General features: G+C 43.5%; 1 protein-coding gene across 6 annotated transcripts; it reads left to right on the forward strand.

The window, feature by feature from the left end:
* Positions 1-38,731: 38,731 nt before the first annotated feature.
* Positions 38,732-120,004, forward strand: FAM131A (family with sequence similarity 131 member A). 6 transcript variants are annotated; one of them, XM_056565660.1, is made up of 7 exons: positions 38,732-39,060; positions 89,891-90,015; positions 105,113-105,193; positions 112,348-112,441; positions 116,768-116,950; positions 117,401-117,523; positions 118,786-120,004. In XM_056565660.1, the coding sequence occupies exons 1-7, from the start codon at positions 39,021-39,023 to the stop codon at positions 119,187-119,189; spliced, it is 1,050 nt and encodes a 349-aa protein (XP_056421635.1). In that variant the 5' UTR covers positions 38,732-39,020; the 3' UTR covers positions 119,190-120,004. The 6 variants fall into 6 exon arrangements, with proteins under 6 accessions (XP_056421635.1, XP_056421634.1, XP_056421636.1 ...); XM_056565659.1 differs by having other exon boundaries at positions 117,395-117,523; positions 118,786-120,003; XM_056565661.1 differs by lacking the exon at positions 105,113-105,193 and having other exon boundaries at positions 38,748-39,060; positions 117,395-117,523; positions 118,786-119,996.
* Positions 120,005-144,179: the final 24,175 nt, after the last annotated feature.

Raw genomic sequence — 144,179 nt, forward strand, 5'->3', positions numbered from 1 at the left:
GTCTTTCTAATCACAACTTCAGGTCTCTTCCTTACTAATAACTGAGGTGTGGTGGGGAAGAACCTTTATATCTGCTCAGGTTTGCTGCCCCACGATGGGTGGTCATTTCAGTTAAGAGTAGGGATGTCAAAATACCATTTTTTTTAAGACCGAGTACGAGTACCGATACTTCAATTCTAGTACTCGCCGATACCAAGTATGAGTACTTATATTTTAAAGGGAATCTGACACCAGGGTGACCCGGTTTCTGGTGCTGCTTACCGTGCTGATAGGTGGGTTCCTTGTTGTGTACAATGGAGTCGGCTGCTGTAATATGAGCCAAGATTCCTCTCTTCTCCAATGGGCAGAACAGGAAATTTGCATTGGCGGTGAGACCGATGTACACATGGTGAGCAGCGGTAGAAACCGGGTCACCTGCACTATCTACCTATAAATTCAAGTTAGTGCAGGTGACTCTGCTGTAAGATTGCCTTTAATATTTGGTAGTATCCCCTTGCAGACATTAGCAGCAGCCCCCGGCAGTCATTAGTAGCAGCCCCCCTGTAGACAGCAGCCCCCTTGTAGACAGCAGCCCCCCAGTAGACTGCAGGCCCCCCCTTGTAGACATTAGTAGCAGCCCCCCTGTAGACCGCAGCCCCCTTTTAGACAGCGGCCCCCGTTTAGACAGCAGCAGGGCCCCCCGTTTAGACCGACAGCAGCAGCATCGCTCCCCCCCCCCCCCGTAGACAGCAGGTCCCCCTCTTTAGACACCAGCAGGCCCCCCCCCTGTAGACATTATTAGCAGCCCCCTCCTTGCAGACAGCTCCACTGCCCCATTCTCCCATCCGCATCATGGCGTAGTATGGAGGAGCATGTGACTTATACATGACTCTGCTTCCTCCGTAGCGTTACACTGGGCGCAGATGAGGAGGTGGAGTGACGTGTGTGTCACATGCTCCTCCATGGAACACTATGATGCAGACGGGAGGATGGGAGAACGGGGCAGCGGAGCGGCAGCAGGTATCGGACATGGTATTGGGGACATTAAATGAGTTCCCGATACCATGCAAATGGATAGTATCGGCCCTGATACCGATACTAGTATCGGGACATCCCTAGTTAAGAGTAGATATTTTTGTCTTCCTTGTAAGCTTTTATTATATACCTGAAACATGGAAATATATATTTCTGAGCAACAGAAACCATGCTATCCCTAGTTTTTCATGTATATTATTCAGCTCAGTTTAGAAAGCAGCTAGTACATAGGTGGCACTTCAAAAGATGACAAGTGCCCTCAGCCTGCATAATGCTCCAGTATTTTGTTATCAGCAGGCAGCCTGTCAACATGACATAAATTGTAGTCAGGGACAAGTAATCACTATTGCCGATGATGTTTGAATCACATCTAAAGGCTCTAAGTTGGCACACCCGCGAGCAGAGCCCATGAGTTAATGGCAGGAGCTGCTTAACTAAGGAGTTCTCTAAAGCAGTGTTTCTCAACCTTCATACGTCTAGTAACCCCTAGTCAAAAAGATTTCAACCAAGCACCCCCCAAAGCTATAGTTCATCACAATCTTAATGAAATGTACTCAGCTGGCAGCATATTGTACTGCAATGTTACCAGTAGTGCAATTTCATGCATAATGCAAAAACATAAAAAGAAATACAAATGTGGAACAATGCTGGCTGGTCGCTAAGCAGAACTTGGCTTTAACTGTAGTAGTTGTCATATCTTGGGTTCTAACTGTGGCTCCTGGTACTCCGATACCCCCAGGACTTACCTTAGAGCCAAATAGAATAGCCAGCAGGCTGTTACGCCGAGCGCTCCGGGTCCCCGTTCCTCCCCGGAGCGCTCGCCTCTTTCTCGTTGCTGCAGCGCCCCGGTCGGATCCACTGACCGGGTGCGCTGCGGTCCCGCCTCCAGCCGGGATGCGATTCGCGATGCGGGTGGCGCCCGCTCGCGATGCGCACCCCGGTCCCCGTACCTGACTCGCTCTCCGTCGGTCCTGTCCCGGCGCGCGCGGCCCCGCTCCCTAGGGCGCGCGCGCGCCGGGTCTCTGCAATTTAAAGGGCCAGTGCACCAATGTTGGTGCCTGGCCCAATCTTCCCAATTACCTATTAGTGTGATCACCTGTGTACTTCCCTATATTACCTCACTTCCCCTGCACTCCCTTGCCGGATCTTGTTGCCTTAGTGCCTAGTGAAAGCGTTCCCTTGTCTGTTCCTAGCCCGTGTTCCTGACCTCCTGCCGTTGCCCCTGACTACGATCCTTGCTGCCTGCCTCGACCTTCTGCTACGTCCGACCTTGCTTCTGCCTACTCCCTTGTACCTCGCCTATCTTCAGCATCTTCAGCAGTCAGAGAGGTGAGCCGTTGCTAGTGGATACGACCTGGTCACTACCGCCGCAGCAAGACCATCCCGCTTTGCGGCGGGCTCTGGTGAAAACCTGTAGTGGCTTAGAACCGGTCCACTAGCGCGGTCCTCGCCAATCCCTCTCTGGCACAGAGGATCCACCTCCTGCCAGCCGGCATCGTGACAGTATGCGTTCTTCCGGATGGCGTCTGGAGCTCCGCCTGGATATGGACTTTGTTCGCACGAAGCGTTTTTTCTCCCCGGCTCCTCTCTCCTCTGGTCCTCTGCAATCCGTTCCTGTGCTTCCCGCCACGGAGGCTATGCAAGTTGACCGGTCTCGCTTGACACCTCAAGAGAGGACACGACGCCGCATGGAGAATCTTTGCCTGTACTATGCCGGTACCGAACACTTCCTGAAGGATTGTCCTATCCGTCCTCCCCGCCTGGAAAGACGTACGCTGACTCCGCACAAAGGTGACACAGTTCTTGATGTCAACTCTGCTTCTCCACGCCTTACTGTGCCTGTGCGGATATCTGCCTCTACCTTCTCCTTCTCTACTATGGTCTTCTTGGATTCCGGATCTGCAGGAAAAATTTTTTTGGCCTCTCTTATCAACAGGTTCTACGTCCCTGTGACCAGTCTCGCCAGACCCCTCTACTTCTATTGTATTTACAATGGAAGATTGGACTGTCTCATGCGTTTCCGCACAGAACCCCTCCTAATGTGCATCGGACCTCATCACGGAAAAATTGACTTTTTTTTCCTCAGGTTCTTTGGCCCCAAGAAGAGGGGGAGACCCAAGGGGGGGGGTACTGTTACGCCGAGCGCTCCGGGTCCCCGTTCCTCCCCGGAGCGCTCGCCTCTTTCTCGTTGCTGCAGCGCCCCGGTCGGATCCACTGACCGGGTGCGCTGCGGTCCCGCCTCCAGCCGGGATGCGATTCGCGATGCGGGTGGCTCCCGCTCGCGATGCGCACCCCGGTCCCCGTACCTGACTCGCTCTCCGTCGGTCCTGTCCCGGCGCGCGCGGCCCCGCTCCCTAGGGCGCGCGCGCGCCGGGTCTCTGCAATTTAAAGGGCCAGTGCACCAATGTTGGTGCCTGGCCCAATCTTCCCAATTACCTATTAGTGTGATCACCTGTGTACTTCCCTATATTACCTCACTTCCCCTGCACTCCCTTGCCGGATCTTGTTGCCTTAGTGCCTAGTGAAAGCGTTCCCTTGTCTGTTCCTAGCCCGTGTTCCTGACCTCCTGCCGTTGCCCCTGACTACGATCCTTGCTGCCTGCCTCGACCTTCTGCTACGTCCGACCTTGCTTCTGCCTACTCCCTTGTACCTCGCCTATCTTCAGCATCTTCAGCAGTCAGAGAGGTGAGCCGTTGCTAGTGGATACGACCTGGTCACTACCGCCGCAGCAAGACCATCCCGCTTTGCGGCGGGCTCTGGTGAAAACCTGTAGTGGCTTAGAACCGGTCCACTAGCGCGGTCCTCGCCAATCCCTCTCTGGCACAGAGGATCCACCTCCTGCCAGCCGGCATCGTGACACAGGCATTTACAAGAAAAACATGCAACCATGTGGACAGTAACAAGAATTAAATTAGCAACATATCATTAGATGATCGGAACTGGAGGTGATAGACTGGATGATAATGCAAAGGAATGATAATGACAGCTGCCAGAAATGAAACAAAATGGGAAAAACAGAGACAAATTCCACAACAGACCCTCTTTCTAATTTTTCCCTAACCCGAAGATTAATAGAAAGGTTTGCCTGTTTGCCAATGACACATAATAGGATTGATGTTTTGGAAGGTGTCTAAAATATGGAAAATTATTTAGCTTTACTATATTCATCTGGGGCAAAATGGACTGAGTTAAGCGGACTCCGATGTGCAAGGAGCCCACCAAGGGTCCTTGATATCCCCACTCTGCTGTGGGCTTCTTTTGCATGTGTTAGCTGGAACAAGTGGGACAGCTGCATCCCTTACAACTAGCACACTCCCTGGTTCTCTGGGGATGTTGTCCGGTTCACAGGGGAATATCAACTGGAGGGACTCAAGTCCGACCTGTGGAAGCCTAAGACTGTTTACAAGCTTGTTCCAGGGCTCCCTAAGGCCACTGCAGAGACTGTTTGGGACAATGTAGCCTTTGCAAGGCTAACCAATGGACACAAGGACTTGTTGTGGATAGCCATTCAGGGGCGGACTGTCTCTGAGGTCTTTTATGCATGCCCATGGCCTGTGCAAATCCAGGTACTGCCCCAGGAACCCCTAGGTTGAGGAAACATCTATGCAAGTCTTTTTGCAGTGCCCCTTTGCGCAGGGTCTATTGCCCTGGAACTTGAACTTAGAGACATGGTATCCAGGAACAACTTATCATACCATTCGGTGCTTTATGGACTTTTTCCTGGGGTTCACAACATAGAGGCCCTACAGGAAGCCTGGTGCCTTATGAACTATTTTAAGGTTGCTATATGGCTGCCCAGGAACCACCTCATCTACAACAGGGAGGACATGTCCGTCCAGGACTGCTGCAGGCTGATTCACAGCTTGCTTAGAGATTATTCCATCTTGGACAGTTGGGATGTCGATGAAGAAGAGGACTAACACTCCTCTACTTCTCCTACCTTCCCATATGTTTGCCGAGTAATTTGGCCCTGTGGACAGCTCCTCCCTACTCCGATAGTTCCCACTCCCCTTCCCGATTACAGACTGTAATGTATTGTTTTCTGACTTTGTTTCTTTTATAACAAGTGATAGTGCAGAGTGTTAGTGTAGCATGTGGTATAGTGTATAGCTTAGGGAACCTGTATATTGTACTGTCATGCTTTGTGTGATTGTAATTTATTATATGACTGTAATGACGACTGAATGATCAATAAAGCTCTTTCCATACATTTTCAAGATTGTAATGTATTGTTTTTCGTCTTGTTTCTTCGATCATGAGTGATGGAGCAGAAAGTTAGTGCAGCATGTGGTACACTGTATAGCTTAGGGAACTTGTGCTGTATATTGTGCTGTCATGCTATGTATGATTGTAATTTATTGTAGAGAAAGCAAGTGGAATGCTTGGCTGCATAGCTATAGGTATAACCAGTATGAAGAGGGAGATTGTGATCCTATATCTAATTTCTTTATTTTTATTTAAGAGTCGAGGTACATGCTTTCCATTAACTTAAATGCAAGTAAAAAGTGCAATGGGGACATTTATCATCGTTGCTATGGTAAGCAAGTTCTGTAGTCATTTTTTTCTTGCAATTTTTTTGCTTATGTATGACATTTATCATACTATCACAGGGGGTTGATAAATTTTGCTTACATGAGCAAAAACCAAGAAATCACTTTTAAATACCATTTTTTTAGCTCACATAAGCAAAAACCAAATAATGACTACAAAACACCGCTTTGCAGCTTTGAAAAAAATAAATAAATAATATATATATATATATATATATATATATAAAATGTGTGTGTAGGTGTGTTTATTACATTGTGTTTTTTGTAATAAACTGTTTTTTTTTTATAATTTTTTTTAAAAACCTGTTGTTTTTTTTTTTTTTACTTACTGGACAGGCTTAGTAGTGGAAGCTGTCTTACAGACGGAGTCCATTACTAAGCCAGGCTTAGCGTTAGCCACAAAAACAGCTAGCACTAACCCCCAATTATTACCCTGGTACCCAACACCACAGGGGTTCCGGGAAGAGCCGGTACCAACAGGCCCGGAGCGTCAAAAATGGCGCTCCTGGGCCTAGGTGGTAACAGGCTGCCGTTATTTAGGCTGGGGAGGGCCAGTAACGATGGTCCTCGCCCACCCTGGTAACGTCAGGCTGTTACTGTTTGGTTGGTATTTGGCTGAGAATAAAAATAGGGGGGACCCTATGTGTTTTAAAAAAAAAAAATATTTAATTATTTATTTAAAAAAAACGCATAGGGTCCCCCCTATTTTTATTCTCAGCCAAATACCAACCAAACAGTAACAGCCTGACGTTACCAGGGTGGGCAAGGACCATTGTTACTGGCCCTCCCCAGCCTAAATAACGCCAGCCTGTTACCGCCTAGGCCCAGGAGCGCCATATTATTTACTCTGTCTATAAGACAGCTTCCACTACTAAGCCTGTCAAGTAAATAAAAAAAACACAACACGTTGCAAAAAAATTTATTCCAAAAAACACTCCCCCACAAAGCCTCGTTAACCATTTTATTAACATTAAACAGATTTTAAAAAAACGCTGGTCATCGAAGCAGTCCACCGAATCCGAAGTAGTCCACAGGATACACGGATCTGAAATGAGAAATAAAAAAAAGAAAAATAGGTTAATACATTTATTGTCACCCGCCCATGACTACAACTCCCAGCATGCCCTTACAGTAAGGATATGCTGGGAGTTGTAGTGTGTGGGGGAAACAATCTCCCACACCACATGACTACAACTCCCAGCATATCCCCACTGTAAGGGCATGCTGGGAGTTGTAGGGGGGCGGGTGACAAGCCTGTCACCTGCCCCCTGCCGCACAACTACAACTCCCAGCATGTCCTTACAGTAAGGACATGCTGGGAGTTGCAGGGGGCGGGTGAGAACTACAACTCCCAGCATGCCCTTACAGTAAGGACATGCTGGGAGTTGTGGGGGGGGGGGAGACAATCTCCCGCACCACATGACTACAACTCCCAGCATATCCTTACTGTAAGGGCCTGCTGGGAGCTGCAGTTGTGCGGCAGGGGGCAGGTGACAAGCACCCGCCCCCACCCCCCCTACAACTCTCCCAGCATGCCCTTACTGTAAGGACATGCTGGGAGTTGTATTCGTGCCAGCCAGGGAAGCGGGTGGTAATGCGCTCCGCTCCCTGGCTGCAGTGATCAGAGAATCACTGTAATTTCATATTTCCTGCCGGGTCACGTGACACGGGACCCAGCGGGAAATATAAAATTACACCAAATTCCGCTGCGCTGTGGTAAGGAGCCCGGCCTGACATAATACTGCAGCCGCCCGGGACTCCCACAGCCGGGCACGAAGATGTGCAGAAGCCGTCCCTGCCATCTCTCGGCATGTACCGCAGTGCTGAGGGATGACAGGGACGGCACCTACACATCTCCCTGCCGGGCGGCTGCAGAGTTATGTCAGCGCTGCGGTGATAATAGTTGACAGAGCCCGGGCAGTTGAAGTGTGGCTAGCCCGGGTTCCTTACCACGGCGCCGCAGGATATATGAGGAGCCCGGGCGACTGAAGTGTGGCTAGCCCGGGCTCCTTTTAACATCTGGTGGAGCCGCGGTATCCGCGGCTCCGAGGTATGTTAAAAGGAGCCCGGGCTGGCATCAGTCTGCAGCCGCCCGCGCTCCTCTGATTCTATCCCCGCTACCCTAAGATAATGATGGGGATGGGGACACTGCTGTACATACCCCCACTCCCCTTGTCTTTCACCCGCCCGTGCCGCACATTGTGCGCCCGCTACAATACTACAACTCCCAGCATGCCCTCACTGTATGAACATGCTGGGAGTTGCAGTCTTGCAACAGGTAGCAGACAGATGGGAGATGTGCGGCGCAGGCGGGTAGTAGCTTTTTCTGCTCCATGTTTGAGCTGGAGTAAATATAGTCAATTTTTAACCCTGTTGCGACTTTTTTTTTTGCGCAGTTGCGACTGTCGCAGTTAATAAATACCAGACTACCCGTAGTCCATTTTAAAATTATAACTTCGTAGTTAAGTTTTGGAAAACTTGCTTTTCTCGCTTTCCAGTCATAATGTCGCATGAAAAATCGCATAGTCGCAGGTGCAACATTTTTGCGACATTTTTAGTTAAAAAAAATTAACTAAATCGCTTGATAAATGCCTGTCCAAGTGTTTACACAAAAAAAACATGCACAAGGATGCGGTCCATAGCAAGCCCTTCTTCATAAGGAGAGCGGCCCCCCAATAAACCAAACCCTTAGTCTCCACGCCAAAAGGCACTTGCAAGGCTCCAGGTACAATGTCCCCTTTCACCGAAGCTACCCAAGGACCAAAAGTGCTCCTGGCAAACAACCGGGCAAATCCAAGTTGTCACCGAGCTGCCAGTAAAACCGGCTTTGCACCCCTGCCGAAGCAAGGGTGCCCGGGCATGGCAGGGAGGTGAGAAACCTGATAGCCACACACACCTCCCCTAGACTGGCAGGAGGGACACCCAGAAAGGTTACCACACTCTGACCAATCCTAGTGTACAAAGAGAACATAAAACATAGACACAGTGACAAAAAAGTGGATGTGCGCAGTGTGATACTGCACGGACATCCAGCCGGATCTATAAAAATTCCTCGATCACAGCCAGAAGGCCGGGATACCTAGTGTGAGTGCTCTGTGCAGTAATAACAACAGGCTGCTGCAGCCGAGATCCCGGGTGGTCCCCAGCAGCGGGACCCCCACGATCATGATTGGTACAATCCTGTAGCAAGAAAAAAACTACAATTTTTAGCAGGTAATACAGACTCATGGATGTAAATTTCAAACAAAGATTTTTCTTAAATGATATGACTTTATTGACAAAAACAATTAATCCCTTAAGGGCACAGACCGTTTTGGCCTTTTTTCCTCCTCGCTTTTTAAGAGTCATAACTCTAATTTCCCCCCTACAGACCCATATGAGGACTTGTTTTTTGCACAACCAATTGTACTTTGTAATGACACCTTTTTTTTGAACATAAAATTTATGGCGCAACCAAAAATGTTTTGTTTATGGTGGAAAATCGATAAGCACACAATTTTGCAACTTTTGGGGGGTTCTGTTTTTACGTAGTGCATTTTATGGTAAAACTGTAATGTTCTCTTTATTCTGTTGGTCAATACAACCAAAATAATACCCATCTTTACATGCTTTTTTTTTTGCTTACAAAAGTCGCAAGTGCACCTAAGCGATTTTTCCTGCGACTTTTGTGGGTAAGTTTAAAGTACCAATCAGCTCTACCTAAGCAATTTTCAGTTTTCACTTTGCAGTGGTCGAGAATTGATCAAGTGCAAAAGTCGCACGTAGGCATGAGTACAACTCCCAGCATGTCCTTACTGTAAGGGCATGCAGGGAGTTGCAGTTGTCGACAGGGGCAGGTGACACGCTTGTCACCCACTAGCACATCTCCTGCCCGCAAGACTACAACTCCCACCATGACTACAACTCCCAGCGTTTCCTAACTGTAAGGGCATGCTGGGAATTGTATTTGAGTGACAGGAGCAGGTGACAAGCTTATCACTTGCCCGCACATCTTCCTTCTGTGCCGCATGACTACAACTCCCAGCATGTCCTTACTGTAAGGGCACGGGAGATGTGTGAGCAGGTGACAAGCTTCCCTGGCTTGCTTGTCACCCACATACACATCTCCCACCAGTCCACCGTCACTTGACTACAACTCCTAGCATGCTCTTACAGTGAGGACATGCTGAGAGTTGTAGTCTTATGGCGCGGGCAGAAGATGTGCAGGTGGGTGACAATAAATGTATTAACCTATTTTCCATGTTTTTTTCTTCTTCTCATTTCAGATCCATGTATCCTGTGGACTACTTTGGATTCGGTGGACTATGTTTTTTTTGTTTAATGTTAATAAAATGGTTAACGAGGGCTTGTGGGGGATTGTTTTTTGGAATAAAAGTTTTTAAAATGTTGTGTTTTTTTTAAATTTACTTTACAGGCTTAGTAGTGGATGCCGGGCTTTGCGTTAGTCACAAAAACAGCTAGTGCTTATCTCCAAATATTACCCCGGTACCCACCGCCACAGGGGTGCAGGGAAGAGCTACAAGCTTGGAGCATCAAAAATGTCTGGAGCGCAGAGCACCAATAACACTGATCAATGCTATGCTGATCTGCCTATGGTGGCTAAAAAATAAATAGTGTTAAAAAAAAGTTAATAAAAGTGAATAATCCCCTTCCTAATAAAAGTTTGAATCCACCCCCTTTTCCAATTTTTAAATAAAATAATGTAATAAAAAATGTGGTACAGTTGTGTGCGTAAATGTCCGAACTATTAAAATATAAGGATAGCTAAACTGTTTGGTCGATGGATTTACTGGGGGGAAGCAGGTGTGCAAAAAACGTGAAGGTGCTAACGATATAGACAAAAGTTCATAGTATACAGGTAGAAAGAATAAACGTTGCACTTACCACAAACACTGTAAGATGACTTTCAATTCAGGGTTTATTCATCTTGCAAAATACTGTACAAGTAATGCAGAGGAGGGAAGGGAGGGAAGCAGACATCAGCTCCATAGAACTGACTGAGAGCTACGAATCGTTTTGCAGATGAACTGCTTGATATCAACAGGTTCGCGCCAAGCTATGCCAATTTATTTATGGCCTCATGGTAGGAAGATACCATCTCTCCCAAACTTGGCGCGGACCTGGTGCTCTGGCGATGGTACATTGATGATATTCTTTGGTTAAAGGAGTAGTCCAGTGGTGATTCAGTGGTGAGCAACTTATCCCCTATCCTAAGGATAGGGGATAAGTTGCAGATCGCGGGGGGTCCGACCCCTGGGGCCCCCCGCGATCTCCTGTACGGAGCCCCGACAGCCCGCTGGAAGGGGGCGTGTCGACCTCCGCACGAGGCGGCGGCCGACACGCCCCCTCAATACAACTCTATGGCAGAGCCGAAGCGCTGCCTTCGGCAATCTCCGGCTCTGCCATAGAGATGTATTGAGGGGGCGTGTCGGCCGCCGCCTCGTGCGGGGGTCGACACCCGCTATCTCGGCGGAGAGCCGGGGCCCCATACAGAGAGATTGCAGGGGGCCCCAGCGGTCGGACCCCCCGCGATCTCAAACTTATCCCCTATCCTTAGGATAGGGGATAAGTTTTTCACCACTGGACTACCCCATTAATTTACAGTCATTTTTACAGTTTTCACTTCCACTATTAGTAGCACACACATAGAATTCCTAGAAATCAAGGTTATAGATGGGCACTTAAAATGCAATACCTTCACCAAACCCACAGCAAAAAACAGTTATATTAATTTTGAAAGCTGTCACCTACCACTATGGTTATTGTACTGAAAATGAAACATTTCTACAAGAGGCTGATCGACTCACTAGTCAGTTCCACAAGAAAAGGTTATCCGGAAAACATGTTACACAAGTCATTAGAGAAAGTAAAGGCCCTAGATAGAACATCTTTTTTCACTTCCAAAGAATACATACCTCATAAAACTATTCCTGATTTTAAGATAGTCCTACCCTATAAAAATGCACACCAAAAAGTGGAACAAATCATAACTAGATACAGGGAGATAGTAAAACAAGATAAAATAATAGGTGAGTCACTACCACGCCATTCCCCAATAATCTACACAAAGGGTCCCAATTTGGGAATCACTATAGCCCCATCAATGAAACACCCCCATGAAATCCATCTTGGATGGATTTGAAGGGTTTCCATCGTTGTGGTACATGTAATGGTTGTGTGGTACATTCGCATGTAATGGTTCAGTGGTACATTCGCATTCAAATAATTTTAAGTGGCAGATAGAGGACTGCAGATAGAGTAACACAAAGGGAGTGTTATATATTTTGGAATGTGGGTGTAAAAAACAATATGTGGGAAGAACTAAGAGACCATTGAAGGTCAGAATAGCGGAACATATCAATACCATCAGAAAGGGAGAGCAAAAACACCCATTATTCTTGCATTTCTTGAAGGTACATTAAAAGGATCCATCCAGTCTGACATTTATAGGGTTTCAGGTAATAAAGAAGGACTGAAGAGGTGGAAGGCAGAGAGTAAAAAGATCTATGAATTTGATACGTTGGAGCCTAAGGGTCTCAACTCCAGTTTTGAATTGTTTGGTTTACTTTGAGGGGTCTGGCTTGGGATCGACACACGCCGCCGGACAATCCAGACGACTGCGAGTGGTCGGTCCTATGCCAGGCCCCTAGACATCTTCTATCAGTATTTTTATTTTTGTTAAATCTTTCATGGTATTTTACTTTATCTGTACCAGCTGTTTTACCCACAATCAAATTTTTATTTTCCATCCATTCATTATTCTTATTTTTATTTATATTATTATTTTTCAATATTATTATCATTATTATTTTTATTCTACTTCATTTTATTTTACTTCATTTCCACATAGTATTTTTATTTATTTCTTTTATTCTTGTCTACTTTTATTATTTTTCATTTATGTATTTCTTATTTTTATTTATTTCTGTTTGTATATTTTATCAATATACAATATCATTATTTCTATTACACATATAGAGTCCAGAATACTGTGATTGGATGTCTTATGTTTGAGTTGCTATATTTTATATTAGTGTGAACTGAGGCTGATGATTTTTTTGCTACATTTAGGTCTATTGCAATTAAGATTCACTCTATATTTGTATATTATCGGTGTTTGGTACAATAACCACCTCTTGTGCAAAATATTTATATGCTGCGCAAAGCCGGTAATTCTTCCTTCAGCCGCTACATTAATGTAAATTTTGTCTTCTAAATTTTGCTGCACACATAGATCAATCCAGGTCTTATATATTACACTGCATGTTGGGAAATCCATCTTCTTTTTAGTCCATTTCATAGGTTCCAAATTAAGCCTAATGACAAAAAAATGTGGACCAGCTATTTAAGTGAGACCGTATACAGCTATTCTTTATACAAGTTAATCTACTCAGGAAGGGGTCATATAGATATTTTAAGTACCCTGAAACGCGTCTAGATATAACATATATACAGCACCAATGGCATTCCCGAGGAACCACTATTCACGCCATCCAGGACTCATCCATCTTCAGTGCTTCTAATAGCTGCTGACATCACCGGCTGCAAGTGAGACCGCAAATTTCAAATCTCTATCTGCCGGAGCTCCAGCCAGATTGGGTTTGCGAACAGTGCGCTCCTGCCAGAGCCCCAGTCCGATGAGTATCCTGCTCCTGCTGGAGCCCTGATGCGACATCTGCTGTCGGTACTCATAGCAACACAGCATATCACCGGCTGTCTCCGCAAACAATCCTCCCAGTGTTAAAATACCTACTACATCTACGAGGTCCGTCTCAGAACAGGACCACACTGGTGAGTTAATACATCTGTCTCAATTACAGCAACAGCGAGTCTGCACGGGTGCTCCCACACACAAGAACTTTTATTTCATACTTAAGAACTGTATTCTATTCGTATCCAATACAACTAGTGGATTCCTAATCAGGACATTTATGTGATTAACCATCGCAGTACCGGTACAAATCAGTGATCACTACCATATATCATCTACCACTAGGGCCCAGTGGTGGAACATTTAATTGGTGCTTCTTTTAATTTCTTTTATTTTTATTCTTCATGATATTGTTGTATATTTATTTTTTATGCATGTTTAAAAATATTTTTATACTGCAATAAAATTCAGCATTTTTTCTAACCATTCTGTCTTCAATCATTATGCACCATATGATATGGTGAGATCTTTGAGGTGTGGTTAATATTTACATTATTTATTTCCCTTTCTGGCAGGTGGGGATCGTCTTTTAACCACTTAACCTTGGATCTTTAGTTGTCAGCTCTACACACGGTTTTGCTTCTTTATTTTTTGTATATTTACATCCATTGCCCGCTCCCGGTACATGAAGCGTGCTCAGGAGCTGAGCGCGCTTGATACCTGGTGGGTCCCGGTTGCTATCAGCAACCAGGACCCGCGGCTAATGCCGGACATCGCCGATCGAAGGCGAGAAAAGTCATCCCGACTAGCTCAGTGGGCTGTTCAGGACCGCCGCCACAGCTGAGACGAAGGTGGGAGGGCCCTTACCTGCCTCCTTGCCGTCCGATCTGTGCCTCGATGCTCCAGTCAGCCTAGCAGTCAAGCACAGATAACACTGATCAATGCTATGCTATGCAGTGTATGCAATCTAAGGATGCAAGTTTCTTGCATCCTGCATGCAATAGTCTCCTATGGGGACTAAAATTAGTTTAAAAAAGGTAAACAAAAGTTAATAAATGTGATTTAACCCCTACCCTACTAAAAAGTTTGAATCACCCTCATTTTCCCATAAAAAATGTAAACAAAAATAAATATAAACATATGTGGTACAGCGGCATGCGTAAATGGACAAACTATAAAAAAATATAACAATAATTATACCGCACGGTCAATAGTGTATACGTGAAAAAATTCCAAAGTCCAAAATTGAGCATCATTAAACATGCAAATTAAAACAAAATAAAACCTATATAAGTTAAGTATCATTTTAATCTTATGGACCTACAGAATAAAGATAAGGTGTATTTTTTACCGAAAAGTGCACTGTGAAGAATCGGAAGCCCCCAAAAGTAAAAAAATTGCATATTTAAAAAAAATTTGACCCACAAAGATTTTTTTTCTGGTTTTGCCGTAGATTTTGTGGTAAAAGTGTTCGGTCCCTGGGCTGTATTCTTCTTACTTCCGGTTAGCCCGGCACGTCACACGGAGCTTCAGCCTATCACTGGCTGAGGCGGGACATCGCTGCGGGCAGTGATAGGTTGAAGCTCCGTGTGACGTGCCGGGCTAACCGGAAGTAAGAAGAATACAGCCCAGGGACCGAACACCTGTACCGGAGCTCCGGGGGCTCGTTGGCAGGTAAGATAAAGAGCGGTTTCTTTTATTTTGCAGCCCGGGCGGGATAACATGAAAAAAGTGCGCGCCGGAGTACTCCTTTAAGGACCAAGCATTTTTCTGTTTTTGCACTTTAGTTTTTTCCTCCCTACCTTTTAAAAATCATAAAACTTTCAATTTTGCACATAAAATTCCATATGATGGCTTATTTTTTGCGCCACCAATTCTACTTTGCAGTGACATTAGTAATTTTACCAAAAAATCAACGGTGAAGCGGAAAAAAAATTCATTGTGCGACAAAATTGAAGAAAAAATGTCACTTTGTAACTTTTGGGGGCTTCCGTTTCTACACAGTGCATTTTCGGTAAAAATGACACCTTATCTTTATTCTGTAGGTCCATACGGTTAAAATGATACCCTACTTATATAGGTTTGATTTTGTCGTACTTCTGAAAAAAATCATAACTACATGCAGGAAAATTTATCCTTTTAAAATTGTCATCTTCTGACCCCTATAACTTTTTTATTTCTTCGCGTACGGGACGGTATTAGGGCTAATTTTTTGCGCCGTGTTCTGAAGATTTTATCGGTACCATTTTTGCATTGATCGGACTTTTTGATCGCTTTTTATTCATTTTTTTATGATTTAAAAAGTGACCAAAAATACGCTATGATGGACTTTGGATTTTTTTTCCGCGTACGCCATTGACCGTGCGGTTTAATTAATGATATATTTTTATAGTTCGGACATTTACGCACACGACGATACCACATATGTTTATTTTTATTTACACAGTTTTTTTTTATGGGAAAAGGGGGATGATTCTAACTTTTATTAGGGAAGGGGTTAAATGACCTTTGTTAACTTTTTTTTCCACTTTTTTTTGCAATGCTATAGCTCCCATAGAGACCTATAACACTGCACACACTGATCTTTTACCCTGATCCCTGCAAAGCCATAGCTTTGCATGGATCAGTGAGATAGTGGCTGGATTGCTCAAGCCTGTAGCTCAGGCTTGGAGCAATCAAAAGCCGATCATACGCGACGGAGCAAGGTAAGGGGGTCTCTGTTCGTGTCCTAGCTGATCGCGATGTCCCGATCAGCCCGACTGAGCTGCCGTGAAGCGTTTACTTTCACTTTCAGATGCGGCGGTCAACTTTGATTGCCGCGTCTGAAGGGTTAATAGCGCGCGGCACAACGATCGCGTCCCGATCGTTGTGCAGCCGGGACCGACCCGGTGGTTAAGAGGTTAATAAGGAAGGGGTTAATGTGTGTGTTTTAAACTTTTTTTTTTTTTTTTTACACTTTTAGTCCTCTTAGGGGACTTTTAGGAGGAATCATTTGATTCCTCATACAGATCAATGGGGTTACATACAATCCCATTGATCTGTGTGCTCTGCGCTCGATTGATAAAGCCTGGTCCTGCCAGGCTTTATCATTCTGAGCACCGGAGCCACCGCAGCAGGAGAGGTAAGCCCTCAGGCTACCTCAGCAGTGGATCGCCACCCCCGCGATCGCGCTGTGGGGGAGGGGGCCGATCCACCCCACTGGACCACCAGGGATGGGATACAGGCACCTTTAGATGTCGCTGTCAACTTTGACAGTGGAGATCTAAAAGGTTAATAGCCGGCCGCGGTGATCACCGCATGTCGGCTATTAACGCCAGCCCCCAGCTACAGGAATCAGCTGGGGGCCGGCCGGTATGACGTGGGCTCGAGTCGGGAGCCCGCGTCATACCCTGTTAACGGCCACTGGACAAGCATAGGGGTCCATGGTCGTTATCGGGTTAATCATGGTACATTACCCACCATAAATCATAGGCATGGTCACAGTCCAGACTAAAAGCAGAACTGTTAATTGTGTCACACGCACTCACCAGTGGTACTGTGGTGCAGTGACTGGATGAAGAGATTCAGAAGAGACAGTTGCAGGGGGTGGGATTTGAGGATGGGATATGAGGTCTGGATAGGAAAACAAGAGCGTGGTTGTTGCTTTTCTTCTCCTTCAAGGTTAAGGTAGAAAGATCGAGCAATGCCAGGTACTATGATCTCTCTTTGGGGTCTCCACCAAAATATGCACCTCTTCTTTCAAAAGATTTTTAAAAATCTGCATGGTTTTGTTACCTTAATGCTATAGAGTGGTGACAGAGCAATTTTAGTGCCCTCACTGCTGTTATTAAGCCCCTGAGAGTCCTCTCCATATTGCACCATATTTCTTATTTTCTCCATTTCTGGGGACAGGACTAGAGCTGAGCTGTCTGCAAGCGGAACTTACACATAGACTTTCTTCACCTTACTTCCCTGGCACAAGATAGCACTTACTCATCTGTTATGCCAAGTGCTGGGGAAAGTGCACTAGACTGGACAAGGTGTGGTGTGCTGTACTGGGGGATGATATACAGTACACTACTATATATGGCATGTGGAGGTATAGGAGACTGGGTTTTGATGATAACAAGCTACACAAGTGATTGCTGCCCAGAATCAGTGGTAAAAGATGTGTAAAGCATTTATTAACCCTCAGGAATAGGATGGACCTTCTGGAGGGGGTTAACAGGGTTAAAGGGGTTATCCACCATAAGGGGATTTTAGTACATACCTGGCAGACAGTAATGGACAGGCTTAGGAAGGATCTGCGCTTGTTTTGGCGCTAAACGTTGTGAGATTACCATAACACTGTGGCTAGATTTTTGTGAACTCGAATTTCCTGTTTGAATTTTTTTTTTTGCCTACAAATCCCATAATTCCATTTTCCTCCCTCCCACACATCATCCATTGAAACATAAATGAGCTGCATCCATTCAAAAGACCTGTGGTTTTCAATCAGGCTGCCTACAGCTGTTGCATTAGTTCATAGGCGTGCGCAGCCTATTGCATTAGGGTGTGCACCCTAAAGCACAAACTCACTCCGCGCATGCGTGTGTGTGTTTATGTATGTATGTATATATATATATATATGTATATATATATATATATATATATATGTATATATATACACACATACATATACACACACACACTCTTGCTTGCATAGTGTAGGAGGATTGGATCCAGGGCCAGTTTTAGGCTTAGCATGGCCTTGGGCAAAATCAGAAGTGGGGTCCCAAAAGTCGTAATAGTGCACTAATCAGATTAGCACTATTAGTCACTTCAAATACCATAAAAAATATCTAAAAAGCAAAAAAAAAAAATGGTACCGATAAAAACTACAAATCACAGCGCTAAAAATGACCCTCACATCCCCATATACAGAAAAATAAAAGTGCTATAGGGATCAAAATAGTACAATTTTATATTTTTGTATAGTTCCCCCACATTAGGTTGGCAGTATAGTTCCCCCACATTAGGTTGGCAGTATAAATCTCCCACATTAGGATGGAAATATATTTCCCCACATTAGGTTGGCAGTATAGTTCCCCCACATTAGGTGCAGTATAGTTCCCCCACATTAGGTTAGTAGTACAGTTCCCCCACATTAGGTTGGCAGTATAGTTCCCCCACATTAGGTGCAGTATAGTTCCCCCACATTAGGTTAGTAGTACAGTTACCACACATTAGGTTGGCAGTATAGTTCCCCCACATTAGGTTGGCAGTATAGTTCCCCCACATTAGGTTAGTAGTACAGTTCCTCCACATTAGGTGCAGTACAGTTCCCCCACAGGTGCAATATAGTTCCCCCACATTAGGTGCAGTACAGTTCCCCCACATTAGGTGTAGTATAGTTCCCCCACATTAGGTGCAGTATAGTTCCCCACATTAGGTGCAGTACAGTTCCCCCACATTAGGTGCAGTATAGTCCCCCACATTAGGTGCAGTACAGTTCCCCCACATTAGGTGCAATATAGTTCCCCCACATTAGGTGCAATATAGTTCCCCCACATTAGGTGCAGTATAGTTCCCCCACATTGGGTGCAATATAGTTCCCCCACATTAGGTGCAGTACAGTTCCCCCACATTAGGTGCAATATAGTTCCCCCACATTAGGTGCAGTACAGTTCCCCCACATTAGGTGCAATATAGTTCTCCACATTAGGTGCAGTATAGTTATAATTGTAGGGAGGAGGACAAGTCTAGAATTTACCATGAGGCTTACGGGACTAATTCTACCCCTGATCTTATATTTGCCAAGGGGTTCAATGGGCGGAGCCAAAGGGTTGTCAAAATTAGGTTTTGCCTAGAGTGTCAAAAATCCATGCACCAGGCCTAACTAGACCTCCCACTTGATTGTATGTTTGCTGGTGTTTATAGGGAGGCATTTGATGTGGATTTGAAAAAAAAATTGTAAGTTGAATGGTAAAACTCATGTTTTTCTTTACTTGGCAAACAGAAGAACGCTTTTACTATAAGATGGGGGCACAGAGGGGGGAATATTCCAAATAGAATTTTTTTTTTGCACCAGATTGGTTGAAAAAGTGATACGGCACCCAGCAAGCTTGGAGCAGCATGCACGTTGTAGTTTTGGGTCTGCAGCTGACCCAAAACTAGGACTCCCAGCATGTTACACCATAATCTAAATTGTACTCCTATATAGATGTGTGGAGTTGTAGTTTTGGTCATCATAGATTGCATCAGGGCATGCTGGGAATTGTAGTTGGTAACTGCACCTCCCAGCATTGCATTCCTTCAAGGAATGCAATGCTGGGATTTGCAGTTACCAACTACAATTCCCAGCATGCCCTGATGCAATATATGGTGACCAAAACTACAACTCCCATTATGTTGCACTGGGGGTGCTGTGTGTGTGTGAAGTGCTGTGTGTGAGTGTGGGGGGGGGGGTGCTGTGTGTGAGTGTGGGGGGGGGGGTGCTGTGTGTGTGTGCGGAGGGGGTGCTGTGTGTGAGTGTGGGGGGGGGTGCTGTGTGTGAGTGTGGGGGGGTGCTGTGTGTGAGTGTGGGGGGGGTTCTGTGTGTGTGTGGAGGGGGTGCTGTGTGTGTGTGGGGGGGGGTGCTGTGTGTGAGTGTGGGGGGGTGCTGTGTGTGTGTGTGGAGGGGGTGCTGTGTGTGAGTGTGTGGGGGGGGTACTGTGTGTGTGTGTGGAGGGGGTGCTGTGTGTGAGTGTGGGAGGAGGGGTGCTGTGTGTGTGTGTGGAGGGGGTGCTGTGTGTGAGTGTGGGTGCTGTGTGTGTGTGTGGAGGGGGTGCTGTGTGTGAGTGTGTGGGGGGGGGGTGTGTGTGAGTGTGGGGGGGGGGGTGCTGTGTGTGTGTGTGGAGGGGGTGCTGTGTGTGAGTGTGGGGGGGGGGGGCTGTGTGTGTGTGTGGAGGGGGTGCTGTGTGTGAGTGTGGGGGGGGGGGGTGCTGTGTGTGTGTGTGTGTGTGGAGGGTGCTGTGTGTGAGTGTGGGGGGGGGGGTGCTGTGTGTGGAGGGGGTGCTGTGTGTGAGTGTGGGGGGGGGGGTGCTGTGTGTGTGTGTGTGTGGAGGGGGTGCTGTGTGTGAGTGTGGGGGGGGGGTGCTGTGTGTGTGGAGGGGGTGCTGTGTGTGAGTGGGGGGGTGCTGTGTGTGAGTGTGGGGGGGTGCTGTGTGTGTGTGTGGAGGGGGTGCTGTGTGTGAGTGTGGGGGGGGGGTGCTGTGTGTGTGTGTGTGTGTGGAGGGGGTGCTGTGTGTGTGTGTGGAGGGGGTGCTGTGTGTGAGTGTGGGGGGGGTGCTGTGTGTGTGTGTGGAGGGGGTGCTGTGTGTGAGTGTGTGTGTGGGGGGGTGCTGTGTGTGTGTGTGGAGGGGGTGCTGTGTGTGAGTGTGGAGGGGGTGCTGTGTGTGTGTGGAGGGGGTGCTGTGTGTGAGTGTGGGGGGGGTGCTGTGTGTGAGTGTGGGGGGGTGCTGTGTGTGTGTTTGAGGGGTGCTGTGTGTGTGTTTGAGGGGTGCTATGGGTGCTGTGTGGGGGATTGCGTACATAATACATACATAATATAAAATACATACATAATACATAAAAAAAATAAAAAAATTTTTATTTCAGCTCCCGGGTCGGTGCTGTAGTAGTTTTTAGTATATTTGCTGGTAGAAGAGCACGGACTTCAGAGAGTGGGCCGTGTCCCGTGTATCAGAACAAAGGAAAAAATAAAGTTGCCTCTTTCAAGGTGCTTGTAGTATTAAACCATCAAACCTTTAATCTGTATGCATTAAAAATAGAAAAAGGTGACATCAATCATTAAAGAGAAGTGAAACGCCAACACGTTTTGAGCAAAATGTAGCTCTTAATCATGGCTATATGTAGCCCAAAACGCACTGGAGGTTCACTTCTCTTTTATGATGTCACCTTTTTCTATTTTTTATGTATACAGATTAAAGGTTTGATGGTTTAATACTACAAGCACCGTTATCCTTGGAAGAGCTGGAGGAAACTTTATTTTTTCTTTTGTTCTGATTCATAATACATATATACATACGTCATACATACATACATACATCATACATGCATAACCTACACACATATATATATTATATATATATATACACACACATACATACATAATGCATAAATACATACTATATGCATACAAACATCATACATATATAATACATGCATACATCATACATACATATGCACATCATACATAATACATACACAACACCATTATATATACATAGACATCATACATAAATACATCATACATAACATACAGTACATACATAACATATATATGGTATGTATGTACTGTATGTTCTGTATGTATGATGTGTGTATGTATGATGTATTTATGTATGATGTCTATGTATATATAATGGATTTGTGTATGTATTATGTATGGTGTGCATATGTATGTATTACGGTATGTATGTATTATATATGTATGATGTTTGTATTTATACTATTTATTTATATGTTTATATATATATATATATATATATATTATACATACATAATGCATAAATACAAACATCATACATATATAATACATACATAATACATACATATGCACACCATACATAATACATACACAAATCCATTATATATACACACACACACATCATACATAAATACATCATACATACATATTACACACACCATACATACATATTACACACATCATACATACATATTACACACACCATACATACATAATACACACATCATACATACATATTACACACACCATACATACATAATACACACATCATACATACATATTACACACACCATACATACATAATACACACACCATACATACATATTACACACACCATACATACATATTACACACACCATACATACATATTACACACACCATACATACATAAATACATCATACATACATAATACACACATTCCACCCCCCTCCCGTCCTCGGTCTGTGCACTTTTCTTACCTGCGGCAGCCATGTTGGGGTCAGAGGCCGGGCGCGTCCACTCCCATCTGCTGCACACTTTGCACCATCGCCCACTTCTTCCTCATGCCGAGGAATGGACACTCGGTGCCAGGAGTTGCGGCCAGGATCATCCCAGGAGGTGTAAGCAGACGTGCGCAGCTGCGGGGCAGCCCCTGCGTCTGCAGTTAGCACAGCAGTGTGCGCGGCCGGGGAAGGGAGAGGAGCGGCCCGGAGGAAGGGGAAAAGAGTGGCCCAGAGGAAGGGGGGATAGAGCGGCCGGAGGACGGGGGATAGAGCGGCCCAGAGGAAGGGGGGATAGAGCGGCCCGGAGGAAGGGGATAGAGCGGCCCAGAGGAAGGGGGGATAGAGCGGCCGGAGGACGGGGGATAGAGCGGCCCGGAGGAAGGGGATAGAGCGGCCCAGAGGAAGGGGGGATAGAGCGGCCGGAGGACGGGGGATAGAGCGGCCTGAGCCGCAAATAAAAAAAAAAATGCATTTTTAAACATCCGGTGTGCCCTGAAAGTCTTTCAGGGCACACCGGATGTTTAAAAATGCATTTTTTTTTAAATTTGCGGCTCCGGCCAATCTATCCCCCGTCCTCCGGCTGGTGATGTCGGGGATGTCCGGTGGGGCTGGGGTTTAGTAGTGAGGGAAAAAAAAAAAGTCCTGCAGCAGCGGGCCGCGGCTGCGGTGATTAGGGTGTGCCTGTGCACACCCGGCACACCCCGTGCGCACGCCTATGCATTAGTTGCAGATTGATCTCTCCCACCAAGCGATCCCTCCACATAGTGAAGCAGACAGGCTCCCTGTCATCAGCTGACTAGTGAGTTCAGGTCTCGGCCGTATTGCAACCTGGGAAAAATCTGAGACAACAGTCAATTGTATGCTGTTAAAAATAAATATTGGGGTGAAAATCACAGACGAATTGTGAGAAACCCGTCGCACACAGGTACAGACACTATATTATGAACTACACTAACTTTACAGCCCCTGTAGCATAGTCAAATAAGAAAAATTCCTGGAATACCCCTTTAAGATATATTCACACAGTCCAGTCTGTCTCCTGTTCCATCTTGCTGGCTTTGTTACTAGAGTCAAAATTCCCTTAACAACAGGCAGTGAACAACAGATTGCAAAAAGTGACCAAGACATTAGTACTTTTTGTTTTGGGGTAAGGAGTCATTTTTGGTAAATTGAGTGATTTACAAATATGTTACAGAGCACATCAACTGGAGGGAAGTTGTTTGAAATAACAGTGACCATTTAAGTGCTTTTAACCCCTTTCCGACACCATAAAGGTCATGGGTCAGGTGAGGGTAATATAGTGCCTGTAAGTCAGGTCCGCCTCATAACCAGCAGATACCCGCTGCTATAAGCTTAGTCTGATGTCTTTCAATTAACTGATTATTTGCCATGATCAATTACGATCATAGCATTTAAACACTAAAGAAACATGATATACATGTACCTCGTGGGTTGCGGGAGGGGAATATAGTGCGGGCCTGCAAGTCAAGTCTCCGTCATAACAGGCAGATGCCCATTCCTATCAGCAGTAGACATCTGCTGGTAATAACGGACATCAGAGTGATCTCTGATGTCTGTCATTTAACTGGTTAAATGGCGTGATCAATTGAGATCACGGCATTTAAACACTAAGGAAACAAAAATTATCCATATTTCCTATCATTGGAATCGATCTGACCCATGGAATAAGGTTTGCATGTCAGTTTTACCGTATTATAAAAAAATTATTGCCCCACAAAATTGCACAATTCCATATAATTTTTCTTCAATTTTTCCCCACATATAACTTTTTCTGGCTTAGTAATACATTATATGAAGAAATAAAGTGTGCCAAATAAATAAGTTCTAATACAACTTTGTCAGTGAAAAATTAAAAACATTTTGGGTCTTAGGAGGTGAGGAGAAAAAATAAACCTGAGCCAGAAATCAAAATTTGCCAGGTCATAAAGGGGTAAAAGAGGACCTGTCAGCTCTTCTGACATGTCTTTTCTAGTAAATACTTACAGTGGGGATCAAAAGTTTGAGTGCCCCAGGTAAAACTTTGTATTAATGTGCATAAAGAAGCCAAGGAAAGATGGAAAAATCTCCAAAAGGCTTCAAATTACAGAATAGACATTCTTATAATATGTCAACAAAAGTAAGATTTTATTTCCATCATTTACACTTTCAAAATAACAGAAAACAAAAAAATGGCATCTGCAAAAGTTTGGGCACCCTGGAGAGTTAATATCTTGTACTGCCCCCTTTGACAAGTATCACAGCTTGGAAACGCTTTTTGTATCCAGCCAATAGTCTTTCAATTCTTGTTTGAGGTATCTTTGCCCATTCTTCCTTACAAAAGTCTTCCAGTTCTTTGAGATTTCTGGGCTGTCTGTCACACACTGCTCTTTTAAGGTCTATCCATAGATTTTCAATTATGTTGAGGTCAGGAGATTGTGAAGGCCATGGCAAAACCTTCAGTTTACGCCTCTTGATGTAATCACCCATGGATTTCGAGGTGTGTTTAGGATCATTATCCATTTGTAGAAGCCATCCTCTCTTTAACTTCAGCTTTTTCACAGATGGCATCAAGTTAGCATCCAAAATTTGCTGAAATTTTATTGAATCCATTTTTCCTTCTACTCGTGAGATGTTCCCTGTGCCACTGGCTGCAATACAACCCCAAAGCATGATTGATCCACCCTCATGCTTAACAGTTGGACAGAGGTTCTTTTCATTAAATTCTGTTCCCCTTCTTCTCCAAACGTACCTTTGCTCATTCTGGCCAAAAAGTTCAATTTTAACCTCATCGGTCCACAGAACTTGTTTCCAAAATGCATCAAGCTTGTCTATATGTTCATTTGCAAAGTTCAAATGTGGATTTTTGTGGTCAGGACGTAAAAGAGGTTTTCTTTTGATGACTCTTCCATGAAGACCATATTTGTACAAGTATCTCTTATAGTGGAATAGTGTACCACAACTCCAGGGTCTGTCAGATCTTTCTGGAGGGATTGTGCAGTCAAACGTGGGTTTTGAATTGTTTTTCTCACAATCCTGCGAGCTGTTGTGTCTGATATTTTTCTTGGTCTTCCAGATCCTGCTTTAACTTCCACTGCTCCTGATGACTGCCATTTCTTAATTACATTCCAAACAGAGGATATTGACATCTGAAAACGTTTTGCTATCTTCTTATAGTCTTCTCCAGCTTTGTGAGCGTCAACTATTTTCAGTTTCAGATTTCTAGACAACTGCTTAAAAGAACCCATGGTGCTGATTGTTGGGGCACGGTCAGATGAGTCTGGGCATTTAAAACCTTTGAGATTGACATCACCTGGTCTTCCCAGATGATGATTGAGAACAATCTATGACACTGGCAGGTCTCAGCTTTGCAAAGGGGGCAGTGCATGCTATAAATTCTGCAGGGTGCCCAAACTTTTGCAGACGCCATTTTTTTGTTTTCTGTTATTATGAAAGTGTAAATGATGGAAATAAAATCTAACTTTTGTTGACATATTATAAGAATGTCTAATCTGTAATTTGATGCCTTTTGGAGATTTTTCCATCTTTCCTTGGCTTCTTTATGCACATTAATACAAATTTTTACCTGGGGTGCCCAAACTTTTGATCCCCACTGTATATTTTGTATGAAATAAAAATGCCGGAGAATCTTTTCATATTATTCCTTGTATATGAAAATATATGAAAACATTGACAACTGGGTAGTACCTTTCCTTTTGTCAATAGGGTGTATCCAGTCTGGCAATGTAAAAAAAAAAACTAAACTATACCACTGCCATCAATGTACAGCACAGACCACAGTGGTAAGTGATTGTAGTCTTGTTGGTATATGGGTATGTCATTGCTGCAACAAGGTGAACAAAGACTGCAGCAGCAAAATATAATAAGTCAATATAGGTTCTTTTGGTATTTTTTGCACTTTTCTCCATTTAGCCAATAGTCTTCCAATCTCAGAAAACTCTCGTCTGTACAGTGGTCCCTCAACATGCGATGGTAATTCGTTCCAAACAACCCATGGTTTGTCGATTTCATCGTATGTTGAGGGATCCGTGCAATGTAAAGTATAGGAAGTTACACTCGCCTGTCCCCGCCGCTCCGGACCGCGTCCTCACCGCTCCCGATGCTGTCCCAGGGGCTCCCGATGCTGTCCCGCTGCTCCGGTGTCTTCTTTGGGATCCTCCGGCTTCTTCCCCATCTTCTGCAGGGTCCGGGCCTCGCTTTCTGGTGACGTTATTGCGCTGCTGCACCGGCACGGCGTGCGCACTGACGTGATAACGACGCCAGAAAGCGAGGCCCGGACCCTGGAGAAGATACAGAAGACGCCGGAGGATCGCGAAGTCGACCCGGAGCAGCGGGGATATGTAAGTGAACCTGTCCGGGATGCTTAAACTGCTATTTGCTTTTTTGTTAGAGAGCTTCTTTAATTCTGGTTCAATATTTCACTCACCTAAATGACAGTTATAAGCAACAGATGGCACCAAAAAAGTTGAGAAACCCAGAGCCATGCATACATTTTCTAATGTGTCAGTATCAACTGATGTACTTCTAAAATGCTAAACTTCATTTTATAAAAATAGCAAACCATCTGCACAAAGTTCTGAAACTGTAGATCAATATTATATGACTACTGCATGTATAAAACTAGAGATAGAGATGTGTGAAGGATCCCAGATGGTTAATAACCCCGATCACTGAGTGGGATGCACAGAACAGTCTATCTGCTTCTAGTTACTGAACAAATATAGCCTAAAACAAAACCGAAATAGATGGAAAGGCGGTCAGAATGACTTATAACACTGATGTCTGAGCTCAATAACTGCTATAACAACCAAATGAACACTTCACAAAATAACAGGTTTAGCAGATGCAACCGGCAGTGTTAAATATTGTCAAGCAATCTTAATACTAGTCATAGAAATAAAAAGCTGGTGACAGCTAAGTAACTGCATCATGCAGAAGTAAACATTAGAGGGCATATCTAATAGTTATGAGCAGTCTTCTTTACTGTAATATTTTTAAAGGTAATCTGTCATCAGTGTCACCGTCACTAACCTGTTTATACAGGCTTGTAGGGCATGTGACACTGATGATAATGATACTTTCCCTATCCCTTGATTTGTGGTCCTGTTTGTCTGTTATGCTCCTTATTCTGGTGGGAGGCTTGATGCATTTGGCTTTTGGAAAGCAAATATTGCTGAAAAGGTTTTTGGGGGGCATGTCGCTGTTAGGAAGCCACTATGATGCCAGAACAGCAACAAAAAAAAACATATGGCATACTATTTTGGAAACTACACCCCTCATGGAACGTAACAAGGGGTACAGTGAGCCTTAACACCCCACAGGTGTTTGACAACTTTGGATGTGTAAATGATTATATATTTATTTATTTTTCACTAAAATGCAGTTTTTCCCCAAAAATTTTCACAAGGGGTAATGGGAGAAATGCCCCCCTAAATGTGTAACCCCATCCCTTCTGAGTATGGAAATACCCCATGTGTGGACGTCAAGTGCACTGCGGGCGCACTACAATGCTCAGAAGAGAAGGAGTCACATTTGAAAATTTAGCTGAAATGGGGGGGGGGGGGCATGTCGCATGATGCCAGAACAGCAAAAAACAAACAAAAAAACATGGTCTACTATTTTGAAAACTACACCCCTCAAGGCACGTAAAAAGGGGTACAGTGAGCCTTAACACCCCACAGGTGTTTGATAAATGTTCATTAAGTGGGATGTGAAAAGGAAAAATTAGATTCTTTTTACAATAAAATACTGGGGTTACCCCAAATTTTTCATTTTCACAAGTGGTAACAGGAGAAAATGTCCCCATAAATTTGTAAGTACATTTCTTTGGAGTAAGGACATACCTCATATATGGACGTTAGCAGCTCTGCGGGTGCACACCATTCGCAGGAGCGCAGTCAGTGGCCTTAAGCTTCTGCATAGCTGCCTGTGGAGCCAGAACAGTGGGACCCTCCCCACCTCAGGGGGAGTTACATGGGGTACACTAAATAACTAAAGTGGGGTACAGTGGGACGTAAAATCATAAAAAAAGGTTATGTTCCCAGAATGATGACTCAGAGCATAGCCAAAACAAAAAAATATGCCCACCCCAAACCCTATGCTCTGAATCATCATTCTGGAAATGTGATGTGTGTGGCCATCCCTAACCTGTTGCCTCAAATGCTCAGGTGGAGAGAGGGGATCATTTTTTTTTTTTTTTTTTTTTTTTTTTTTTTGATGAAGCTTTTTTTGGGCAATTTAGTGCCTCATGGGGTTAAAACTTGGAATGTACTCTGGACTTGGTACATTGGGGTCAAATTATGGAAAATGAAAATGAAAAATTTAGAACTCCATGGAAGTGTGATACTCCCTGAAGCAATCCTTAACCTCTTCAGGACACAGGGTGTATGCATACGCCCTGCATCCTGAGTCCTTAAGGACGTAGGGCATATGGATACTCCCGTGGGAATTCCGGTCCCCGTCTGGGACCGGACCGGGATGCCTGCTGAAATCATTCAGCAGGCATCCCGGCACATCGCTGAGGGGGGTCCTGAGACCCCCCCCCCCCCATGTCGTCGATTGCCGGAAATCGCTGGTCAATTCAGACCAGCGATTTTCCGCGATCCTGGTTCCCGCTGCTCAACGAGAGGGGACCGGACCAGGATGCCTGCTGAAATCATTCAGCAGGCATCTCGTCTCATCGCAGGAGGGGATCCTGAGATCCCCTCATACAGGCGATCACCGCAGTACGCCAGTAAATACTCATCAGCGGTCTGCGGCGCTTCCGGGTCACGTGGGTCCCATGTGACCCCATGACCCAATAAGGATGATGACCGGTGGTGTAACAGACACCACCAATCATCATCCATACAGTACGGGGGGGGGGGGGGCGGCACTGTTGCCATCCCCCAGTACAGCAGTGATTGGGTGTCCACAGTGACCGCACAAATCACTGCAGTATGGGGAGGGGGGGAGGTGGGATCAGGAGCACGCTGCTCCATTCTGTCCACTATTGCTGTGAGAGCTGGTGTGCAGGACGGAGCCTCGTGTTGCCATCTCCCCCCTCATAGCGAAAAAAGTGCTAAAAAGTACCCCCTTGCCCCCTTTCTGTGGCCCCTTGGCACAGAAAGCAGTCAGGGAAAGCTTTAGATTGGGTAGAGGAGAAGAAGCTTGCGGAAAACAAACCTTTGTAGATGGCGCTGCGGCTTCCTTGGAAATGAAGGAGATGGACTGGATATATTTTATAAAAGATTCGCAGTGGAACCACTTTTATTCAATCAAGAATTGATTTCCCCAGATCAGGATGCTTACAGTCAGATCAGTGAACTTATATATACACAAAAAAATCGCCAAGGTACAGGTAAAGGGGCGTGGCTTAGTGACATCATACAGGTTGACATACATAGTAGATGGTATATACAATACAATTGCTTACTCCACATGTTATGTACACAAATATCAGGAAAAAACACGTATATATAGTAATAAAATTCCTTTAAGATGTTTTTTTTGGGTGTGTGCAGCAGGCGCAGGGCCGGAAATGCGCGCCTGTCAGTAAGAACGAACAGGCGACGGCTTCCGGGAGCCTCCCGGCACCCAGTTACTAAGGACGCGTTGCTATGCGCGCCGGACATGTGACCGCGCTTAGCCAATCGATGCAAGCGTGGATCGCTGATGTAAACAGCGCGATCCACGCTGTTACAGCGGCTGAGAGCTTAATGAATGGGGGACGGAGCATCACTGTGACAATAGGTACGTTGCTGTCACTGATGTGGATATAGATTGGTGAATGATATGTGGATGAATGAGTAGGTAGATGGACCGGGTTAGTTAACGATGTAGTAGACGGGGAAGATGAATCGGTGGGGGAGCGTACGACCCATCACTATGAAGTTAGGGTATTAAATCGCTGAGGGTTGTCTTTGGGTACACTTTCAATTGGGGTCACAGTAATACATTTGAAATCCTGTTGGTGGTGTTCGGTCAGGTGCCTAGATACACTGTGTAGCGTAAAGACATTTGCTGTATTATTTCTATGCTTTGTGATCCTTTCGCGTAGGCACCTGACCGTTCTACCCACATACTGGGTCCCGCAGGCACAATCCAGGAGATACACTACGTATTGTGTGGAACAGTTCAGGAGGGTGTTTATAGGGAAGGTATCACCAGTGCTCCTAGAGACAAATGACTTGGCACGGTGATTGATGCTAGCACAACACTTACATCGCACATGGCCACATCTGGATACTCCATTGATAGATAGGAAAGTAGTGTTGGAATGAGTTTTGGTTTTTAATCTACTGGGCGCTATAATGTTAGGTAATGTCATCACCCTCCTGAATGTAATGCCAGGTCTATTAGGATGGGCTTCTCGCAGGAACCGGTCACTGAGAACAATGGGCCAGTGTTTCTGTAGAATCTCCTGGATTTGCCTGTGTTCCCTAGTGTAAGTGGTAATAACATTTGTGGTCCACTTATTGTCAGAGTCATGGGTGTTTTTTTTTTATTAGACAGTCCCCCTGGGATAGACTACTGGCTCTTCTGAAGGATGCCCCCACAATGGATCTGGGATATTTTTTAGCTTTAAAACGATGTTTAAGAATCTTGCTCTGATCATTAAAATCTTGGTCGGACATGCAGTTCCGTCAAATTTGCTTAAACTGTCCATATGGGACATTAGTCAGCCATTTCTTATAATGTGAACTATTAAAATACCCAGGCCATTGTGGAAGACAATCACATCAAGAAATTCTGCATTGTCTTTACAAACATTTTGTGTAAATTGAAGACCCCAAGTATTATTATTAAGAACACATAAAAACTCCTCTAATAAAACTTGTGTGCCTTTCCAGATAAAAAAAATATCATCAATAAAACATTTGTAAAAAAATGCAGCTCTGGAATAGGGGGTGGGGGAAAATAGTGTTTTTTTCAAAAAGACCCACAAAGAGATTTGCAAAACTGGGTGCCACCCGAGACCCATCGCGGTGCCAGTGTGCGGCGCGTAGATAGTGTTCTGAAATTGAAAGTAGTTATGTATCAGGATGAACCCCAAGCCCTTCAGGATAAAATCACAATGGATATCGGGTACACTAGGGTCATTCTTTAAGAAATGATTAATGATTAATAACAGTATAGAGGGATGTAATGTCCATGGTCACAAAAAAATATTCATCCTTCCAATCAACATTTAAAATAGAGGAAATAAAATCAGTGGTGTCTTTTAAATATGACTCTAGGTTAAAAACATATTTGTGTAATAAAAGATCAAGGTAGCGTGATAAATTTGAGGATACAGAGTTGATTCCAGATATTATAGGATGCCAGGGAGGGTTAGAGTTGTTCTTGTGTACCTTGGGCAGATAATAAAATATAGGAAAGGCTGGTTCATTAATAAGTATAAAATCTCTTTCTGATTTAGTTAGTATACCCAGTCGAAAACCCTCAGCGATCAGATCTTTTGGTTCATTCGCATAAGCTCTAGTGGGGTCAGATGATAAAATGCGATAACATTTCGAGTCAGATAGCAGCCTATTCGCTTCGGTAATATAGTCTTCAGTATTTAAAATAACCACACCACCACCCTGATCAGCTGGTCATATTTTTTTGTGTATATATAAGTTCACTGATCTGACTGTAAGCATCCTGATCTGAGGAAGGGAGGGCACCTCCCGAAATGTGTCATCCCATTTTTTTTTTCTTGATTCAATAAAAGTGGTTCCACTGCGAACCTTTTATAAAATATATCCAGTCCATCTCCTTCATTTCCAAGGAAGCCGCAGCGCCATCTACAGTTTTTTTTTCCGCAAGCTTCTTCTCCTCTATCGCAACAGGACAGCAGTACAGCTGATCCTGCAACCCAGAAGGGTAGCAGCGACTCCACACACACCTCATTTACTAAAGGAGAACCAATGTTTTTTGGTCGCATCCCGCGTGCGACCAGATCTGCGCCCAAAATTTAGGCGCACAACCTACATTTTCAAAAACACTCGGAGAGTTTAATTTAGCCTACAAAATGGGTTTACTCAAAAATGGGCGTTAACCCGACAAAATGGAAAAATCACTCGGAGTAATTGTGAAATCACTCTGAAAAAAGTGTGATTTCTCACCTCTGAAAAACCGACAGCCCAGGGGTCGAGTGAAAATGGAAAAATGGAGTGTTTTGAGGGAGGGACAGCTGACCATTGTGGTTCATGATTAAATTACTTGTTTTATACTTTAAAAGCATTTTTAACCCCTTAATGCTTTTATGATTAAATTATGTAATAGATTTTTTTATTTATATATATATATATATATATATATTTTTATATATTTAAAAAAAAACTTTTGGGTTGTTAACCCATTAACAATCATGAATGTAAAGTTACATCCTTGTGCAGAGTAACTTTACTTTATTTATTTGGTTTCATTTTTATTTTTCCAGTGCGACACTTTTTATTCCAGTGCGACAGAATTTAATATCGTGCGACACAAAAAAAACCCGACACATGCGACAGATTAGTAAATCACAAGGAAAAAAAAGACCTAACCGACACTCCAGTCTTTGTAAATGAGGGCCATTGAGTACCCCATTATTACTACTGGGGTGATAGGCTTTCATTTATCCTACTTAAGGTGAGCGGCCATCTATATGGTCTCTTTTGCCAACCCTTGAACTCACTACTCTTGTTACCAAGGGTAATGCGCTAGGCGCTGGTATCGGTCTCCTCGTTTTTCTCCTTTAGATTAGGTACGGACAGTTAGGAGTAAATCCGTAGGTGTCCGAGGGTCCATAGCACCTTTAGCTGTGTGACCTCAACCCTACATTTTTTGGGGCGCAGGGCCTTTCTTGCGCAAGAAGTCCTTTTTTTTTTTTTTAGTTTTTTTCCCCTTTTTATTTTATATTTTTCTGTTAGGGCGGGTTTAGTTAGTTATGTTAGGGAGATATTAGCACACCACACCACACGCAGCACATACACGAATAAAGTTTCCCCCCCCCCACATATATACACTTCACCCCCCATTAGAGTAGGGAAATGGCACGCAGGGCGTTTTCAGCAGAGGAGGCATATGCCATACTTGCCTCCGACACTGAAAGCGTCTCAGAGGATAAGAAAGACTCCACCTTCCTTATTTCCTCATCCTCCCCATAACCTAGTTCTGATGATGAGCCACCAAGGCGGCAGAGTTGCCACCAAGCGGGTCCGCAAACCTCCTCTGCTCCTGACTCTGTGCTCATGCTAGTATGAGTCCCCCTGGCGCTCATACTAGTCAAGCCCCCCGGCCAAGTTCACTGGTGCCCCGTACCGGAGAACTTGTCTGGACTGAGCCAGCGGATCATGAGCTCGTGAATCCTGAGTTTGTTGGCGACTCAGGAATCAAGATTGACATTGTCGGGTTCACTGAAATGGACTATTTCAGTTTTTTTTTTTCAGTGACGACTTTGTCAATCTGATGGTTGAGCAGAATCTGTACGCCCAACAGTTTGTCGCCGCACACCCGGGTCTGAATTGACATGTGATTTTCTGTGATCGCCGACATGGGGGCATCTCAGGACCCCCCTCGGCAATGTGCCGGGATGCCTGCTAGCGGCGGGGACCGGAATTCCCACGGGCGTATGCATACGCCCTACGTCCTTAAGGACTCGGGATGCAGGGCGTATGCATATGCCCCATGTCCTGAAGGGGTTTACAGGTTAAGTGGAAAGAAGACACCGGCTGAAGAACCACCTCATCCTGATGAAGAATCAGGAAGGATGAAAGGCAGGAGAGAGCTGCCAATTCCAATACACGGAGCCCTCTACAAGGCATCCAGCAGTAGGTTCAGGTCCCAGGGTGGAGTGGGAGACCAGTACAGAGGGACCTCATGAGCCACGCCCTGCAAAAACGTGCAAACATGCGGATTAGACCTCAGAGGATGCTGAAAGAGAATGGAAAGAGCTGAAACCTGCCCCTTGATGGAGCTGAGTGCGAGGCATGTTTCCAACCCAGCCTGCAAAAAGGACAAGAGGTTCAGCAGGGAAAAGGAAGTGGAAAATAGAGAACGCTCCTCACACTAGCAGAAATATGCCCACCAGGTGCGATAGTAAATCCTGGCGGACGAGGGCTTCCTAGCACAAAGCATGGTCTGGATGACCAGGGTAGAGAAACCCCGAGCCCTCAATACCTCGGTTTCAACCGCCACACCGTCAAATGCAGCGGAAGAGAATTAGAGGAGGGAGCGGTGAGCCTTGGGAGAATGCCGGATCCCGTCAGGGCGTGAAAGAGGGGACCTGTTCCAAAGCGACAGGATAGGCAACTCTCCAATGCTGTCCCCCAGCATTGGAGAATTGCTGCACTAGGTCAGCAAGGTCGCCTGGGGAAGAACCAGCCAGGATACCCTGGCACAGTTGAGAAGCCGAAAGCGAGAGAGCCTTGGACACCCAAGTAGAAGCAAAAGCCGGCAACAAAGCTGAACTGGTCGCCTCGTACGCAAATTTGGCCAAATTCTCAATGTGCTTGTCACAAGGGTCCATGAAGGAGGCTGCATCTGCCAGTAGAAGGGTAGTAGACTTAGGCAACCACGACACAGTGGGATCCACCGTAGGTGGGGAGGTCCATTTGGTGATCAGATCCTGGGGGAAGAGAAAAAGAGCCTTACGTTTCTTGCCCCCTTGAAAGCGTTTTTCCGGGTGTTTTCACGTTGCATCCAGTAGCTCGTCGAATTCAGTATGAGAACTGAAGACCTTAGGGGAATGGCGAGCGCAGCGGATGGACACTTCAGGGGCTACCTCTGAAGCTCTTGGGTCCTGCAAATAAAAGGTGTCTCTGACAGCAAACACCAGGTTGTTCACCATGTCCGACATACGGGACATTTCCTCCAAGTCAAAAGGCGGAGCAGAGTCCGTGTCCACCAGCTCCCCAGGAGTATGGGAGCGCACCATGTGGTCCTTGGAGCGGGGCGTGGTAGACCAGAAGCCAGGTAGCAGACCGAGAGTGGACTCTAGGAGAGCGGCTGCGGAGACGTCGGGAAGTTGAGGAGGGGGGGGGGGGGGGGGAGAGAGCGGGAGCAGTGACGAGAGGATACTGCCCGAACCGAGGATTAAGGGGAAGAATATGAGATGTTCCCAGGACGTTTGTGGGAAGCCAACTGAGAGGGGTGGTACATAGTGCACTCTCACTCCTGAGCCATGTTGTGCGCCCGCAGAGCACTTTACATCCACATATGGGGTATTTCCGTACTTGGGAGAAATTGGGTTACAAATTTGGGGGGTCTTTTTTTCCTTTTACCTCTTATGAAAATGAAAAGTATGGGGCAACACCAGCATGAGTGTAAAAAACTAAATTTTTTTACACTAACATGCTGGTGTAGACCCCAACTTTACCTTTTCATAGGGGGTAAAAGGAGAAAAATCCCCCCAAAATTTGTAATGCAATTTCTCCCGAGTACGGAAATACCCCATATGTGGCCCTAAACTGTTGCCTTGAAATACGACAGGGCTCCTAAGTGAGAGAGCGCCATACGCATTTTAAGGCATTAATTGGGGATTTTCATAGGGGTGTACCCAGATGCAAGCGTTACACTTGCCTCCTCCACCAAAAATACTGTATGTCAGTTTCCCCCAAACAGGGTGCCTCAAGCTGTTGCAAAACTCCCAACATGCCTGAACAGTCAATGGCTGTCCGGCAATACTGGGAGTTGTTATTTTGCAACAGCGGGAGGCTCTGTTTTGGAAACACTGTCATACAAGGCGTTTTTAATTTTTATTGGGGGGGGGGGGGCGCGACAATGTAAGGGTGTGTATTAGAGCAATTGCGATTATGGCCTAAATATTGCGATTTCGATATGCGATGCCATATAATAAATAAGTGGTGAAATCCCCATTTCACATTTTATGCCCACCGCCCATTTCCCATCTCCCCCATCATTTCTATCTCCCCCTGTCACATCTCACTTCCCCCCCCCTCACATTCTCCCTCCCTGTCACAATCTTCCCCCCTGTCACATTCCCCCCCATCACAATCTTCCCCCATGTCACATTCTCTTCCCCATATCACATCTCCCCTTGTCATATTCTCCCCACCCGTCACATTCTCTCCCCATCACAATCTCCCCCCCGTCACGATATCCCCCCCCCTGTCACAATCTCCCCCCCCTGTCACAATCCCTCCCCTTGTCACATTCTCCCCCATAATAATTTTCCCTCCATGTTACCTCCCCCCTTGTCACCCCCCTGCCACATATCCCCGTCACAATCTCAACCCACCGCCGGGCATAATCTTCCCTTCATGTCACATCCCCCCCTTGTCACATATCCCCCTGTCACAATCTCCCCCCCCCCCCCCCCCCCGATCTTCCCTCCATGTCACAGTACCCCCCCACCCCCTGTCACATTCTTCCTCCTGTCACAATCTCCTCCCGGTAGGTAGCTTTTGACTTCAGCAAAAACACTGGGTTGGCCAGAGATTTCAAATCTTCTGCGGGACCTGGGAAACCCAGTGTGTTTGCAGCTGAAAAAGACCTTTCCCCATCAGCCAATCACTGGCTTGACACGTGACACCACTGCAGCCAGTGATTAGCTGAAAAGGGAAAGGTCCTACTGCTTGTATGGAGAAGAGAGGAGACATTGGACCGCACGGAAGCGAACGGCATCTGCAGGGAACGGGAGTAGGTGAGCAGAAGTTTTTTTTTTTTTTCTCCCTGTGGCCTTTTACATAGCTCAGTGTTTTTCTACCAGGGTGCATCCAGCTGTTGTGAAACTACTACTCCCAGCATGCTGGGAGTTGTAGTTTTGCAACAACTGGAGGGAACCTGGTTGGGGAACAATGACTTTTAGTATTTAAATTTGTTTTTACCTGCTCTGGCTGGCCCCCGCCTGCATCAGCACACGGGAGCCGGCCCGAGCAGATAATTACAGGTTTTCCTGGGAGGCCATATCGCAAAAAGAAAATATTGCGACTCGATTGCTTTTGAGATATATCGTGCAGCCCGAGTGTGTACATGTGTTTTACTCTTTATTTAGGGTTAGTGTAGTGTTTTTAGGGTACATTCACATGGGCGGGGGTTCACAGAGAGTTTGAGCTGCAGCGGAAAATTTGCTGGATCTCAAACTTGAAGCTGGAGACTTGCTGTAAACCCCCGCCCGTGTGAATGTACACTGGGGGGGGGGGGAGGGGGAAAACCTTCAGCTGTTGCAAAACTACAACTCCCAGCATGCACTGACAGACTATGCATGCTGGGAGTTGTAGTTATACAACAGCTAGAGGCACACTAGTTGGGAAACACTGAGTTAGGTAACAAACTACCGCAGTGTTTCCACATCACTGTCTGTTTCCTAACTCAGTGTTTCCCAACCCATGTGCCGCCGGCTGTTGCAAAACTACAACTCCCAGCAAGCATGGTCTGTCAGTGCATGCTGGGAGTTATAGACAATGTTTCCCAACCAGTGTGCCTCTAGTTGTTGCAAAACTACACCTCCCAGCATGCCGAAGGGCATGTTGGGAGATAAAGTTATGCAAAAACTGGAGAACAGTTTGGAGACCACTGTGTTGGGTTTGCACAGGTGCCCGCTGAATGATTTCAGCAGACATCTCGGTCCAGTCCCTGCCCGGACCGAAATTCCCACAGGCATACAGGTACGACCTTGGTCCCCAAGTGGTTAAAATCCTGCGCATCAAATCTGCGTAGAATACTGTACGTATGACTAGACCCTTAAGGGGAAAAGGGGGGTGATTTACATTTTCATTAGGGTTTTTTACACTATTTAAGAAATCATTAGCAAAGCCTAATACTGAATAATGCTATGCTATTGCATCGTCGCTCTTCTAGTAGAGTCTGCCTGAAACCACACCAGTGCCAGCCCTGAGGTACTTGGGAGTGGGGTCCAATCAGACTCCCATATATATTGTCTATGTATGGTCGCTGATGTCCGCCATTGACTGTGAGTGCCATCAATTAGTCTATGAAGTGAGCACAGCTCCTGCGTACGTTTCATAGGCAGAATGACGCTCAGGATGTACGTTAAGTACCAGGCACCGGGACATACATTTACGTCTATTGTTGCAAGAAGCCATTTTTGTATTATGCATGTTTCTCCAGGCAGCCAAGTGCAGCCAGCCTCTCTTTTTTGCCAACTACACCATCTTGTTGTCTGTTTCTATGGAGACACATAGGTGTGGATAGGTACTAAATGCATAAAATGACAGTAAATTCCAAGCTATTTGCAAAGTTTGCAGTGACGGTGTAGTGAACCTTTATGTGGTGGCCCTGTTGCACACAACTTGGGGAATTTCATGCCAACCTTCTCACCAATGTTGGATATACAGGTGGTGGCACCTTATGACTCCTACTATGATCCATAGGGTTACAGCCTTATAAACCAGCACCATCCGGGGAGGCACTGTTATGTATCCTATAGGGTTAACCAGCTCCTATATTTGTCACGCCAGGGCCATGTCATCTCTGCTATTCTCACACTATTACCAGGGGCTCGCAAACCCTACCCCTCACATTGGCCTTATCTCCTTCCCCTCCCGTTCCTGCAGCCCTCACGCCGTGCCTCATGGGCAGCTCCCCGGTGTGTGCCCGGCCATCGGTTGTGCCCCCCCCTCTCGCTCCCCTTTCTCCCGCCCTCACAATAAGGCGGCAGCAGCAGGGTGTTGCTGTGGATGCTGTAGCCGTGGAGGGGCGGTGACGTCACAGTTTCTGCTCATCAGCAGCTGCAGCTCCGGGGAACATAACGGGAGCAGGGACGCGCTAGTCACCCCGATATCTGCGCGGCCCCTCGTCCTCAGTCACCCAGAAGCGCCGCATATTCGGTTGCCATTCGCCGAGCGCCCGGCTCTTGTACTGTCGGGATGTGCCCGGACTGCTGAGGATGACTATGGGCTGTATCGGGAGCCGGAGCAGCGGGACCGGTGAGCGGAGTAGGGTTATGTGTATGTATTCTGCTCTGTGTCTGGTCATATATAGCGGCAGCACCTGTGCTCTGCATGTGGCGGCTCCGTGCTTGTGTGTGGTGTATACAGGACCGGAGAGCCCGGTGATTCACCTGATGAGCAGAACATTACTCCACCGCAGTGTATGTAACGCTTCTGGGCAACGCTCTGCAGGATGGAGCTGATGCTCTGCCTGTACTACTATACAATGCTCTGCAGGCTCTGGCTGATACCCTGCTTGTACTACTAGGTAATGCTCTGCAGGCTGGGGCTGACGCTCTCCTTATACTATAAGGTAATGCTCTGCAGGCTCGGACTGTTGCCCTTCCTGCACTACTGGACAATGTTCTGAAGGCTTTGGCCGATGCTCTGCCTGCACTACTGGGCAATGCTCTGCCTGCACTACTGGGCAATGCTCTGCCTGCACTACTGGGCAATGCTCTGCCTGCACTACTGGGCAATGCTCTGCCTGCTCTACTGGGCAATGCTCTGCAGGCTGTGGTCGAGGCTCTGCCTGCGCTGCTGGGCTTTGGTCTGCGAGTCCAAGCATGGCAGGGGTAAATGCTCTGCAGACTTGTGTGTATTGTGACCCCTCAGAAGGGGAGGGCACCGTTGCCCCAGACCATGTAAATAACAAGTGGGGTAGAGTTAAATCCTGCCCTGGGCACCATAGGACAGGGGTAACAGCCTTGAAATGCTATTAGTTATTAGAGCTGCAGACCAGAAAGGGTTAATACTATTTGGCCTTGGTAAAGGGTTAAAAATAAAGGTGTTGTAGCAAAAAGTTTTGCTCTCGAATTCCTTTCCAGTGTGAACTGTTCCCAAGGTCTGTCCTCCCCCCCCCCCCAAAACTGTACCCTCTCCTAGACCAGAGCCAGTTATGTAGAGGCCACCATTCAGGTAATGCAGTGTTTCCAAACCAGGGTACCTCCAGCTGTTGCAAAACTACAACTCCCAGCATGCCCGGACAGCCTTCGGCTGTCCGGGCATGCTGGGAGTTGTAGTTTTGCAACAGCTGGAGGCACCCTGGTTGGGAAACACTGCGTTACTGGATGGGTTGTATCAAGATGGAGTAGATCCTGTCACAGCCTTTAGGAGTTGTCATAGAAATAACAGGTTTATCGCTTGGGCTGATGCCAACCAAAAGATGGGAGCTTGTTGTGATGGTAGGAAAGTACCTAGATCCTTGAGGTCAGTGCTGGGCATCTCTAGACCTGGCATGGGCAATTGATTCAAGATGAGGAGTTCAACATGACACCAGTGCAACAACACAGTACAGTACAGTGTACAGTATATAGCATCATATATATGGTATACTACTAGTATTGGCTATGTTAAGACACCATATAAGCCTTATCATTATTAACTATTTGGTGGCTTGAATATATCTACAGCTTTCATTGCAAACTTGGGTGGTAATGCCAACTGAATATTCCCCACCCTAAAAGGCCAAGCACAGATGGTTTCATGGCTTCCATAGAATGGGAATAATGCTCTGCAGGCTATGGCGACATGTAAACTTAGTGTGCTGTTAAGATGATGTGCTTAATGCTTTGCAGGCTTCGGCAATGGCATTTTGATGGGTAAGTGCAGTGGCAGTAATTGGCGTTACAGAGTGCTGGCATTGGCAAGGGTGGGGTATATGCTGTGTAGGTACCGGCAGAAAGTGTTTAATGCTGCCTGAGAAACTGATACATTAAATGGCACACAGATGTTGAATGACATATTGACTGTAGCAATGACAGCAGGGTCTTTTCTGTGGTTCTTGGCTGGTGGTCTGGAGTGGGTTGTTACCTCTCCTAGTATTTTCCTAGCGGGTTACCTGGGTCCTTACACTTTCCCCTTATTATGTAGATAGTACATTGAAGTGTGATTAAAAAAATTCTGGGTTCAGGTACCCTAGCCCACCAATGTCCCTGCCCTTAGGTTCTACAGGGACCTGGATTTGTTCAGGTTGCATGTTACCTTTAATCATGTGACACCAGGGACCTTTTCCGGCTACCTCTCCGGAGACCTCTTTCTTTTTCCTGTCCCCTGAGACCTTTATGTCTGCGCTACAGTAGGGAGGCGAATGACTTCTTATATTTGTACAGTTCCCTCTCTGTTCCCTGACAAATGGAGCAGTGCATTGGTTTGCTTACAGATTTGCGCCTCAGTTACAGAATAGCAAGCAAATGAATCGACGGAGTAACCCTGGAAGGTGTAGATCAAGATAGTGGCTAGTGTTCCTATATACCAATAAAGTATGACTGTGATCACATACAAGCAGTTACGCTGGCTATATGTCATGCATTTGTTGCAACAGTTCAATAGAATATTTTGCATTCTTTTCCTTGAGACCTTCTTATTAGGGATCGACCAATATCGTTTTTTTTAGGACCGATGCCGATAGCTGATAACTTATACCGATATTCCGGTATAAGTTATCGGCTATTTCCCCCCACCGCCACCCGGCCCCGTAGAAGCCACTGCAGATCAATGATTTAAAGCGGGTGCTTTAAATCAATGAACTGCAGTGGCTTTTGCGGGGCCAGAGACCGCCGCCGCCGCCACCCGCTTCTCTCCCCCTGCCTGTCTCTAGTCCAACCACCGCCGCTGCCCCATTGCCTCCCCCATCCCCGGTTTTATAGTTACCTGTTCCCAGGGTCCGCTCTACTTCTGGCTCCGGCGGCGTCCTGAGCTGTCACTGTGCGCATTGACGGTGACATCGCGTTGAGGACGTCACTCGTCATTGCGCTGCACAGCGCGCAGGACGCCGCAGTAGCCAGGAACAGGTAATTATAAAACCGGGGATGGGGGAGGCAATGGGGCAGCGGCGGTGGTGGTCTCTGGGGAGGCGGGGCATTATCGGCAAGCTAATTGCCAATACCGATAATGTCCAAAATCGTGAATATCGGCCGAAAATATCGGCCAAACCAATAATCTGTCGATCCCTACTTCTTACAACAATGATACAATCGTACCCATAAGGGTTTTTGTTCCGGCATCTCGTATAGTTATAATTTTTGGGGGTGAATTAACCTATTAATATTTAGCAAAAATCACATTCTACATTGAAAAGCATTGTGTGAACAAATAACATCTGTTGCCAACAATTACATATAGAAATAAAGGCAGGAAATCCTTCCCATAGTTACCGTCGCTGTTGGTCCCTAATACACATTATTTAAGGTAAGTATTGCTTGACGATTTTCTGCAGCATTGCACTGTGTATGGCCAGTTTGTGAAATAGTATTATTGAGTGTCATAAAGTTACTATATAAGTGCATGTATGACTCTAGAGCAGTGTTTCCTAACCAGGGTGCTTTCAGCCGTTTTAAAACTACAACTCCCAGCAGCATTTTGGCTGTCCGGGTATGCTGGGAGTTGCAGTTTGGCAACAGCTGGAGGCACACTGGTTGGGAAACACTGCTCTAGAGTGTGGTTGGGAAGCTCTGCATTCTTAAGTTGATGCAGTTCATGGTGCTGAGGTTTGCAGAGCGTCTACATGGTTTACATCTTGCTGGTTCCTCTGTCTTATTGATTCCATTTTTGAAGGTTTGTATGATTTCTAAAATTGAATGCTACCACAAAATGCAATTTTTCCGTATGGTTTGCGCAATCGGTTACTTTACTTCTGCGCTGTTTCTGAATGACGATGTAGATCCGTGTATGATGCATCTTATGGTGTGCAGTGCGTCTGTATACAGGGTTTCTGCTTGTTGGTGCAGGGTAGCATGCAGTCTTTTCTATAATATATTTTAATACTGCGAGGGTATTGTGTAGAAAATCTGCAGAAGTTTACTTTACATCATACCTGCTGTTCCAGCATAGTTTTATTTGGATATCAAATTGTAAACAGAACAGAATTTCTTTCCTATGTTTACAAAACAATAGGGCTGCTATATAATACTACTACTACTACCACCATGGGATGTTGTCACTGCCACACCTATATTACTAGCAGAACGGGATGTTATTTGGCATTTTTGCGGGATTATCCTTGCCTAATAAAAAGACCAAGACATATTCTAAACCCCTTACGAACAGGACTGCACAAAGAAACAGCACCAATATGCAAAATGCATTGTTAAAGCTATATGTCTGTCTGCCATGGCTTCTACTGTGACTTCTGCAGTGAAATCTCTGCACATGGCATGCAGCGAAGGATGGGATTTTGTTTTACATGGCATTCTTATAGAAAGACTGCTCATTAAACTTACTTTGGCTAAGTATTTAGGATGTTTTCCATACTGATCCCAAAGTGGTCGATGGGCATGATCGCTAAAACCAAGAGTAAATAGCAGTGTTGCAATGAAAATTCACTGTCTCAGTCTAGACCAGTGGTCTCCAACCTGCGGACCTCCAGCTGTTGCAAAACTACAACTCCCAGCATGCCCGGACAGCCTTCGGCTGTCCGGGCATGCTGGGAGTTGTAGTTTTGCAACAGCTGGAGGTCCGCAGGTTGGAGACCACTGGTCTAGATAATTTTTTTTCCTTCTTTGTTTTAACACCTTCATTTCCTGATTTTAAATGCAAAAAAATAATGGCACAACCAGGACAGTGGTGTTCTCAGGATGTGCTACATGTATACCAGGTACTGCACTGTACATTTCTGATGGTGCATTAGGATGTTTTCCATACTGATCCCAAAGTGGTCGATGGGCATGATCGCTAAAACCAAGAGTAAATAGCAATGTTGCTATGAAAATTCACTGTCACGGTCTAGATCAGTGGTCTCCAACCCGCGGACCTCCAGCTGTTGCAAAACTGCAACTCCCAGCTGTCCGGGCATGCTGGGAGTTGTAGTTTTGCAACAGCTGGAGGTCCGCAGGTTGGAGACCACTGGTCTAGATAATTTTTTTCCTTCTTTGTTTTAACACCTTCATTTCCTGATTTTAAATGCAAAAAAATAATGGCACAATGGCACAACCAGGACAGTGGTGTTCTCAGGATGTGCTACATGTATACCAGGTACTGCACTGTACATTTCTGATGGTGCATTAGGATGTTTTCCATACTGATCCCAAAGTGGTCGATGGGCATGATCGCTAAAACCAAGAGTAAATAGCAATGTTGCTATGAAAATTCACTGTCACGGTCTAGATCAGTGGTCTCCAACCCGCGGACCTCCAGCTGTTGCAAAACTGCAACTCCCAGCTGTCCGGGCATGCTGGGAGTTGTAGTTTTGCAACAGCTGGAGGTCCGCAGGTTGGAGACCACTGGTCTAGATAATTTTTTTCCTTCTTTGTTTTAACACCTTCATTTCCTGATTTTAAATGCAAAAAAATAATGGCACAATGGCACAACCAGGACAGTGGTGTTCTCAGGATGTGCTACATGTATACCAGGTACTGCACTGTACATTTCTGATGGTGCATTAGGATGTTTTCCATACTGATCCCAAAGTGGTCGATGGGCATGATCGCTAAAACCAAGAGTAAATAGCAATGTTGCTATGAAAATTCACTGTTACGGTCTAGATCAGTGGTCTCCAACCCGCGGACCTCCAGCTGTTGCAAAACTGCAACTCCCAGCTGTCCGGGCATGCTGGGAGTTGTAGTTTTGCAACAGCTGGAGGTCCGCAGGTTGGAGACCACTGGTCTAGATAATTTTTTTCCTTCTTTGTTTTAACACCTTCATTTCCTGATTTTAAATGCAAAAAAATAATGGCACAATGGCACAACCAGGACAGTGGTGTTCTCAGGATGTGCTACATGTATACCAGGTACTGCACTGTACATTTCTGATGGTGCATTAGGATGTTTTCCATACTGATCCCAAAGTGGTCGATGGGCATGATCGCTAAAACCAAGAGTAAATAGCAATGTTGCTATGAAAATTCACTGTCACGGTCTAGATCAGTGGTCTCCAACCCGCGGACCTCCAGCTGTTGCAAAACTGCAACTCCCAGCTGCCGGGAATGCTGGGAATTGTAGTTTTGCAACAGCTGGAGGTCCGCAGGTTGGAGACCACTGGTCTAGATTATTTTTTTCCTTATTTGTTTTAATACCTTCATTACCTGATTTTAAATGCAAAAAAATAATGGCGCAATCTTAGCCTGTAGGGCAAACCAGGACAGAGGTGTTCTCAGGATGTGCTACATGTATACCAGGTACTGCACTGTACATTTCTGATGGTGCATTAGGACGTTTTCCATACTGATCCCAAAGTGGTCGATGGGCATGATCGCTAAAACCAAGAGTAAATAGCAATATTGCAATGAAAATTCACTGTCACGGTCTAGATCAGTGGTCTCCAACCTGCGGAACCTCCAGCTGTTGCAAAACTACAACTCCCAGCTGTCCGGGCATGCTGGGAGTTGTAGTTTTGCAACAGCTGGAGGTCCACAGGTTGGAGACCACTGGTCTAGATAATTTTTTTTCCTTCTTTGTTTTAACACCTTCATTTCCTGATTTTAAATGCAAAATAATAATGGCACAATGGCACAACCAGGACAGTGGTGTTCTCAGGATGTGCTACATGTTTACCAGGTACTGCACTGTACATTTCTGATGGTGCATCAGTGAAGATTCTAAATTTGATACAGTAACAACAATGTCCCTTGAGCATCGGGTCTTACTTGGCATCTTTCTGTTATGCCCCCTTGGGGCTGTTTTTATAACCATTGTATTCATGCTTTGAGCTAACTGATATTTACTAATTAGATATGTCAGTGCTTAAAATCATATTGTAGATATGAGAGGATTTCATTGCATGCACACTTGTAATAAAACGCAAGTATTTGTGTACACTACCACCATAACTTTCAGTAGCAATGATGTATTTGTTTCCAGATGAATACCATCTTTTTTCCAGAGATATTTGCTGTTGATTTTTTGAAGAAGCCTAGGATTGATTCACGTCTTTCTTCATAATACCGTACTGTTGTGCATATAATATGTGTAAGCACAGTGCAGTGTGGGCTGTATAGCATGTGATGCAGATCTATTTAATCGCAGCAAGTACAGCATGGCCTGCCCGTATTATTTTTATCCATCCTACATTACTTGGCACTGTCACTTCCTGTCACATAGAACCGAGTTGCTATGGAGGAGCTCTGAGAGCAGCTGGTCAATTAATGGCTATAGGCACAAGCAGGACGACCTGACTATGATTATTATTATTATTGACGGTTTGCGACGACCAGTGCACTCATCATTATTCAGTACCTTATTGCACTGCATTACATATGCTTTTCTTCTTATACACAGTGTTCCCTACCTTTTCCGTTAATGCGTGCAAACTACATTTAAAGGGGTACTCCGGTGAAAAACGTATTTTTTTTTTTTAAATCATAAATCAACTGGGGCCAGAAAGTTAAACAGATTTGTAAATTACTTCTATTAAAAAAATCTTAATCCTTCCTGTACTTATTAGCTGCTGAATACTACAGTGGAAATTCTTTTCTTTTTGAAACACACTGCTGTCTGCTGACATCATGAGCACAGTGCTCTCTGCTGACATCTCTGTCCATTTTATGAACTGTCCAGAACAGCATATGTTTGCTATGGGGATTTCCTTTTACTCTGGCAGTTCCTAAAATGGACAGAGATGTCAGCAGAGAGCACTGTGCTCGTGATGTCAGCAGACAGCTTTGTGTTTCAAACGGAAAAGAATTTCCACTGTAGTATTCAGCAGCTAATAAGTGCAGGAAGGATTAAGATTTTTTTTAATAGAAGTAATTTACAAATCTGTTTAACTTTCTGGCACCAGTTGTTTAAAAAAATAAAAAAAAAAACATTTCACCGGAGTACCCCTTTAACTTAGTTAACTTAATCTTCATACAATTGTCAGCTGCCTTTCCAAGCAGCCTGCCTGATACTTTGGGACATATTTATTAAAAACGAAAGAACCATTGATACAAAATGTGATCCATGTTTCCTAATATGAGGAACAATTGTCTTCACTCCATTACAAACTCATCCTACCAGTTCTCTAGATGGCTGCTAGGCTAGATCTACCTGCCCAACTGCTTTTGAATTGCAATGCAAATTGGCATTGCTGGTAAAAATGGCTTATAGAAGGTCATCATGTTGCATTAATAAATTTAACTTCTGAATTACCGGTTTTAAGGCAAGGAGGAGTGTGAATAAGCTAGATAGTCAGTCATCAGGATTCAATGTATACCATTTTTATCTTCACAGTCCCCACCATCAGCAAGATATAAGTCTACGTTAATATTTGTGTTATTATGCAAATGAGGCTCCCGTGCCTAGAGGGCATTATCCAGCATGGCAAGAGCCTTTTTTATTTATTAGCTGTCAGACAGTGTAGGTGAATGCAAGCGGACCAAGGAGTGGTAATAAGGAGTACATGGGCTGGACTTATCTGGACTCTTTCCCTGCAGGGCCACGCCCCTGACTACTTGAGCCTCATTTGCATAATAATTAAAAAAAAGGCTTTATCTTGGCTCTGGAAAGCACTATGGAGACTACAAATCCAGATCACTATTTAGCCATGTACTTACCGTATTTATTTACATGCCTGTTTTCCTGCTGACAGGTACGGTTTCCTTTGTTCCTTACTGTTTCTGATTGTGTTTGATTTGTTGACTATCTGTGTGTCTGATAATAAATGAGCCCTGTTGCGCCAATCTGCTTCTTGCTGCGCCACTATGCATGTAAACAATTTGCAGGCTAAGATAATACCACCCATAAGCTGGTTTACCTTGTGACAGAAACCTGTGACAGAAATTGGCTTAGAATACAGATCATAAACTTGGCAAAGGCGTCTTCTTAAATGTTTTTTTGGTCACCAGTTTTGATCCCACTACCTGCTACCATTGCTGGGGAAACAAGTTAAAATACACATATGTGGTTGATTAGTGCTAGTATAACTGGGGAGGGGATGCGCCGAGGACATTTCTCTGAAGGAACATCCAGCGGACACTTTGAATACTCCTTTTCATACAGCCATGAGTAAGTGTTTCTCTGCTATATTAGCACTGTGATTGTAAACCTGGGTATGTTTAAACTTGCTTCCCCAGCACTTTAGCATAGTAGCAGTGCTCACTGTTCACAGGGGTCAAAACTGCATACAGGTTCCATGTTTGTGTGTATGGGTTTAATGTTGCAAAAAATAAACATCCACATTAATAAATAAAAAAAAAATATATGTTTGTATGTATCCTCTACCAACAGGTAGAAAACTTAAATGGGCGCTACCATACAGAACATAATCCTGAAGCACAGGCTGGGACACAGTAAGTGAGGGTGGGACTAGCACTCCTCTGTGCTCTCTCCTGTCTATCCCTATAGATATCTATTTTACTCATTGTACATAATTCCAACATGAGGCATAAGAATGGTCACAGTCCAGACTAAAGGCACATTAAAGGAAAACTGTTCCAGTGTTACCCGCACTAACCAGTGGTACTGATTGGTAGTGCGGGTGACACTGATTAAAATGATGCCTACCTTGATCACATCTGTTGCTGCAATGTGGAGCTGTGCATTTAGCGCTTGGCCCAGCTCATGAATATTTATGTTCTCGCCCTGCCTCCCCGCTCCTATTTAATGCTTTACTGCGCATGTGCCACTTCCTGGGTACACCAAGATGGATGTGGTGCAGCTTTACACTCACAGCCACCTTTGTGCACCCAGGAAGTGGCACATGTGCAGTAGCCACTGACACAGACCAGGAAGGTGGAGGGATCAAATGAATATTCATGAGCTGGTTGAGCACTAAACGAACAGCGCTGATATCAGCATGATCGTAACCCCGCCCGTGCCTCTAGCTGCTAAATAGCATATTCTGAAAAGAAGATATACTGTCACGATGCCGGCTGGCAGGTAGTGGATCCTCTGTGCCAGAGAGGGATGGCGAGGACCGCGCTAGTGGACCGGTTCTAAGCCACTACAGGTTTTCACCAGAGCCCGCCGCAAAGCGGGATGGTCTTGCTGCGGCGGTAGTGACCAGGTCGTATCCACTAGCAACGGCTCACCTCTCTGGCTGCTGAAGATGCTGAAGATAGGCGAGGTACAAGGGAGTAGGCAGAAGCAAGGTCGGACGTAGCAGAAGGTCGAGGCAGGCAGCAAGGATCGTAGTCAGGGGCAACGGCAGGAGGTCAGGAACACGGGCTAGGAACAGACAAGGGAACGCTTTCACTAGGCACTAAGGCAACAAGATCCGGCAAGGGAGTGCAGGGGAAGTGAGGTGATATAGGGAAGTGCACAGGTGGGAGCCAATTAAGCTAATTGGGAAGATTGGGCCAGGCACCATCATTGGTGCACTGGCCCTTTAAATCGCAGAGACCCGGCGCGCGCGCGCCCTAGGGAGCGGGGCCGCGCGCGCCGGGACAGGACCGAGGGAGAGCGAGTCAGGTACGGGGGCCGGGGTGCGCATCGCGAGCGGGCGCTATCCGCATCGCGAATCGCATCCCGGCTGAAGGCGGGACCGCAGCGCACCCGGTCAGTGGATCTGACCGGGGCGCTGCAACAACGAAGATGAGGCGAGCGCTCCGGGGAGGAACGGGGACCCGGAGCGCTCGGCGTAACAGTACCCCCCCCCTTGGGTCTCCCCCTCTTCTTGGGGCCAAAGAACCTGAGGAAAAAAAACTCAATTTTTCCGTGATGAGGTCCGATGCAAATTAGGAGGGGTTCTGTGTGGAAACGTACGAGACAGTCCAATCTTTTATTGAAAAAACAATAGATGTAGAGGGGTCTGGCGAGACTGGTCACAGGAACGTAGAACCTGTTGATGAGAGAGGCCAAAAAAAATTTTCCTGCAGATCCGGAATCCAAGAAGAGCATAGTAGAGAAGGAGAAGGTATAGGCAGATATCCGCACAGGCACAGTAAGGCATGGAGAAGCAGAGTTGACATCAAGAACTGTGTCACCTTTGTGCGGAGTCAGCGTACGTCTTTCCAGGCGGGGAGGACGGATAGGACAATCCTTCAGGAAGTGTTCGGTACCGGCATAGTACAGGCAAAGATTCTCCATGCGGCGTCGTGTCCTCTCTTGAGGTGTCAAGCAAGACCGGTCAACTTGCATAGCCTCCGCGGCGGGAAGCACAGGAACAGATTGCAGAGGACCAGAGGAGAGAGGAGCCGGAGAGAAAAAACGCTTCGTGCGAACAAAGTCCATATCCAGGCGGAGCTCCAGACGCCATCCGGAAGAACGCATGTCAATGCGAGTGGCTAGATGAATGAGTTCATGTAGGTCAGCAGGAGTCTCTCGTGCGGCCAGAACATCTTTAATGTTGCTGGATAGGCCTTTTTTAAAGGTCGCGCAGAGAACCTCATTATTCCAGGACAACTCGTAAGCAAGAGCACGGAACTGAATGGCGTACTCGCCAACGGAAGAAACACCCTGGGCCAGGTTCAGCAGGGCAATCTCGGCTGAAGAAGCTCGGGCAGGTTCCTCAAAGACACTTCGAATTTCCGAGAAGAAGGAGTGTACAGAGGCAGTGACGGAGTCATTGCGGTCCCAGAGCGGTGCGGCCCATGACAGGGCTTTTCCAGACAGAAGGCAGAACACGAAAGCCACCTTAGACCTTTCAGTAGGGAACTGGTCCGACATCATCTCCAAGTGCTGGGAACATTGCGAAAGAAAGCCACGGCAATACTTAGAGTCCCCATTAAATTTGTCCGGCAAGGACAGGCGAAGGCTAGGAGTGGCCACTCGCTGCGGAGGAGGTGCAGGAGCTGGCGGAGGAGAAGATTGCTGGAGAAGTTGCGACTGAAGTTGGTGCGAAATGGTGGACATTTCCGACAGCTGACGGGTTAGAAGGGCGATCTGTCGGGCTTGCTGGGCGGCCACCGTGGTGAGGTCAGCGACAACTGACAGAGGAACTTCAGCGGGATCCATGGCCGGATCTACTGTCACAATGCCGGCTGGCAGAGAGGGATGGCGAGGACCGCGCTAGTGGACCGGTTCTAAGCCACTACAGGTTTTCACCAGAGCCCGCCGCAAAGCGGGATGGTCTTGCTGCGGCGGTAGTGACCAGGTCGTATCCACTAGCAACGGCTCACCTCTCTGGCTGCTGAAGATGCTGAAGATAGGCGAGGTACAAGGGAGAAGGCAGAAGCAAGGTCGGACGTAGCAGAAGGTCGAGGCAGGCAGCAAGGATCGTAGTCAGGGGCAACGGCAGGAGGTCAGGAACACGGGCTAGGAACAGACAAGGGAACGCTTTCACTAGGCACTAAGGCAACAAGATCCGGCAAGGGAGTGCAGGGGAAGTGAGGTGATATAGGGAAGTGCACAGGTGGGAGCCAATTAAGCTAATTGGGAAGATTGGGCCAGGCACCATCATTGGTGCACTGGCCCTTTAAATCGCAGAGACCCGGCGCGCGCGCGCCCTAGGGAGCGGGGCCGCGCGCGCCGGGACAGGACCGAGGGAGAGCGAGTCAGGTACGGGGGCCGGGGTGCGCATCGCGAGCGGGCGCTATCCGCATCGCGAATCGCATCCCGGCTGAAGGCGGGACCGCAGCGCACCCGGTCAGTGGATCTGACCGGGGCGCTGCAACAACGAAGATGAGGCGAGCGCTCCGGGGAGGAACGGGGACCCGGAGCGCTCGGCGTAACATATACTCAGCAATGCAGCTACAGAACCAATCGGAGTAGGCATAATTTTAATCAGTGGTTATGTTGGTGAAACTGATGACACTTTTCCTTTAAATCACTATCCAAGTCCCTCCTTGAGTTAAGGGTATGAATACTTATGTACGGCTGAAACAACTAATAAATTAACCCCTTAACCACCACGGACGTATATTTACGTCCGGGGCCGGCTCCCAATCTGTAAAGCGCGCTAAGCTTCTGAGTGCACTTCACAGATCGGGAGTCGGCCATAGACTTAAATATACATCCGTGGTCGTTAAGGGATTAATTGATTAGTTGTTTCATATCTATCAGCAACCAGGACCCACAGCTAATACCGGACATCGCTGATTGGGCTGATGTCCGGTATTAACCCTTTAGACGCCACAATCAAAGTTGATTGTAGCATCTAAAACGTGAGAAATTCATATCAGCTAGCTCAGCAGAGCTGTTTGGGACCGCTGCGGTGAAATCGTGGCATCCCGAACAGCTGAGAGGACAGCGGGAGATGCTTTACCTTCTTCCCGGCTGTCCGACCAGCGTTTGATTGGTCCAAGCCTGAAATCCAGGCTTGAGCAATCAAGTGCAGAAAACAATGATCAATGCATTCCTATGGCAATACACTGAACAGTGCCTGCAATCGGTGTATGCAGTGTTACAGACCCTAGATGGGACTATAACACTGCATAAAAAAAGTGAAAAAAAATTATAAATGTGATTTAACCCCTTACCTAATAAAAAATCAGAATTACCCCCCCCCTTTCCCATTTAAACAAAAGTGTGTAAATAAAAACAAACATGTGGTATCACCGCGTGCATAGATGTCCGAACTATAAAAATATATCATTAATGAAATTGCACGGTCAATGGTGTATGCGCAAAAAAAATTCCAAAGTCCAAAATAGCGTATTTTTGGTCACTTTTTATACCATAAAAAAAAGAATAAAAAGTGATCGAAAAGTCTGATCAAAACAAAAATGGTACCGATAAAAACTTCAGATAACAGCGCAAAGAATGAGCCCTCATACCGCCTGGTTTGTGGAAAAATAAAAAGTTATAGGGGTCAGAAGATGACAATTTTAAACGTATTTCCTGCATGTAGTTATGATATTTTCCAGTACGACAAAATCAAACCTATATAAGTAGGGTATCATTTTAATCCTATGGATCTACAGAATAAAGATAAGGCGTCATTTTTTACTGAAAAATGTACTGCGTAGAAACGGAAGCCCCCAAACTTTACAAAATGGCGTTTTTCGTTACATTTTTTTCGTTAAATGTTTTTTTTTTCCGTTTCGCCGTCGATTTTTGGGTAAAATGACTGATGTCATTACATTACAAAGTAGAATTGGTGATGCAAAAAAAAAGCCATCATATGGATTTTTAGGTGCAAAATTGAAAGGGTTATGATTTTTAAATGTAAGGAGGAAAAAACGAAAGTGCAAAAAATGAAAAATGCCGGGTCCTTAAGGGGTTAATCGGCAACTAATTGATTATGAAAACAATTGTCAACTATTTTTATAATCTATTAATCGGTTGGTCGACTAGTTGGTCAGCCAATTTGTAAAGTTCACATATACTTAGCAATTATCACTGTCTAATACATATATATGCAACTGTGGTCCTTGAGAGTGAAAAGAGGGCCCAGCACACACCATCTTCTGCTTCCTTCAGCTCCTTCCTGCAGCTATATTCCGGATTCGCAAGTGGAAGATTGTTTGCTGGCCCCCTCTTCACTAAATAGGCTGCTGGGGGCACGTAGTATGGACAACCAGGGAATGTGCCCTTACAAGGAAAAAAAAAAGAAAATTATATTTAAAATAATTATACGTATTTAAATATAATAAAAAAACCTACTCCTCTCAGCCTCCGCGAAGCCCAGCATCTAGCCGACCACACAAACTCTCTTAACACACCTCCCTTCCTAGTCTAACTCACAAAAACTTCTTCTCCACTATGGTTATTTTTATCCTCATAGCAGCTCTACTTATGTCAATATAATATTTTAGTTTTTCTTTTTTAATGCATTGGCAAAGTTTTCTAAAATTGTATTTAACATTCTCATTATGGGATATTAAGTGCAGATTGATGCGGCAAAACTTGAATTTTGTTGATTTTAGCACAAGGCCGCAACAGCAAAATGTAAAAAAGTGTGATGACTTTTTAAATGCAATGTGTATGTTAAAAAGGAAAGAATTGTTGCTGTTTGTTAGGCCAAGGTTTCTGTGTTTCTTGTCAAAATGAAGAGTAGCTGTATGGTTTACATGTATTCTTGGTATGCAGCCTGTACAGTCTGACGTACTGTCATCACGCTATAATGATGAACTTCCTCTTGCAGCTCATACACTATTTGGTGTTTTTCCGACTAAGTGGTTGTCAACACCCCAAACCAGTGTAGAACCTTTGGCCGTGTTCCACCTTGGTGTCTGGGGCTTTGTGTCTTAGGAGAATATATCCACTACAAAGGGCCTCAAAGATTACAAGTGGGAAGTAACAGATGAAACAGTTTACTGTATTTCATCAGCAATATCACATACTTCTTGACATACTCTGCTGCCAGTCAGGTGGCATGTACTGTAGAGGTTTAGGGTCCCACAAGTAATTACTACCTGTCTGTTATGTCCTGTCTGTAAAGAGTGGCAGCTGTACATAGTCACATACTGAGTCTTATAAGGCCAGAGTGTTAAATATCTTGTATACTATACTCTTACCCATGGACTTTCTGGTAAAAGAATATATGTACACAGTATTCACCATGATCCCCAGCCCGTAAGAATGAACCGGAAAGACAGCTGCAGTTATATGGTACGCAGACATACAGCTTTGAGTGACACAGTCAACATTGGAAGATTCATCCGTGACAATATAAGAATTTACTGAGTTTTTTTTTTACCTTTTTTATGTTTTATTGAAATAATTAATACTGGTGTTTGCTGTAAAAATAGAACAATACATCTTAAAATACATACCACTTGTCTTAAATAGTAAAGACTAGCAGTGAGGCCAGAAGCCTGATCATATAGATAACAACAATCTTTTTAATAGGAAAATCTATAATAATAAATAAATAACTGTGTAGCAATATTCCATCTGCCCACGGATGAGCCATGTAGCAACACATTTCAAACTTGCAATCTTTAGGACTTTAGGTTTCTGCAGTTGATACATTAGAGGCAAATGTCCCTTCTGTTTAGAAAATATAACAAATGCCTTACAGTATCCAAATTTATTCTTCTCAGGTCCATGCGGAAAAATTCAGTATTGCTATAGTAACTAAAACTGTGTATTTCTGCTCTATTTGAAAAGTAATTGTAGCGTGTGATGTATTAAATGTAAAATATTGTGCACAATATGTAAGGACACATTTTCTTTGAGCCATAGTTATCCAGCAACGACGAAGGCACAGTAAAGCTGGGTAAAAATAGGGCAGCTGAATGTTCTCTTCTTTTGGCTATTTTATATAATTGAGACCCTAGACCCCACCAAGAGGTAAAACAATTCTGCACATTGGATTATCCCTGCTTGTTAGAAGGGTTCATTGACAATAGGCTGATTGCAGAGTGTCCCCTTGTGAGACTCCTAATAATCATCTGTCATTTGTGGGAAGACAAAGTATTACATATCTCTGCAGCACCACCACAGGGGAAGTTAAACATTACACAGTGCCCAATCACATCTATGGGTTGTCTGGGTAAAACCAGGACCTCCACAGCAAGAGATGCTATCCAAGAAAAAGAGAGTTCATCCTAAGCAGGAGAATCCCCCCCCCCCCCCCCCCATCATCCCCTTTATTTCATAATATGATATATGAAAATGTTTTCTAAATCGTAAAATATCATGGAAGAAGAGTTTGCTTCATAACCTTCCTCTAGTTTGCAGATTTAAGGGAATCTATGAGCAGTTTAGCTCATCCTTACATGCTGGTGTAACAATGCTGGATGTGAATCCACTCACCTGAGTGGCTGATGACACTGGCCGTATCGGGGAGCGGAGTCTAAGGTGCTGCTGGTCTTCACCAGAGCCCGCCGCAAGGCTGGATGGATTTGCTGCGGCAGGTGACACCCAGGTCGCTACCCCCGATACGATTCGACCACACAGGTAGCTAGGGGAGGTGAAGTACAGTAGGATGAGGCAGAGGCGTAGTCAGACTTAGCAGAAGGTCAAGGCAGGCAGCAAAGGTGCTTAGTCAAATAGCATAGTGGAAGGGACAGAACACGGGCAAGGCACTGAAGATCCCGCAGGGAAGAGTGGGAGGTGCCGGGACTTATAGAATAGTGTCAGGTGTTTCACATAATTATGGGCGTACTGGCCCTTTAAAAATTTAGAGCTCCAGCGCACACGCCCTAGGAGACGGGGATGCGCGCGCCGGAGCTGAGAGGCAGAGGAAGAAGCAGCAGGTAAGTGACGGGCTGGGATTCTCATGCGGGCGCATCCCGTGATGTGAATTCCAGCCCTGCCGGCAGCAGGGGAGAGGGGGACAATGCGCTCACGGCCAGGGGAAGTGGTCAGAGCGCAAGGTGTAACAGTAGCCCCCCCCCTTTGGTCTCCCCCTCCTTTTGCGGTTCAGAAATTTAGATCACGGTCCAGGATATTTTCTTCAGGCTCCCAAAGATTGGTCGGATACAATATGTGAGGGCAAACCATGCAAACGGAAGATGTGGCAAAGGAACAGTTTAGCAAGCTGGGGTTCAGATGGAAGTCCAGGCAGCGGCACAAAATGAGCCATTTTAGAAAATTGGTCCACTACTACCCAAACGACATTATTGCCTCCGGAAGACGGAAGGTCAGTAATGAAGTCCATAGCATTATCGGTCCAGGGAAGCTATGAAACAGGCAAAGGCTGTAGAAGACCTGCAAGTTTAGAACGTGGGGTCTTATCCCAGGCACAGACCGAAGAGGAACGGGCAAAATAAACAACCTATCTTAAACTAAGCCACCAATATTGTCTGAAGATGAGCTGTAAGGACTGACAAGTTCCAGAATGACCAGCCAGAAGAGAGGAATGGCCCCATTTCAAGACTTGGAGTCTTAAATGGGGAGACATGTCTTTTTAGGAGGCAGGTGCTGAAGATTTGCTGGCGCTGCGGGGATGAGACGCTCAGGAGCAATAATATGCTGAGGAGATTCTCGGTCTTGCACATCAGAAGACCTGGAAAGAGCGTCAGCTCGTAGATTCTTCTCTGCAGGACAGAAATGGATGTAAAAGTCAAATCTAGAGAACAGAGACCAACCGAAGATGCATCCACCTCCAAAAGAAAAGGCTTGCAAGAGTTGGGTCTATACAGGACCGGAGCCGAAGCGAAGGTGGACTTTAACTTTTTAAAAGCATCTACAGCCTCTGGAGTCCAGACCTTGGGATTAGAAGTCTTCTTGGTGAGAGAGACAATGGGCGCTATCAAGGTGGAGTAATGCAGGATAAATTGCCGATAGTAATTGGCAAAACCAAGAAAACACTGAATAGCTTTTAAGCCGGTAGGTCAGGGCCAGTCCAGTACAGCTGACAACTTGTTAGGATCCATCTGTAGACCTTGACTAGAAAACAATGTAACCGAGAAAAGGAAGACTCGACTTTTTGAAAACACACTTCTCAAGTTTAGCATAAAGATGGTTGTCAGGAAGACATTGTAAGACCTGGCGGATGTGGGAACGATGAGTCTGAAGATTGAGCAAGTAGATGAGGATATCGTCCAAATAGACCAAATAGTTCTTGACGGTGATTTTATTCAGTCCGCCATAGTCAATGCAGGGTTGCAGAGAACCGTCTTTTTTCTCTACAAAGAAGAATCAGGCTCCGGCAGGGGAAGATGGCTTCCTGAGAAAGCCTTTTTGAAGATTTTCTTAAATATATTAGACATGGCCTGAGTTTCAGGAATAGACAGAGGATAAATTCTTCTCCGAGAAGGAGTGGTCCCAGGCTATAGGACAATCATAGGGACGATGAGGTGGCAATACTTCAGCTTGTTTCTCACTGAAGACGTCAACATAGTCCTGAAGAAACGAAGGCAAACCGGGCAGAGGAGTAGAAGGAGGCACCCACTTAGACGGACGAGTATGAATGCAGTGACTGTTTCAATAAGGTCCCCAACGGAGAACTACTCCAATTTTCCAATCTAGCTGCGGGGCATGGAGTTTTCAACCAAGAAAGGCCAAGCAGGAGAGGAGAGGTACAGTGAGGAAGTACATAGGACAAGTTCTCCTTATGCAAGACTCCAACCTGCATTGATATCGGTTCTGTGTGTTATAGCACGGTACAGTCCAGATTTTCTCCATTAACCGTAGAGATGTACAAGGGCTTCAAAAGGCGAGATACCGGCAGGTGATACCTATGTATTATTGAGGCAGCAATAAAATTTCCCACAGAACCAGAATCCAGGAAGGCAAGAACGGAAATAATCTCTGTTGGAGGGTAGAGAAAGCTGGACCGACAAATTCAAGCGTGGAGAGGTGGTGTTCACACTTAGGGAGGCCTCTCCTACAAACCCTAGGTGCAAGCGTTTCCCCGTGACTGTGAACATACAGGACAATCTTTGAGGAAATGATTAAGCGAGACCGATCCACCTGCATAGCCTCCACTGCGGGAGGCAACGTAGAAGGTTGCGTTGGTTGCTGGAGGACTGGTGCCGGGCAAGGAAAGCGCCGAGGTCGTGCAGACTCTCTTTCTTGACGTTGTTCCTCACGTCGCTCAGAGAAACGGATATCAATCCGTGAGGCCAGCTGAATAAGACCATTTAACCCCTTAACTAGGGATCAACCGATATCGTTTTTTAGGGCCGGTACCGATAATCGGTGGAGGTTAGGGCCGATAGCAGATAACTTATACCGATATTCCGGTATAAGTTATCGGCTATTTATCCCCCCGCGACACCGCTGCAGATCATTGATTTAAAGCGGGCGCTTTAAATCAATGCACTGCAGGGGCTTTTACGGTGCCATAGGCCGCCGCCGCCGCCACCATCCGCTTCTCTCCCCCTACCTGTCAGGGTGGTCCGGGCCATCCATCCTTCCTGTAGTGTCCGGCGGCATTCCGGCTGCGGTGCGGGGTTCGGGGCATTATCGGCTTATCGGCAAGGTAATTGCCGATACCGATAATGCCCAAAATCGTGATTATCGGACGATAATATCGTCCATAGCGATAATCGGTCGATCCCTACCCTTAACGACAAGGGACGTAAATGCGTCATGCGCGGCAGGTCCCAGCTGCTATCAGTAGCCAGGGACCTGCTGGTAATGGCGGACATCAGCGATCGCGCGGATGTCTGCCATTAACCCCTCGGATGCCGTGATCAATACAGATTGGGGATCCTATCATCCAGCATGGCAGCCGGAGGTCCCCTCACCTGTCTCCGGCTGTCTCCCGGGGTCTTCTGCTCTCGTCTGAGATCGAGCAGACCAGAGCAGAAGATCACCGATAATACTGATCAGTATAGCACAGAACAGTATTAGCAATCAAATGATTGCTATAAATAGTCCCCTATGGGGACTATTAAAGTGTGTAAAAAAATAAAAATAAAAAAAAAAGCGTAACAAAAATTATTAATACACATATTTGGTAATGCCGCGTGTGTAAAAGTCTGAACTATTAAAATATATTGTTAATTATCCCGTACGGTAAACGGTGTAAACGTAAAAAAATAAGTCCAAAATTGCTACTTTTTTGTCACATTTTATTAAAAAAAAATTATAAAAAATTTATAAAAAGTAAAACCTAGGCAAAAAACCTGATAAAAACTACAGATCATGGCGCAAAAATGAGCCCTCATACCGCCCCATATACGTAAAAATGAGAAAGTTATAGGTGGTCAAAATAGGGCAATTTCTAAAAAAAAAAGTGATGTAATACAATTGGTGATGCAAAAAACAAGCCCTTATATGGGTCTGTGGATGGAAATATAAAAGAGTTATGATTTTAGAAGGTGAGGAGGAAAAAACGGAAATGCAAAAATAAAATTGGTCTGGTCCTTAAGGCCAAAATGGGCCTGGTCCTTGAGGGATTAAGGTAGATGGCAATTCCTGGGCAGCAAGCACATCTTTAATATGGCTAGAGAGTCCTCTTTTGAAAGTGGCGCAAAGAGCTTCATTATTCCAGGATAACTCTGAAGCAAGGGTATGGAATCGGATGGCATATTCGCCCAGAGGTGTTGCCTTGAGAAAGGCTCAGGAAGGCCGTTTCAGTGAAAGAAGCACACTTCGGAATTCCGTCAGGAAAGCCTGAAAACTGTCTGTGAGTGGGTCATTGCAATCCCATAATGGAGTTGCCCAGGCCAGAGCCCTTCCAGTTAACAGACTAACAACAAAGGCCACCTTTGCTCATTCTGTAGGGAACTGTTCCACCATAAGCTCTATGTGCACTGAGTGACAAATCCATAGCAGAACTTGAGATCCCCTTCATACTTCTCGGGAAGAGACAAACAGAGCTTGGATCCCATGGTGACTGCTGGAGCAGGAGGGATTACCGGAGCAGGAGGAGGCTATGGCTGCTGTGGTTGTTGCTGGGCAGTAAGCAGCTGCTGCATCATCGTGGACAACTGGTTTAACTGCTGCGCCTGCTGGGCCAACTGCTGCGACTGAAGAGCCACTATGGTGGCAAGATCCGGATTCTCGGGCAGAGGTATCCCAACTGACCTGAGTGGCTGATGACACGGGCTGTATCGGGGAGCGGAGTCTAAGGTGCCGCTGGTCTTCACCAGAGCCCGCCGCAAGGCAGGATGGGCTTGCTGTGGCAGGCGACACCCAGGTCGCTACCCCCGATACAACTTGACCACACAGATAGCTGGGTGAGGCAAAGTACAGTAGGATGAGGCAGAGGCGTAGTCGGTCTTAGCAGGCAAATGGCACTGAAGATCTGGCAGGGAAGAGTGGGAGGTGCAGAGACTTATAGAATAGTGTCAGGTGTTTCACATAATTATGGGCGTACTGGCCCTTTAAATTTCAGAGCTCCAGTGCGTGCGGCCTAGGAGACAGGGACGCGTGTGCCGGAGCTGAAAGGCAGAGGAAGAAGTAGCAGAGGAGCGTGGTAAATGACGGGCTGGAATTCGCTTGCTGGTGCGTCCCACAAGGCGAATCCCAGCCCTGCCGGCAGCAGGGGAGAGGGGGACAGGGCGCTCATGGCCAGTGGAAGTGGCCGGAGCGCAAGGTGTAACAGCTGGTATAGGCTAATAGGGGATGTTACAGTGAGAATTATGTTACCTCTAATATAGCCTTCCAGTGTGCCCTTTTTGTATAAGATCAGCTTTATAAACATGCAAATTACGCCATTCAGTGCACTGAGGGCATTATTTTACTCCTAAGTGCATAAATATGTCTGACTGCTCCTCTAACAACACCCCATATGAATACTGAGCCACCCCTTTGCAGTGACAAAACTCAAGACTACTGCAGCGGGTGGCTGAGTATTCGTGAGAAGGAGCAGATGACCATGTCAGTGCACCTAGGAGTAAAATAATGTCCCCGGTGCACTGATTGGCATAATTTGCATATTAATAAAACTGATCTTTCACAGAAAGGGCACACTGGAGGGTCATATTAAAGGTAACATAATACTCACTCTAACATTCCCTATTAGCCTATACCAGCAGGATAGAATGACCCAACCTGCTCATAGATTCCCTTTAACCTCCTAAGGACTCAGGGCGTACCTGTACGCCCTGAGCCCGATCCCGCTGTTTAAAACGGGGTCATGCCGTGATCCCGCATCACACCGGATTGGTCCATGCTGCTAGTCATAGCTGAGACCTTGGGCTAATAGCGCGCGGCACCGATCGTTGTGCCGCGCTATTAACCCTTCAGACACGGCGATCAAAGTTGACTGCCGCGTCTGAAAGTGAAAGTAAACGCTTCCCGGCAGTTCAGTCGGGCTGACCGGGACATCGCGATAAATTCGCAATGTCCCGATCAGCTAGGACGCTAGTAGAGGACCCCTTACCTGTCTCCGCCGCATCCGATCTGGGTTTGATTGCTCCAAGCCTGAGCTACAGGCTTGAGCAATCGAGCCCCTATCGCGCTGATCCATGCAAAGCTATGGCTTTGCATGGATCAGTATAAGAGATCAGTGTGTGCAGTGTTCTAGCGCCCTATGGGAGCTAGAACACTGCAAAAGAAGTGAAAGAAAAATGGTCATTTAACCCCTTCCCTAATAATAAAAGTTTGAATCCACCCCCCTTTTTCCATAAAAAAAACTGTGTAAATAAAAATAAACATATGTGGTATCGCCGCATGCGTAAATGTCCGAACTATAAAAATATATCATTAATTAAACCACACAGTTAATGGTGTATGCGCAAAAAACTCCCAAGTCCGACATAGCGTATTTTTGGTCACTTTTTAAATCATAAAAAAATGAATAAAAAGCGATAAAGTACGATCAATGCAAAAATGGTACCGATAAAAACTTCAGAACACAGCGCAAACAATTAGCCCTCATACCGGCACGTATGCGGGAAAATAAAAAAAGTGTTAGGGGTCAGAAGATGACAATTTTTAACATATAAATTTTCCTGCATGTAGTTATGGTTTTTCAGAAGTACGACAAAATCAAACCTTTATAGTAGGGTATCATTTTAACCGTATGGACCTACAGAATAAAGATAAGGTGTCATTTTTACCAAAAAATGCACTGCGTGGAAACGGAAGCCCCCAAAAGTTACGAAAGTTCTTCGATTTTGTCGCACAATTAATTTTTTTTCCGTTTCACCGTGGATTTTTTTGGTAAAATGACTGTCACTTCAAAGTAGAATTTGTGGCGCAAAAAAATTATCCATCATATGGAATTTTATGTGCAAAATTTAAAGCGTTATGATTTTTAGAAGGTGATGAGGAAAAAATGAAAATGCAAAAACGGAAAAACGCTGAGTCCTTAAGGGTTTAATCTACATAACTAACCATATTGAATGTAACATAATCCTCACTATAACATCACCTACAGTCATGGCCGTAAATGTTGGCACCCCTGAAATTTTTCTAGAAAATGAAGTATTTCTCACAGAAAAGGATTGCAGTAAGACATGTTTAGCTGTACACATGTTTATTCCCTTGGTGTGTATTGGAACTAAACCAAAAAAGGGAGGGAAACAAATTGGACATAATGTCACACCAAACTCCAAAAACGGGCTGGACAAAATGATTGACACCCTTAACTTAATATCTGGTTGCACACCCTTTGGAAAAAAATAACTGAAATCAGTCGCTTCTTATAACCATCAATAAGCTTTTTACACCTTTCAGCCAGAAGGTTGGACCACTCTTCCTTTGCAAACTGCTCCAGGTCTCTCTTATTAGAAGGGCGCCTTTTCTCAACAGCAATTTTAAGCTCTCTCCACAGGTGTTCAATGGGATTTTGGTCTGGACTCATTGCTGGTCACTTCAGAACTCTCCAGCGCTTTGTTGCCATCCATTTCTGGGTGCTTTTTGACATATGTTTGGGGTCATTGTCCTGCTGGAAGACCCAAGATCTCTGATGCAAACCCAACTTTCTGTACAGTGCGACCCAAAATCCATTGGTAATCCTCAGATTTCATGATGCCTTGCACACATTCAAGGCATCCAGTGCCAGAGGCAGCAACACAACCCCAAAACATCATTGAACCTCCACCATATTTCACTGTAGGTACTGTGTTCTTTTCTTTGTAGGCCTCATTCCAGTTTTCGGTAAACAATAGAATGATGTGTTTTAACAAAAAGCTCTGTCTTGGTCACATCTGTCCACAATATGTTTTCCAAGAAGGATTTTGGCTTACTCAAGTTCAATTTGGCAAAAGGAAGTCTTGCTTTTTTATGTCTCTGTGTAAGCAGTGGGGTCCTCCTGGCTCTCCTGCCATAGTGTTTCATTTCATTTAAATGTTGACAGATAGTTCACACTGACACTGATGCTCCCTGAGTCTGCAGGACAGCTTGAATATCTTTGGAACTTGTTTGGGGCTGCTGATCTACCATCCGGACTATCCTGCGTTGACACCTTTCATCAATTTTTCTTTTCTGTCCACACCCAGGGAGATTAGCTACAGTGCGATGGGTTGGAAACTTCTTGATAATGTTGCACACTGTGGACAAAGGCAAATCTAGATCTCTGGAGATGGACTTGTAACCTGAGATTGTTTATATTTTTCCACAATTTTGGTTCTCAAGTCCTCAGACAGTTCTCTTCTTTCTGTTATCCATTCTTAGAACAGCACACACAGACACACAATGCAAATACTAAGTGAACTTCTCTCCTTTTTTCTGCTTTCAGGTGTTATTTTTATATTGCCCACACCTGTTACTTGCCCCAGGTGAGTTTAAAGGAGCATCACATGCTGGAAACAATCTTATTTTTAAAAGGGTGCCAATAATTTTGTCCAGCCCATTTTTGAAGTTTGGTGTGACATTATGTCCAATTTGCTTTTTTTCCTCCCTTTTTTGTTAAATTCCAATACACAAAAAGGGAAAAAAACATGTGTATAGCAAAACATATGTTACTGCAATCCTTTTCTGTGAGAAATACTTCATTTTCTTGAAAAATCTCGGCCATGACTGCATAAGCCTATAATAGCAGGTTAGGATGTCCTAAGCTGCTGATTTGATTCCCTTTAATCTGGCCCTGTTGAATAATGTGGTATACACTGCAAGTGGGGTTATATACTGGCACACCTTGCAATTAATTCTTCCCAGTATGTGAAAATAAAAAAGGATACCTAGAAAATAGAGGCTTTGCCATCATATGCTTTCATCTATTCTGTTACTACATGGAGTTCTAAATATTCATTTGACCAGTCCCTGACTTACAGCTTTAGAAAGTATAAAAGCAGGTTTAGTGTGAAAAATCTTTGATTTAAGAATGTGACTATTATAACCTTAAATTCAGTACAGGTAGGCGAGTTTGGGTATTACACTGTTTGGAATGGAAAACCCCATTCAAATGTAATAGGTAGGTGGCATTGTTAAAGTGCAGCTATTTTTATCATAATGTGCAGAGTCGCTGGACAGAACAGACTAAGTGCTAATCTTGATGTCGCTAAGGCATTATGGCTTCACAGCTTGTACTTAAATTCAGTTTGTGATGTATTGGTTAGCCTGGATTTATTTTTCTACCACTAACTTAGTTTTAAAATTTCTTTTTATTCAAGTTTATTTTCTTAGTTGTATGAATGGATCTTGCACAAACCCATGTGCTTGCTGCTGAAACAACCTCAATTTCCTTTGCCAAGACTATATTTACCCCCACCCCCCTCCCCCTTTCATTTACCAGCCTGCCATAGTTCAGTAGAAGCACCATATTCCTCAATAGTCGTACTGTGTTTTGTGGGGCACTGTAATTTACCACTGTACAACTCAATTTTAGTAAATGTGAATGCTGAATATTATTCTGGCAGTTAAGTGTATATATCAGTATGGGTTTCTTGAAGAAGAGTGAATGACTTTTTGTACAGCAATGCTGATCATTCATCTTGAATGAATGAGATAACGTTAATTTGGTGTCATTGAAATGGGGGAAGTTGGGTTCCACAGTTGCATCTTATAGAGGAGGGTCTGGGAGGAGAGGGCAAGCAAGGAGGTGTGCTATGCTGTGACACTTAAGCAGCTCGGCCACGCCTGCTCGACACTTGTTTAAGAAATAAAAAGGTAACTTTGTAAGTTTCACAACCACTATCTGCTCCAGGAAAGGTGCAGTTTGCTTTTCTACCTTAACAGCACTCCATTGCTGTCTGAAGCATTTCATTAAAGGGGTTATCCAGCATAAGTTGATTTTAGTACGTACCTGGCAGGCAGTGATGGACATGCTTAGGAAGGATCTGCTCTTGTCTTGGGTTAAATGGCTAAGCTGTTAGATTACCATAACACTGTGGCTAGCTTTCTGTGAACTTGTATTTTCTGTTTTCAGTTTTCTTGTTTGTCTACAAATCCCATGATACCATTTTCCTCCTTCCCACACATCAGCCACCCCACCCAGTGAAACATAAATGAGCTGCAGACCTGTGGTTTTCAATCAGGGTGCCCCCAGCTGTTGCATTACTTGCAGATTACTCTCTCCACCCATTGGAGCAGACAGGCTCCCTGTCATCAGCTGACTAGTGAGTCAGGTCTCGACCGCATTGCAAGCTGGGAAAAATCCGAGACAGCAGTCATTTTGTATGCTGTTAAAAATAAATATTGGGATGAAAATCACATAAGAATTGTGAGAAAACCGTCACACACAGGTAAAGACACTATATTATGAACTACACTAACTTTACAGCCCCTGTAGCATAGTCAAATAAAAAAAAATACTGCCTGCCCATGTTACAGCACCCTAACTTTTAGGGTATTTCATATTGATGTGTATAAAAGTCTAGTTGGTTTCAAAAATCTAAATGATTTTGTCTTATATTAATCAATGGCTATCTTATCATCATTTGTGTAGTATATTGTACATTTTGATTTTAACAGTGGTATCATCTTTCTTCTATCATATCATCGTTTGTGCACTGTATTGGTCAATTTTCAGTATTGGTCAGTGTATTTGTCAAATTTCTACTAGTACCTCATTTTTTAGATAAATGAGATCATTTAGCTTGTGAAGTTGGCATATGTATGTACCGTATTTATCGGGGTATACCACGCAACCGGCCTATAACACGCACCCTCATTTTACCAAGGATATTTGGGTAAAAAAAGTTTTTTACCCAAATATCCTTGGTAAAATGAGGGTGCGTGTGTGTGAGCGTGTATACCCTGATACACTGTTTCTTACCCCGCAGAAGCCCCCAGGAAAGTCAGGGGGAGAGAGGCCGTCACTGCCCGCTTCTCTCCCCCTGCCTTTCCTGGGTTCTAGAGCCCTGCTGCCGCTACTTCTCTCCCCCTGGCTATCGGCGCCACTGCCCCTTCTCTCCCCCTGGCTATCGGCGCTGCTACTGCCCCTTCTCTCCCCCTGTATATCGGTGTCGCTGCCCCATTGCCGGCGCCGATGGCCAGGGGGAGAGAAGGGGCAGCGGCACCCATTGCCGGCGCCGCTGCCCCGTTGCCTCCCCCATCCCCGGTTGTATAATTACCTGTTGCCGGGGTCGGGTCCGCGCTGCTTCAGGCCTCCGGTGTGCATCCGCTGCGTCGTTGCTATGCGTGACATCACTCGTCATTGAGCCGCGCCGTGCAGTGCATAGCAACGACGCAGGGGACGCACACCGGAGGCCTGAAGCAGCGCGGACCCGCCATTGCCGGCGCTGCTTCTCTCCCCCTGGATATCGGCACCGGCAGTGGGGCAGCGGCACCGATAGACAGGGGGAGAGAAGGGGCAGCGGCGCCGATAGCAGGGGGAGAGAAGCGGCGGCAGCAGGGACCCCAGGACAGGCAGGGGCAGAGAAGCCGGCAGCGCTGGCAGTCTCTGCACCTGAAAAAGCCGCTGCAGTTCATTGATTTAAAGCGCCCGCTTTAAATCATTGAACTGCAGCGGCTTATCGGCGTATAACACGCAGGTAGACTTTAGGCTAAAAATGTTAGCCTAAAAAATGCGTGTTATACGCTGATAAATACGGTAGTTCAATGTTAAGGCTAGTCTTCTCGTTGGCACTTTAGCAGCCATTTAATAGTTAGAATTATACCCAGTATTCTACTTAATAGAACATTATACAGATGTCCTAATCGAAAACCACCCTGTTAAGATAAGATAACAAGTTCCATAAAAGATACAGGCAAGAATTTATTCTTAAGCATAAACAAGGGGTCGACATTGTCTGCATGGTTTTTATATATCTGTAGTCTTTAACAGAAATCATTTTCTTTCTCATTTTGTATTGTTTTCAGCTTTACTCCTTTTGTCACTTGTCATTTCTGTGTCTTTATTATGTTTGTCAGCCAAGGAATTTAATAAAGTACTCAGATAACCATTACAGATCAGCATCTTTTCACCTTACGAACAGCAGCGTCATAGAATGACACACTTGTTGCCCAGTACAAACTAATAAATTACAAATACATTCTCCTATACACACTAGTACAGGGACATGAAAATAAAGTGGTTGTCAAAGTGCTCAAGCTAGGGGGGCGGGGGATAAGAAAACACATACCCACCGCTGATCCCCTTTTCCAGTGGTATGCAAAAGTTTAGACACTCCTGACAATTTCCATGATTTTCATTTATAAATAATTGGATATTTGGATCATGAATTTAATTTTAAGCTATTGGAGTACCCCTTTAAGCCTTGAACTTCATAGACAGGTGCATCTATCATGAGGAAAGGAATGTAAGGTGATCAATTGCAAGTTGTTGCTCTCTTTAACTCTCCTCTGAAGAGTGGCAACATGGGGGCTTCAAAACAACTCTCAAATGACCTGAAAACAAACGTTAGGGTTTAGAGCAGTGATTCCCAACCGTGGTGACGCGGGATTTTGCTGTGATTTTTATTTTATTTTTATTTTTTTTAAATGCCCCGGCCTGACTGCGCAGGGGGGAAGGGAAGCCTGCGTGTGCACTGCGCACACAGCGTCCCCCTGTGTCCCCCTCTCCCTTGCGGCGCAGTGAGACGAAAATGGTGCCCTGGGGCGGAACGAGCTGCATCTGGGCCGGACTCCCGTGCCTGCCGTGGACCTGCAAGCTGCGCAGGCCGGCTTGCTTAAGGTACTGTACCCTTTCCACCCCTGTTACCCCTTCTCAACCCTGTCCAACCCCCCCACCACCACCACTGTCACTCATGTCCACCCCCCGTCATCCATGTCTGCCTTGTCCACCTCCCTGTCCATCCCTGTCACCCATGTCCACCCCCCCTGTCACCCATGTCCACCCCCCCCGTCACCCATGTCCACCCCTCCGTCACCCATGTCCACCCCCCCTCTCACACATGTCCACCCTCCTATCATCCCTGTCACCCATGTCCACCCCCCCCTCAACCATGTCCACCCTCCTGCCATCCATGTCCGCCTTGTCCACTCCCCTGTCCATCCCTGTCACTCATGTTTACCCTCCCATCTACCCCCGTAGTCTACCCTGTCACCCATGTCCACCCTCCTGTTCACCCATCTGTCCCTTTGTCACCCCAGTCCACCCCTCTGTCACTCCTGTTCCTCTTTTACCCCCTTGTCACCCCTCTGACCCCCTGTCTCCCATGTCCACCCTCCTGTCATCCATGTCCACCCCCCCATCCAACCCTCTGTCACCCCTGTTCATCCCTGTCACCCATGTACACCCTCCATTGTCCACCCCTCTGACAACATCCTTGTCAACCATGTCTACCCCCTATTCACCCCTCTGTCACCCCTGTCCACCCCTCTGTCACCCCCTATGTCCCCGTCACCCATGTTCACTCTTCTACATCCATCTGTCACCCTTGTACACCTACCTACACCCCTCTGTCACCAATGTACACCCCTCTGTCACCCATGTACACTTCTCTACACCCCTCTGTCACCCATATACATTCCTCTACACCCCTCTGTCACCCATGTACACCCATCTGTCACCCGTGTACACTCCTCTACACCCCTCTGTCACCCATGTACACTCCTCTATACCCATTTACACCCATCTGTCACCCATGTACACTCCTCTACACCCGTCTGTCACCCATGTACACTCCTCTATACCCTTGTCACCCATGTACACTCCTCTACACCCATCTGTCACCCATGTACACTCCTCTACCCCATCTGTCACCCATGTACACCCATCTGTCACCCATGTACACTCCTCTATACCCCTCTGTCACCCATGTACACTCCTCTACACCCATCTGTCACCCATGTACACTCCTCTACACCCATCTGTCACCCATGTACACTTTTCTACACCCCTCTGTACACTCCTCTACATCCCTATGTACACCCCTCTGTCACCCATGTACACTCTTCTACACCCCTCTGTCACCCATGTAAAAAAAGAAAAAAAAAGTGCGGAGCCTAATAGGTTTTGTTTTGCAGGTTTAATGGTGAAGAATTGTGTTTGTGGAAGAAGTCGTGATGATGGCCTGGACCAGATGGAGAAGAGAAGGCAACAATGAAAATTAGAGAAGACGTCATTTGTGAGTTGCTGTATAAAGCAGCACTTTAAACTACATACCCACTGATAAATAGATATAGTGCATTGCTTTTTTTTACCGTTTTTCCCTTTTTTTTTTGCTCGTCAACCTCGGTAGCGGTGCCTCACAGAATTTTTTTTTCCCGAGATGTGCCCTGACCCGAAAAAGGTTGGGAAACACTGGTTTAGAGGAAGGCTACAAAAAGCTATTGCAGAGATTTAGTCAGTGTCCACTGTGAAGAAATGGAAACCACAGCCACAGTTCTACTAAAGGCCAGAAGTGGCAAGCCAAGTAAAAAATCGGAGATGCAAAGGATGGTGAGAACAGTCAAAAACAGCCGACATACGACCTCCAGGACCTACAACATCATCTTGCTGCAGATGGTGTCACAGATGAAGTGTCACATGGATTCCCCTCAATATTAGCAAATATTTCTGTTGGGGTGTCCACATTTATGCACCTGTCTACTTTTGTTTTGATGCAGTGGACAATGACAGCTTAAATCTCTGCATAGGCTTTTTGTAGCCTTCTCTTAAACCATAATGTTGAACAATATTTTTTTCCAGGTCATTTGAGAGTTGTTTTGAGACTCCCATGTTGCCACTCTTCAGAGGAGAGTCAAAGAGAACAACAACTTGCAATTGGCCACCTTATCCCCTTAAGGACTGACCCATTTTTTACCCTAATGACCAGGCTTTTTTATTTTTTTGGGGACATTTAAATTGCTTTAGAATGCTTTTTCTGAGCGGAGCGATTCTGAGATAGTTTTTTCGTGATGTTATATTTATTCTGTTGGCCGGTCTGGTTATGGTGATAACCATTTTATATAACTTGTTCTGTTCTTTTTCCTTTTCTGAGCAAAATACATTTTTCCCCTTTTTGTCTGATCATATTCCAACAGCTGTAACTTTTTTTTAAAATTTTTCGTCCGACACCAGTGAGTGAGGGCTTATTTTGTGCAGGACAAGCTGTACTTTTTTATTGGTATTATTTTTGCCATACATGCTACCTTTTGATCTTTTTTATTCCGCTATTTGTGCCAAAATTGGCAAATTTTGTGTTGTTTTTTTAACAGCGTTTACCGTGCGGGATAATTTACATTATAGCTTTATAGTACACGTCAATACGGACTTGGTAATATATGATTTGTGTTTTTTGTAGTTTTTTTGATAATACATGGCTTTTATTGGGAAAGGGGCATTTATTTTTTACTTTTATTGAAGAACCTTTTTATTATTTTAGTTTTTCACTTTTTACAGGTTATACTATGCTCCAATACATTTGTACTGCAGCACAGTATGATCTGATGAGCTGCACACACTACAACCTGTGCAATCCTGATCTGGCCTCCTGCTGCCATAGCAACCAACAGCGACCCGTGATCGTATCGCGGCGGCGCTGTTGGTGAACAGGAGGAGCACCCTCCCCCTGTCAACACCATAGATGCCGTGATCAGGATTGATCACGGCATCTATAGGGTTAAGGCTAAGTTTCCACTTGGCTCTTTTCTTGGCAGTTTTTAGAAAACTGCCATTGCAGTTTTTTAGCCAAATCCAGAAGTGTATTCAAAAGGAATAGGACATATATAGGAAGGACTTATACTTCTCTTCCCTTATGGATCCACTTCTGACTTTAGCTCAAAAACTACAGTGGCAGTTTTCCAAAAACTGCCAGAAAGAAAACCAAGTGAAAACTTAGCCTAATGCTGCCGGGACCAGCATGATCGCGGCCTCGGCAGCTGTGACGGGACCCCAGCTGTGATTGACAGCCGGGTCCCGCTGCCGATCTCCTGAGCTGCAAGCAGCAGAGCAGGAGATCAGCAGGACGTATGCATACGTCCCAACGCGCGAACGTGTAGGGTGCGGGGATGTATACATTTGTTTTGTAGCAGGAAGGGGTGAAATCCCTTTACTCATGATATATACATCTGTCTATGAAGTTCAGGGCTTAAAGGGGTACTCTGGTTCTTAGACATCTTATCCCCTATCCAAAGGATAGGGGATAAGATGCCTGATCGCGGGAGTCCTGCCGCTGGGGACCCCCGTGATCTTGCACGCGGCACCCCGTTTGTAATCAATCCCCGGAGCGTGTTCGCTCCGGGTCTGATTACCGGCGACCACAGGGCCTACGGGAGGGGGCGTGACAGCAATCTTCATGCTGCTTCCTGGGGACGGGAACATCAGAGAGCCGTCAGCGTATCACCGGCCACAGCGATGTCCCGCCTCGGCCGGTGATAGGCTGAGCACACTGTCATGTAAGGACCCGGCCGGCTCATGTCCACAGGAAGCAGCATGAAGATTGCAGCGGAGAACAGTGAGGCCGATACCGGAGCAAAGGGGGAACGTAGGAAGGGGAGTCAAAATTTATTTTGTTTATTTTTGCAGCCTGGGCACAGAAATATGTAAAATTTATCAGTACAAATGTCCTTTATTTCCAGCTCTGCGGCACGCAACTCATTCATTTAAAGCGCCGGTTGCTCACAGGATGACAGGGGGATGCGGCTGATAATTCATTAATTCGAAGGGGGGAGGGGCCCGACTGGTATAGGAAAAATTCATATGGTACAGAATTTTAAAAAAAACTGTATTCGGTATGAACCGGTATATCGCCCAGCACTACATTATAGGTTGTCAAAATAGAGGGATTTTAAACATACTAATTTGGTTAAAAAGTTTGAGATTTTTTTTAAGCACTACAATAATAGAAAAATATGTTGCAAACTTGTGTTTTTTTTATTTTTTTTATTTCTCCACACAAATAATATTTGTAACAGTAGGAGAGAGAGGCAGTTTGCTGTCCGCTGTTATGTAAGGTCCCCACTGTCTCTATAGAGCTCCTCATAATATCACTGTCACTTTAAAGGGTATAGCTAAGAGCAGTAGGTACACAAAGCCTCCTTGAATAGAGATTCTTTATATTATTTGGCTTTGTTGCTTAACCATACCACGAAGGATTACAATTTATTTCACACAAGCTTAGTAAGCAATGTTTTATTAAATATTTTGTACAGTTATTCCCAATCATGTCTAGACTTCCAGGAAGCCTGCAAGATAAATGTATCAAATCAGTACTTGATAAAAGTAAGTTCAGCAACTTTCCTCCAGCATCAAAGGAAACTGTTTCTTTATAATCACATATTCTGAATTACCAATTGGTTATAAGAAAGTAAGTAACTTAAAATAAAAAATGTGATCTGTGTTTTTGAGGCTCATAGCAAAGCTATAGTAGTCCTTGTTTCATGAAAGTTCTATACATGCAATATATCAGCCAATATGGTAGACCAGGGCTTGACAAATCTCACATCGCCATGACATAAAACAAAAGACAGACAGCGCTCCATCGTGTGATACCGTTGTTGCACACAGAATTAAAAGTAAAGGTGGATATTACTCTTACCCCAAAGGGTTACACTCCACCAAGTGCAACAATGTATCAAAGCGTAGAATATGAATAAGGTGTCAGGCAGCCACTCCTCGTCTCGTCAAATGTAACGATAAATAGATAAAAACTCCAGGATGTGGACAGGATACACGGGCGCTCAACAACCAGGTAGCAGGATAAAAAGTATTTATTTTCCCATAATGCAACGCGTTTCACAGCACAGCTGCTTCATCAGGCATGGTTAGATGGGTTCACAGCACACTATATATACACTTAATACCATTAACCCTTTCAGGGTCGTTAAACACCTGAAGGGTTGTACAATTGTATCTGATACTATTATGATGATTACAAGCAATAAAATATACATCATGAAATATGCAATATAAAATCTAGCAACCTAGACAAAGAAGAAATGTAGAAAAATAAAAATAAGTATGAAAATAATAATAATAGAAATAAAAAATAAAATAAAAAATGAGAGTAAAAACATTTTTAAGTTTGAATATGTAGATAGGTATCATGAAAGGGAATATGTAAACCAATATGTGAATGGACCTTGCGTGAGGAATTCTATTTGTTTATAAAGTGTTCAAGAGCACATCGACATGACGGCCCTATGACCTTTGTGGCCAGGATGATAGCTCACACTCATTCAGCTCTCAACATGGATGACTTTACCCTTCCTCTATTTCTCTTAGGTCATGGAATTCATGTCATGTATGAAGGATGAGAGCATTGGCTAATGAGAATGCTCATAACTGGCTGCTCTTTCCCTAAAGCGAGGGGCGGAGTGAGCAGCGGAGGCTGGAAAGGCAGAAGGCAGAAAAATGCTGAGGGAGCTGCCATTTTGACGGTATGCCCTAGTGAGTTGACTGCAAGGGCCCAGTACCAGAGCCTTTCTCATTGGATGACTGGCCTGAATCGCAGCATACTGCATTCTGAGAAAATACCAAAATACACTTTCACCTGTGTAGAAGAAAATCTTTGCCTAAGTTATATGTTCCCTTAAATACCTCTAATCCCAGAGTTCTAAAGAAGTTAAAACACCAGCAGTGTGCACTCATTCTGATTTGCACTAACTGGCCCATGAGAGGGGGTTTTTAACTTCTACAACCCATGACCTTGGAGGATCCAATCAGGTTTCCTGCTCACCAGGACCTTCTTTCACAAGGCCCCATGTTTTACAATCGCTTTCCGAGCCTCAATTTATCTGCCTAGAAACTGATTTCTACATCAAAAAATTTACACTAAGGTGTGGAAGAAGTATGCCTCTTGATGTAAGTCATTCTTGACAATCCTGATCTTGTTAAAATTCTTAATTTTCTTCAGGACGGTTTTGATACAGGTCTTTTCCTAAATACACATAAGGTACGTGTCTGAGCCCTTGGTGCTCTTTATCAGGTCAATTAAGGAGACGATAGTTGGGTTTCCTGATTCATTAACCCCTTAAGGACCTTGGGTGTACAGGTACGCCCTGGCTCCCTGGGACTCTCTCTCCACCTCAGCGGGGTGCGCATTTGAGGTAACAGCTTAGGGACGGCCACACACATCACATTCCCAGAATGATGATTCAGAGCATAGGGTTTGAGGTGGGCATATTTTTTTTTAGTTTTGGCTAGGCTCTGGGTCATTATTCTGGGAACATAACCTTTTTTATGATTTTATGTCACACTGTACCCCACTTTAGTAACTTATTGTACCCTAAATAACGCTCCTTGAGGGGGGGGGGGTCCCGCTGTTCTGGCTCCATGTGACTGCTCAAGGCCCCTGACTGCACTCCTGCTCTTCCGAGACCTGGTGTGCACCCGCAGAGCTGTTTACATCCCAATACGAGGTATGTCTTTACTCCAAAGAAATGTATTTACAAATTTATGGTGACATTTTCTCCTGTTACCACTTGTAAAAATGTAAAATTTGGGGGAAAACCAGCATTTTTGTGAAAAAAAAAATTAATAAATCATTTACACATCCAACTTTAACAAAAACACCTGTGGGGTGTTAAGGCTCACTGGACCCCTTGTTACGTTTTTTGAGAGGTGTAGTTTCCAAAATAGTATGCCATGTGTTTATTTATTTATTTATTTATTTATTTATTTTTGCTGTTCTGGCACCATAGAGGCTTCCTAAATGTGACATGCCCCCCAAAAACCATTTCAGAAAAACTCCTCCAAAATCCCATTGTCGCTCCTTCCCTACTGAGCTCTCTACTGCGCCTGCCGAACACTTAACATACACATTTGAGGTATTTCCTTACTCGAGAGAAATTGGGTTACAAATTTTGGGGGGAATTCTCTCCTTTTACCCCTTGTAAAATTTTGAAAACTGGGTCTACAAGAACATGTCAGTGTAAAAAATTCAGATTTTGAATTTTCTCCTTCACTTTGCTGCTATTCCTGTGAAATACCTAAAGGGTTAACACACTTATTGAATGTCATTTTGCAGTTTTTATAATGGGGTAATTTATGGGGTATTTCTATGAAGGCCCTTCAAATCCACTTTAAAACTGAACTGGTCCCTGAAAAATTCAGATTTAGAAAATTTTGTGGAAAATTGCTGTTGAACTTTGAAGTAAGTAAAAACATGTCAATTTTATGATGCAAACAGAAAGTAGACATATTGTATACTTGAATCAATGTATAATTTATTTGAGATGTCCATTTTTCTTATAAGCAGAGAGTTTGAAAGTTAAAAAATACGAAATTTTCTAATTTTTCATCAAATACTTGCAAGAAATGATGCAAGTATCGGCGAAAATTTACCACTAACATAAAGTAGAATATGTCATGAAAAATGCTCTGGTCCTTAAGGTGAAAATGGGCTGTCACGTCCCCTCCCGTAAGCTTGCATTGAGGGGCGGAGCGTGATGTCACACGGGGGTGGAGGCGTGACGTCACACACTGCCGGCCCTGTGGTTGTCGGTAATCAGACCCGGAGCGAACACGCTCCGGGGACTGGTTACAAACTGGGTGCCACGTGCAAGATCCCTGGGGTCCCCAGCGGCGGGACTCCCGCGATCAGGCATCTTATCCCCTATCCTTTGGATAGGGGATAAGATGTCTAAGCACCGGAGAACCCCTTTAAATGCATGTTAAGGGAGTTAACACCGTTTGAACAACTGTTTTACACTTTCCTAGTGCTGCCTATATCTCAGATGATGCCTCTGGGTTTGCAGAGTGTTGAGGTAACATCTCTTCCTTATATTTAAGTACAGTAAATGACATCAATCCTCTTTCTACTTACTTACGCTGTAGATTACTAGTGAGGTACCCGGCGTTGCCCGGTGTTTCCTACCTAATCCTTGTGGTGAAGGAAAAGCAACGAGGAAGCTTTTGTCCTCATATCCCATTCTCATATCTTGACCCCATATCTCCTCCTCATATTCCAACCGAATATACCATCCTCATATTTTGTCCTCATGTCCCGACCTAGTATCCCGTCCTCAATATCCCGTCATCATATGCTGTCCTCCTATCCCATCCTGAGGTGGGGCTAAGTTGTGAGGAAGATCTTGTAAGACAAAAAACAGAAAGGGGAATGGCTTTGTGGGAATGGGCATGATTTGCAAATCAGACCAATGCACAAAAAGGGTAGAAAATAACAGGGGTGTGGCTTAACCTGTTAAGGAAGAAGGGCATACAGGTACATCCTGGCACTTAAGGATCAAGGGCGTTCCTGTACGCCCTGAATCCTTAACCGGTTTTGAAGCGAACGCAGGAGCTGCGCTCACTTCAGAGCAGTGAGTGTTGGCTACTATTAGTAGCCTCACACTCACTGCTTATGCCGGTAGCAAAAAAAAGAAACTACTTGTCTAAGGAACCAAAACGGGAGCACAGTCTACTTGTCCCTCATGACAATCCACTTGTCATGGTACACAAATTTTCCCCTTGTAAGTAGCAGTACCTAAGGAAATAGTTGCCTCCCCCATTGGTAGCAGTCCCTTGTGTAGGTGTCCCCTTCCTGTAGGTAGCAGCCCCCCTGTAGATATGGGTAAACCCCCCCCCCCCCTTAGATAGTCTACTCCCCTGAAAATAGTTGCCCCCCCTGTAGGTACCAGTCCCCCTGTAAATAGGTGTCAACCCCCCCCCTGTAGATAATTGCTGCCCCTGTAAATAGTCATCCCTCTGTTGGTAGCAGTCCCCTTGTAGATAGCCCCCCCCCCCCCTGTAAGTAGCAGTCCCCCTGTAGATACTTGTCCCACCTGTAAATAGCTGCTCCCCTGTACGTAGCAGTCCCCCTGTAGATAGATGCCCTCCCTGTAGGTAGCAGATCCCCTGAAGATAGATGCCCCCCTGTAGATACCCTCTGAAGCCATTTTCTTTGCTGCTTCTGTGTGGTCTGGAGCCTACTTCTATGGGCCATAGCCCTAAGCAGTAGATCCCTCATCTGGAGGAGTAGTGGTGCACAGAAGCTTCAGATATATACAGCAGACGCTGTAGCTGGAACAGCCAGACTCCTCCTCAGTAGTCTGGTCCTCAGGTGTCCCACTGCTGCCTCTCTTGACGACTGGGCATAATGACGTAGCACTGGATGTGTCTGCGCGCAGCACATCCCGCTACTCTACCTCCGGGCAGCCACTACTCTTAAAGTGGCAGCAGCTGCTGGCGCCCCATCAGACCAGCGTCAGATGAGAGTACGGTGCTTCCAGGCTCTGCAAGCAAAGTGTGCAGAGCTGGGATATTTTCCAGGACGGCTGGTCATGACGCCAAAAACGTGAATGTCCCACTGGGCTCCAGCTTTGCTTGCCCGAAGAAGAACTAAATGCCTGAAAAATTCACCTACCTGGCGCCCAGAATTTTATGTACTGTGCATCTGGCGATATGATTTCCGCAACAAGTGCTGTCATTTTATGGTCGTCAGAGTGGTGGTCACATGTCCAACTACAGTAATGTGTATGGATGCAGCATAGCTGGATTAATACAGATGGCACTAAAGGAATACTTATGATTGGTATGCATTGTATAGTTGGGGGGGAAGGGGAACAAAAAAGCTGCTAATTTATCCACAATGGACCAAGTTTATGCACCCAGTCTGACCACAAGGTAAAAAATGTCTATACCATGTAATCATGAGATCATTATAACTAATGCTTCATCACACAATTCATGAAAGGCAGCCACATCAAATACACTGCAATGAAAACACACATCATGATAAATTCCACCCCTTCCCCTCTACCCCCATTTGTTCAGGTCAGCATGAAATGTTTGACTCTCCTGATGCTCAGGTACATGTTCAGGCTGTTAAAGTGGATCTGTCAGCTAAAAATGCTGCGCTATGTCAGAGCAGAATATTGAACATTATGGTTCTGTTTTCCTAGTAGCCAAAACAACACATAGTCAGTATTGTGCAGTTTGGCTTAAAGGGGGTGATCTTCCCACTGTCTTGTACCAAAGTGATTGACAGGCTGCTGTGTACAGACCTGTAGCTGTAATCTGCTGCCCCCACATAGCCATACATACTTAGCTGAGAAAGCAATGATATTATTTAAAGGAGTAGTCTATGAAGATTGATGGCAGCAGTAAACAATAGCAACTTGGATTGTAGCTCAATTAGTAATATGCCTAGTAACTGCTTCTATGGAAACCTCATCTTGGTGACAGATTTACATGCCATGGTTCTGCAGCAAATGCTATAGTTTAGAGATAATGTGATGTAGCTTCAACAAATGTGTGCTATTTTGTGTGTAGGGCTTCATATAATATTGTTAGAGCAGCAGGAAACTGGAAAGAACTGTTGCAAATCAACCCATTTTGTGAATGGTTTAGGACACACAGAAGTATCCAACGTGCAAAAAAGGACCACAGAAAATGAGATCAAAATGACTTAGAATCACAGAAAAGAGGGCATACTCACTGGTTACCGGCACAAGAGCAGGTTGAAAACCTATTCCCACCATGATGTAGACCAGCTACAATGCTATATAGGGGAGGTCACACATGTGCAAAATATTAATGACCAGCTACTCACACACCTACTATTCATGAGGAGGTAGCTGCTTAGTATTGTCATGCCAGTTACATGATCTCATATAGTACTCTTGTAGTACTCTATGCTGGCTTACAGCCATTTAGCGACACCTATACTATCTGATCAGGTGAGCTGCCCAGCATATTACATCTGCACCCCAGGCTCCCTCAGCATCAGAAGACCAAAAATGGACCTCATGAAATGGCAGGTAAAAATGCGGAGGAAATCAAAACAAAAGTCACAAAGCATAACATACATTAACTAAAGGTGACCATACAGTTTGTCAGGGTAGAGTCAGCAGGCTTCCTTTAAAGGGGTACTCCACCCTTAGACATCTTATCACCTATCTAAAGGATAGGGGATAAGATGTCTAATGGGGGGGGGGGGGGTCCCGCCGCTAGGCCTTTTAAAAAAGCCTCTCAAAAATGAAAAAAGCGATCTGATTGGTTGCTCTGCATATGTTTTGATAAATCTCCCCCACTGTTTAGAACACATGGTGCTGCACAGAGAGAGCGCAGGGAGTCCCAGTGGCGGGACCCCCCCGATCAGACATATAATCCCCTATCCTTTGGATAGGGGATAAGATATCTAGGGGTGGAGTACCTCTTTAAGCATTAGACAAGACAGCATTGCCAATAATGGAGGTCCAGCTGACTTTGCACTAATTTGTATGGCAAAGTAAGGTTTGCAGACATGCAGTGAGTACCTATGAATCTTTGCTCTCAATCTGAAAGGGTATTTATTTTGCAGTAATAAAAAAAAAAATCTCAAAATTAAAGTGTCCGGGGAAATGTGTATTTTGTCTTAAAGGGGTTCTCTGGTACTCCAGCGGTCTGATATTTTGTTCAGAACACTTGGAGCCGGAGGCCATGATCGTGATGTCATGGCCACGCCCCTTGTGGCATCACACCACGCCTCCTCCATTCGACCACTTCCACAGAAACTCGGCAGTTGTTCAGAATGCCGGGTGCTTCGGGAGATAGCGGGACCCCCGCGATCAGACATCTTATCCCCTATCCTTTGGAAAAGGGGATAAGATGTCTAACAGCGGAGTCCCCTTTTAAAAGATAAGTATGTGCACTGCAAGAAACCAGTACATGCAACAACAACAAAAAATCTGGCTTATTAAATCAGTGCAAAAATGTCTTATCACAGACATGTAACCTTTTTGAGTGTAATATTACCCACTTACTGGGCAATTTATTTGTTTTGGAAGGTAAGTAGACCTGCCACGAGCTAAACTGCAATTGGATAATACATGATTCCATACATGACTCCGCTCACTGGCATCAGAATTTATAAAGGGTTAACATTAGGGATCGACCGATTATCGGTATGGCCGATATGATCGGCCGATAATCACGATTTTGGGCATTATCGGTATCGGCAATTACCTTGATGATAAGCCGATAATGCCCCGCCCCCCGCACCGCCCACACCGCGATGACGAGTGACGTGACATGCGCAACGTGACGTCACCGTCAGTGCGCACAGTGACAGCTCAGGAGGACGCCACCGGAGCCAGATGTGGAGTGGACCCCGGGAACAGGTAATTATAAAACCGGGGATGGGGGAGGCAATGGGGCTGGTGCGGTGCGAGGGGTCGATCGCGGGTGCGGTGCAGCGGGTCAGGGGGGTGGTCGGGGTGCGGCCCGGCGGTGGCGGTGATAGGTCTCAGGACCCCCGGACAGGCAGGGGTAGAGAAGCAGGTGGCGGCGGCGGCCTATGGCACCGCAAAAGCCACTGCAGTGAATTGATTTAAAGCTCCCGCTTTAAATCAATGATCTGCAGCGTTGTCGCGGGGGGATAAATAGCCGATAACTTACACCGGAATATCGGTGTAAGTTATCGGCTATCGGCCCTAACCTCCACCAATTATCGGTATCGGCCCTAAAAAAACGATATCGGTCGATCCCTAGTTAACATATCAGTTATACTTACCAAATTTCTATCTGTAGTTCTTTCTCCAATTCTGTAGTAAAGGGAAAGAGGACTTCAGATGGTAAGTAGGAAATTGAATAATGTAATGTTTAGATTAGCCGTCGTGTTGCTCTTGTTATTACTGGGCTCAAACCCTTGGCTTTTTCTAGCAGTTAATCTAATTGTTGAGGTTTACAGGCGGCCTGTCAGTCACTACCAGTATTTACAGTGCAGAGACATAGAGAGATAAGGTTTTGTTTTTATGTATTTGATGCTAGAGATTAACCCCTTAAGGACCAAGCCAATTTTGGCCTTAAGGACCAGAGCGTTTTTTGAACATCTGACCATTGTCACTTTAAACATTAATAACTCTGGAATGCTTTTAGTTATCATTCTGATCCCGAGATAGTTTTTTCGTGACATATTCTACTTTAACATAGTAGTAAATTTTTGTGGCAACTTGCATCCTTTCTTGGTGAAAAATCCCAAAATTTGATGAAAAATTAGAAAATTTTGAATTTTTCTAACTTTGAAGCTTTCTGCTTGTAAGGAAAATGTATATTACAAATATTATTTTTTTTTATTCACATATACAATATGTCTACTTTATGTTTGCATCATAAAATTGATGAGTTTTTACTTTTGGAAGACATCAGAGGGCTTCAAAGTTCAGCAGCAATTTTCAAATTTTTCACAAAATTTTCAAACTCTATATTTTTCAGGGATCAGTTCAGTTTTGAAGTGGATGTGAAGGGTCTTCATATTAGAAATACCCCATTAATGACCCCATTATAAAAACTACACCCCCCAAAGTATTCAAAATGACATTCAGTCAGTGTTTTAACCCTTTAGGTGTTTCGCAGGAATAGCAGCAAAGTGAAGGAGAAAATTCAAAATCTTCATTTTTTACACTCGCATGTTCTTGTAGACCCAATTTTTGAATTTTTGCAAGTGGTAAAAGGAGAAAAATGTTCCTTGTATTTGTTGCCCAATTTCTCTCGAGTAAGCACATACCTCATATGTCTATGTAAAGTGTTCGGCAGGCGCAGTAAAGGGCTCAGAAGTGAAGGAGCGACAAGAGGATTTGGGAGAGAACATTTTTCTGAAATGGTTTTTGGGGGCATGTCACCTTTAGGAAGCCCCTAGGGTGTCAAAACAGCAACAACAAAAAAAAAAGAAACACATGGCATACCATTTTGGAAATTAGACCCCTCGGGGAATGTAACATGGGATAAAGTGAACCTTAATAGCCCACAGGTGTTTCATGACTTTTGCAAATTTTACCTAAAATGCTTGTTTTCCCAAAAATTTTACATTTTTAAAAAGGGTAATAGCAGAAAATACCCCCCAAAATTTGATGCCCAATTTCTTCCGATTCAGAAAACACCCAATATGGGGGTGAAAAGTGCTCTGCTGGCGCACTACAGGTCTCAGAAGAGGAGTAGTCACATTTGGCTTTTTGGAAGCAAATTTAGCTTTGGGGGCATGCCGCATTTAGGAAGCCCCTATGGTGCCAGGACAGCAAAAAAAAAAACATGGCATACTATTTTGGAAACTAGACCCCTCGGGGAACGTAACAAGGGGTTAAGTGAACCTTTATACCCCACAGGTGTTTCAGGACTTTTGCATATGTAAAAAACATTTTTTTTTTACCTAAAATGCTTGTTTTAGCAAAAATTTTAAATTTTTAAAAATGGTAAAAGCAGAAAATAGCCCCCAAAATTTGTAACACAATTTCTCCTGAGTACGGCGATACCCCATATGTGACCCTAAACTGTTGCCTTGAAATACGACAGGGCTCCAAAGTGAGAGCGCCATGCCCATTTGAGGCCTAAATTAGGGACTTGCATAGGGGTGGACATAGGGGTATTCTACGCCAGTGATTCCCAAACAGGGTGCCTCCAGCTGTTGTAAAACTCCAGGCATGCCTGGACAGTCAGTGGCTGTATGGTAATACTAGGAATACTTGTTTTGCAACAGCTGGAGGCTCCGTTTTGGAAACAGTGGCGTACCAGACGTTTTTCATTTTTGTTGGGAAGGGGGGCTGTGTAGGGGTATGTGTATATGTAGTGTTTTTAGGGTACAGTCACACGGGCGGGGGATTACAGTAGTTTCTCGCTGGCAGTTTGAGCTGCGGCAGAAAATTTGCTGCAGCTCAAACTTGCAGCCGGATACTTACTGTAAACCTCCGCCCATGTGAGTGTACCCTGTACGTTCACATTGGGGAGGGGGGAACATCCAGCTGTTGCAAAACTACAACTCCCAGCATGCGCTGACAGACTGTACATGCTGAGAGTTTTAGTTTTGCAACAGCTGTAGGCACACTGGTTATGTATCACTGAGTTTGTGACCTAACTCAGTGTTTCACAACCAGTGTGCCTCCAGCTATTGCAAAACTACAACTCCCAGCATGTACGGTGCATGCTGGGAGTTGTAGTTTGCAACAGCTGGAGGCACACCGGTCGTGAAACACTGAGTTAGGTAAAAAAAAACTGAGTTTCACAACCAGTGTGCCTTCAGTTGTTTCAAAACTACAACTCTCAGCAGTCACCGACGGGCATGCTGGGAGTTGTAGTTATGCAACCAGCAGATGCACTACTACAACTCCCAGCATGCACTTTAGCTGTTTGTGCAAGCTGGGGGTTGTAGTTATACAACAGCTGAAGGTACACTTTTCCATAGAAAAAATGTGCCTCCAGCTGTTGCAAAACTATAAGTCCCAGCATGCCCATAAGGGAATGCTGGGAGTTGTGGTGGTCTGCCTCCTGCTGTTGCATAACTACAGCTCCCAGCATGCCCTTTTTGCATGCTGGGAGCTGTTGCTAAGCAACAGCAGGAGGCTGTCACTCACCACCAACTGCTGCTCCACGCCGCCGCACACAGGTCAGTCCCTCGTCGTCGCCGCCACTCCTGGGGCCCCGATCCCAACAGGGACGCCGGGGATCGGGGTCCCCAGCTGCCGGGGTCAACTTCCCGCACCCGCTCACGTCCTCCGGAAGAGGGGCGGAGCGGGTTGCGGGAGTGACACTAATCTAGCCATAATAATCTTTTGCCAGTACAGGTACAAACGTTGGTTCTTTTCCTTCATGCCAGTTGTTCTTCTCACCTCTGTCTCTACAAAAAGAGATTTTCATGAATATGCCATTCCTCTTCCTGTGTTGTGGATATTTGTTATACAGTTTATAAAGCAGTGGCAGTCACAAGCACATCTTGTGCTGCTGTGTAATGGTACTTAATTAATTGCAACTTCACTGTTTCTTTTGTAAGTTGCTTATGAGAGATGCTCAATTTACTGTGTGCATCTGTAGTTTAGGTTCTCTGACTAGTATATATTTCCCTTTCATATTAATGTTGTTGTTTTTGAAAGTTGTGCCTTGTCATGCTGTTCAATTGGAAATGGGATTTTTAACTCCTTAAAGGGGTACTCCGCCCTTAGACATCTTATCCCCTATCCAAAGGATAGGGGATAAGATGTCAGATCCCGGGGATCGCTGCTGCGGCACAGCGCTATCATAACTGCACAGAGCGAGTTCGCTCTGTGCGTAATGATGGGCGATACAGGGGACGGAGTAGCGTGACGTCATGGCTCCTCCCCTCGTGACATCACGGTCCGCCCCCTTAATGCAAGTCTATGGCAGGGGGCATGGCGGTCGTCATAGACTTGTCCCATAGACTTGTATTGGGGGCGGGCCGTGACGTCACGAGGGGCGGGGCCATTACGTAACAATGCTCCGGCCCATGTATTGCCCATCACTACGTGCAGAGCGAACTCGCTTTGCAGTAATGATAGCGGGGCCACAGCGGCGATCCCGGGGGTCCCCAGCAGCGGGACCGCGGCAATCTGACATCTTATCCCCTATCCTTTGGATAGGGGATAAGATGTCTAAGGGCGGAGTACCCCTTTAAAGGGGTATTCCAGGAAAAAACTTTTTTTATATATCAACTGGCTTCAAAAAGTTAAACAGATTTGTAAATTACTTCTATTAAAAAATCTTAATCCTTTCAGTACTTATGAGTTTCTGAAGTTAAGGTTGTTCTTTTCTGTCTAAGTGCTCTGATGACACGTGTCTTGAGAAACGCCCAGTTTAGAAGAGGTTTGCTATGGGGATTTGCTTCTAAACTGGGTGTTTCCCAAGACACGTGTCATCAGAAAAGTTGTTAGAAAACAACCTTAACTTCAGATGCTCATAAGTACTGAAAGGATTAGGATTTTTTAATAGAAGTAATTTACAAATCTGTTTAACTTTCTGAAGCAAGTTGATATATAAAAAAATTTTTTTCCTGGATAACCCCTTTAAGGACTGGGCTATTTTTCATTTTTGCACTTTCGTTATTCCTAAAAATTATAACACTTTAAATTTTGCACCTACAAACCCATATGAGGGCTTTTTTTTTGCACCACCAGTTTCACTTTGTAATGAGATCAATCATTTCACCAAAAGATCGACGAAGAAACCAGAAAAAAAATATTTGTGGGGCAAAATTGAAAAACAAAATGCCATTTTGTAACTTTTGGGGGCTTCCGATTCTATGCAGTGCACTTTTGGTAAAAATTACAACTTATTTTTATTCTGTAGGTCCATACAGTTACAATGATACCTAATTTCTATAGCTTTTATTTTACTACCTAAAAAAATTATACCTACATGCACCAAAATGTGTATGTTAAAAATTGTCATCCTCTGACCCCTATAAATTTTTTTATTTTTCCGTATACGGGGATGTGTGAGGGCTAATTTTTTGCGCCAGCATCTGAAGTTTTTATTGGTTCCATTTTTGTTTTGATGGGACTTTTTGATAGCTTTTTATACATTTTTTTAGGGTATACAAAGTGACCAAAAATATGCAATTTTGGACATTGGTATTTTTTTTACATAAATGCCATTGACCGTACAGTTTAATTAATGTGATATTTTTATAGTTCAGACATTTGCGCACACAGCGATACCACATGTGTTTTATTTTTATTATTTTTACATATTTTTTATAAGGAATTTGCGGAAAAGGGGGGTGATTCAAACTTTTTATATTGAAGTGGTTAATGGGTGTTTTTTTTATTTTTTTTACTTTTAGTCCCCTTAGGGGACTTTTAGTAGGAATCAGTAGATTCCTCATACAGATCACTGTAGTTCCATACTGCGTGCTCTGCGCTTGATTGATAAAGCCTGGTTCAGCCAGGCTCTATCAATCACAGAGCCGGGACCTGCGCCAGAGGAGAGGGCTACCTCCACTGGACCACTAGGGACTGGTTAAAGGTCCCTTTAAACACCGCTGTCAACTTTGACAGTGGTGATCTGAAGAGTTAGTAGCTGGCTGTGGCGATTGCCGCATTTTGGCTATTAATGGCAGGCACCTAGCTACAAGAATCAGCTGGGGGTCGCGCCAGGAGTCTGCGCCATACACCACTTGCTATTGTAGGACGCACTTGCCCCATGTTACTCACATTGCCCCCAGACGCTGTGCGCACAGGAAGCGATGCCTGACTTCACAGGATGGAGCAACCACAACCGCAAATCTCTCCACAGTGCTACACCTCCCTACATCTTGCCTCGCATCAATAATTACCATCCTACCCATGCAGTGTGTCCTACGAGTGATCTAAGATTATTATTTTTCATAATCAAAACCTCCCCCTCTCACTTCTAAGGCTTTTCTCATGCTGCATCAGATCCTTGGAATGCACTACACCAATCAGATTAATTCCCAACATCCTTATTTTTAGGTGTACCCTAAAAACATGTTTTTTAGGCAAACCTACCATAATTCCTAATTTATTCCTCAGAATCCATACACTCATGCACATCATATCTCTGCATTACTTATTGGATAATTTTTTGACTGGACTATTGCACAGATCAAGAACTTTTGTGAGCTTGCTTGTGAGCAGAGCTCTCATTCTTGTGTTAATAATTTACCCCTTCCTGACAATGGATGTAAATGTTATATGGTACCTTCTTCACCAAGATGTACCTTTATGTACTGCTATGCATCCTGTCTATAAGTTATTTAGGTCTGAAAGCTAAAATAACAAGTACCGTTGAGTTTAGGGCACTTATCGCCCCTCCACGGAACATATTTGATATTGCCGCATGCAGAATTTTCTGAACTATTTAAAATATTTTGTCTATGATCCCACATATTGAATACCGTAACCGTAAAAAAAAACAACAAAAAAAAACGCTGATTGATGATTTTTGTTCACATCATATATATATCAGAAAAAAGTGATCAAAAAGTCATACAGTCATGGCTATACATGTGTTTATTCCCTTTGTGTGTATTGGAACTAAACCAAAAAAGGGAGGAAAAAAACAAATTGGACGTAATGTCACACCAAAGTCCAAAAATGGGCTGGACAAAATTATTGGCACCCTTTCAAAATTGTGGAACAATAAGATTGTTTCAAGCATGTGATGCTCCTTTAAACTCATCTGGGGCAAGTAATAGGTGTGGGCAATATAAAAATCACCTGAAAGCAGATAAAAAAAGAGAGAAGTTCACTTAGTCTTTGCATTGTGTATCTGTGGGTGCCACACTATGCATGGCCAACAGAAAGAGGAGAAGAGAACTGTCTGAGGACTTGAGAACCAAAATTGTGGAAAAATATCAACAATCTCAAGGTTACAAGTCCATCTCCAGAGATCTAGATTTGCCTTTGTCCACAGTGCGCAACATTGTCAAGAAGTTTGCAACCTATGGCCCTGTAGCTAATCTCCCTGGGCATGGACGGAAGAGAAAAATTGATGAAAGGTGTCAATGCAGGATAGTCTGGATGGTGGATAAGCAGCTCCAAACAAGTTCCAAAGATAATCAAGCTGTCCTGCAGGCTCAGGGAGCATCAGTGTCAGTGTGAACTATCCGTCGACATTTAACTGAAATGAAACTCTATGGCAGGAGACCCAGGAGGACCCCACTGCTGACATAGACATAAAAAACAAGACTACATTTTGCCACAATTAACTTGAGTAAGGCAAAATCCTTCTGGGAAAACATCTTGTGAACAGACTAAACCAAGATAGAGCTTCTGTTTACCGAAAATGGAATGAGGCCTACAAAGAAAAGGACATCGTACCTTCAGTGAAATATGGTGGAGGTTCAATGATGTTTTGGGGTTATTTTGCTGCCTCTGGCACTGGGTGCCTTGAATGTGTGCAAGGCTTCATGAAATCTGAGGATTACCAATGGATTTTGGGTCGCACTGTACAGCCCAGTGTCAGAAAGCTGGGTTTGCGTCCGTGATCTTGGGTCTTCCAGCAGGACAGTGACCCCAAACATATGTCAAAAAGCACCCAGAAATGGAAAGCGCTGGAGAGTTCTGAAGTGGCCAGCAATGAGTCCAGATCTAAATCCCATTGAACACCTGTGGAGAGATCTTAAAATTGCTGTTGAGAAAAGGCGCCCTTCTAATAAGAGAGACCTGGAGCAGTTTGCAAAGGAAGAGTGGTCCAACATTCCGGCTGAGAGGTGTAAGAAGCTTATTGATGGTTATAGGAAGCGACTGATTACAGTTATTTTTTCCAAAGGGTGTGCAACCAAATATTAAGTTAAGGGTGGCAATAATTTTGGCCAGCCCATTTCTGGAGTTTGGTGTGACATTATGTTCAATTTGCTTTTTTTTCCTTCCTTTTTTGGTTTATTTCCAATACACACAAAGGGACTAAACATGTGTTACTGCAATTCTTTTCTGTGAGAAATACTTAATTTTCTAGAAAAATTTCAACATTTACGGCCATGACTGTATTAAAAATTCCATGTTACTGATAAAAACTGCAGGTCACAGTACAAAAAATAAGTCCTCTCACAGCCCTGTATATTGAAAAATAAAAAAGGGGTCAGAAAAATGCAATTTTAAGCATCCTTGTTTTTATTTTATTATTAAAATACTAGTATTGCTATGTATTACAAGTATTAGTAGAAAGTAATACTTGTAAATATGGATATGGTTGTTTTTTTAATCATATTGACCCACAGAATAAAGATGACAGCAAATAAAAGCAAAAATGAGCCCCCATTGTCCCCACAGATAATAATTTTTTGGTTGTACTGCACATTTTACTGTAAAATGAAAGGTGTAATTACAACTTACAATTGTTTGCGCAAAATACAAGCCTTTATATGGATCTTCTGTGGAAAAGTGTAACAGTTATTTCTTTTAAATATTAAGGAGGAAAAAAGCAAAAATAAAAAAATAAAAATTTGCCCGGTACTTGAAGGGGTACTCCTGTGGAATTTTTATTTTATTTTTTTCAAATCAACTGGTGCCAGAAAGTTAAGCAGATTTGTAAATGACTTCTATATAAAAATCTTAATCCTTTCAGTACTTAACAGCTGCTGTGTGCTCTGCAGGAAGTTGATTAGTTATTTGCTTTCTGACCATAGTGCTCTCTGCTGACACCTTAGTCAGGAACTGTCAAGCAGAAGAGGTTTGCTATGGGGATTTGGTCCTACTCTGGACAGTTTCTGACACAGACAGAGGTGTCGGCCGAGAGCACTGTGGTCAGACTGAAAAGAACTACTTAACTTCCTGTGGAGCATACAGCATCTGATAAGTACTGGAAGGATTAATACTTTTTAATAGAAGTCATTTACAAATCTGTTTACGTTTCTGGAGCAAATTGATATGAAAAAAATAATAATAATAATGTTTTCCACTGGAGTACCGGAGAGCCTGGTCCTGAAGGGGTTAATTTGTTACTCTGTAATGTCTGATTGTATCTGTATTTCTATCCTCTGCATTGTAAAGTACCTTGAAATGTGCTGGAGGTATATAAATGTATACATATGCATATTCCTCTAAAATGTTGTGTATGCATGCATGTTGTTTAACTCTTCTACTTATCTTTTATGTTAAATGTATCTTTATCTTCTACAAAAGACCCTGCTATGCTATCTGTTAATAGTTCACCTGCCTTTCACAATCTGAGTGTCAGTAGCACACAAAGCTGCATATCACTGCATGCCAGTACCACCAGCACCATGTCATGTGGTTGGGGAGCTTCTATATGCCCCATGGTTGTTGTTATATCTACTTGTCTTCACTAATTCCTGCGTGTTCCCATCCAGTGGATGCTCTGCAAGTGGAGTGGCGTGAGGGGAGGTGCAGTGCTGCTTTTTATCATCAGAAAAGACCGTACCTTGTACGAAGGTTTAATCTACAAGTCCCATCGGAGAGCCAGGAGTTCCTAGAGGTGACACTTAGTTTGCCTTGCTGTGACACAACCTCTGCACACTGTTACAATGCACTGACCAATTTGGCACCTTTAATCCCAGCAACTGCCTGCATGAGCAAGCATGTTTAAAGTGTAACAGTTGTTTCAGGTTACTTTTAGAGTAAGCTGCTGTGTATGTGTATCTGAGAAATAGACTTATTTTTGCCCATTATATGACTTGTACCCCCGCCTCTAATTGTCAATTTATAGTTCAGCTTCAGTGTGGGAAAATACTAAATGCTATAAGGGCATTACAGAGCAGTTCTGAGCAGTGTTGTTCTGAATCTGGCACTGGGGTGAAAGAGAATGCTTGCTAGAAGCAGCAGCAATGTCTCTGTGTCTGAGTCTCTCTGTGTAGCGGCTCCCTCCTTCTCCATATAATTCTGTGGGCAGCAGCTGTAACCTGATCTATCAGCGATTTGATAATCTATCCTCTTCTCCACTTCTGAAGATAGATGTTACTACATGAATTGAGAGTGAATGATAAGCACAAGAGGAGAGAAGGAATCAAACAGTAAGAGGCATTTTCTTCAAACAGAAATATTAAATAAAAATTTTCAGGCCCACTTACACTATTTCATGGGGACAAATTGAAACTACAGTTACTCTTTGTCACCTGGGATTTACTGCTGTGTTACAAGTGACAATATGTCATCTTTACATCATTCATGTTATCACTGTTAATACTGTCATGTTTTATAGCAGCAATGACAGGCTTAAAGTGCCTCATGAACAGCTTGATGTAGATATAGCACTACAAATTGCGTATCTTATTTCAGCAGCAGTCCCAATATAAAAAGGCCTACCTATTCTATGGCAGGCAAACATGATAATTATGTTCCGGTCTACATATATATGCAATAGCTATGACAAGAATTAGACAAGTGTAATAACTGGAAATGTGTTTCAGTATAATTGGTATATTCATGAAGCTGTAAAACTCTGTATCTGGTGGGAGACCTCGCTTTGTATAAAAAAAAAAAGATTTCAACAGAGACAGATAAGAGTCCACCAAAAGTAGGCACACTGACTACCTGGCCCCTTGAATTTGTCCAGTGCTGGCCTATTACGTATACATTTTAGCGGTGTGGAAATTTAATAATAAACTACTTGTGCACAGGACTAAATCAGAGCAACATCTACTTGTCCCTCATGACGATCCACTTTTCCGGACCAATTTTCGCTTTTACACTCTAATTTTTCCCTCTTCGCCCTATAATAGCCATAACTACCTACTATAATGATACCTTTTTAATTTTTCAATAACATATTCTCCAAACTCAAAAATAAATAAAGATATATATATATATATATATATATATATATATAATCGGTGAAGTGAAATTGAAATAGTAAAAGATAGTTTAGCAAATTTGGTGGTTCTTTTCTACGCCATTTACCTTGTGGTTGAGATAACATGTTATTTTGATACTTCAGGTCACCTGATTACAGCAATACCAGATTTGTATAGTTTACATCATGTTACTAATTAAAAAAAAAATTCAGAACTTTTTCAAATTTTTTAATTGCCATTTTTGACCCTGTAGCTTTTTTTTTTTCGCATACCAGGTTGTATGAGGGCTAATTTTTAGCGACATAATCAGTTTTTTTGTATCGGTACCATTTTGGTATTGATTTGACTTTTTAATTGCTTTTTAACTTTTTTTTCTGGTATATTATAAAGATTGCAATTCTGTGATTTGGTATATATTTTTTTACATGTAAGTCATTTACCGTATGGGATACATAATGTTATATTTTAAGAGTTCGTACAATTGTAAATATGTATACATGTTTTATATAGGAAAAGGGGGTGATTTGAACTTTTAACATGGAAGGGGTTAATGTGTGTCTTTTAAACTTTTTTTTTTTTTTACACTTTATTAGACTTCTAGGAGGAATCATTAGATTCCTCATACAGATCAATAGAGTTCTATTGAACTCCATTGATCTGTGTTCTCTGCGATCCATTGATAGATCCTAGTCCAGCCAGGGTCTATCAATGGCAGAGCCACAGACACCATGGAACAGAGGTAAGCCCTCTGGCTACTTCTATAGTGGGGGCTGCAGAGTACGGAGCGGGCAGGAGTCGGGCGCCTGTTCCATAAACCGAGCACCGCCGCGCTTGTCAGGTCCGGCCCTGCTTGCCCGAAGCAGGGCTAAGGGCCAGAAAAAGGTTCCCTTTAGATGTGGAATTCCTATCATGAGTTTTGCCCAACCTGCATATTATGGGTTATTCTAGGAATTCTTTTTACAATGCGGTGACAGAGCCATGGACCCTAGGGAAGCAGAGGTAAGCCCTCTGCCTACCCCCACAGGCGATTCACCCCACTATCCCACCAGGGAGCATTTCCATGTCCCTTTAGACACCACTTTCAGCTGTGACAGTGGCAATCTAAAGAGTTAATAGCTGGCCACGGCATACCGGCTATTAGCCCACTCCATACACCGAGTGCCGCCATACTTATCAGGGGGGCTTTCAGATCTGGCCCTGATGGCCTCAAAATTTTCCTGCCCAGCGCCCTAAACTGCATGTCCCCGGTGTCAGGCGATAGGATTTCAACATCCCTGAGCTGTGACACCTGTGCTGTACATCCCCCGATTTGGCCGATGTTGGGCATTAGCTCCTTTAGAATCCAAGAACAATGTTAATTGCTGGATTTAAAATAAGGAGCTGGAAGCTCAGTGAAGCTGATGGGGACACCCACGGCAAAATCGGGTCCTGATCAGCTGAGAGCACGGCAGAAGATCTCACTTTCCTTCTCGCAATCCGATGCTCCAATATGGCACAGCATTGTTCAGTGTTTGCAGTCTAAAGATTGCAAGTAATAGTTCCCTTAAATATTGGAAGAAAAAAAAAAAGTTAATGTGAATTAACCCCTTCCCTAATAAGCTTAACCTGTTAAGGATGCTCCCCTGCTCTGATGCGGGCTCACAAGCTGACCCCACATCATAGCAGGGTGGTCCCGGCAGCTATTAGCATTGAACTGTGTTTGGAATTTAAGGATTGCATTTAATAGGAGAGAGCACAGAGGAGTCCTATCAGATAGGAGAGAGCACAGAGGACTGCTAAAACCGCGGTGTCCCAATCAACTGAGAGGACGCCGGGAGGGCCCTTACCTGCTTCCTCGCTGGTCGATCGGTGCTCTGATGCTCCAGCAGGCCTCAGCAGCCTGGAGCAATCAAGCACTGATAACACTGATCTATGCTATGACATAGCATTGAACAGTGTTTGGAATCCAAGGATTGCATGTAATAGTCCCCTATGGGGACTAAAAAAAAATGATGTAAGAAAAAAGTTAATAAATGTGAATTAACCCCCCTTTTCCCATTTAAAAATAAATATATATGTAAACAAAAATGAACATAAACATATGTGGTATCGCTGCTTGTGTAAATGTCCGAACTATAAAAATATAATGTTAATTAAACCGCATGGTCAATGGCATATAAGTAAAAAAAAAATACAGAAATCCAAAATTGCGTATTTTTGGTCATTTTGTTTACCCTAAAAAAAGTGTAAAAAGTGATTAAAAAGTTCCATCAAAACAAAAATGGTACAGATAAATACTACAGATCACGTCACAAAAAAATTATACCTCACACATCCCTGTATACGGAAAAATAAAAAAAAGTTATAGGTGTCAGAAGAGGACAATTTTAAATGTACTAATTTTCATGCACATAGTTATTATTTTTTAACAGAAGTAAAACAAAATCAAAACTATATAAGTTTGGTATCTTTTTAATCAAAAAGTGAACTGCGTGGAAACGGAAGCCGCTTAAAATTACAAAATGGCATGTTTTATTTATTTTTTTTTTTTAAGTTTGTCCCACAAATAATTATTTTTTGTTTTACCATATTTTATTTCCTGAAATCATGGCTTCTAAAATCATGGCTTATACAATCATGGCTTTGTCCAAGCTGAAGCACAATCATGATTAAAGTCCTGTAAGTGAGGGTGGGCTAGAACTCCTCTGTGTCAGATAGGACAGGAGAGAGCACAGAGGAGTACTATCAGACAGGAGAGAGCACAGACCAGTACTATCAGACAGGAGAGAGCACAGAGGAGTACTATCAGACAGGAGAGAGCACAGAGGAGTGCTATCAGACAGGAGAGAGCAGAAAGGAGTACTATCAGACAGGAGAGAGCAAAGAGGAGTACTATCAGACAGGAGAGAGCACAGAGGAGTGCTATCAGACAGGAGAGAGCACAGAGCAGTCCTATCAGAAAGGAGAGAGCACAGAGGAGTACTATTGGACAGGAGAGAGTATAGAGGAGGAGTACTTTTGTCAACTTATTTATAAATGTTCAGGAGGAAGATCAGGGGAATGGTGTCAAAACAGTAGTATGAGAGAGTGCCCAAAGATTGTTACAGTAGATATATTGTAAAAACAGACCTGTTGGAATACTTGGTGCAAGCTGAAGTGCACAACCTTAGTACCTTATTCTATACAGGACACTCTATTTGTGTCCACTGTTCCCCCCTTTTACATACTCTCCTACAGCTGACTATACACCTCTTAGGCATTATTAGGCATTAACCCCTTAAGGACATAGGACGTAAATGTATGTCTTGGTGCCCTTGTACTTAGCGCACCAGGGTGTACATTTACGTCCTATACATGACGCGAGCACTGGAGTGGGGCCAGCTGCTATCAGCAGCCAGGGACCCGCCGGTAATAGCGAACATGAGCGTTCGCGCTGATGTCCTCCATTAACCCCTCAGATGCTGTGATCAATACAGATCGTGGCATCTGCGGCAGTTCGGTTGCTATAATGGATGATCTGATTGGCGCTGCCGCGGGGATCTGATCATCCATAATGGTTGACGGAAGTCCCCTCACCTGCCTCCGTCCATCTCCAGGTGTCTTCTGGTCTGAGATCAAGCAGACCAGAGCAGAAGATTGCCGATTATACTGATCAGTGCTATGCCCTATGCATAGCACTGAACAGTATTAGCAATCAAATGATTGCTATAAATAGTCCCCTATGGGGACATAAAAAGTTGTAAAAAAAAAAAAAGAAAGAAAAAAAGTAAAAAAATATTTGAAAAATCTCCTTTAATAAAAATGTAAATAGTCCCTTTTTGCTATTTTACCCCCAAAAATAATTTATAAACATATTTGGTATCGCCACATGCGTAAATGTCCAAACTATAGAAATATAATAAACAGCGTGAACGTAAAAAAAAAAAAATCCAGAATTGCTGCTTTTTATGTCACATTATATTCCCCAAAAATGTATATTATATCACATATTCACAAAGATGGTACTGATAAATACTACAGATTACGGTGCAATAAATGAGCCCTCCTACATCCCCGTATACAAAATTTTTAATGTTATAGGTGGTCAAAATAGGGCAATTTTAAAAATACTTTATTTTTAAAATAACTCTTTAACCCCTTGCCGCATATTGAAGTTTATAAACATCCATAAGCGGCTCCCGAGGTATGACGCATGCTCAGCAGGTGAGCGCGCATCATACCCGGTGGGTCCTGGTTGTTATAAGAAACCAGGACCCGTGGCTAATGCCGGATATCGCCAATCTAGCTGATGTCCGGCATTAACTCTTTAGATCAAAGTTGATTGACGCACCTAAAGTGAAAGTAAAAGCTTCCCGGCAGCCCAGTCGGGCTGATCGGGACCACCGCGGTAAAATCGCGATTTCCTGATCAGCTAGAATGCAACAGGAGGGTGCCTTACCTGCGTCCAGTGCATCCGATTTGCGATTGATTGCTCCAAGCCGGAAATCCAGGCTTGAGCAATCAAACGCCGATAACACTGATCCCTGCCATTGCATTGCAATGGCAATGACCAGTGTAATGAATCAATGTACTGCATCTTATAGTCTTATGGGGGGCTATAACACTGCAAAAAAAAAGTGTGGTAAAAAAAGTTAATAAAGATGATAAAAATAAATATAAACATATGTGGTATTGCCGCTTGCGTAAATGTCTGAACAATAAAAATATATTGTTAATTAAACCGCACGGTCAATGGCTTACGTGCAAAAAAATTCCAAAGTCCAAAATAGCATATTTTTGGTCACTTTTTATACAATAAAAAAAATGAATAAAAAGCGATCACAAAGTCCAATCAAAACAAAAATGGTACCAATAAAAACTTCAGCTCACGGCACAAAAAATTATCCCTCATACCTGTGCATACCCTAGCCCTGTACATGGAAACATAAAAAAGTTATAGGGGTCAGAGGACAATTTTAAACATATAAATTTTCCTGCAGCTAGTTATGATTTTTTCCAGAAGTATGACAAAATCAAACCTATATAAGTAGGGTATCCTTTTAACCATATGGACCTACAGAATAAAGATAAGGGGGGAGATTTATCAAAGGATTTAGACTGGTTTTTCTTGTCTAAAGTCACAGTCTAAATATGTGCGACTTTTCTGTGACTTTTGCTCTAGAGGATTTTTAGAACATGATGCATGCAAGTCTATTTTAGACAGAAATGCATTGGAAAATGCATTGGTGCTGAATTTATCAAGTGCGACTTTTGTGCGACAAGTCGCATCTGCCCAAAATACGCTGAAATATCAGACCATGTTGGAGCAGGTCTAAATGCAGTTTAAGCTGTAGACCCTGAAGTCTGAGCACAGAATTTATCAAGGGCTGTGAGACCTTTGATAAATTAGGAGCACAATAGACAGGAGACTACCACATACGCTGGTCTATAAGCATACCCAGAATAGACTAGATTATTAAATGTCCCCCAAGGTGTCAATACTGAAATATTTACTGTGTAGAAACGGAAGCCCCAAGCCCCCAAAATTTACAAAATAGTGTTTTTTCTTTTTTCTTTCAGTTTGTCGCACAATTATTTTTTTTTTCTCTTTCGCTGTAGATTTGTGGGTAAAATGACTGTCATCACAAAGTAAAATTGGTGGAACAAAAAATAAGCCATGATATGGGTTTTTAGGTGCAAAATTGAAAGGGTTAGGATTTTTAAAAGGTAAGGAGGAAAAAACTAAAGTGTGAAAATGAAAAATTGCCAAAGAGGGAAGGGGTTAACGACGCAGGACGTATATTTTATGTCATGTTCTGGCTCCCGTGATAGAACGTGGGGTCACGTGGTGACCCCGCGTCATATCGGGTCGGTCCCGGCGGCCATCAACAGCCGGGACCCACGGCTAATACCGGACATCACCGATTACGGTGTTGCCCTGTATTAACCCTTCAGATGTGGCGATCAAAGTTGATCACCGCGTCTAAAGTGAAAGTGAAACCTTCCTGGCAGCTCAGTTCGTGGCACCCCAAAAAGCTTGCAGGATGCGAGGAGGATCCGTACCTGCCTCCTTGCTGTCCGATTGCCAAATGACTGCTCCGGGCCTGAGATCCAGCCAGGAGCAGTCGAGCGGCGATAACACTGATCAACACCATGCTGTTGCATGGAAGTGATCAGTGTAGGAAATCAGTGTGCGCAATGTTATAGTCTCCTATGGTGGCTATAGCATTGCAAAAAAAAAAAAAAAAAGTGAAAATAAAGTGTTAATAAATGTGATTTAACCCCTTCCCTAATAAGTCTGAATCACCCCCCTTTTCCAATAAAAAAAAAAACTATGTTACTAAATATAAACGTATGTGGTATCACTGCGTGCGTAAATGTCCGATCTATGAAAATATATTGTTAATTAAACCGCACGGTCAATGGCGTACGCGTAAAAAAAAAAAATCCAAAATGCCAAATAGCTTATTTTTGGTCCCATGGTACCGATAAAAACTTCAGATCACGGCGCAAAACATTATCCCTCATATCGCCCCATACGCGGAAAAATAAAAAAGTTATAGGGGTCAGAAGAGGACATTTTTAAACGTATTCATTTTCGTGCATGTAGTTATGATTTTTTTCCAGAAGTATGACAAAATCAAACCTATATAAGTAGGGTATCATTTTAATCGTATGGACCTACAGAATAAAAATAAGGTGTCATTTTTACCGAAAAATGCACTGCGTAGAAACGGAAGCCCCCAAAATTTACAAAATGGCATTTTTGTTTTTTCAATTTTGTTGCACAAAGTTTTTTTTTTTAGTTTTTTTTGTTTCACCGTAGATTTTTGGGGAACATGACTGATGTCATTACAAATTAGAATTGGTGGCACAAAATATAAGCCATCATATGGATTTTAAGGTGGAAAATTGAAAGGGTTATGATTTTTAAAAGGTGACAAAAAAACTAAAATGCAAAAACTGAAAAATGCTGAGTCCTTCAGGGGTTAAAGCAGTACAGTAATAGAAAAGTATGTAATCATGGATATCATTTTAATTGTATTGACCCACAGAATAAAGAAAACGTAAATTTTACCATAAAGTGTACAGCATGAAAGCGAAACCCTCCAAAATGTACAAAATTGCAGTTTTCATTTAAATTTCCCTACACAAATAATCCTTTTTTTTGTTTTGCCATACATTTTAAGTAAAATAAAACGTTTCATTGCAAAATAAAATTGGTCACGCAAAAAATAAGCCCTCATATTGGTCTGTGCATGGAAATATTAAAGAGTTATGATTTTTAGAATGTGAGGAGGAAAAAACGAAAATGCTAAGATAAAATGTTGTGTGTCCTTAAGGCCAATATGGGCTGTGTCGTTAAGGGGTTAAACAGAAAAAACTATAACTGCTAACCCATACAGTGTGCTCAGCAACTTAGGCTGCTTTCACTCTCTAAAGTTCTTTTATTTTAAAGAGCCGTTATAATGTTCTGTTATGAAATTCCTTAACCCCTTAAGGACGCAGGGTTTTTCCGTTTTTGCATTTTCATTTTTTCCTCATCACCTTCTAAAAATCATACCGCTTTCAATTTTGCACATAAAATTCTATATGATGGCCTATTTTTTGCGCCATTAGTTCTACTTTGCAGTGACATTAGTCATTTTACCCAAAAGTCCACGGCGAAACGGAAAAAAAAATTAATTGTGCGACAAAATTGAAGAAAAAAATGTAATTTTGTAACTTTTGGGGGCTTCCGTTTCTACGCAGTGCATTTTTCGGTAAAAATAACACCTTATCTTTATTCAGTAGGTCCATACAGTTAAAATGATACCCTACTTATAGGTTGGATATTGTCGTACTTGGGAAAAAAATCATAACTACATGTAGGAAAATTTATATGTTAAAAATTCTCATCTTCTAACCCCTTTTACTTTTTTATTTTTCCGTGTATGGGCCGGTATGAGGACTCATTTTTTGCGCTGTGATCTGAAGTTTTTATCGGTACCATTTTTGTATTGATCAGACTTTTTGATTGCTTTTTATTCATGTTTTCATGATATAAAAAGTGACCAAAAATACGCTATTTTGGACTTTGGAATTTTTTTGCACGTACACCATTGACCGTCCAGTTTAATTTAAATTTAGTTTAATTAACAATATATTTTTATAGTTCGGACATTTCCGCACGCGGCGATACCACATATGTTTATTTTTATTTACACAGTTTTTTTTATGGGAAAAGGGGGTGATTCAAGGGGTTAAATGACCTTTTGTTAACTTTTTTTTTTCACGTTTTTTATTTTTATTTTGCAGTGTTATAGCTCCCATAGGGACCTATAACACTGCACACACTGATCTTTTACCCTGATCCCTGCAAAGCTTTGCATAGATCAGCGAGATAGGGGCTCAATTGCTCAAGCCTGTAGCTCAGGTTTGGAGCAATCAAACGCCGATCGGACACGACAGAGCAAGGTAAGGGGGTCTCCGTTCACGTCCTAGCTGATCGGAACATCACAATTTTATCACAATGTCCCGATCAGCCCGACTGAGCTGCAGGAAAGCGTTTACTTTCATTTTTAGACGCGGTGATCAACTTTGATCGCCGCGTCTAAAGGGTTAATAGCGCGCGGCACAACGATCGGTGCTGCACGCTATTAGCCCAGGGTCCCGGCTATCGTCAGCCGGGACCGATCCGGTGTGATTCTTTAAACACCGGGAACGGACGAGGGGCGTACAGGTATGCCCTTCATCCTGAAGGAGTTAAAAACATCCCTTAAACAGCTGTTACAAAATCCCATACAGCTGTTGCAAAATCCCATTAAAGTGTATGGGATTTTTACATTATCTGTTTTAACCCGTCATAGCCCGTTATTAATAACTGACGTTATTTGTGACTGGAGAAAAAACGGTACATGCACTATTTTTCTCCCGTCACAAAATTACCTCCCTTATTAATATCGGACTATGACAGGTTAAAACGGATAATGTAAAAATCCCATAGACTTTAATGGGATTTTGTAACGGCCGTATGGGATTTTGTAATTGCCGTTTTTAAGAGTTTTCATAACGGAACATTATAACGGCTCTTTAAAACGGAAGAACTTTATAGTGTGAAAGCAGCCTTAGGTGGAAAGGAGGGATGTAGAAGTGTCAGACTCCTTCTCATTCTCTTTTCTTGCTGCCTTCCTCATTCAGCTGCCAGCAGCCCACAGTGTCAGGTCCAGCTCCAGTGGTGTTCATATGCCTGAAAGAGGCAGCATCACTGTTTGATAATGCCACTTATTACTGAATGCAACAATTGTGTTTCCTGTAACACCAAGATGTAATCATTGCAGTTTTTAAAATGGGTACTCCAGGGAAGGATGGAGATTGTATATATATAATGTTAACCTCTTAAGGACTCAGGGCGTACCTGTACACCCTGAGCCCGGTCCCTGTGTGAAAAACGGGGTCACGCCGTGACCCCGCATCACACTGGGTCGGTCCCGGCTGCTAATGATAGCAGGGACCCTGGGCTAATAATAGCGTGCGGCACCAATCATTGTGCTGCATGCTGTTAACCCTTCAGATGCGGCGATCAAAGTTGATCGCCGCGTCTGAAAACGAAAGTAAACGCTTCCCGGCAGCTCAGTTTGGATCAGCTGGGACGCAGGTGGAGGTCTCCTTACCTCTCTCCGCAGCGTCCGATCGTGGTTTGATTGCTCCTAGCCTGAGCTACAGGCTTGAGCAATCGAGCCCCTATCTCACTGATCCGTGCAAAGCTATGGCTTTGCAGGGATCAGCATAAGAGATCAGTGTGTGCAGTGAAAGTGAAAAAATAAAGTTAACAAAGGTCATTTAAAGGGGATGTGCGCTGCCCTGACTTTCGGAGCTCCGCTCACAGCGTCCGGAAGTTCACTACTCTGAACACTGTGTGCGGGCTTCCATGTTCGCAGCCGCCGGGCGTGACGTCTCGCCCGCCCCCTCGTGACGTCTCGCCCGCCCCCTCAACAAAAGTCTATGGGAAGGGGCGCAACCGCTGTCACGCCCCCTTCCCATAGACTTTAGTAGAGGGGGCGGGCGAGACATCACGAGGGACCTCACGCCCGGCGGCCACGAACACGGAAGCCCGCACACAGCGTTCGGAGTAATGAACTTCCGGACGCTGTGAGCGGAGCTCCGAAAATGAGGGCAGCGCACAACCCCTTTAACCCCTTCCCTAATAAAAGTTTGAATCACCCCCCTTTTCCCATTAAAAAAAAAAAAACTGTGTAAATAAAAATGTAACATATGTGGTATCGCCGCGTGCGTAAATGTCCGAACTATAAAATTATATCATTAATTAAACCGCACGGTCAATGGCGCACGCGCAAAAAAATTCCAAAGTCCAAAATAGCGTATTTTTGGTCACTTTTTATATCATAAAAAAATGAATAAAAAGCAATCAAAAAGTCCGATCAATGCAAAATTTATACAGATAAAAACGTCAGAACACGGCGCAAAAAATGAGCCCTCATACCGGCCTGTATGCGGAAAAATAAAAAAGTTACAGGGGTCAGAAGATGACAATTTTAAACGTATACATTTTCCTGCATGTAGTTATGATTTTTTTCAGAAGTGCGACAAAATCAAACCTATATAAGTAGGATATCATTTTAACTGTATGGACCTACAGAATAAAGATAAGGTGTAATTTTGACCAAAAAATGCACTGCGTAGAAAAGGAAGCCCCCAAAAGTTACAAAATGAAATTTTTTCTTCAATTTTGTAGCACAATGATTTTTTTTTTCCGTTTCACCGTGGATTTTTGGGTAAAAAGACTAATGTCACTTCAAAGTAGAATTGGTGGCGCAAAAAATAAGCCATCATATGGATTTTTAGGTGCAAAATTGAAAGCGTTATGATTTTTAGAAGGTGATGAGAAAAAATGAAAGTGCAAAAACGGAAAAAAGAGAGTCCTTAAGGAGTTAATTTGGAGTAGTCGTATTAGTCCAGTGATGCAGATGCAAAATCATAGGATATCCCTTTATCAAGTCAAAAGCATTTCTGAGCACACAAGAAGCCACCATACTACGTGGTTATGTTTCCCGCCACGCCCCCTCCCATAGACTTCCATTGAGGGGGCGGGGCATCATGAGGGGGCAGGGCTGTGACGTCACAATACTCCGGCCACTTTGTCGTGAGTCATCAGCACAGATCGATCTTTGCTCCTTGCAGCTGATGACAAGCGGGTGCTGCAGGAGAGAGAGCGGCGGGATCCCCGTGATCAGACATCTTATCCCCTATCCTTTGGATAGCGGATAAGATGTCTAGGGGCGGAGTAACCCTTTAAACAATCTTTGCATACAGCCATTTTGGAAGATTGTAGCAGTGTTATGCTGAAATAAATTAAAAATAAAAGCTGGTATTACACTAATTATTTTTAGTGGTGCACTAGGGACCAGGGCAGCCAATACATCTGTGGGGGACGCTGATACAGCTATGGCTCATTTCGCCCACAGCAGGATTACCTTAGAGCTTTGCAAAGCTCACCGTGTTTGGCACTTCCACTGAACTTTTCCATTGCCTCCTCCTCTCCACTGGTGATGGGCACTTTCACTGCATCTCTTATCTTTCTACCTCTACAAGCCTCCTATGCCTTCAGCCACACACACTTCTTCCTTCTGCCGCAGGCTGGTAAGCCATGCCCACCAAGTTTTGACCGGAAAACATCATTCTTGGACCATTTTCAGCACATCCCTACTATTTTTCCTTTTATTATTTGAGCCCAGGTCAGGAGTGGATATAAAACATGCGGACAGTCTTTTGGCAAGTTTAACTCAAAGAAATCTATCTCTATATTGATCAGTTTAGAGTATATACTATTTATCAAACATATGCATCATATGTACAGCCCAAGCATGATATAAAAAGAAATGCTGTGGAGTCGGACGAAATTTTGGGAACCTGGAGTCGGAGTCGTCAAACAATGCACCGACTCTGACTAAATTTAGATTCGAATGGGGAAAAAAAGCAAGTTTGAATGTCCCAATTCACAAAAAGTTATAATTAATGACTTCAAACATCTTAAGTGACCATGAAGAAGCATGCTTTTCATGTGCTTCACTATATGGGACACAATGCAGGAGAGGCAATACTTATACTTTCCATAGTGTTGTGTTCTGCTGTAACAGGGAACCCATGGTTAACCTAGCCTCTCACTGATAAGGGATTAAGTAAATATGTTTTTTGCAGGACTAGAGACACTTGTATAAGTGAAGGGAATGGAGGGTCAATAGTTCAAGACTGAAGCTGTAAACCTTTGGAAAAACTGCTGTCACTCAGCTAAGGCTATAAAAACTTGTAAACTCCGATTGTTAGCTTAAACTTTAATACATTCGCATATTAATACAGAGGAGTCGGGGAGTCGGAAGTAAAAAAAAATTGCGGACTCGGATTTGGAACATTTATCTATCGACTCTACAGCCCTTATGCACGTGGCTGTATTTCGGCTTCATTTTATACAGAGCCATAATAGAATACCCATGAAAGTGCATAATGTGAGACATAAGAGAGCTAAATAGCCTGATATGACATTTAATGAAGTTCTTATTCCATAAGATTTAGGTGGTTGTATTTGTTATTTAATGGGACTATGTCAGCTCTATTTGCTGCTAAGAGCTGCAGACATCATTAGATAGCTGTTAGGGAATAAAAGCAAACACTACCTTTTCTGGAGCAGATGGTGTGTTCCAGACAAGTGTCAAGGAGGCTGGGTTGAGATGCTAAAGTGCCACAGCCTGGCACGCCTCCTCACTCTCACCCCCAACAGTCTCTTTTAGTCAATTAGTGAGCTGCTATGGGGTGGGGTTGAAAGAGGAGGTGTGACAAGCTGTGGCACTTGAGCAACCCAGCCCCACCTCTTTGACACTTGGCTCAAAAATAAAAAGGTGATTTTATAAGTTTGGCAACCACCATCTCCAGGAAAGGTACAGTTTATATATATATATCCTATAACAGCATAATTGCATGGAAAAGCAGACAGCAACGTTTGTTCATCTTTTTGGTACAATGCTATCTAGTTTATGAAACAATAACAACTGTACTTACAAATTTCTCTTTACATTTGGGCATGTGTTTATAGACAGACTCTATACTGAGTAGTGACCATTCCATAATGTGGTGCTGGTAGATTCTAATGCATCTTTTTGACAGCCTGTGCTACACTGCCTTGTGTTCGACTTTTATAAGGCTTATCATACGATAAAGAAAGGATGATGTCAATTTAAAAGGTAATAATAAGCTCCAAGTCAAGAAATAACTTGCACATCTGTTACCTGCACTGACTCTTAGTGACAGCCTTCTAGCATGCTTTGTGGTGATTACTTAGAAATTGCTGGTGAATAAGGCAGGTTGCCCGGGAATGCTGCTTGCCTTTGCTTACTTTTTTAGCAGTATGGGTTCTTGTAAAAAGAAAAAATCTAATTTTCAATGCAAAGCGCCTGTTGATTTGGGACAAGGGAACATTTATTTCCCTGCTCTTTCAACCCCCTCCTCCTCCCCCTCCTCTCCCTCTCTTTGCTTTATCTCCCCCTTATTTATTTTTCTCCCCCCTCCACCTGATGTGTTCTCTTTGTATCCTGGGAGATTCTCTTCATGCTGAGGTTTCCATAGAAATTCACCTTGTTGATGTTGGCTCGCAATGAGTAGGTGGAAGGAGGGGGAGATTGGAGTGAGCACCACCTGTTATAAAACTGTATGTGATGGAAAAGTGCAGCGCATGTTGTGCTCCCCCTTTTTTGCATAGCATGAATTGCCTTTCTGTCTTTCTGGCACATTGCATCGCAGAGCACTATATACATTCCTCTTTCTCCCTAACAGAGCAACGCGTGTGTGTTGAGTTGGGAAGATCTGCAGCAGACCAGAGGAACAGCCAAAAGTTTGGGCAATTCTGGGGTAGTGGTATGTGCACTGGGTTCCATGATCAGTATTTGAAGTGCGTGTTTATATGTCTGTGCCATTGTCTTTTGTGCCCACCACTCCATCTCAGCACAAAGACTAGTTTCTGTGCTGCTTTTTTTTTTTTTTATATAAAGAGGGTAGGTGAGGGTTCATAGTTTAGGAAACCAAACTGGCTTGAATTGGGGGCATTCAGTGTACGCTCATAATCATCAAAAAGTATTTACTTCATTGCACTGCCTGTAAAATGATTATTATAATGTCTGTATAAAGCGTGTTATTCCTCCTCGTAAAAAGTAATCTGCTTTTTCCCATTTCAATAACGTTAGAATTTAACCATATATTCTTACTCAGATCAGTCATAAAATTAAGACCAATGATGGGTACATTGTGTAACATTGATAATGTAGCGACATTGGCACATATTGAGGGACAAGATGTATTAGACAGGTAGTAAGTAGACAGTAGTAAGTAGTCAATTTAAGTTTATCTGTTGAGAGCCAGAAAAATAGGTAAGCATAAGAATTGTGATGGCTAAACAATTGAGTCAGAATTTATAAATTGACCACTCTTGTGCAGTGTTGAATACCTGCCTAATGTAGTCAAAGGACAGGCAGCAGGGTTATGAGTGCACAAGGGGCACTGATCAACATGGGGAGAGAAAGCTAGCCTGTCTAGAAGAGTCACTGTACTGTGCAGACAAATATCTGGCTTTGATAGAAAAATGTCACGTCACCAAGTACATCACATCTACTTGTTTATGGGGCTTTATAGCCACAGACATATCAGAGGGTTGCTGACCTGTGTACACTACCAGAAGCACCTACATTGAGCACATGACCATAAGAATTAGACCACAAGGTAATTGAAGAGTTTGAGGAACTTGACAAAGAGTTCAGAGTGTTGACTTGCCCTCCAAATTTTTTTCATTGCCGCCTACCAAGATCCGTAAAATTGTTGTTCATATAGTTAAACGAGGGTTTATTTTTTTGTGGGACAGGTTTCACTTTTTAACGATGCCATTTTGGGGTTCAGAGATTTCATTGATTAACTTTTGTTTGAAAGGGAATTATGGGGAAAACATTTTTTTTTTTTTTTTTTACATTTTAAATTTACTCAATTCATCATGTGGTCACTTTCTTTTTTCAACCCATCCCACTAGGACATGTTCACATGCAGTCTTCTGATTGCTTATATAATATACTGCACATCTATTCAGAAGGCCCCTGGCTACAATAGATATCCAACAATCTCATTATCAGGCTGCCAAAGAGGTGAAAGTGCCCCACAGACTCCTTACACGTTTCGGTTAGCACTTTAACTGCAGCATGTAAAGGGTTTACCATAAGGGTTGGAGACCCCTGCCAGTTTATTTTGACCCCACTGTAAAAAGGCGTATCAGTAATGGGTTAATGGGTTAATCAGTAATCAGTAAAGAATCTAATCAGCAGCCACTTTTTTAAAAATTTTTGTAGCTTGACTGTTGTATAGCAGAAGTGTTTTTTACTGTTATTAAATTGTGCTTTATTATAGTTTTCCCATGGGTTTATATTAAAAAATCTGTCAGGATTGCCATCTGGTGGCTTAGTTTTTAGCTTCTCTTTTTTCTATCATGAACGATCATCTAAGCCAATTTGTGAACTGCCTAGAAAGACTTCACTCTGCGCAGTGTGTGAAAACATGCAGGCTGTAGAAGAGAAGCCAAGCAAAATTTTAATGAAACCTGTTTAAATGTGTCCATAGTCTTTATCCAGTAATCCCAGTTTGTTAAATGACCTTATTTGTTCTAGATTTATAATTTTTCACAAGTACAGTATATACAGTCATGGCTGTAAATGTTGGCACCCCTGACATTTTTTTTTGAAAATGAAGTATTTCTCACAGAAAAGGATTGCAGTAACACATTTTGCTATACACATTTATTCCCTTTGTGTGTATTGGAACTAAACCAAAAAAGGGAGGAAAAAAAGCAAATTGGACATAATGTCACACCAAACTCCAAAAATGGGCTGGACAAAATTGACACCCTTTCAAAATTGTGGATAAAAAAGATTGTTTCAAGCATGTAATGTTCCTTTAAACTCACCTGGGGCAAGTAACATTTGTGGGCAATATAAAAATCACACATGAAAGCAGATAAAAAGGAGAGAGGTTCACTTAGTCTTTGCATTGTGGGTCTGTGAGTGCCACACTAACCATGGAAAACAGAAAAAGGAGAAGAGAACTGCCTGAGGACTTGAGAACCAAAATTGTGGAAAAATATCAACAATCTCCATCTCCAATATCAAGTCCATCTCCAGAGATCTAGATTAATCTTTGTCCACAGTGCACAATATTATCAAGAAGTTTGCAACCCATGGCACTGTAGCTAATCTCCCTGGGGGTGGACGGAAGAGACAAATTGATGAAAGGTGTCAATGCAGGATAGTCCGGATGGTGGATAAGCAGCCCCAAACAAGTTCCAAAGATATTCAAGCTGTCCTGCAGGCTCAGGGAACATCAGTGTCAGTGTGAACATTTAAATGAAATGAAATGCTATGGCAGGAGACCCAGCAGGACCCCACTTCTGACACAGAGACATAAAAAAAAGCAAGACTACATTTTGCCAAAATGAACTTGAGTAAGCCAAAATCCTTCTGTGGGAAAATGTCTTGTGGTCTGATGAAACCAAGATAGAGCTTTTTGGTAAAGCACCTAATTCTACTGTTTACCGAAAATGGAATGAGGCCTACAAAGAAAAGAACACAGTACCTACAGTGAAATATGGTGGAGGTTCAATGATGTTTTGGGGTGGTTTTGCTGCCTCTGGCACTGGGGGGCATTGAATGCGTGCAAGGCATCAAGAATTTTGGGTCACACTGTACAGCCCTGTGTCAGAAAGCTAGATTTGCGTCCGAGATCTTTGGTCTTCCAGTAGGACAATGACCCCAAACATACATCAAATAGCACCCAAAAATGGATGGCAACAAAGCGCTGGAGAGTTCTGAAGTGACCAGCAATGAGTCCAGACCTAAATCTCATTGAACACCTGTGAAGAGATCTTAAAATTGCTGTTGGGAAAAGGCACCCTTCCTATAAGAGAGATCTGGAGCAGTTTGCAAAGGAAGAGTGGTCCAACATTCCGGCTGAGAGGTGTAAGAAGCTTATTGATGGTTATAGGAAGCTACTGATTTTAGTTATTTTTTTCCAAAGGGTGTGCAACCAAATATTAAGTTAAGGGTGCCAATAATTTTTCTAGCCCATTTTTGGAGTTTGGTGTGACATTATGTCCAATTTGCTTTTTTTCCTCCCTTTTTTGGTTTAGTTCCAATAAACACAAAGGGAATAAACATGTGTATAGCAAAGTATGTGTTAGTGCAATCCTTTTCTGTGAGAAATAATTCATTTTCTAGAGAAATGTCAGGGGTGCCAACATTTACGGCCATTACTGTATTCTCTTTGTATTCATTTTCAGAAACTTTTTACCATCTGACTATGTTAAAGGGGTATTCCAGGAAAAAAAACTTTTTTTATATATCAGCTGGCTCCAGAAAGTAAATTTGTAAATGACTTCTATTAAAAAATCTTAATCCTTCCAGTAGTTATCAGCTGCTGAAGTTGAGTTATTTTTTCTTTCTGACAACAGTGCTCTCTGCTGACACCTCTGCTTGTCTCATGAACTGTCCAAAGTAGGAGCACATCCCCATAGCAAACCTCTAATGCTTCAGATAGTTCCTGAGACAAGCAGAGGTGTTAGCATAGAACACTGTTGTCAGAAAGGAAAGAACAACTCAACTTTACCAGCTGACAAGTACTGGTAGGATAAAGATTAAGATGCAATTTAGAAATCTTTTTAACTTTCTGGAGCCAGTTGATATAAAAATAAGTTTTTTCCTCTAATGCCCCTTTAAGTACTATGCTTCTACTATTTCACACTGATGGTGTTTTGGTGTTATAGTTGTTTCCACACTCTAAGTTTATTACTGGCTTTTCCTGTCCCATAATTAACATGCCACGTTTTGATCTTGCTGAATGATTCCAAAAGTACATCATTCTTTTATTCATTTAAATTTAATACTGAGAAATGCACCCTGTTCCAAATTATTATGCAAATTATATTTTTCTCATTTACCTAAATAATTGATGTAAAAAACAGTCAGGATAATTCTCATGTTATCAACTTTTCAGAATACAATTCAATTCAATGAATTTGTATGCAGGATGTCAGAATAGTCTCCCAGAGCTGCTGTTTGGATGAAAACTGCCTCCCACCCTCATAGATCTTTTGCTTGAGGATGCTCCAAAGGTTCTCAATAGGATTGAGGTCAGAGGAGGATGGAGACCAGACCATGACTTTCTCTCCTTTTATCCCCATAGCAGCCATTGATGCAGAGGTATTTTTTTGCAGCATGAGATGGTGCATTGTCATGCATGAAGATGATTTTATTACAGAAAGCATAATTCTTCCTTCTGTACCAGGGAAGAAAGTGGTCAGTCAGAAACTCCACATACTTTGCAGAAGTCATATTTACACCTTTGGGGTCGATAAAGGTGCCCGACCAGCTCTCTTCCTATGATTCAAGCCCAAAACATGACTCCACCACTGCCTTGCTGACGTCGCAGCCTTGTTGGAACAGAGTGGCCATCCACCAACCATCCACTACTGCATCCATCTGGACCATCCAGGGTTGCACAGCACTCATCAGTGAACAGGACTTAAAGGGGTACTACTGTGCTGACAACTTATCCCCTATCTAAAGGATAGGGGATAAGTTGCTTGATCGCGCAGGGTCCCGCCGCTGGGAACCCCCATGCAGCACCCCGTTCTCATCAGGCCCCTGAGCGAACATCCGCTCCGGGTCTGATGATTGCCGATCACGGGGCTAGAGTTTCGTGATGTCACGGCTCCGCCCCCTGCCTCAGCTGTCTAGCCCCCTGCCATAGACTTGCATTGTGGGGCGGAGCGTGACGTCACAGGGGGGCGGAGCTGTGACGTCACGATCACCGACCCCGTCATCAGACCCGGAGCGGATGTTCGCTCCGGGGCCTGATGAGAGCGGTGTGCTGCGTGCGAGATCATGGGGGTCCCAAACGGCGGGACCCCGCGCGATCAGGCAATTTATCCCCTATCCTTTAGATAGGGAATAAGTTATCAGCTCGGTAGTACCCCTTTAATGCAGCAGTTTCTGCTTGTGAGCATTGGTTAGTGGTGGCCGAATAGAAGGTTTATGCACAGTTGCAAGACCCTGGAGGACTCTACACCTTGATGTCCGTGGGACTCCAGAGGTACCAGCAGCTTCAAATATCTGTTTACTGTTATGTAATGGTATTTTAGCAGCTGCTCTCTTGATCCGATGCATGGATCTGGCAGAAATCTTCCTCAATGTGCCTTTATTTGCACAAACCCATCTGTGCTCTGAATCAGCCACAAATCTCTTAATAGTGCGATGATCACGCTTAAGTTTCGTGAAATGTATAATGTTTTCACCTTGTCCAAGGCATTGAACTATTTCACACTCTTTGGCAGCAGAGAGATCCTTTTTCTTCCGCATATTGCTTGAAAATGGTGTCTGCTTAATAATGTTTAACACCCTCCTTTAGTAGTTTTTCCTTAAATTGGGTTCAAGTGGCAATCTAATTATCACAGGTGTTCAAGATTGTTTTCAGTGATCAAAGAGCCCCGAGACACAATACCATCCAAAATATTGAATCTTTGTGACACTTAAATAGACTTAGCATAATCATTTGGTACAGGGTGTAAATTCCATTTTCAGCATTGTTAGTTTATTAAATGTGCATCTAACTATTTTCTGTTTTTCTACTTTGCACTGTGTTAACTGGAGTTCCCTCATAGTCTTTTCATTCCCATGTACCGGCTAATAAATTGTACATTCAATCCCACTTGTGGTGTTACACCTTTTAGTAGATATATGCATTGTTTATGCCATGCTGAGAGTTGTAGTTTTATAACAACTGGATGCACACTGGTAGGGAAACACTGCTTTAGCCATATACATAGGCCATAGACAAATTAGCCATCTTTAGAAGAAGAAAATGGGCATTGTTGTGGTACCTACCCTATGTAAATTAATGTGTGACCCCTCAAAAAAGAGCCTTGAAATATGACTCATTTTGAAGAAGAATCTGGTTTGAATGCTAATCCAATGTTTCAGTTTTTTTTTTTTAGTTGGCTATTGATTTATAGGATAGCTAGTTCCAGTAGGTAGCAATTGAGAGCCAGAAATGTTCCTTCTGGATTATACCTAATTTGCATTCTCTATTCCCAGAAACCATTGCCTGGTATATAAGACTCCCAATACCAGATGGGTATCTCCTCAAGGAGGCACATTACCCACTCAAACCATAAGCTATTTAGCAAGAAACCTGACCTATGTAGACAATATTATTGCATTACATTTCTGAAGTGGACCAGCATCACCCCGTTCCAATAAGTGTATGGAGCAAATGTTTGGAGACAAAAAACGTGACGTGTAGACTTTTAACCTCTGAAATAGTTCAGAACATGAACTTTTCTTTAATTTTCAAATGAGAGAAGTTCAGAGAAAATGAAAAGATGTCCCCTCTGGTGACCAGTGACAGCATTGCTTCCACTCCCTGCATTGCCTGGAAGACAGCTGATTAATTGCTGTACTCTTATATGTAATGTTACCCTTCATAGAGCACTAATGAATGGAGACAGTGGACTGATGGGGGTTGTGTATATGACTTCCCCAGAAACAATGCTCACAGCTCAAAGGAGGGCTTTTTTTTCAGACCGTAAGCGCTTTTTATTTTTTAAAAGCTGCATTTGTTAGGGATGTGTCACATGGTAGAACTTGGAGGATGTGTTTTTCCATGTACACAGTCTTCAGGAGAGCGGAATCTCTGCCCTTGTGACTGACTGGATGAAGGGAAGAAATAACAACAATCCTCCTCTGTTACTTGACAAATGCCCCTGTGTTACCCTGTAACTCTATTATATCACTATGGCAGGGAATCTGGAAGATGAAACACTACCTGTAAGCAACAGCTGCATTGCTGCTCTCATCACTTTTAGTCTTTTACTTTGTTGAATATTTGTGTTAAGCAGCTATATAACCTTCTCCCTGTATCTTTTGTAGAGCAGTATACAGGCAGGATATCTGTTACTACTTGCTAACATGTTTCTTTTATGATAGTTACATGTTGAAGACACTGGTGAAATGTTACCCAAGTCTCGACGAGCCCTCACTATTCATGAAATCACAGCTCTTGCTCGCTCCTCTCTGCACGGTGAGTTTACTATGAGTTAAGTCTCTTGCAGGTTTATGAATATTTTTCATTGTTACTGTTTGATTTCTGTTATAGGATATGTGTCATAACTCTTGACTGTAAAGGTGTTATTCTCCCAGTTTCCTTGAAAAATTAATTCCTTTACCTCAATTACTTCTTTTTTTTTTGCTACAGCAAAAAATCCTCATTGTGTTGTTTTGTTTAGTATTATATAGAACCAAACAATGCAAACATTGCACAGTTCTATTTAAAGTGGTTATATTGTATGCCCTTATAGTTGTGTCTAACTAAATTGGATGGGAGACACATTGGGGTAGATTTATTAAAACTTGTGCAAAAGGAAAAGTGGAACAGTTGCCCATAGCAACCAATTTAGATAGCTTCTTTTATTTTTCAGAGGCCTTGTTAAAAATAATAGAAGCAATCTGGTTGCTATGGGCAACTGTTCCCCTTTTCTTCTGCAGATGTTTTGATAAATCTCTCCCATTATCTTCATGGATCAGAAAATCTGGGGGGAGATTTATCAAAACCTGTGCAGAGGAAGAGTTGACCATTTGCCCATATCAACCAATCAGATGGATCTTTCATTTTGCAGAGGTCTTGTTAAAAATAAAAGCAATCTGATTGGTTGCTATGGGCAACTTTTCTTCTACACAGATTTTGATAAATCTCTCCATCTGTGCTGAAAAGATTGGCATGTGATTACAGGGGAGCTACTTCCCTCTTTATTCCTGAACATGACTCAGTTCCCAGTATTAGATCATTATTGTAAATGCAGCTACATGGAGCTACAACTGCAGACCAAAGCAGTACATTAGTCCAGAATCATCAATCTTAGGCTGGGTTCACACTACGTTTTGTCCCATACGGGAGCGCATACGGCAGGGGGGAGCTAAAAGCTCGCGCTCCCGTATGTGACCGTATGCGCTCCCGTATGCCATTCATTTCAATGAGCCGACCAGAGTGAAACGTTCGGTCCGGTCGGCTCATTTTTGCGCCGTATGCGCTTTTACAACCGGACCTAAAACTGTGGTCAACCACGGTTTTAGGTCCGGTTGTAAAAGCGCATACGGCGCAAAAATGAGCCGACCGGACCGAACGTTTCACTCCGGCCGGCTCATTGAAATGAATGACATACGGGAGCGCATACGGTGACATACGGGAGCGCGAGATTTTAGCTCCCCCCTGCCGTATGCGCTCCCGTATGGGACAAAACGTAGTGTGAACCCAGCCTTACCTGAAACCAAAACAACTGAAAAATCACCAGTATACAGTAAAGGGATACTGGACCCCCTATAAAGTAATCCCCGCATATATATCAAAAACAATCTCTATTGAGGAAGGCATATTAATAAAATTTAACTTTTAATAGACTAGTTAAAATAGAGCTTGGACCAACAACACAAATAAATAATTGTAATAGTAATATTAGACGTGCTAATCAAACAGTGGTGAAGATTAGGCACAGAAGTGAGATGGGAACAGGTATGTGAGGGGATAGTCAGTGAGTATGGGCCGTCAAGGATGTGATCCTATTTCTAAACTCACCCTATATCTCACCCTAGACCTCCCTTCTTAGCATATCATGATGTATTCTCCTATCCCGCTTGCCAGTGTGCTAGGTCTTCAATTCAATCAGGGATGACCCTGCATGAGTTTGTGTATACATACCTTTTCTTTGTATAGTAACCGGCACTTACACGGGTTAATAGTACGGAGGAACAGCAACTCCCGTGGGCGTAACTACCCACGGGAGTTGGCCGCGCCCAGCTATGACGCGGCAGCTAGAGCGCGGCACCTGATCCTCCTATCCGGATGTGACGTCAGACGCCGCACGTCATTTAACTCGGAGCGAGTCTCCGAGTAGTTACCGCTCAGCCCGCTACCACTGAGCCGGCAAGAGCGGTGATCTCTCCACCGGGAGCACCACAGTGCTCACCTAGTCTTATCTCCAGACCAGGCATAAGGTAACACTCTTTGAACTGGAATACTTGGTCTTGTTAACAGCAATGGGTTTAATTTTTGTATTTGGGACTAATGTATTTGTACCCACATTGTCTGTTCATCTTAGGTAACATCAGCCCGGTCGGATATTCAAGTCCCCCTATACCATGGGTACTCGTACCCTGAAATGTTGGGTATCGTGAGTACCTTGGGGGGTTCTTTTGAATAATTTAATTAGTGTCTAACAATTATTTTCTTGTGCATGAAAAATAGACTGCATTGTCCCATCACCAAGGGCATATTTAGAAATAAGTTGACACTAGGAGAGATCACTATTTTCTCTTTGGTTTCTGTTATAATATCACTGTTATTTATAACAGTGGTAACAGAAACATTTCTTCTTCTTTGCGTATGATGCACCCATGCGGAATAGTGCATCCGCAACTCTTCACTGGACCTAATTGATATTTGTGTGGATTCAATTCCATATGTATTTATTGATCTTTGTTCTTTTGGATATCTCAAGCTATAATATCTCCAATTGTTTCCCCTGAGGACTCTGCTGATACAAGCAGAAGAAACGCGTAGGGAATCTAGGGATATATAAAGGAAATCCTAGGGTCAGGTTCCTGTGTGGGGCCGCCCTTCTAAGGGCGATGCAACACTTGCCAAGAAGGGAGGTCTAGGGTGAGATATAGGGTGAGTTTAGAAATAGGATCACATCCTTGATGGCCCATACTCACTGACTATCCCCTCACATACCTGTTCCCATCTCACTTCTGTGCCTAATCTTCACCACTGTTTGATTAGCACGTCTAATATTACTATCACAATTATTTATTTGTGTTGTTGGTCCAAGCTCTATTTTAACTAGTCTATTAAAAGTTAAATTTTATTAATATGCCTTCCTCAATAGAGATTGTTTCTGAAACCAAAACAGCCTAATTTTGACCATAACAACCAATCACAGTTTTCATAGCTTAAAGGGGTACTCCGCCCCTAGACATCTTATCCCCTCTCCAAAGGATCGCCACGGTCCCGCTGCTGGGGACCCCCGGGATCTCCGCTGCGGCACCCTGCTATCAATACTGCACAGAGCGAGTTCGCTCTGTGCGTAATGACAGGCGATACAGGGGACAGAGCAGCGTGATGTCATGGCTTCGCCCCTCGTGACATCACAGCCCATCCCCTTAATGCAAGTCTATGGCAGGGGGCGTGGCGACCGCCACGCCCCCTCCCGTAGACTTGTATTGAGGGGGGCGGTCTGTGACATCACGAGGGGCGTAGCCGTGACGTAACGATGCTCCGACCCCTGTATTGCCCATCATTACACACAGAGCGAACTCGCTCTGTGCAGTAATGATAGAGCGGTGCCGAAGCAGTGATCCCGGGGGTTCCCAGAAGCGGGATCCCGGCGATGTGACATCTTATCCCCTATCAAGATGTCTAGGAGCGGAGTAACCCTTTAACAAGCTCAGGGAAAATAAAAGCTGGGCTGTGATTCATTCTTATTGGCAAAATAAGGCTGTTTTGGTTACAGACAGATTAGTAAATCTTTACCTATGGATTTCTTGCAATGTTGTGGACTAGAGCTGGCACTTAATATTGTAGTGCTCTCGAATCACCCTAGGTGCAAGAAAAAGTGCACACGTGTTACACTAAAAAAACGTGCACAAAGGATGCGGTCTATCGCAAGTCCTTCTCTGACAGGAGAGAGGCCCCCCAACAAACCTTACCCTTCGCCTCCGGACCAAAAGGCACCTGCAAGGTTCCAGGTTTGATGTCCCTTTTCGCCAAAGCTACTAAGGGACCACAAATGCTCCTGGCATCCCCCTTGGCAACCAAGGTATCTGTCCGCAGAGCCTATAACGGTCGGTACCCTGCCCATGCAGGAGTATCCAGGGTTTTTGCAGGGAGGTGCGGAACCTAATGGCCACACACACCTCCCCTAGACTCCTAGGAGGGACACCCAGAAGGGCTACCGCATCCTAACAATCCTGTGAACACACAACACGTAAAAAGTGACACAGTGACAAAATGGAAATAAATAAGTGAGTGTGTGCAGATATACTGCCCGGACATCCAATAGTGCTACAGAGAAGTGCAGTGTAACCCTGACCAATCTCTGAATACAGTGATTAGTACAAAATGTTTATTAGTGCCATCAAAGACTTGTTTGACACATATTATGGTATAGGTTAGATTGCAGTCAATGTTTAGTTAACCTTGTTTTCACTGAACTTGACAAGTAACATAGAAGGGCACGCGATTACATAGATGTGAATACTCATAGGTATAAATGGCTGTAAACAAACACAATGCTTTATATGCATATAATTAGACTGAGACACCTGGGTCCTCTGCCTTCTCTCCATGCACCAGGAATCTCACAGGTGGTAAAGGATCATGTGACCAAGCCTACAGCAATGGCTCAGGGACGAGTGGCTCATCTCATTGAATGGAAGGGCTGGAGCAAACCCAGTGACAATCCTGCTGCTTTGGAGACTCACTTTAACTCGTACTCACATTTAAGTGAAGGAGAACAGGAAGCCAGGTTTGCTGCAGGTGAGAAAAAATATGAGAACAAATAATGGCTAAATGTATGAAGGGATATTTCACTTATTCTTCTTAATTTCCTGTGCTCTCTCTCTTGGCTGCCCATTATTTTTTTATGCTGCTTCTGACTTTACATCACTTTTACTACTGTTGTCTTATTCTACATGCTACTTCCATCTCTCAAAATCCTTCCTTTTGTACTGCTCAAAAACTACTTTAATACTGTTTTGTTTGTTCTCTTACTTTTTTCTCTTTTCTCTTTTTCCCTTCATACTGCACCATGATGTTTTCCCTTTGCTTTCTCTCGATTTCTTTTCCGTTATCCTATCACTGTTTTTTTTTTATTGCATTCTAACATTTTTAACCATGTGACACTGCTGTCTTTGCTGCTTTTTTCTTGTTCTCTGCGCTTTCCCTGTTTCCCTCCTCCCTCCACTTTTCGTATATTCCCAGGAGTAGCTGAGCAGTTTGCTATAGCAGAAGCTAAACTCCGTGCTTGGTCATCAATTGATGGCGAAGACTCCACAGATGACTCTTATGATGAGGATCTGCAACCTTCTATGGAACATTCCCAGCCTGCAGGTCAGTCTGTGCATGTGTATGTACCTTTATTATGAATACATAGATTCATAATACATAGATAAAGGGGTTATTTCGATATACAAACGTTGATTTCCTTTAAACATTTGCTCGTTCGCCAGCTGATCACTGGCATGTGCCTAAGGCCATGTTCACATGTTGGAATGTGTGTGCCAAATTTCGGCACTGAGATTCCGCTGCAGTAGAGTGCCGTTGAATTCAATGGGATTCTGCTGCACTGTGCACACGGCAGAATTTCCATACCAGATATTTCCGGCACAGAAATTCAAATTTCTGTGTCCGCAGAAAGAATGAACACGTTCATTCTTTCTGTGGACACCACACGGAATGCATACCAGTCTATGAAACGGTGCATTCCTGTGCGATCCTAACACCGGCATGGTTTATGTCAGCGCCCGCAGTTTACGGAATGTCCACATGAAGATTTTCCGTGCGGACATTCCGTAGTGTAAACATAGCATAAGAATCTAAATAAGATGCTTCTGGGAAAACAAGTAAGGTGCTGCTTCTGCAATGATCAGTGGCACTAGCTCTTGCATCATGATTTCATTCTTCAAAGGTGACACAAATATGACCATGCAGTCTGCTCTGAGTAATAAGGGTGAGACTAGCCTTTTCTGCTGCAGGCTAAAACGGCACTTTTTAAATATGGGGTGCAGCGGCCACCACATACATTTTTTCCAATAAAGCACAACAGCTATGTCCACCTTTTACAAATATATTTTTTGATTCTGTCTGTGTATATATAGACTGGAATGTGCAACAACTTTGCATTAGGTGCTGATTACAAACTTCCTGGTTATAGATAAACTTTGTGTAGTCTGATTCTGCAGTCCTATTCCCTTCCATCTGTCTTCTACTTCTTTTAAGTTAGCACAAAGTAAATGACAAATTGAAGAAAGTATGAGAGTACTGCAGGATTACACTACACAGAATTTGTTTGCTGTCTGTTACCAAGGAGACACTAAGTCTGCATAGGAGCTATAGAAACAAAACAATAGGAATTTTTTAAATTAAAGAAAAATAGACAGCCAGTTCGCCCGCACTAAATACAATGCACAGGGTATGCATTGTATACCTATAACCCTGTGTATTGGCTTTAGCAAGGATGAACCAGCTTTCAGTATTTTAAATTTATTAGGACAATAAGAAAAATTTGGTTGTGAAGATGGACATAACCTTTAATGTAGAAGATTTATCTGTTAAGAAATATTAATATGTTTTTTTCTTTTTTTAATCTGTAGATTTCCTGAGTCCAGTACAGAAGGATATGGTGTCTTCACGTTTATGCTGCTGTGACAGTGACTCCTCACGCACCCTGTCTCCCGAAACTCTTTGCTCCAGTCTGTGCAGCTTAGATGAGGAACAGCTGCTCTTGGGGTCTCCAGCTCAGATTGTGGAAGAGTCTTTACTCATAAAACCACAGTCAGGTCTAGGTCCATATGATCGTCTCCAAGATTTGGAATGTGAGGACTCTTCATACTCTGTGTCTTTTTCAGAGTCCTGCTTAAGTCCAAGTGAAGACGAGTTGCTTTCTTTTCCTACACTAAACCGGGGTACTGGGGTGCTCACTTTGCGTAGGAAGGGCTCTGATGTGGTATCTTCTGGTGTTGTATCACTAGAAGAAGATGAGGAGGACCAACCCTAACCTAAGATGAAACTGCCACCCTCTCACTGTCCCAGTCTCCCTTTTTTTTCTGAATTACAGTATCACTTGACTTCAGAGAATCATGGACTAACCAGAGGGCATTAACTCATAAAACCATATATTTTCAATATACTTAGTTATGGTTTGTTAATTTGTACCATCTTGATTTTTCTTTTTCTTTTAATTTTTTTTTCTCCATATTTTTATTTATTTATTTTTTTACTTTTTTTTTTGTAATTTCTTTATAATTTTTCATTTATATCCCTACGTTTAATTGCCTGTTTGGTCTATTTTGCATGATCCTGCCCTAGGGCATCGGTTGAGTGGAGGGCCTTAAAGCTGTTGTCTGCATGTCTTGCATCCCACTTTATGACAACTCCAACTGATGCCACCTTCAGCCTGATTTTTGTGTTGGTGGTAATTTCTGGTTTAGGAACAGTGGCAACATGGCTTGTCCCTGTCATTTCCCTGATCTACTCGCAATTCTGTGGTTCTCTCAGCACTACAGAATTCAGGTACCAAGGAGGAACATGTGGAGATGGCATGGATTCTGTAACATTAGTGCAGCCTCAGGACTGTACAAGGACTTGTGGAGCTCCGGTGACACTGTGGGGACCCTCCTCCCTGTGGGCTCTGTGGGCGCATGCTTTGTGCAGGGGAGACCCTTCTTTTCTAGCATTTTGTACGTGTCTGTTTGCTGCTCTTGGAAGGTCTTGTGCGGTAACATCAAAAGTTTGTAACTCATTTTCCTGCGTCTATGAAAATATATGACCGGCTGTGTATATATATAAAAAAAAAATATATATATATATATAAAGCATATAGTTGTTTTTTTTATTTAATTGTTGGTATTAACGGTAGGGAATAACAAGTGAGCAATAACTCAGAATATGTCATTTCTAATATAACCTGTATAACCTTGTTCTTGTTCACTCATAGTCTAAAGAGACCTGCTTTCATTGCTTTTAGCAGGTTAGTACCTAGTACAGCTGTTACATTCTGGTAACATTTTAATAGCATAATGTATGTTTGCTGAGTGACCTTTTATTAGTTTTTTTTTATGTTTTTATTGCACTGGTAATGCCACTATGGTACATTTATGTATACAGGCCTTATTCAAAAGGCTGTTTAGAACTTATTTTGATTTGGATATGCAGTTTGTTTGACTGGAATAACATTTTGATCAGTTTTTAAGCTAAAACTAGGAAGATAATGTAAGAACATACAAGAACATACCCTTGGTGTATAGCTAAACTGTAAAGAATGAGGTAATCATTTTATAAACTTCTCACCCTTAATTCTGTAGCAGATACTTTACCAATGTTTGTTAAAGAGATACTCAGCCCCTAGACATGTTATTCCCTATCCAAAGGATAAGGAAAACATTTCTGATTGCGCGGAGTCCGGCCGATGTGACCCTCCGCAATCTCTGGGTTGGCGCTGCAGCGTTAAGGACACAGAAGTCCCAGATCATGATGTCATGCCCCCTCTATTCATGTCTATGTAAGGAGCGTGATGGCTGGTACACAGCTGTCACGCCGCCTCCCATAGACATGAATGGAGGGGGCGTGGTGTGATGTCACAATTACGGAAGCTCCAGGCTTCCGTGTCCGCAGCGCCATCGCCCGGCCCCCCCCCCCCCCCCCTTTGAATAGGGGGTAACATTCCTAAGGGCAGAATACCCCTTTGCATCTGTCTTGTCAGATGTTTTATTTCCACAGCTAAGTTCCCGGTACAAAAGCCTCTGTCTTTTTCCACAATTGTAGTTTTCATGGGCCTAAAATTGTAGTCAAACCCCCTTCCCCCCCCCCCCTCCACAATTTGACCCCCATGATCTCCTGCGTGGCGCCCTGGCTCTCCTCATGCACGGACTGGGGTTGACTCTACCTCTCCATACATCTTTATGGGAGAGCCAGAGATGCACTAGCGCTGTTATCATGTATCTCCGGCACTCCCATTGAGATGCATAGAGGCGGTGTGTGCACCCAACATTATGCATTAGACGAGCTGGGGCACCATGCAGGAGATCGCAGGACCCCTTCATGCATCTCTAGCGATGAGACACTTCTTCTCTCCTTTTCAAGAATAGAGGATAAGTAAAATGCTGGAGTATTGTCTGCTATGACCCTGTGTCACTATGATGTCATTGCACTTTAACAATAACAATATTGGTTAATGACACAAATTAAAAAAGTGATGTATATTAGAATTATTATTTATTTTTTTATGCAAACTTATTTTTACCATTAATTAGAGTTTTATGGGTCATATTAAGCAGGCAGAAGCTAATGTTCAAGACACAATCATACTTTATCTAGGAATAGAAATCATGATTTCCACAGAAAGCATAATGCAACAGAATGGGAAGATGATACAGATGAATGCAAATTGCTCTGTGTTGTTTAGGAGTGAAGCGGCATGTGCACTGTAGGCCATCCTGCCATGTAAGGGTGCTTTCACACCACGTTTTGTACTTACGGTTCCCGAATACGGTTGGGAGGAGGGGGGCGGGGCTTAATTGCGGCGCCCGCACTCAGCCGTATTCGGGAACCGTATTTAATGCATGTCTATGAGCCGACCGGAGTGAACCGCAGCCTCCGGTCGGCTGCGTTTTCGGCCGTATGCGGTTTCCCGACCGTAGGCAAAAACGCAGTTGACCACGTTTTTGCCTGCGGTCGCATACGGCCGAAAATGCAGCCGACCGGAGGCTGCGGTTCACTCCGGTCGGCTCATAGACATACATTAAATACGGTTCCCGAATACGGCTGAGTGCAGGGGCGCTACAATTAAGCCCCGCCCCCCCCCCCCCCTCCTCCCAGCCGTATTCGGGAACCGTAAGTACAAAACGTGGTAAGTCTAGTTATACTTGTCTGCTTTCTGCCTTTTTTGGCAAATTAATTTAGCATTAAAATTTTTTTTTCTTTTTGCTGTGCATTGTGGCTTCCTCCAGTAACTCTGGTATGTGACTGTGGACGTGGTCTTAAAAGGTGACATCATATTGTACTGTCTGACTGACTTTAGCATCATCGAGAAACAGGGTGATAAACTATGGACTGCAGTGACTGTTTCCATGGTTACTGATGTTCCGGAGAATTCTTGGATATTCACAACAAATCTTCGATATTTCACAGCAGCTTAGTCTCTCAACAATGTGAAACAATAAAATCACATTGATGTTGAGAGTGAAAAGAGCAGAAGTATTGAAGAAACATACAGAGCATTGTGAGGATTACAAACCATATATGAATGATTTCATTGAAAGATCAGGATGTCACAGCGCAGGTCATTACAGCGAAACTACTTGTCTCATGATGTCATTACATAATTTTTTTAACAAAACATACATGTAGCAACAGAAATCGCCATGTACATAACAACTTGTTATTTATCCTGCACGTTGAACTTAGGAGCATATGAATTGGTAATTTTGGTTGCCTTACGTTAGAAAAAAAGGTACCTGTAAAAAATTACAGCTTGTCACACAAAAAAAGCCCTCGCACAACTTTGGAAAAAAATAAAAAATAGGAATCAGAATATAGCAACATAGAAAAAATGGTTTTATTTTTAAAAGAAAAAAAAAACATTAAAAAATATATAAATTGAGTATTGCCATAATTGCACTGACCCACAGAATAAAGGTAATGGGGGGTATTTAATAATGATTTCCTGATGGTTGTTTCTCAGGCTTTGCATCTGAAATGTGGTGCACGTCACATGCACCTAAATCTGCGACCAAGAAACCCTTCAAACCCGACCATCACTCTATTTTTATCCAAAAACCCGAAAAGCAGCGTGCCCGACATGAAAAGGGGGCATGGCCACTGAAAAGGGCCATGTCCTTGACAGTTTTGAAAAATCTCAAAGTATTTAATGTTCCCACATAAAAACTCTGGAAAACCTGACAGTTTAGAATAGTTGTAAAAAAAAAAAAAAAAGCAAAATGTAGGGGAAAGTGCAAATTGTAGGGAACAATTAGTTAATACTGTGGAAAAATACCTGTTGAAAAAAAACAGAGAACTACATTCCACTCATAGTAAGACCAATGTTATTTGTTCCATACGGGGAACGGAACAAAAAATATTTTAAAAATACCACACCAGTTTATAATTCTGGTTACCTTGCCTCCAAAAAAGGAGAATAAGAGTGATCAGAACGTGGCATGGATCGCAAACATGGTACCAATACAAAGTACAGCTCATTCTGCAAAAAATGTCCTCACATAACTCGGTTGGCCTAAAAATAAGAAAGTTATAGCTGTCAACCCCATCTTGTCCTCAAATATTTAGGGCAAGAAGAGGTTGACAGCCATAACTTTTTTTGGACATATTCATATTTTTATGTATATAAGTCAGTTAAGTGTGCAAATAAGCTAACCCAGTCAGTTTTTACTGTAAATCAATAAAAGTCTGTGTTAAATTTCCCAGCCTGTGAACACTCACCCACCCTACACCAAATAAATAGAAGTCAACACATGTTGAAGCATCTCATATGATAAAATATGCGCCAAATGTGTATTTTGCCAAGGAGGCATATCAGTATCTGGCCTCAGAGACATCAGAGTCTGCTAGTGAGGATAAGGACCCCATCTTCCTCCTTTCATCCTCTATGTCCTCTAGCAAATCTGCAGAGCCAAACAAGAAGGTGCTGTGTTGTAACTGCAGCAGCCACTGTGTCATGTGACCCCATGGATACACTGAGAACACAGATACTATATACCACTAGAGGGCTCAGGGAGCAGGACTTTTTTTAATCAATTCCAAATTCATTGCCCAAAATCATTCCAGCTAAATATTGACAGTCCTTCCTTTCCTGCCATGTGCTCAGTTTGCATTTGGGAGTGGAAGGGGGTTATTGTGGATTGTTGCTGCCTGTCATTAGCAGTGCATCCTGCATACTTAACAGGTTAAAATTCGGTAATTTATGGAGGTTTATAGCATACAGGTCCCTCAAATGAAGTGGTCCCTAAACAAATCTGATTTTGCTTAAAGGTGTATTCCAGGCAAAAACTTTTTTTTATATATATCAACTGGCTCTGTAAAGTTAAACAGATTTGTAAATTACTTCTATTAAAAAATCTTAATCCTTCCAATAGTTATTAACTTCTGAAGTTTTCTGTCTAACTGCTCAATGATGATGTCACGTCCCGGGAGCTGTGCATGATGGGAAAATATCCCCATAGGAACTGCACAGCTCCTGGGACGTGAGTCATCAGAAAGCAGTTAGACAGAAAACAGCAACTCTACTTCAGAAGCTAATAACTATTGGAAGGATTAAGATTTTTTAATAGAAGTAATTTACAAATCTGTTTAACTTTCCGGAGCCAGTTGATATATAAAAAAAAGTTTTGGCCTGGAATACCCCTTTAAGGCTATAAACAACAACAAAAAACGTGGTCTCAAATGGCTGGAGGTGCTCAACCCCAAATGCAGTTGTGCATATATACTGGGGGAGCAGATCCTGCCCTTGTAGTCCGTTGCTAGGGGCGATCCCCAGCATAAAAATGCATACAATGGAGGATGCCTGCAGTGGACTACAAGTGCCACAATAGAATCCTACACCAGATAGACGGTGTGGATGTATAACAATTAGAATACAATACAGAAATGTAGGTGCACTACTGTGGTAGATGTATACTATGACATTGGCTATCCCTCAACACTGATGTTAAAATTGAGACATTCGCCAGTGTATCCTTATATTAAGGACACACCAGAGCCCGCACACCAACGCCAAGGTTTCTCAGATGGCACGGGACCTAACACTAACCTACCTGTGCGTAATAAGCAAAAACCAGGGGCCAGTGGGCAATTACAGCAGCACTAGGTCGACATGCAGCCTGCTCCCAGTTCCCTCCAGCGTGACTAAGCACACATACAATGGAAGGGGGGAGAGAGGCTACAAGCGGGCGGGTTCTGGTGTGTCCTTAATATAAGGATATACTGGCGAATGTCCCAATTTTAACATCAGTGTTGAGGGATTAGCCAATGTCATTGTATACATCTACCACAGTAGTGCACCTACATTTCTGTATTGCCCTTTAAGGCTATGTTCACTTGGCAAAAATCTCGGTGCGTTCATTGCCCCTAACATGCGGCCACTAGGAACGCTCGAGAATGCCTGTCTTCTGGATGGCAATGCATAAAAAATAATGCAGAAAGAATAGACAAGTCTAGACCAGAATTAAAATTTCCACTCCAGATGTTTCCAGCACAGAAATTCTGCTATGTGAACATAGCCTAACAAATGATAGAAACATAAAGTAGGCATATTGTAGATATAAATAAATAACTGTATGACTAAGGCCCTACGGGCCAATACACGTCACGTTACTTGAGTCCTTGTTGTTTCCCATGGCAACTGTATTTTCTTCATAAAGAAGTTCCTGTTCTACAAGTCAGCGCTGGACATTCTCTTCTTTTGGATGTTACGTGGATGTGTCCAAGTCCAGTCGCATATGCAGGGGTGAGCTGGAATACACTGCCTTTACCTAAATAAATAACTAATTTATTTGGCATGACTATTTCTCTTACAACTAGTTTTATATATAGAAAAATGCAAATATTTCCAGAGCAGTTGTAGAAAAAGAAAAACGTAGGGAAAAATTAGTAAATGCTGTGTAAAAATACCTGTCGGGGGGGAAAAAACACAAAGAAAATTACACTCCATTCTTAATAAAAGCATTTCAAAGGTATTACCACATAAAGAGACAAATGGTACTTGATCATTAAGACCAGGCTTCGTCCTTAAAGGGGTACTCCACTGGCCAGCGTTCGGAACATTTAGTTCCGAACGCTGTGTGTGCACTGCGGGGGTCGGCCACGCCCCCTCAATGGAAGTCTATGGAAGGGGGCTTGGCGTACTCTGGTGGAAAACAATCTTAATCCTTACAGTACTTATCAGCTGCTGTATAATACAGAGGAAGTCCTTTTCTTTCAAATATCTTTTCTGTCTGACCACAGTGCTCTCTGTTGACACCTCTGTTCATGTCAGGAATTGTCCAGAGTAGGAGCAAATCCCCATAGCAAATCTCTCCTGCTCTAGACAGTTCCTGGCATGGACAGAGGTGTCAGCAGAGAGCACTGTGGTCAGACAGACAAGAACTTCCTGTGGAGCATACCAAGCAACCAATCATGGCTCAGCTTTCATTTTACTAGAGCTCCATAAGATATAAAACATGAGCTGTGATTGGTTTCTTGGTAAAATCACTCCAGTTTCTGCCTCTGACAGATTGATAAATCAGGGCCATTATCTTAATTCTGTAGGTTCATACGATTACAACGGTACCTAAATTATACACAGTAGGTTTTATTTTGTTTAACAACTGTTTTTTTTTTTAATAACTTTTTGTCTGAAATTGCATGTTTTAAATTGTCCCCTTCTGATCCCTGTAACTTTTTTATTGTTCTGTATAAGAGCTCACTTTTGCGCTGTGATCTGTGGTTTTCTTTGGTAGCATTTAAGTTTTGGTGAGATGTTTTTGATTACTTAAAAAAAAAAATTCTGGTATTTAATAAAAGACCAAAAATCAGGCTGTTTCCATAGCACAGCATTGATCAGTGTTATCGTTGCTCCATAACAACAGGCTGCTGAGGATGCCTGCAGTGTTTGAGCACCATTCGGATTGGATGAAGGCAAGGCGGGTCCCTCCATCCATACTTTTAGCTGTTCAAGCCGCTGTGGCGGCCCAGTCAGCTCCCTGAGCGAACATCAATGTTTTTTCCAGTTTTTACACAGCGCAGGGCCTGGAAACACCAAATCTCAAATATTATCACCATACATATTACCTTCATACTGTTATCTGACCAAATCCTGTGTACTGAGACCAATATTACTAATACAAATACCAGTATACAAGGAGGAATATTATCACCATACATATTACCTTCATACTGTTATCTGACCAAATCCTGTGTACTGACACCAATATTACTAATACAAATACCAGTATACAAGGAGGAATATTATTACCATACATATTACCGTTATGCTGTTACTGACCAAATCCTGTTTACTGATCTGTATTGCCAGTAATACCAGTACACAAGGAAGAATAATACTGATAATACTGACACACCATGACCATTACCACCACATAGTGACTATATAAAAACCAATGAATATAGATAGACTAATATCCCTCCGTACAAAACCCATATAGTGGTGACCTGGCTCTACACAGGTGCTGCAGATTGTATAAGTTATTACAGTGCAGTTACATCTACTGACTCACATAAGGTGTCTTCTTGGAGTCTTTTTCTTTCCTTTTCTTCTCAGTCTTGCTCAGACCGTCATAAAGTCTTCTTCCAACCATAACTTGTAAACCACAGAATTTACTAGACAACAAACATATTAGGCTCCACACTTTTTCAGCACATTCCCCATCTGCTCCCTACCTGCAGTTCTGCAAATAATGTCCCCCTTGATGCCCTGCATAGTATGAGGTAGTAAGTAAGGGTGTTGAGGTACAATGGGTGGTGGTGGGTAGGTAATTTCCCCTCCCCTATTAGGTAATGCACCCCGTAGGTAGGTAGATAGTGCCCCCAGGTAGATAATGGCCTCCAGTTGGGTCCTCAAAAAGAAAAATCCCACACCTTTCTGCTGATCTGCACTGAGGCTGGGCTATATGCAGCCTCTGTAGTGGCACGGGACTTCTCAGGCAGGCTACGTAATGAAATTATGTCATCACACGGCCTGCAACATAAGTCTACTATGTTCTCCTATGCGAACATTATGTTTATGGCATGTCCCACTAGAAATTTATGACTAAATTGTCAACTGGGCTTTGGCTTTGCTATTGTCTATTCAAAGGGAAGTCTCTGTATACAGTCTGATACTGTCACCCAGGGGTGTAGCTAGAAACCACAGGGCCCCAATGCGAAAAATTGTCCCCCTTTTCCCATTTAACTGTTTAACGACCAAGGACGTGTATACACGTCCTTGTGCCGTTAACTGTGTGTGTAGCAGGCTCCTGACTCGAGACCGCGCCATGAACGCACTGATTCTTGTAGCTGAGCGCCGCCGTTAATAGCCGACATGCAGCGATCGCTGCGGCTGACTATTAACCCTTTAAATTGTCTAAAGGGACCTTTAAACAGTCCCTTGTGGTCCAGTGGGGTCAGGCTTTATCACTCCAGTGCAGAGCACACAGATCAATGTAGTTCTATGGAACTCTATTGATCTGTATAAGGAATCTAATGATTTCTCCTAAAAGTCACCTTCCTATACTGAGATGTGGACACTCAGATGCACTGCATAACACCCGTGTGCTAATACACACCCACAACCCAATATAGAGTCAAGTTCTCCTAAAAGTCCCCTATGGGGACCAATAAAGTGTAAAAAAAAAAAAGTTTAATAAAACACCCATTAAGCCCTTCCATATTAAAAGTTTAAATCCCTCCCCTTTTCCCAATTCCATATAAAAATATATGTAAACATAATAAAGATTAAATATACTGTGGGGCAAAAAAGTATTTAGTCATCCACCAGTTGTGCAAGTTCTCCCACTTAAAAAGATGAGAGAGGCCTGTAATTTTCATCATAGGTAAGATGAATGACAGAATGAGAAAAAAAATCCATAAAATCACAGTCTGATTGTTAAACAATTTATTAGCAAATTATGGTGGAAAATAAGTATTTGGTAAATAAAAGTTAATCTCAATACTTTGTTATATACCCTTTGTTGGCAATGACAGAGGTCAAATGTTTTCTGTAAGTCTTCACAAGGTTTTCACACACTGTTGCTGGTATTTTGGCCCATTCCTCCATGCCGATCTCCTCTAGAGCAGTGATGTTTTGAGGCTGTCGCTGGGCAATATGGACTTTCAACTCCCTCCAAAGGTTTTCTATGGGGTTGAGATCTGGAAACTGGCTAGGCCACTCCAGTACCTTAAAATGCTTCTTATGAAGCCACTCCTTCATTGCCCGGGCCATGTGTTTGGGATCATTGTCATGCTGAAAGACCCAGCCACGTTTCATCTTCAATGCCCTTGCTGATGAAATCTCACAATACATTGCCCCATTCATTCTTTCCTTTACACGGATCAGTTCTACTTTGGTTTCCTCTGACCAAATGACATTCTCCCAATCCTCTTCTGGATCATCCAAATGCTTCAGATGGGCTCGGACATGTACTGGCTTAAAGGGGTACTCTGCCCCTAGACATCTTATTCCCTATCCAAAGGATAGGGGATAAGATGTCAGATCGCAGGGGTCCCGCCGCTGGGGACTCCCAGGATCTCAGCTGCAGCACCCACCTGTTGCAGCTTCCGGAAACACTGGAGGCTTCGGCTCCCGACCACTATGACGTGAGATCATGACGTCACGACTCCGCCCCCATGTGACATCACACCCCGCCCCTCAATGCAAGTCTATGGGAAGGGGCGTGACCAGAGCTGAGGAGTCGGTAGATAAATGTTCCGACTCCGGAGTTTTCTGTACTTCCGACTCCGACTCCTCTGTATTAATATGCGAATGTATTTTATACATTCCTTGAAGGAAAGAAAGGCAACATACCTGTCATTACCACAGGACTACTGGCTGGGAAGCCAACAGTCTACTGTATTGAACAGTTTGTGTGCTGATCTGCTGCTGAAGATAGGGCAGTGGGAGGATCAAGGAAGGGGCATTTATTATAAAACATGATTTCCCTAGTAGAATCCCATAGTCATGTTTACAGTTTAAAGGGGTACTCCACCTCTAGACATCTTGTCCCCTATCCAATGGATAGGGGATAAGATGTCAGATCGCCGGAGTCCCGCTGCTGGGGACCCCAGGGATCGCAGTTGCGGCACCGCACTTTCATTATTACACAGAGCGAGTTCGGGGGACGGATACAGAGTGATACAGGGGATGGAGCAGCGTAACGTCATAGCTCCGCCCCTCGTGACATCACGGGCCGCCCCCTTAATGCAAGTCTATGGCAGGGGGCGTGATGACTTGTATTGAGGGGGCTGGCCGTGACATCACGAGGGGCAGAGCCATGACGTAACGATGCTCCAGCCCCTGTATTGCACGCCATTACGCACAGAGCGAACTCGCTCTGTGCAGTAATGATAGCGCGGTGCCGCAGCGGCAATCCCGGGGGTCCCTAGCAGTGGGACCCCGGCGATCTAACACCTTATCCCCTATCCTTTGGATAGGGGATAAGATGTCTAGGTGCGGAGTACCCCTTTAAGCTAACAATCGAGTTTACAAGTTTTTATAGCCTTAGCTGAATGGCAGCAGTTTTTCCAATGGTTTACAGCTTCAGTCTTGAACTATTGACCCTCCATTCCCTTCACTTATACAAGTGTCTCTAGTCCTGCAAAAAACATATTTACTTAATCCCATATCAGTGAGAAGCTAGGTTACCCATGGGTTCCCTGTAACAGCAGAACACAACACTATGAAAAGTATAAGTATTGCCGCTCCTAATTGTGCGTTGCGTGCCATATAGTGAAGCACATGAAAAGCATGCTTCTTCACGGTCACTTAACGTGTTTGTTTTGCGGTTACATGAGGCACTGCATGCATTGGTCTTTATTCTTACAGTAGAGAAGTCATTAATTATAACTTTTTGTGAATTGGGACATTTAAACTTGCTTTTTTTTTTTATTTCAATCTAAATTTAGTAGGAGTCGGAGTCGGTGCATTGTTTGCCGACTCCGACTCCAGGTACCCAAAATGTTGTCCGACTCCTCGTCTCCGACTCCACAGCCCTGGGCGTGACAGCCATCACACCTCCTCCCATAGACTTGCATTGAGGGGGCGGGCATGACATCACATGGAGGCGGAGTCGTGATGTCATGATCTCCCGTCACCGTGGTCGTGAGGCGTTAGGATGAGAGCCTCCAGTGCTGCCGGAAGCAGTAACAGGTGGGTGCTGCAGCCGAGATCCCGGGGGACCCCAGCAATCTGACATCTTATCCCCTATCCTTTCGATAGGGGATAAGATGTCTAGGGGCGGAGTGCATGATTTGAATCCCTGGTGGCTTAGTGTGTTACTGATTGTAGCCTTTGTTACTTTGATACCAGCTCTCTGCAGGTCATTCACTAGGTCCCCCTGTGTAATTCTGGGATTTTTGCTCACCATTCTTTTTATAATTTTGACACCATGGGGTGAGATCTTGCGTGGAGCCCCAGATCGAGGGAGATTATCAGTGGTCTTGTATGTCTTCCATTTTCTAATAATTGCTCCCACAGTTGATTTCTTCACACCAAGCTGCTTGCCTATTGCAGATTCAGTCTTCCCAGCCTGGTGCAGGTCTACAATTTAGTTTCCGGTGTACTTCGACAGCTCTTTGGTCTTGGCCATAATGGAGTTTGGAGTGTAACTGAGGTTGTGGACAGGTGTCTCTTATACTGATAACAAGTTCAAACAGGTGCCATTAATACAGGTAACGAGTGGAGGACAGAGGAGACTCTTAGGGTATGTTCACACTACGGAATTCCCCCCGGAATTCCGCAGTGTGAACTTAACATTAGTGTGAATGGGTCTCCGCGAGACCCGTTCACACTGCGGAATTTCAGAATTTTAACATGTTCATTCTTTGCCCGGAAGTCCGCGAGCACTGCATAGCCGTCAATGGTGACGGCGCAGTGCCGCACGGTCCTTCCGCCAGCTGCCAGTCTGAATCTCCGCTCGCAGAATTCAGTGAGCGGAGATTCTGTTCACACTCTGTAGTGTGAACATACCCTTAAAGAAGAAGTTACAAGTCTGTGATAGCCAGAAATTTTGCTTGTTTATAGATGACCAAATACTTTTTTTCCACCGTAATTTGCTAATAAATTCATTAAAAAATCAGACAATGTGATTTTGTGGATTTTTTTTTCTCATTATGTCACTCATAGTTGAGGTATACCTGTCATGAAAATTACAGGCCTCTCTCATCTTTTTAAGTAGGAGAACTTGCACAATTGGTGGCTGACTAAATACTTTTTTGCCCCACTGTATGTGGTATCGGCGCATGCGTAAATGCCCGAACTATAAAAAAATCAACGTAAATTAAACCACATGGTCTATGGCGTTTACATTAAAAAAATACCAAAGTCCAAAATTGCATATTTTTGGTCACTTTGTATACCCTAAAATTTTTTATAAAAACCGTTCAAAAAGTCCCATTAAATCAAGAATGGTACCGATAAAAATTACAGACCATGGCGCAATCCCTGTTTACAGAAAATGTTAAAAGTTATAGGGGTGAGAAGTGGACATTTTTAAACCTACTCATTTTTTGTGCATAAAGTTATAATTTTTTTACAGAAGTAAAGCAAAATCAAATCTATATAAGTTGGGTATGATTTTAATCGTATGGACCTACAGAATAATGATATGGTGTCATTTCTACCAAGAAGTGCTCTGCCTAGAATCAGAAGCCCCCAAAAGTTACAAAATGCTGCAAAATGCCATTTTCTTTTTTAAATTTAGCCACACAAATATTTTTTTTCTGGTTTCGGCATATATTTTGTGTTGAAATTATTGCTGTCATTACAAAGTAAAATTGGTGGAGCAAAAAACAAGCCCCATATGGGTGTGTAGGTGGAAAATTGAAAGTGTTATGATTATTAGAAGGTGAGGAGGAAAAAACAAAAGTTCAAAAATGAAATAAACTGTGGTCTCTAAGGGGTTAAATAAAATTATATAAAAAATTTATATTAATTATGTAAAAAATAAACATGAACATATGTGGTGTTGCATTAATGTTCAAACTATTAAAATATACTGTTGGGGTAGGGTCGCCGATGATCCGACCCTATAGTGTGCCTCCAGCTGTTTTCCCAGGTGTCCTGCTTGCAGCAGCAATCTGTGTGGCTGCTCGTAGCGGCAAGTTGCTGCTGCAAGCAGCACACAGGGCGGAAACAGCTGGAGGCACACTATAGAGTTGGGTCATTGGCATCGTAAAATATGTAGCGGATCTGTTATGTGTAACCCTACCCTTAATGTTAATCTGTACAAGATGTCCTATGATACTAAATCTTTTAATGAGTGAGGTTTCCACAATATATATATTTTTTTCTATAAGTTAATACATTTACTGTAAGCCAGTGTTTTCTAACCATGGTGTTGTTGCAAAACTATAACTATAAGCATGCCCAGACAGCCTTTGGCTGTCCGAGCATGCTGTGAGTTGTAGTTTTGTGTCTCTTGCTGTTGCAAAATTACAACTCCCAGCATGGCCAAACAACCTTTGGCTGACCAGGCATGCTGAGAGTTGTAGTTCTACAACAGCTGAAGGCACCATGGTTGGTAAACACTGGCTTAGGGTGGGTTCACACCATGATTTTGCTTTACTTTTTCTTTTCCGGACAGAAAACCGCGGCCTACCACGGTTTTTGGTCCGGGTGAACAACCGTTTTAAACCGTTTTTTTTTTTTAACATAGGAGTCAATGGGAACCGTACAGAACCGTATGTGCTTACGGTTCCATCCAGTTTTCACCATATGGTTTTTGACTTTCCACAGTAATTTTTTCTTGGAATTTCAATCAAACAAGTGAAACTTTATTCATAATGGAGTGAAAGGTTAAAAACGTATACTTTTTTTTTCTTAAAAAACGGTTGCAACCGGACATCATTTTTCAAACCGTATACGGTTTTCAACCGTATACAGATAAAACTTTATACACACGTTTTGATACAGTTTAGTCAGGTTTTGAGGAATCCGTTTTTTTAAATCAAAAACCTGATACAGGAACTGTATTGTAAAAATGTGGTGTGAACCCACCCTTACTATAAAGTAAGAGCAGGAGCTCCTGTGCTAACTTCATATCAATGCCGTAAATGAATGGCACTGTGCGCTGTAGCACAGTACATTAATAGTGCAATGTGTAACTTACCGGGCGCGATAGCAGGGTCGGCAGGCATGGAAGGAAGTGATCCACACTGGAGAGCGTCAGTCGGGCGGGCAGTCGGGCTGGCTGCACTGTGGAAGGAGAGGGGCAGGGCTTCCTGGACTTGCCGCTGTGCGCACCCTGCCCCTCTACTTCCTCCACTCACTCAATTCGGCAGCAAGGCTGGGGTGGGACAGTCACGGCGTGATGATGCCGCAGCTGTCCCCGCCTATCCCAGGTGCTCAGACTCCACTGCTGCCGGACAGACCAGTCTGGTAGCAGCGGCATATTTCATGATGGTGGCGCCGGCCATTATGTGAATGTGGCAGGGCCCCCCTGGCAAAGGGGCCGAGTCGCAAAAGAGACCGTTGCGACCTCTATAGCTACACCACTTCTGTCACCCCTTATTAGACATGTCAGATTATATAACTAATAACACTTAGAACTCGATGTTGTATGATTCCTCTTTTACTCTTCATGGAACAGTATAAATAAACCAAGTACTAAGAAAAGATGCTCCAGAATCATTATATTTTGGCAAAGACAATTATTTATTGAAGGAGACAAGTCAGAAGAGCTGACATGTCCTATTTAAGTGCAAAAATACAAGCAAAAGCCGAGACACATAAGATTAATGCTGCCCAAAGGCATAGTGTTAATTCCGCTCAAGTGTATTATAACTAGAGATTGTTAAGGGCTACTTCCATTATTGCCCATGAGCTCAGACCACTCTCATTCCGCCCCTGACTCCGTCTATATATGCCACTGACTAGTGGGTCTTTCATACGCTCAGCAGATTTATGTACCAGAATAAATCACATAAATGCACTAAAAAAAGAACTTATTTTGTGTGCATCAGCCAATTTAAACACGGGCCATGCTGCTGATAGCTCTAATTTTGTGTATTCAAAGGACGATTCTCTGGCATCTTAAGCTCCAATAAATCTGCAGCTAGTTCCGGCTACAATGATACTGAGTGGACCTCATTAGTTTATTTCAGACACTTCCACGCAGAACGCAGTGCCAGTTTACAATGATAAGCATCAATTATTGTATACGAAGCCTTTGTACATTGCTCAGGAACAAGAAATCACACAGCTTCAAGCTGTAACAGTCTATCTAGTTAGATTAAAAGCCTGAATATTACTAAGATAAAGGGGTATTCCAGCATACAAACTCTTCTCCGATGGCGGTCCGGGCATGCTGGGAGTTGTAGTTTTGCAACATCTGGAGGTCCGCAAGTTGCAGACTACTGAGAAGGGATTGACAGGCGGAGAGTTCACTCAAGTATAAGCCAAGGGGGGTGTTTTCAGCATGAAAAATCGTGCTGAAAAACTCGGCTCATATATACGGTAAATGGGAAATGTGGGAGACAAGTATAGGCAAGTATATTTTCTTTCTTTATTGACAGGATTTTCAATGTGATATTGTCTCAGCAATTTCCCAACTCCTCCCTCTCTCCTAAAACAATGCATCATCATCTATTGTCTCAGGAGCTGTGGCTGGATTTTGTCTCTGAGCTCTAGCCACACCCCCTGAATGATGTCACCACCTTTGACCAACCCCTACACCCTACATCACTGTCTCTCTTTCATATACACATATACAGTATGAGGGAAAATAATCAAATCTCTTAGACTGCTTTTTTTTGTCTAAATTTGTCGCATGAAAAGTCGCAGGCTGGCCCCGTGACATTTTCTGTGACATTTCATGTAGAACGTTTACAATTCATAACCATGAAGTGTTCTTTTTTAGCGCACTTAATACAATTGTCGCATAGAGTGACCACTGCATAAAGGTCCTTGCGATATTTAATACAATTATCGCACGGCCCGCCACTACTCTGCGACAGTTAACCAGAGCAGTTCTGTGGTCACTCATCAAAATCTGTGTGCCATTTGATAAATTTGGCGCACGGCCGCCACTTTCACTGCGACAAGAAGGAAGTACAGATTTCATAAATTCCCCTCATGGTGTTTTATTAGCTGTACTGATATTGTCCCGACCACCTTTTTTCTAGTTTTTTTTTTTTTTTGGGGGGGGGGGGGGGGGGGAATTACAGAAATTGTGTTAAAAATAGCACATTTTACCACTATTGTGTAATAGATATAATTTGTGTTTACAGCAATTTTGGAAAATCACTGTAAAACTGCTGATAAAATGCCATGTGTAAGCACAGCCTCACCACATGCTGCCTTGTTATGCCTTATCCAGACGAACAGACAGGGAATGAATATCAGGTGCTGTAACCTGTTCTGCAACACCTCTGGGTGGGGAACAGGCAGAGGAGTTCTGTGGGAGGGGATTATTCTTGTTGGGAGGGCTGTGATGAAGAGCTAAGGGAAAGCAATGTATTCTGGGAATTGTAGTACTGAGAAACTGCTCAACCAGGAAGTACAAGACTAAGTCCCTTCAAAAAAAAATTTGGTGGCTTCAGAACTGGGACAGACAGGTAAGCAATGTTATATGCTCCTGCAGCATTTTTATTTTTTACCTGATATCGGAGTGCACCTTTAAGCACATAGGGGGAAATTTATCAAAACCAGTGCACAGAAAAAGCTGGCCAGTTGACCGTAGCAACCAATCACATTTCTTCTTTCATTTTTGAAAAGGCCTCTGCAAAATGAAAGATCCATCTGATTGGTTGCTATGGGCAACTCCGCAATGGGCAACTCTGCACAGGTTTTGATAAATCTCCCCCATAGCCCTTATATGTAATAGTATGTCACATGAGGGGTTAAATATGACGCTTTTACCCTTTGTTCAGGTCTTATTGACTTCATCAAATCAAAGATAGGCAGAAAAAAAACGAATGCATTTGTGGTACAGAATATTTCTGGTCAGATTCTTTAACTGGATTCAAGAAACAAACATGTCAGGTTAGAGATTAATTTATTGTAGGAATTTTAATCTGAATTCCAAAGGATGTAGATATATGAACAGATCTACTAATAGAGAGTCATTTCCTGTAAGGCAGTGTTTTCCAAACAGTGTGCCTCCAGCCGTTGCAAAACTACAACTCTCAGCGTGCCTGGACAGCCTTTGGCTGTCCAGGCACACTGAGAGTTGTAGTTTTGCAACAGCTGTAGGCACACTGTTTGGTAAACACTGCTGTAAGCTAATGTCAGAGATTGTCATGATTTAATGTATGTATAAAATACATTTGTTCTTGTGAAAAACAAAGCTCCGATGTTGGCATTTTACATGCTCATTCCTTTGACAGCTGGTATATATAACCAGGATAAGAGGTGTTGTTGACGGCTGCTTAACCTCTACCCATGATGAAAATATTCAGAGGTCAAGCTTATTTTATTTTGTTAGCAGTGCAGGTAGATGGGACATGCTCTGTGCAAGGAGAATGGAATACAAATCTCGAGAGCCAGGAGGGCCACATTAGGGCAGGTGTCGGACTGACAACACTCAGGGTCCCCAGACCAAATAAAGCAAGGGCCCCCTGCGAGACTCCACTCCCTGGCTACACCTCTGTCACACCCCTATTCCACCCAAATCCCTCCTCATGCCCCACCCTTACACAAAAAATAAAATTATACAAAACACTTTAATGTAGGTAAGATAATTTTACATGTCCAATTATACCAGTATATATATATATATATATATATATATATAATTATATATATATATATATATACACCACCACACAATAACTGGATAATACCCCCGTTATGTACTAAATAAAACCACTATACACAGACTAGTATTCCCCCATACAGTGCCCATTTAGTGATAGATACCAGCTGTACACAGGATCTGTATACCATATACCTGACTATATACAGGACCATACAGAGGTAGATAACAGCTGTACAAAGGATCTCTATACCATATACCTGATTATATACAGGACCATATAGAGGTAGATAACAGCTGTACAAAGGATCTCTATACAATATAACTGATTATATACAGGACCATATAGAGGTAGATACCAGCTGTGCACAGGATCTGTATACAATATAAAGGTGTTAAAATAATGACAACATGAAACAATAATTAAAAAGAAATTATTATTTATTAATTAAGCAAGATTACAATGAAATATGCATACACGTAGCATCTATTCACAAATCTTACTGGCATATGCAATTAGATCAGATAAGAGCACTGTCTTTATAGTGTAAATTGTCCATAGTTCAGCCAATCTGGAGATTAAAAAAAGTCTGTTCATGGTATAGTTTTCCTTATCTTCACACCATATGGTTCTTGGCAGGCCGTGATGACATGGGCGTATTACACTCATAAGCAAAACGTAGAAGGTGTACATTTTGTAAGAAACGCAAAATCCTCTTGACAAAGCAAAGTGTAATTGTTTCATTGTCTCTTAGGCTGGAATTCCACTCGCTTTTTTTTTTGTTGGGAAAAACGCCAAGAAAAACGCCAATTCTGCAGCATGGCGGTTTTTCGGCCAAAAAACGCTGTGGCCAGATGTTAGCAGTAAATCAATGGGAAATCGTGAAAAAAAGGGAGTTCTTTTAACCAAACCGGGTCTGTTGCAATCCTTCTGTATAATTTATAGATGCGGCTGGCCGCTCTTCTATGGTCCCCTGCACTACCGTATATACATACTCCTATTCATATTTCCCGCAGAGAGCTATGATTGACCAGATGGTTCCGGCCAATCACATATGGGAAATATGAATAGGTGTATATATATGTCAGAGCAGGGGACCATAGAAGAGCGGCCGCATCTATACATTATACAGGAGGGTCACAGTGGGTGTCAGGAGTAACACCCAGGGTGATCTGTCCATTAGTACAGGTACTACTACTCCCATCATGGAAGAGTCTGTTCCATGCTGTGAGTAGTAGTACTACCTTAAAAATGTAAAAAGAATATATAGAGAAAAAAAAAGTGAAACACATACATTTTAATTAATTAAAAGTTCGTTATAAAAAATAAAAATTATCTTAAATAATTTTTTTCCCATCCCTTCTGCATCGTTTTTTTTTTTTTGGTACCCAACGCCAGGAAAAAAGCCAGATGCAGGAAATTGCACTGGCGTTTTTTTCTGGCATTTTCTGGAATCCTAGCCTTAAAGAGGTACTCCAGGGAAGTAAAGAAAACTAAAAATGCCCCAAAGCCACCACAATACCTGTTCTGTGTCCCCTGTAGTTATTCATGTGATTTTGGCAGCTCCTTTGGCCCCTGATGTCTCCTAAATACTTTTTCCTTGTTTGCTGTAAACTGACTAGAACTCCCAGAATTCATTGCAGGTCTATGTAATGGCTGCAAGCCAACTGCTTACAATACACACACACTGGGGGAAATGTATTAAACTGTGTGAGAGAAAAAGTGGAGGGATTTTCCCACAGCAACCAGCTAACAAGCTGAGGTAAAGTGAAAGCCGAGCTGTGATTGGCTGCATATGGGGAAATATCTCCACTTTTTCTCTCACACAGTTTGATAAATCTGGGTGACTGTACAAGTCTTTTCTTTTAAACTTTGCCTCCTGCCACAAATATTTGTGTGTTCTGAATGGCAGCATATTCGAAAGAAAAACAGCAGCTATGTGCTCAGTTGTGACTAAGAATCTTCACTGCTTTTCTCTCACACAGAGGGTTAGGGGTGGCTGTACAGCCAGAGCTCTAGTCCAATCAGAAATCAGACATTGATCAGGTGATGTTGTCTTGGTGGGAGGGGCTGCTCTCACTGAGGAGACAAAGTGGATAAAAAAAAATGAATTTTTCTCTCACTTGCTGCAAGTAAGTGACAGCTGAAAGAGGAAAACTGTTGTACATAGCTAATGAATGATATTTAGACAAATGCATAGGTTGGTGAGAGGGAAAGAATGGGCTATGGATTTTGTTCCCCAGAGTACCCCTTTAACCCCTTAAGGACTCAGCCCATTTTGGCCTTAAGGACTCAGACAATTACATTTTTACGTTTTCATTTTTTCCTCCTCGCCTTCTAAAAATCATAACTCTTTTATATTTTCATCCACAGACTAGTATGAGGGCTTGTTTTTTGCGCGACCAGTTGTCCTTTGTAATAACATCACTCATTATATCATAAAATGTATGGCGCAACCAAAAAACACTATTTTTGTGGGGAAATGAAAACGAAAAACGCAATTTTGCTAATTTTGGAAGGTTTCGTTTTCACGCCGTACAATTTATGGTAAAAATGACGTGTGTTCTTTATTCTGAGGGTCAATACGATTAAAATGATACCCATTATTACATACTTTTATATTATTGTTGCGCTTAAAAAAAATCACAAACTTTTAAACCAAATTAGTACGTTTATAATCCCTTTATTTTGATGACCTATAACTTTTTTATTTTTCCGTATAAGCAGCGGTATGGGGGCTCATTTTTTGCGCCATGATCTGTACTTTTTTTTGATACCACATTTGCATATAAAAAACTTTTAATACATTTTTAAAAATTTTTTTTAATAAAATGTATTAAAAAAGTAGGAATTTTGGACTTTTTTTTTTTTTTCGTTCACGCCGTTAACCGTACGGGAGCATTAACATTTTATTTTAATAGTTCGGACATTTACGCACACGGCGATACTAAATATGTCTATAAAAAATTTTTTTTACGCTTTTTGGGGGTAAAATAGGAAAAAACTGACGTTTTACTTTTTTATTGGGGGAGGGGATTTTTCACATTTTTTTACTTTTACTTTTAAATTTTTTGACATTTTTTTTCCCATAGGGGACTATTCATAGCAATACCATGATTGCTAATACTGATCTGTTCTATGTATAGGACATAGAACAGATCAGTGTTTTCGGTGATCTTCTGCTCTGGTCTGCTCGATCACAGACCAGAGCAGGAGACGCCGGGAGCCACATGGAGGAAGGAGAGGGGACCTCCGTGCAGCGTTATGAACCGATCATTCATTCAAATCGCGCACTGCCGCAGATGCCCGGGATCTGTATTGATCCCGACACCTGAGGGGTTAATGGCGGACGCCCGCGAGATCGCGGGCGTCGGCCATTGCCGGCGGGTCCCTGGCTGTGATCAGCAGCCGGGATCAGCCGCGCATGACACGGGCATCGCTCCGATGCCCGCGGTTATGCTTAGGACGTAAATGTACGTCCTGGTGCGTTAAGTACCACCGCACCAGGACGTACATTTACGTCCTGCGTCCTTAAGGGGTTAAGAATCAACTTGATATTAAACTCAGGAAAGGTGGTAGAAATTAATTGATTTCTTTAACATATCTCACCCTTTTGATAATTATATTATCACACATATATTAATTTTATTGGCACATCACACATATATTTGTTGTTTTATTTTGCATTTCCCATCTAACTAACATCCTACCTATCCGAAACTGACCCCTTAGATAGATGGTATATCACAGATTACCCAGACAAGCTGTATAAACCATGGGATGTTATATACATCCATTTCCACCTACCTATTAGTGGTCAGTTACTCTAAACATGCACCAAACTTTATTTATAAAACACACATTATATATTCTAACTAAATAGATGACTGACAGCGGCCAAAGATGCACCACAACACAGGCCCAGGCTAGGTCACTGGACTTTCAGAGCCTGACTCGGTTCCCACTCACTGGATGACAAACTTGTTGTTTTTTTTTTTTTTTTCAAAACCCAAACTGCTATGGTGCAACTATGGGACCCTCTTTTAGAGATGATATCTTCCACCTGGCTTTCAGAATAGCTGGAAGGTCTGCAGGAAAGTCAGTTAGTTGAGGTGGGCTATCAGAGGGTCATCTCTGAGGCTGTGATGTCATCTCTGAGGCTGTGATGTCATCTGTCAGGGGGTGGATGTTTCCACTTCTTTACTGCAACGAGAAATATAAAACATTAACATTTTCCAAGTAATTAAACATATCAATATTAATCCTATCACTACCACTATGGGTTTTATGAGATCTGAAAGCATATTATTAACCCCTTAAGGACCAGGGGTTTTTCCGTTTTTGCACTTTCATTTAAAAAATCATAACCCTTTCAATTTTGCACCTAAAAATCCATATTATGGCTTATTTTTTGCACCACCAATTCTACTTTGCAGTGACATCAGTCATTTTACCCAAAAGTCTACGGCGAAACGGGAAAAAAGTCATTGTGAGACAAAATTGAAAAAAAAAAACGCCATTTTGTAACTTTTGGGAGCAAAAATGACACCTTATTTTTCAGTAGAATTGACACCTTATCTTTATTCTGTAGGCCCATACGATTAAAATGATACCCTACTTATATCGGTTTGATTTTGTCGTACTTCTGAAAAAAATCATAACTACATGCAGGAAAATTTATACGTTTAAAATTGTCATCTTCTGACCTCTATAACTTTTTTATTTTACCGCGTATTGGTCGGTATGAGGGCTCATTTTTTGCGCCGTCATCTGAAGTTTTTAGTGGTACCCTTTTTGATCACTTTTTATTCATTTTTTCATTATATAAAAAGTGACCAAAAATACACTATTTTGGACTTTGGAATTTTTTTGCCCGTACGCCATTGACCGTGCGGTTTAATTAATTATATATTTTTATAATTCGGACATTTCCGCACACGGCGATACCACATATGTTTATTTTTTATTTACACTGGTTTTTTTCTTAAATGGGAAAAGGGGGGTGATTCAAACTTTTAATAGGGGAAGTGTTAAATAATCTTTATTCACTTTTTTTTTTTTGCAATGTTATAGCTCCCATAGGGACCTATAACACTGCACACACTGATCTTTTACATTGATCACTGGTTTCTCATAGGAAACCAGTGATCGATGATTCTGCCGCTTGACTGCTCATGCCTGGATCTCAGGCACTGAGCAGTCATTCGGCGATCGGACACCAGGAGGCAAGGTAGGAGACCCTCCTCGTGTCTAACAGCTGTTCGGGATGCCGCGATTTCGCCGCGGCGATCCCGAACAGCTCCCTGAGCTAACCGACATGGTTTCACTTTAGACGCAGCTTTCAACTTTGAACACCGCGTCTAAAGGGTTAATAGCACGCGGCACCGCGATCAATGCCGCGCGCTATTAGCCACAGGTCCCGGCCGGGCCCGACCCGCACGGCGTGGCCCCGCGTTATAGAAAGGGAAAGGACTCAGGACGTACTGGTACGTCCTTGGTCCTTAAGGGGTTAAACCAAACACCAATAGAACCCATCCAGGAAAATGGATTCCTTCCCTCCTTAGATATGTCTCTAGCTTTTTGCTGAAGTTCCTTTACTTTATTCATGTGTGCCTCAATGGGGTCATGTGAATCTTCAATCCAGGTACAACACTCCTCACCTATAACAGTGCAGGTACTACCTTCTATGGCTAGCATATAATCCAAGGCCATTCTATTTTGAAGAGTTACCTTTCTGACCTGGGCTAGTTCTTCATTAAGGGCATGTATAGAACTTGTAGTCTCATTGATAATCCCATCCGTAATGCTAGCATATTTATTTATTTAATTTATTTGATAACTCAACTCCCCATCCTGTCCCGGAAGGGAACCACATCTAGGTTTCATCTGCATCTGAAAACAATTCTCGCTTATGTCTGTTTCCCCCAGAAAATGTTTCAAATAATGTATTTGAGCATGGTCTAATGGCTGGTACAGCTCTTCCTATAGTACAGTTACCCATGCTCCCATAGGAAGCCATGAATAGGCCCTATTCATAGGCGTGTGCACAGGGTGTGCCGGGTGTGCACAGGCACACCCTAATCACCGCGGTCGCGGCCCGCTGCTGCAGAACTTTTTTTTTTTTTCTCAATACTAAACCCCAGCCCCACCGGACATCCCCGACATCACCCGCCCGACATCATCAACGCCAACCAACGCCCCCCCACCCCTCCCCCCCACTCGGCGCCGCAACCGCTAGTACACACATTAAGGAATATGGTCCCTACACTGACTGATCTTACATGCCACCCGGGATCGCTTTAAGAGCGCGGGGGCTGATGGGTCAGGTGTCAGCACACACGGCTGCACATGACGTCTAGGTGACTCATGGTGCGCCGTGCCTGGAGCCCGCAGGCGCGCACTGTGTCTGGAGAGCCTGCACAGGAGAGGCCCGCTGCCAGGGCAAGGACAGGCCCGCTTCCACGACAGGAGAAGCCCGAGCCCCCAGCTCTGGAGTCTGGACTGCTGGAGAGGGCGTCTAAGGAGAGAGAGGCCTGCAGCAGCCGGTAAGTGGCTGCTGGCCTGCTGCCATACATGATGGGGATGTAGT

This window comes from Hyla sarda, chromosome 3 (genome assembly GCF_029499605.1).
Source record: "Hyla sarda isolate aHylSar1 chromosome 3, aHylSar1.hap1, whole genome shotgun sequence".
Taxonomy (NCBI): Eukaryota; Metazoa; Chordata; class Amphibia; order Anura; family Hylidae; genus Hyla; species Hyla sarda.

What these genes read in the sequence shown, in the direction of transcription:
- FAM131A (XM_056565659.1), top strand. Translation starts at nt 39,021, where the DNA reads ATGACTATGGGCTGTATCGGGAGCCGGAGCAGCGGGACCG. An exon ending in GAGCCGGAGCAGCGGGACCG is followed by an intron (nt 39,061 to 89,890) that starts GTGAGCGGAGTA and finishes GTTCCCATCCAG; the next exon opens with TGGATGCTCTGCAAGTGGAG. An exon ending in GGAACATTCCCAGCCTGCAG is followed by an intron (nt 117,524 to 118,785) that starts GTCAGTCTGTGC and finishes TTTAATCTGTAG; the next exon opens with ATTTCCTGAGTCCAGTACAG.